Below are 136,928 nucleotides of genomic sequence, written 5' to 3'. Positions count from 1 at the left end.
CTGAGAATCTGTCTTGAGGTAGACATGCTCGGCTTCCAACGATATGCACAGGTCTAAGCCAGCAATGGCTGCTTCATATTCGGCCTCGTTGTTAGAGGCTTTGAATGAAAATTTTAGTGCATACTCGAAGGTTTTTGCCTTCGGGAGAGGTAATGACGACCCCTGCCCCCCGTTCACGGTGGAGGACCCATCCGTGAAGACGGTCCAGATTTTCCTCCTTGCATCCAGAGTTTCCTGATAGGAGCACTCGGCCAAGAAGTCTGCCAAGGCTTGCGCCTTGATGGCTGTTCTCGGCTGATAACCGATACTGAACTCGGTGAGCTCGAAAGCCCACTTTGCTAGTCTACCGGATTTTTCAACCTTGCCGAGGACTTTCTCTAACGGCTGATCAGTTAGAACCGCTATTTGATGAGAATCAAAATAGGGTCGCAACTTCCGAGCAGCCACCACCACTGCATAAGCCACTTTTTCTAACAATGGGTAGCGCGTCTCGGCATCCGTCAGGGTGTGGCTGACGAAATAGATCGGCTGTTGAACTTTTTCTTCTTCCCTTAGCAGCACCGCGCTTACCGTGGCTGGACTGACCGCCACGTATAAGTATAGGATGTCTCCTACGACTGGCCTTGCCAGTGTTGGGAGTTGAGCCAGGTGTTCACGGAGCTGCTGAAAGGCTGACTTTTGGTCGTCTCCCCATTCAATGCCTTTTGAATTTTGGAGCTTCAGCGCCTTGAAGAAAGGGAGCCCTTTGTCTGAGGCTCGTGAGATGAACCTGGACAAGGCAGCCATTCTCCCGGCTAGACGCTGAATATCCCTTTTTGTCTTCGGCTCGGGGAGGTCTAAAGCAGCTTGTACTTTGGCGGGGTTTGCATCAATCCCCCTCTTGCTGACCATGAAGCCGAGGAACTTGCCTGACTTCACGCCGAAGACACATTTCTTCGGATTCAGCTTCATTTTGTATTTTTCTGAGGGTGGCGAAGGTTTCGGCTAGGTCCGTGACATGATCTTTTTCTTTTATGCTTTTGACGATTGAGTCGTCAACATAAACCTCCATGTTTCGGCCTTTTTGCTCGGCGAAAACCTGATCAACCAACCTCTGATATGTTGCCCCCGCATTTTTCAATCCGAAGGGCATCATTCTGTAATTGTACAACCCGGAACTTGTTATGAACGCTGTTTTAGCTCGGTCCTCGGGGTGCATGAAGATCTGATGGTATCCCGAGAATGCGTCCATGAAACTGAGCAGAGCATGCCCGCTTGTCGAGTCGACCAGTTGGTCGATCCTCGGCAGCGGATAGGAGTCCTTGGGACATGCCCTATTCAGGTCCGTGAAGTCAACGCACATCCTCCAGTTACCATTTGCCTTCTGAACCATTACAACATTGGCCAGCCACTCCGGATACTGACAGGGTTCAATGAACCCAGCATCTAGGAGCTTATCGACCTCAGCTGCGATGTTCTGGTTCTTTTCGGCGGAGTAGTTCCGCTTTTTTCTGCTTAATGGGTCGACTGGAGGGGTCGACATTAAGCCTATGGGAGACGAAGTCCGGATCAATCCCGGGCATTTCTGCGGCTGAGAAGGCGAACACGTCTCCACTGGCCCGTAGGAGTTGGACGAGTGCCGCACGGGTGTTTGGCTCCAGTGACGACCCAATGCTAACACATCTGTTCGGATCTCCTACGGTCAGTTCTATTGACTCGGTCAGGTCATCCGTTTCCATGCTCTTAGAGTTGGATTCCTCGAATTCCGGCCTGCTATCAATATTAGCAGACTTTCCTGACCGCGGCTGGCCATCAGAGTCGTTCGGCTCTGAGGCGGAGTCAGCCTCTTGGCCCCCATCAGATTTTCTCGTTGTCTGGGGCTTCATTAGCCGAAACGTCTGAGCCTCTCGGCTTTTTGGCGTTTCGGCCCCGGTGCTTTTCCTCCCCATCGCCACGGTCGCCTCGGCGAGACGTGGATGGCTTGAGGTGATTGCATCGGCGGGCTTCTTTTTGACTGCCCTTTATTTTCTCGGAGCGTCCCTCGTCTGAAACGTATATCATGATTTGATGATACGTGGAGACGACTCCTTGAATGCCGTGAATGAGGGGTCTCCCCATGATCACGTTGTATGCAGATGGAGCATCTACGACCAAAAATTCGGCCATGATATTCCTAGCTGCTCGGCCTTCGCCGATGGTGACAGGAAGTGTAATCTTCCCGTCAGGATACGATGAAGAGCCGTTGAATCCAGACACCGGGTAGGGTGCGGGGTCCAGGTGCTCGGCTCCCATCCTCAGCTGGTCGAACGCTCCTCGGAAGAGGATGTTCGCCCCGCTACCGCCGTCGACGAGGGTCCGCCAGACGTTGCGGTTGGCGATGCCCAGAATGATTACTAGTGGGTCATCGTGGGGGTATACCACCCCCTCACAGTCTTCGGCTGTGAACAGGATGTTCGGCGCCGGTGACTGGGACTGCCGAAGCTCAGCCTGATGAATCTGATGGGTTAGACCCCTCAGTTGGCGTTTGGCTGTGCCTCGCGAGATTCCCCCGGAAATAACTAGGATGTCGAGGGACTCCTTGCCCTGAGGTCCCTTATCCTTCTTCCGAGCGAAGTTGAGGTCCTGCCGAGAATCTTTTTCAGCTTTTTTCTCCTCGCGCCTGTCCGCGAGGTATTGGCTCAGGTACCCCTTGCGGACCAGATCCTCAATCTGGTCCTTCAGCTGGACGCAGTCCTCGGTGCGATGTCCGGGTGAGTCATGGAACTCGCACCACTGGTCCTTTCCCTCGTCTGATGCCAGGGAGGCAACGGACGAGGTTTTTTTGAATCTCCCCTCGTCCTTCGTCGTGCTGAAAATCTTAGCACGGGGAAGGGAGAGTGGAGTGTATGAATCGTACCTTCCCGTGTAGGGAAAGTGTCTTTCCTTCTTCGGCTCGGCAGCAGAGGACGGTTCTGAGGCCTTAGCCTTCCCTTTCCTCTGCGCCGAGACTTCGGGCTGCTGCCCTTTCGGCTTCTCAATTCTCGGACGAGACTGAGACCTGGATCTGTTCCACTCCTCGGCTCGGATGAACCTATCCGATGCTTCCAAGGCTTCCTCCAGGGTCTGCGGGGGATGCATGACCATGAAGTCCAGGAACTTTCCAGCTTGGAGGCCGTTCCGTAGCGCGAACACGGCCAGGCCTTGATCCAGGCTCGTGATTCCGGATGACTCGTTGCTGAAGCGAGTCAGATAGTCGCGGAGGCTCTCGTCCTCCGCCTGCTGCAGACTCATTAGCTCTGCAGTGGTCTTCTCTCGGCGGTTGGCCGTAGAGAATTTGCTCTTGAACTTGTTGGAGAGGTCGTTCCAACCGGTTATGGAGCCTTCCTTGAGCCCTTTGGTGATCCAGGATTGGGCAACACCTTTGAGGGTCGTAGGAAAGTATTTACACCAGGTAGCCTCAGACCTCGGGTTCAGATACATGTGCCCCTCGTAAGAGGCAACGTGATCCTTAGGATCTGAGGTACCATCGTAAGTAATATGTGCCGGGATTTTGACCGTTGGCACATGCTCTTCCAGAATCCACTTCTGGAAGGGCGAGTTCGATGGAACCATGACCGCCTTCCCCTTGTACCCAGCCTCAGGGACCTCGCTCCCTCCTCTCTCAGAGGTGGAAGTGGTTTTCGTCCCCGGCTGAGACAAGGTTGGGTGGGGTCCGGTATCCTCTGGGAAGGTGAGGCGGCTATGCACACTCACCTCCCTCGAACCCAAGCGTTCGTGAATGCTTCGGCGGGCGAATTCCGGGTCCTTGGAGGGCCCCATAGAATTCTGAGCTTCAGAGTGGTCAGAGGGTTGAGGGTTCCTCCTCCTCTCCTTACTGGAGTTTCGGGTGTCCCCTCGCCACCTCTGGCCGAGCTGTCTATGTGGTGGAACTTGTCCACCATCATCCTGACCGATCCTCCTTTTCAGGTTTCTCGGCTGGTGATCATCAGGCATCTGGATTGGAGCCCCTTGAGCTTTAAGGAACTCCATGCAGATGGCCACTGCTCTGGCCACTTCCTCGGTGGAGGGTCCGGAGGGAGGAGTCTCCTGCGGATGTGACCTGGATTGCACGCTATGGCGCGGCGGGGAGTTCCTCGCACCTGAGCCACTCGGTCTCGGGGATGGCCCCGGCTGCCGAGTGTGGTGCGAGGTGTTCTCCTCCTGGAGGCTAGGACCTCTTGAGGCTTCCCTTTCCGGAGAAATGGGGGCCTCCGATTCGGAAGAGGCTTGCTCCGGGGAGGGATAAACCGGCTGGCGTTCCCTCACCGTAATCCGGCCTCCTCCCTTCTTAGCCTTCTTGGAACTCTTTCCACTCTTAGTCATGGCGACTGCCGGAGTGTTTGATGACTGACGCGAAATTTAGTAGCGTTCCCCACAGACGGCGCCAAATTGTTTCGGATGAAAACAATCGAATCTCGGAAGATCCTTTTATCTTGAGGGAACTTGGTCTCGGTCCGAACGACGCAGGTGCCGAGGGTTTCCTGCACGACAAATACACGTAAACTAGCCTCGGGGGGGACGCCGAGGAAGGCCCCTCCGATGCTTAAGTCAGTATATTAGAGAGAGAAAGCTGTGCAAGAGTTTAGTTGCTTGAGGCTTTATTGTCTTTGTCTTTTTTGTCTTACTCTTCTTACCAAGAATTGACCAAATTGTTGGCTTTTATACCTTGGCTAATGAAGGAGGCGGATTGGGCCCGGAAATCAGTTGGGCTGGGCCAAGCTGATTGGGCCGTTGACTGACCTTGACATGGCTTTGAGGATGTTGATTTTTGACTTTAGCATATTTGGAGAGTTGAACCTTTGCCTTGGGCTTTTAATTGGATCATTCAGTGACCAGGCCCAATTGGACTAAATTGGACCCAAACAGGATCTATTCCATGGGGAAAATTCTAATTCCTTGTGGAAGTTGATTTGGAGTGTTGGAGGTCCTCCTAAACTCAACCATTTTTTATGGAGTGCGTGTAAGGGGTTGTTGGCAGTAATGGGAGTGCTTCATAGGCACCACATAAGTGCTTCTTCTCGCTGCTCTATATGTGGATGTGATGATGAGTCCATCATGCATTCACTATTTAGTTGTACTTATGCAGTGGCGATATGGGAGAGGAGTGGCTTTGGTGATTCATTAAATACTGCTCCTACAACCTCTTTTGATGCTAGGCTTCTATGGATGGCTGTGATGGTTAGCAAAGAACGCCTGAGTGTTTTTGCTTCTCTGGCTTGGGCTATATGGCATTGTAGAAATAGCCCATTTTCAAGGGTGGAACTAGTGTTGATGCTGTGCGTATTGGCACTGGGTTTGTGAAGATTTTCTACGACTATTGTGCTTATAATGTTAAAGTTTGCAAGCCAAGTGGGGGGTCTTCTCCTGCTTTGAGAGGATCTTGGTAGCCCCCGTTGAGTGGAAGGGTGAAAATTAATGTAGATGCTCATGTGATGCAGTGCAGGGGATAAAATTTGGAGCAGTGATTAGAGGGTCAAGAGGGCATCTGTTACCAGCTGCTATGAAGCACATTGATGTTCACTAGAGTCCGGTTATATATGGTAGAGGCTGGTGCTGCGCGCTTTGGGGTGGAGCTTGGATATAGGCTTGGCTATGATGAAGTGGTCCTCTGAGTGTGATGCTTTGCAAGTAACTCGTGCTATTCAGTCTAGGCAAAAGGGGCATGCTCCTATTTTTCTTCTTTATGAGGATATCTCTACTGTTAGTAATTTGTTTAATTTTTTCCAATGTAAGCATGTGAAAAGGAGTGGTAATTCATTAGCTCACTTGGTTGCTCGATGGGTTGTGAATGCAAACTCGGAACTTATTTGTACGAACTCTTTTCCCCAAAGCCTTCATACTTTGGCAGAAATTGATTTAATATAATTATGCTTTCTTGGCTTCACAAAAATATATATATATATATATATATATATATATATATATAAGTAATATTTAAATAGAACATGTGAATTAAATTAAAATTCATCATTGATTTCAGAGCAATTAGTTTGATAACAATGAACTTAACCATATTTAAAAAGAACATCGCTCCTCAACCTTTGTCAGATTGATCTCAAATTTAATATACAGATTCATCAAATATCAAAATTGAAAATAAACATTAAATCTCAAATTTAATATATAGATTCATCAAATATCAAAATTGATAATAAACCATGCATTGGATGATTATATAAAAGTATAAGAACATACTATTCAAGTAAAAAGAACATACTTCGTATTGTTAAAATCCAAGGAACATTTTTAATCTACATACATTAATGAACATATTTTGTTATGTAAAAAGAACATATAGTTCAGACTCAATAAACATATATTGATCAGACTAGAAAGTATATATTTCATTCTATTTAATTTTAAAAGAACATTCATCATAATATGAAGAACATCATCCTTCAACCTTAGAAATAACACGAATTCAAGAAAAAAAATGTAGAAACTAAAATTAATTGAAAATTATATACTTTCAATAACGAATTTGTTAACAATAATAATAATAAAAAATATAATAATATAAAAATCATCATTTTCATCAATAACACCAAAATTATGAAATTTAAAATAAAAAATTCTAAAAACTACCTTCTTATTTGGTCATGAACTCCTTAATTCAACCTTCATTTTCAAAAGTATCATTCTAATAAGCATTATTATGAGATCTTCGATCATAATCGTGATGAAATTCACCACGCACCGTCAATTCTCTCTCTAAACGAATTCTCTCTATATTTCACAAATTAAATTATCGAGAATTATGGAGATTAATATTTTGAAAGTTGTAAATATGGATATAATTAACAAATTCCTTCAATTAAGCAAGACATATTTAAAAACTGATTTTTCTTTTTTCTAAAAAAAACAACAAAATTACTATAGTTTTTCATCTAGTGTACCAAGCATGGTACACTTGGGTGTACTATAAAAATTTCACTTTCAAGAGACTTAGCTCAAAAGAGTGTTCTTGTCACTTGAATTTTAATTCTCTTATCTTATTTGTATTAAAACAATCTTAAAATAAGGGGAATATATCCTAATATAAGTGTAACTCCATATCATAATATACATTATACAAGGTTTTTATATTGTTTAATTTGGTGATATGATTTTCCTTAACATCTCTTAACTTGGAATTTAACTCTTTCCCCTGCAAGTTATCTATTGAAAAGTGCAATTTTTTTCATTAAAATAAGCAAAATTATGCTTATCTCAAAACTATTTTTCATACAGTTGTTAATTTAATAAGCTCAGTTTTGCTTTACTTATCTAATTCATACAAAAGTTTTGATACTCATCATTAATAGTAATTAAGTTCTGCCATAAAAAAAAATAATAGTAATTAAGTTATTGCATTAATAATAATTTATGGATACGGTGTAAATAATTTAAGATAATAAGTATAAATAAGATAAGTTTAAACAAAAATGAGCATAGAATAATAAGTTTAAACAAGATAAATAAGCATATTTTTCAACTAGTGAATCGTGCACATGATACATTTAAATGTATAATAATACAAGTAGATGTATTTGCAGCGTAGAGCTTACCCGAAAACATCCCAACTCAATAGTCATCAGCCAACCGAAAACATCCGTAGCACGTGTTAACCTTGCACTAAGACACTAATCAACCATATAATTACAAACGTGGAAGCACCTCACGATATCTATCAAACACGTGTTTACTCTCTTCTCTAAACCATACACAAAGCTCCACTACTCTATTTGTTCCATGCAACGTAATTTGTCTATATCTCTATCACCTCTTTCATCATATTGTTATCCTCTTTCTAAATTAAAATCATATCACTATCCAAAGTTAGAGCAAAGTAAAAATAAAAAAGTTACTTGAAGTAGTGTAAGAAAAATCATATAGGAAAAAAATTTGTGTTTTTGTTAGGAGAAGATGGCATCACAACAACAACATTTAAGGGATGAGCATGGTAATCCGGTTGAGCTGACGGACGAGCATGGTCATCCAGTTAAGCTTACTGATGAACATGGCCATCCCATTCATCTCACCGGCGTCGCTTGTACTGATGAACATGGTAACCCCGTGGACACCCGCGGGTTGCACTCTACTGCGACTCATGGTGACGTAGGACATGACAGTACCATGGGTACCCGCGGGGGTAATCATGGTGGCGTGGGACATGACGATCTCATGGGTAGTCTCATGGGCGCCCGCGGGGCTGCAACTCATGGTGGTGGTGTGGGACATGACAATCTCATGGGTACCCATAGGACGCACTCTACTACGACTACGACTCATGGTGGCGTGGGACATGACAATCCCATGGGTATCCATGGTATGCAGTCTAATAAGACTCATGGTGGTGGCGTGGGACATGACAATCTCATGGGCACCCACGGCGTAGGCACCCATGGGATGCAGTCTACTACGACTCATACTGGCGTGGGACATGACAACCTCTCAGACACCCACGGGTGGACTCATGGTGGCGTGGGACATGACAGTTCTACGGCCACCCATGGGACGCACTCTTCTGCCACTCGTGATGCCGTGTTACCAAAAAATCCCTTGACCACTGGGATGCAATCTTCGACACTTGGTGGCGCAGCTCATGGAACTCATGGAGGTCCCATGACTAGCGGGATGCCGTCCGCGACTCTCGGTGGCGGCATGCATGGTCATGATGAGCCCGGACACCGTGCCCCTGGGACGCTAGGAGATGTTTTGGGAGGCGGGCAGCACCAGCCGAGGAGAGATCAGCCAGGAGGGACTGCTGTTGGTATTGTTACTAAAGAGATTCGACGAAGTGGCACGAGCTCCGGTGAATCGGTTAGTATATATTCTTAGTAACTTCATGCAATATATCGTTTCATTTCATAATATTGCAAGAAAATTTCTCTCCATGACTCCATGTTTGATAAATAGTAATTTGTTAAAATAAAATGTGTAAACTAACTAATTTGTTGTGCTCTCCCTTAAAAAACAAACATTTTGACAATTAATATCCTTTATAATTGCATGCGTGTATAAATATTTGATACATTTAAAATACTCGTGAAGACGAATGTAATAGGATTCATACGATGATTTTTTGATGTATATGTTTATGAGTGAAACTGACAATATATATTTAGTCAAAGAAATTTAAACTTTGACCTAAAAATAAGTAACCATTTTTCTAAGGCAGATATGAGTCCGTGGCGGATTCATGATTTTCGAGATGGTGAGTCACTTTCAAATCACTTGTGAAAATACAAATTTTTTTTCCAGATCTATAACAATAATATTTCACCAAATAAATTTCAATCCAAAATAGGACATAAAAATTCATACTACCACCAAATAATACTTAAAAATTCAATCTTATAGGTCGAAAGTACTAAAAATAACATGTTATAAACAAATGGTACTATAAAACTACGGAGTATTACATTAACTTTATGATTTTTTACTTAATTGATAAGCTTTGAGGGAAAATATTAAAATTGGTTGCACAAATACAAGATATAAATAGAGGCAAAAGTTATTATTTTTTTATGAAAAAAAAAAAAAGCTGAGATAACTTGAGAGATTATTGAATATAATAGGTCTCTTTAATTATAAAAGAAAGCAGGGCAAAAATCATGAAATCAATTTTTTTTCTTTTATTGGTGAGTCATGTATATCACTGTGCACATGAATAGGTCGGCCCCTAATACGAGTAATAGTCCTAGTACATCGTATCAAAATTTTTATGTACTATATTTTTATGTCAATTGTAGTATGAGCTTTTAAAATTTTCCCGGTTATCTAATAAGGCTTTTTTTTTTTTTCCCCCCTTATCTTTTATAAATAAAAAATAAATAGTCATGAGCTCTAAAATTTTATATACATGATTTTTTTTTTTTTTTAAGTGTTATGGAATCTTTGAGCTTCACACACATTATATGATTGTAGTCTAAAAATTGGATATAAAATAAAATACTCAATTGTTGAATTTCATTTAATTAATCTCAATGCAATATATTCTTTGTTGAATTTGCTGTAGTCCGAGGAAGAAGGACATACACCCACGGGTGGGAGAAGGAAGAAGAAAGGATTGGGGGAGAAAATCAAGGATAAGTTAATGCCGGGTGGGAAGCACAAGGATCAGGAGGTAGACCATACCGCGACAACCACCATGGCCACAACCACCACTACCACAATCCAGCACCATGAGGATGAGCCCGCTGAGAAGAAAGGTCTAATGGACAAGATTAAGGACAAGTTGCCTGGCCACCACTAGTTAGTTATGGAGTTCGGTTTTTCAATTTCGTTATAGTTTTTGCCATTTTGTACCTTTGGATGTGACCTCATGTACAGGCCAGAGTTGAAGGCTTTTAATTTTGTTGTATGTTGAATAATCTATGTGCATCTACTAGTATGCGCAGGGTTAGTTTGTGCTTCTAGATGTTGAGATGTAATTTTCTTTTGTTCGTTTTTAGGGTTTTCGAATGTGTGAAACTTTCCATTTAAAGAGTGTTTTGAATTTCAATTGTCTAATGTGATGAATGTACCTTAAATTTCATAAGCAATGTTTTACCTTTTCTTTCTGGTGGTTATTTTCATGAAAGGATGACCTGTGCACAGTACAATGGTTGACGATTTTAGCAACTTTTGGTGGCGAATTACTTTAGTAATGCTGTTTGATATAGATGATCTATGTGTATTTTAGGTCTTTAGCTAATTTAAAGACCGAGTTAATTTACTTTGCAATCACCAAGTTACTTAAAGGTATATATGATCTAATTGTATTATATATATGACAAAATATACAAAGACCAGAAAATCTGAAGAGCACAGTTAACTCCATTGATGAACTTAAATTTAGGGAGAAGAAGGGGAGAAAAAAGGGAAGAAGAAGAGGGAGAGAACTTTTAGAAAAAGAAGTTTCTGTAATTGTTATTATGACAATTAACAACTAGAAAAGCTATTTAAAGCATTCATTACATAGGAAATAACAGAATGAAGAAGTTTGTTATAACAAACTTGCAGACGTGGCACTTGCTGAGCTGGCAGAAGTAGAATCTGTATACCCCCCCCCCCCCCTCAAGCTAGAAGGTGATTGAGAATCAATTTGTCCTAGCTTGGAACTGAGTTCAACATGTTGAGCAGCAGACAATGGCTTAGTGAGCAAATCAGCCAACTCATCAGCACTTGAAACATAAGAAAGTTCAATAAGGCCTTCAAGCACCTTATCCCTGGTGAAATGGCAGTCAATTTTATATGTTTTTTTCCTCTCATGGAAGACAGGGTTCTTCCCAATATGTATAGCAACTTGATTATCACAGTTAAGCTTTACAGGCAACAAATCAGAATTACCAAGCTCCTGCAATAATCTAACCAGCCAAGTGATCTCTGAAGCAGTAGCAGACATTAGGGGTGTTCAAAAACACCCGACCCGGTTGACCCGATCCGATGACCCGCCGACCCGGTAGATTGACAGGATGAGGAGTCTTTGCTGTCTTTGAAACATCCAAAAAACAATCCTGAAGTAACTCCTTAGTGAATTTTCTTTGAGACAAGATAATTCCCTGAGGAGTATGTGTAACTTCAATTCCTAGGAAGAAATTAAGTCTCCCCAAATCCTTGATACTGATGACATGATGTAAGTGTGTCTTAAGATCAAGGACTGTAGCAGTATCACTTCCAGTAAAGATGATATCATCTACATAGATGACAGCAATAGTGATATCAGTATCAGCTTTCTTCAAGAAAAGTGAATAATCATTCTTGGATTGAGTGAACCCTTTACTAAGCAATCCAAAATTCAACCTAGCAAACCATTGTCTAGAAGCTTGCTTAAGTCCATATAGTGATCTTTTCAACTTGCAAACAAGAACATCTGGATTAGGAATGCCATCAGGGACCTTCATGTAAACTTCCTCTGTCAAGTTTGCCATGCAGAAAGGCATTGTTTTTGTCAAGTTGATGTAAATACCAATGCTTGCTGGCAGCCAAAGAGAGTAAGCATCTTACTATAGCCATTTTAACCACAGGTGAGAAGGTTTCCTCAAAGTCAATCCCATATCTTTGAGTGAAACCTTTAGCCACAAGTCTGGCTTTGAACCTTTCAATGGTCCTATCTGCTTTGAGTTTTACTTGTACACCCATTTGCATCCTATTGCCTTATTGCCCTTAGGTAATTGTACCAGATCCCATGTATGTTATCCATAAGTGCCTGAATTTCCTTTTGCATAGCAGATACCTAGTCAGGATTCTATGATGCCTCAAAATAACTAGTTGGCTCTGTAACTTCACCAATTTGAGAAATTAAGGCCTTATGAGGTGAAGGTAGGTCATCAAAGATGAACCGCACCAGTAACATAATCAATCATCCAAGATGGGGGTTTGACAAGTCTGGAAGACTGTCTTATAGGAACTGGATTTGTTTGAGAAGGAACTGGATCAATGACAAGATCTATGTTTACTGCAAAATCAGGAATGTCATGAGTTGTAGGGTTATTGGGTGAAGTATAAGGTGGTGTATTTTGTGGTGTGTTAGGGTTATTGGGTGGAGTATGAGGTAAGTTGTCTGTATGTAGAACAAAAGGTTCAGGGACAGTGAAGTCTGTGTCTAGGGTAAAAGGAGTGATTGTAGGTAAGAAAAAGGGTTTAGGTTTGGTGAAGAGAAATGGTAAGGAAAGTGCTTCTCATGCAAAATTACATATCTAGAGATGAAAATTTTCTTACTCTCAAGATCAAATAGCTTATAGGCCTTTTGGTGGATAGCCAACAAGAATTCAAGGAACAATTCTTGGTTGAAACTTGGTTCTATGTGATTTGAGAGTTGAAGCATAACAAAGGCAGCCAAAGGCTCTCAAGTGATCTATGACAGGTTTTGTGCCAAATAGCCATTCATAAGGACTAGCAAAACCAATTGAGCTTAATAGCATTATGTTAATGAGATGTGTTGCAGCAAGCAAACACTCTCCCAAAAACTGGTCAAGAACCTTTGACTGAAAATATAGAGCCCTAGTAGTCTCTAACAGATGCCTATGCTTTCTTTCTACCACCCCATTTTGCTGAGGTGTGCCAATACAGCTCCTTTGATGCACTATACCATGTTTCTGGTAGAAAACTAACATTTCACCCTCACACAGCTCTTTAGCATTATCGGATCTTATACACTTTATACTTGCATTAAACTGGTTTTGAACAAGTATAGCAAAATTTTCCATGATTTTCACAGCATCAAATTATGTACTTCTTGAGTAATCATCAACAATGGTAAGAAAATAGAGTAAAACCCTCATGTGTGCTTAACTTGTAAGGACCCCAAGTGTCTATATGAAGAAGTTCAAAACTGGCAGAACTCTTAATATGACTCTTAGGGAAGGGAAGCCTAGTCTATCTTGCCTTAAGACATATTTGAAAAATAATGTCATGTTCTATATTACAAGAAAACATATCCTTAACATGATGCAGTTTATTGAAAAGGCATGTGACCTAGCCTTAAATGCCAAAGTTTAGCATCTTCTGAACTCGAGACAGAAATCATACCAGTTTTTCTTGCCTTATTATGTTGTTGAGATTCATCTCCTTCTGCTACAGCATATAAGCCAGATTCTAGCTAACCAGGGAAGAGTTTTGTACAGGATCCTGAATAACACAAGTATCTTGTGTGAACTTTATGTCACAACCAAGATCTTTGCATAATTTTTGTGTGGATATCAAATTGAACTGAAAACCAGGGACATGTAACACATTTTTTCAGCTCTATCCCATTTTGGAACTTAACAATTCCTATGTGTTCAACTACCACTTGTTTTCCATCAGCCACAGTGATAATGTTTGGATACTTTGTATTTATGATAAGTATCAAACAAATCTATAGAAGAATCAGGTCAAAAAACAGGTCCCTGCAACATAAGCTGGCCAGAAGATTGTGACCCATGTTACACACTTGTAGCACTGTTGCCTCTAGAATGTTGATCTTCCTGGTTCGCCAGATTAAGAAACTGATTGTACTGCCCCATAGAAATGTGAGCAGTCTTAAAGCTGTTGTCACCTTCAGCCTCCTCATCTCCATAAACTATTGTAGCAATCTTCTTGCCCTTGTACTTGTTCTAACCAAAGTTTGCCTGATATCCATGTATCTTGATGCACTTGTCTATAGTGTGTCCTGTCATCTTACAATGACCACAAAATAGACCAGAATTTCACCTCATATTAGGCACAAATCCTCCATTTCCTGAAGAAAAATTAGTGGTTGGCCTCATATGTCCTGTGTTCTGGTATCTGACATTTCATGCAGGTCTTGGAGGTATATAGTACTGATTGTACCTCCTTCCATCAGCTGCAAATTCCATGTTATTTCTATCATCTAGCATGCTAGCTTGTCTTAGTTTTTCTTCTTGCATCAATAACCTATAAGCCACTGAGATATTTGGCAGAGGTTGCATCATCAAAATGTTTGTTCTCATACCAGCATATCTACCATCCAGCTTCATCAACATCTGAACTAGTCTCTCTTCCTACTGCTGTTTCACAATCTTCTGAGTCAAATCACATGTACAACCACTACATGTACACACTAGTATAGGATTCACACCATTAATTTCATCCCATATAGCTTTGATATTTGTGAAAAACTAAGCAATAGGAGTTGAACATCGAGATAATTCACTCAAAGATTGCTGTAAGGTATACAATTGAGGACCTGAACTTTGTGAATACCTCTCCTCAAGATCCTTCCAGATTTCCCTTGCAGAAGTGAAATACAAAACACTCCTAGCTATGTTGCTATCAACTGAATGCAGAATATAACTTGTGATCATTGCATTGCAATGATCCCATGCTTGATCCTCAGGTCCAGAAGTTGGCCTTAACAATGTTCCATCAATAAAACTCAACTTATTTTTGGCAAAAAGAGTTGTAATCATGCTTCTCTTCCATTCATTATAGCCTTCTCCAGTAAATTTTTCTGTAACTAGAGGATTGGCAGGGTTTTCTGAGGGATGGATGAAGTAGACACTAGAAGGATCACTTGTGAGAACAAGATTATTTGATTCAGGCATGGTGAGATGATCTAGGTATTCCTTTGGTCGAAAAATTCAATAAAAAAAAAATAGATTCAAATTGAACTAACTCGAATTTACTTCAACAAATCAGTGATTCACCCCAAAAAATAACTCCAATCAATCAATCAACACTTCAACCAAACAATCAACAGAGTTCTAAGTACTCAAAAAATTATATAGCAACCAGAATATCAACCACAAAAATCGATAAATCTGAGCGAAAACTTCAACGCAATCGAAAAACGAACAACTGACCTTGTTAGGCTTTGATACCATAACAAATATTCAAAGACCAGAAAATCTAATGAACACAGTTAACTCCAATGATGAACTTCAGCAATTTACAGAGAATTTTATAGAAGAGGAAAACGAAATTTAGGGAGAAAAGGGAAGAAGAAGAGAGAGAGAACTAACAACCAGAAAAGCTATTTAAAGCATTCATTACATGTGAGGAAATAACATAATGAAGAAGTATGTTATAACAAACTTGCAGGCGTGGCACTTGCTGAGCTGGAAGAAGTAGTATTTGTAATAATATATGTTGAGTAGAGTTGATGGAAAGTGTAAAATAGTGAAGTCATATAATGTGAACGAGAGTAAATTCAATGAAGTATACATATAGGGACGTATTTCACTAATAGACAATAGGGATGAAAAGAGTATATATATTGATAGTGTAATGTGAATCTAAATTGTGATGAGAAACAACAGTTATAAAACCGTATGAAATTTCCTAGAATTGGGAATTTAGGGTCTTTACTAAACATTAATCAAAGCAAAGCCTGTAAAATCATTTCTCAAGTACATTATGATTATATTTTTCCCCGTAATTTATACAATTCGAGGGTCATGTCCAAAGATTTAAATTTCACAATACATGCAATGCTTGATAGGCTGATAACTTGACACAAGGTACCATGACATACTTGCATTAACAATAATTAACATAAATCTAGTCTACTATTTTTCTTTTTCAAGAGGAATTTCATCCGATAATCCAGAACCTATTAGATTCCAACTAATCGAAATTTGAGCTTAATCAGATATCTCAACAAAGTTTGCTTAGTTACCTAATCTCAACCCTGCGCGTCGTGTTAAATAGAGTAAATTACAACAACTCTCTTTTAACAGCCGATCAACATCCATGATCAACGAAGTGCATAGTCTAAACTAGTTCTCAACTTCTCAAGTTCTGGGTACAAAGATGGGGACTATGCTACTTAACAGAACAAACCCCCCTCATTCACCTACTCACCACTTCAGATTCCCGCCCCTTTTCTCTCTCCTCAGCGCAAATGTACTCCCAAACTCATCTCCTCTCTCAATCTCCCCCTTTCCTTTCTCTCTCCTCAAATTCTTCCACAATCATCCCCAATCTTCATCCATTTCAATCGCTCCACTTCTCTTCCAATTCTTCTCTCTTCACCTCAAGCTTTTCTCTCTCTTCTCGAACTCACCTGGCTCCGATTTCAATGGCGGCGTCGAATTCGGACCTCTCGAATCATCCGATTGAAGAAGTACAACTCGGCTTCGACAATGGTGATCCCGATCGATTCGCTGATGTTGCGAATGAGCTCGCTGATGCTTCCGGCGAACTCATCCGCGGCTTCTTCCGGAAGAAATTCGAGATTCTCGATAAAGACGACTCGAGTGAGTTTCATTTTTCACGATTTTTGCTTTGAATTTGAAGTGTTTTACTGTAATTTTTTGTTGATTAGGTCAAATTTTAGCTGTTTAATTGTTTCAGTAAGTTCTGAATCATCTTTGCAAATTCAATTTATTATGATGATTATTTATAACATAAAAAATTAGTTCTGGAAGAATTCAAAATTGATTGAGAAAATGCACTAACTGATTTATTTTCCTACATTTCTACATAATTTCTGGCTCAATTTGCTCAATTTGCAGGTGTGTAGCATTTTCTACAGTTGATTAATTTGTAGCATTTTGCAGAAAACATGCAGATTCAGTATACTTATTTTGATGACTGATAGTTTTGAAATATGCATATTTCTCAATGAATAGTGTAACTACATGATAAATTTCTAATATATACATATTCTATCAATTTTAGTACAGTATTTTGGTTGTTTGGATCATCAGTGTCTCATGTTTGTTTCTGTTTGTCCTGTAATTTTATATAATGATGACATTAGTAAGCTATTCCATGATTCGTTCATTGAAATTCAAGTTGTTTTACTCTTTCTCATGGCTGCATAATTTGCTACTTCTAGTCAAGCTCTCAGTTGTTAGGTTACATGACTGATTTTAACGATTCACAAGTGGAATCTCGATTTCTAATTCTTCTTTTTGTTGCTTATTCATGTGGATTCAAGCACTGCTTGATTACTGTTTCGATTATTATTTAGATTTTCTTGATTTTGTTTTTTAATAAGTAGTTTTATCACTTTTGTTTTACTGATTCTCTCTGTGACTCTGTGTATCGTGGTTGTTAACTGGTTTTAGTAAGTTCTGTTGTTGTGGAAACGAGTTTGAAATTGTAGCTGAGTCATGGAGCCCTAGGGCTGCTGGAAACTGCATTTTCTGAGAATTTTGTTCATTTGTATAATGAATAAGCTGATTGTTGATTTGGGGATTTTTATTATTCTAATGATTTTGGGAATCAGATTAATGAAAAGGAATTCGTTTCGTTTGTTTACCAATCTTGTTTGTTCTGATCAATATTCAATAGTGACTAGTCATCCAAACTTCCAACTTCTATTGGTGTTGACTGTTGAACTCTGAGGCAGATCTATGCTTAGCTGATTCACTAAGCTTAGGTTACATCATACTCCTTTTTGTTCCTTTGTGGTTTTTGTGGCTGCTTTGTCACTTTTTTTTTTTTGTATCTTACCTAATCTAATTGCCAAAATGATGAAAATTACTTGTTTTATCAACAAATCAATCATGTATTTAGTATTTTAGCACTTCATAAAACAATTCTGAAAGAAATTCAATTTTTTTATTGACTAAATATGACCTGAATTTTTTTTGTCTATATTTCTACACAATTTTTAACAAAATGTGCTCAAATTTCAGCTGTTTGGTAACTTCAGCCAGTCTACAGTCGAGGAAGCTTTCTACCATCAATAAATATGTACCATTCTTGCTGAAAACATGCTGATTTAGCTTAACTGTATTGACGACTGATGTAGTTTGAAATTGATTTATGAAATTTGCATGTTTCTCAATGAAATGTTTAGTTTATGATAAAAGTTCTGATATATGCTTATTCTATAAGTTAATGTATTTTTGGTTGATTTTCAGTGTCTCATGCTTGCTGCTTCTGTATGTTCTGCAATTTTGTATAACAATGGCATTAGTAAGCTCTGTGATTCGTGCTTTGACATTCAAGTAATTTTACTCTTTCTTTATGGCTGCAGAATTTGCTACTATTAGTCAAGCTCTCAGTTATTAGGTTAAATGACTGATTTTAACTATAGGCAAGTGGAATTTTGAGTTCTATTCCCCTTTTGTCACATTTTTTTTGAGTATTCAAGCACTGTTCAACTTCTGTTTTTTATTTCTATTTCAAGACTTTATTAATTTGCTTGTAGATAATTTAGTTTTATCATATTTAGTGTATGGATTCTCTCTGTGTCTCATGTTTGTTTTAGTAAGCTCTGTAATTGTGGAAACAAGTTTAAAATTGTTGCTGAGCCATAGATTTCTGGGGCTGCTAGACACTGCAATCTCTGAGACTATGCACATGTATTATGTTTTTGCTGGCTGACTGTTGCATCCATAATGAATAGAAATTATTGCTTACAAATCTTGTTTGTTCTCATAGAGAATGACTAGTCATAACTTCTAACTTCGATTGGTGTTGACTCTTAAACACTGAAGTACATTTATGCTTATTTGATTGACGCTACAAAGCAATTGGCAGCTAGAATCATAGAATTTTGCCATGAATTGATGTTCTCAAATTGACACTTTTTTTTGGTTCTTGAGGCCAAGCTTTTTGTATCTTACTTAGTCTGATTGCCAACATTATGATAATTACTTGTTCTATTAACATGTGTTGAGGATCACCTCTTACGTCAACGTAGTTTATATATTATTTGGCCAAGGTTTACAAATTTGGACTTTTGACTTTTCACTTGAGACAGTTATTCAAGACAGTATGAGTACAAGTCAACTCACATATGTATGACTGTGCTTCACTTAAAAGCTAGAAAATGAAACATCAACTAATTCGATCAATTCATCATTAAAACAGGAACTTCTTCTTTTTTCTTTTTTTTTTTCACTTTGCATGCTGCTGCTACAAAGCAATTGGCAGCTAGAATAATTGTGCCTTAAAATGAATATGTAGTAACTAAAGCAGTGATCACCAAATTTGTCTTAACTGCCTGAGACACTTGATGTTTTGGCAAGATTTCATCTTTCACCGCTTAGAGCATTTTTTATTTTTGAAGAAACACTTGGGAGCATTTAACTACTGTTTATCTGGAACCTTTGTTTAATTTGGCATCTATGTACTGATATACAATAAAAAAAAATGAATGAACCTTGTGTGTGTGTGTGTGTGTGTTGTATACACAACAGTTTCCTTATAAAATCTTTCCTATGGTACTTCCAAGGACTGACTTGGTTTATGCTTATATTATTGGATTGATCTTTTGCTGAAAATTTAATGATCAACAGATATTAATTTCATTTTTTTTTTTTTTCTCTGAATGATACTGAACTGCTCTCAAGTTTTGATGAAACTAGATCATCCCCAGATTTTTGACATTTTATAATATGAACTCTAGGTCCGGTTACTATTGCTGATCGAACTGCAGAGGAATCAATGGTTACAATTATCATGAAACATTTTCCGTCTCATGCAATGTAAGTTGAAGTTGTGAGCTCGTATCATCATACTGTCATTTCATGATCATGAATGTGACTTTCCCTTCAAGACATGGGTTAGCCTTATTGCTAAAAGGAATTAATAGTACAATGATGTTCAATTACTGAATTCTGACACACTTATTTATTTGCAGTTTTGGAGAAGAAAATGGTTGGAGGTGTAAAGAAAAACATTCAGATTACGTATGGGTTATAGATCCTATTGATGGCACAAAGAGCTTTATAACTGGTAATTCCTGTCAATTTTCTTTCATATTTAAATGAAGTTTTGGTAATATGATGTTAAGACTCATTTTCCTTATACATATCTCCAGGAAAACCTGTATTTGGCACTCTTATAGCTCTTCTGTACAAGGGTAAGCCGGTATGACTCAATTGTAATTTGTGTCAATCTATGTAAATGCTGTATAGATGATTTTTTTACTGACATCTTCTCGTGAGAAGAATTTTTAAAGAGAAATTTGCTGTGCTGTTTTTCTTACTACTGCTTAGCGATAATCTATACAGGAGTTTGAACATTGCTATAACATGTCATGATTGGCAGCTATTTAGGTGCTGTAATTTCTATTGCTCCCCCTTTTTCAATGTATTTTTAATAGGTAATGTTGATGCTTGCAGATTCTGGGTGTAATTGATCAACCTATTCTCAGAGAAAGATGGATTGGTATAAGTGGGAAGAGGACTACATTGAATGGGCAAGATGTGTCAACACGAAGTTGTACAGATCTATCACAAGCGTATTTGTAGGTCTTCTTATTCTCTTACAAGCTGTGATTAGAATCGTTGGCTTTCATTTTTGTTGATTTCTTTTAATGACAATAAGTTGGATGAGCATAAATTTCAGCTGTATTTCTGCTTGCCTTCTTAAGGTACACTACAAGTCCCCATCTTTTTGCCGGGGTTGCTGAAGAAGCATTCATTCGCGTTAGGAATAAGGTATCATATCTAGTTCACATTTGCTTCAACTTAGCAACTATCTTTCAATTCTAATATCAAATACATAAAACAGGTTAAAGTGCCACTCTATGGATGTGACTGTTATGCCTATGCTCTTCTAGCTTCCGGGTTTGTAGATCTCGTAGTTGAATCTGGCCTGAAGGTGAACTGACCAATCCTACCAAAGATCTTATGTTCATCGTCTTAAACCTGTAAATGTTTACTCTTTTTCTTTCTGATTGATTTAGTTTCCTGGTTATTTTCAGCCGTATGACTTCCTTGCATTAATACCGGTTATAAAAGGGGCCGGTGGGACTATAACTGATTGGAAAGGCGAAGAATTCCACTGGGAAGCTTCACCGGAATCTAAGGCAACAGGTGCAAAAATGTGACTCTCTTAATCATCTTAGTTGATTAATGATGTTCTTATATGTTTGTGCACATTACTATTGTTCTGACTTTTTGTAATCAATGTGTTAGATTTTAATGTGGTAGCCGCCGGGGATGCTAAGCTTCACCAACAAACCGTCTTATCACTGGGTTGGAAGTGAGACTATGATATGAATTCAATATTAGTCTTCATTTTGCAGCTTAATTTTTTTAAATATAGGCGAATAGTTATCTTAAAAATTGTGATTTAATTAACTCATGTTATTTGTTATTAACGTTTTTGCTGGCCTTGCTGCTACCAGTTCTGGGCTTCTGACCTTCAAGATTTATGCAGATTTTAATGTTCAGCAGCTGGTGACGTCAAGTTTTACCAAAAGGCTAGTAGTTCTTCTGCAAGATTAACTAAACTCCAATTACATCTTAATTAGAACACTTAATAAATGTTAGGGGAGTGCATGAGTTTCAGATTTTAGGCATTATGCGATATAGATTAGTGTTTGTATAACAAAAAAATATTCCAAATTTTGGTTGAATCCTGTAAAATAAAAGGGAAAGAATTTTAAGTGCAAATTGAGAATTTGTTATAAATTAAAACTAGTAATGGTTTACGTTAAATAAAACCATAGTTGCAACTTGAAAAATTCACGACAGAACAAAGAATAATAAAAAAAAAAATGTGAATTTTTAGTACTAATCCTTTCCAAAATCTGCAGAATAGGTGGCACTCGACTCTAGCTTTTTTGCTTCGTTTAGTTTTCTCACAGCCTGCAGAGCAAATAAACAACATAAGTAGTTCGATCACATAAAAAAAAGTACTATGCACCTACATAAAATTAATTTCAATTTAATGATCAAATTGTGACATTGAAGACTTGTTTGCAATTTTGAAAATTCCCTAGCTACTAGTTTGAACTATTGGAGCTAAAAAAAATGAAATTAGACAAGCTAATTAGCCTGAGAAAAAACTTGCCAAAACGAGGGGTTGATATATATTGATAAATCTAAATTTAAAAGGCTAGTTAAGAAGAAATTAAGGCTCATTTAAATCAGAAACAAGTAGCTAATCCATTGGAGAACAAACTAGCTACAAAAGAGATTAGCTTAAAATCTTGTGTGTTAAATTAGCTTTACCCATTGGAGTTGCTCTAAGCACTCACCTTTGTCATATACTAAGCCTACTAGGGAAGGGATTAGAAACAACTCGGCCAAAAAACGAAAACTATGTGTTGCGCGGGGAAAAGTAAATGCACAAGTAAATCTCATGGATCTTTAAAGGTCTAATTACGACAAATATTACCTTCATGAAGTCTTCATGAATCACATAATCTCTCTCAGCACGTATGGCTGACATACCAGCTTCAGTACAAACGTTTCGGAGATCGGCCCCATTAAATCCCTGGAAAAAAAGTAAGGCAACATATTCAACACCAACACCTTGATAAAGATGTGGTAGCAGAAAATAATAGGCAAGTCTACATGAAGTAGAAGATCACCTCTGCTAGCTTGACAACTGCTTCGTAGTCGATCTCACCATGTTTGGCAATGCCAGCAGCATGGATTTTGAGAATTTCCATTCTCGACTGTTCATTTGGCAATGGAATCTCAATTTTCCTATCTAGACGTCCTGGACGAAGAAGTGCCGGGTCCAGCACATCTGGTCTGTTTGTTGCCATGATCATTTTGACCTGCACTTACAAAGTACAATGTGGTCAAAGGGGAACATCAAATTACCAACTGCAGTGCACCAACAAATTATAGCAAGATTACTCTACAGTCTACAATGAGTTTCATAGTCTATACCTTTCCCAGCTGATCAAAACCATCAAGCTGATTTAGCAGTTCCATAAGGGTTCTTTGAATTTCACGGTCAGCACTTGTACCCTCACTGAATCGACGACCTCCAATAGCATCAATCTCATCCATGAAGATGATGCAAGGCTGAGAATAGAAACATAAGTCATAAACCACAAGAAACCATTACACCAGTACCCTCATATTGTGATAACTACGTTAAATGCTGCTATCTCACCTGGTGTTCTCTAGCGTAATTGAACATTTCACGGATCAGTCTCGCACTTTCACCAATGTACTTATCTATGATAGCACTCGATACAACCTATAACAATATAAGAAGTAGCATTTATTTACATGTTTAGTATGTTACCCCCCCTAAAAAAAATATACTTTCTGAGGATGCAACAATTTCCAATTTGCATATGCTTTAATACCTTTAGGAAATTGGCATCTATATTACTGGCTATAGCTCGAGCTAACAATGTCTTGCCAGTCCCTGGAGGCCCATAGAGAAGAACACCCTGTCAAGAAAAACGTAAACACAAATTTTGAGTTAGCCCAACAAATATCTACCCAAGGTACCAAAACATTAAAAAAAAAAAAAAAAAAAAAAACACCTAAAAAGAACAAAAATAAACAAAGAAAACCCACACAAAGTCTATACCTTTGGAGGTTTAATTCCCACACGAATGAAAAGCTCAGGATTCATCAATGGAAGCTCAATGGATTCCCTCAGTTCTCGGATTTGATCAGACAGCCCTCCCACAGCAGAATAGCTTATATTCCCAGGATCTTCATGAAGCATATTGTATACAACTGGATCAACCTGCATATGCAATATATGAGAACATAATGCAATTTCACAAAGTGACACGGCAAACAGAAGTCACAGAACCATAGGCTTCAACCATGAGCTAAAGCTGCAATAATAGTATAATACATTCTCACTTTACAACAAGAACTACACAACTGAATAAGTGCTTCACAAACTTAAGCACCTATATTTTGCATCTTGGGATCACCACATTCAATTTAATGCATAAATGAAACATTTAAATACGGTAGCTGTAGGAAGAGGGCACCAGGAATTCTTATAAAGCTAGCCTGTGTCAAAAAATTTGGGTAAGACTTAGTGTTTTGTGGTGAAATCTTGAGTAAGATTTATTCAACTGAAGTAAGATATAGATTAATTCAATGTAAGATATAGTATGTGCAGAAAAATGCACTACACACGACCCAAATACATTGCAAAGAAGCACCCAACAGAATGAATCTATCTGTCAAGAGCAAAGCTTTGACAAAACATCCTGAGCGAATGAATTCATTAGCCTAATAATTAGTGATGTCAGTTGAAATTATCCGTTCAACTTCTTAATAAACTAGACAAAACCCTTCCTAGGAAACCGTTTACCTTCAAATATGTTAAAAATCTTTCACTACTCTTATCATTTATACTTTGACCAACCATAAGGCATGTAATGAACCGACTCCAATACTGATTGAGGCACGTTCAAACTCCAAAGCACCAATTGATAACAGTAACGATTTTTCTATAAAAATTTTGACATTTAAGTTACAAGAACATTAGCTCACGATAAGACTCAGCCACCCACTGCCTAGCTCAGTTGGCAGTGACAGTATAATAAATTTACAACTAAGAGTCAACTAAGCTTCTGGTCAACCCAATCAACCAAATGGAAATCATGGCAGAAGTAAACACAAAAACTCAGATGCAGGACAAGGTAAAACAGAGAACATAAGAGCAGAAACTTACTTCACGAGGAAGAGCACGCATAATGGTGAGGGTAGTCATGTCAAGTACCACTCGAGTTCCAGAAGTTAGCTTTTCTTTGTCCACTTTGCTACGACAACCAACCACATACCTTGGTCCACTGCTAGCTTTCACAATTACTGGCACACATAAACACATTACTCAGTCAACCAAGGAAAAAGTTGAGGGAAAAAAGGGTTGTTCATGTTATATGTACACGTACAAATACAAATTACAACACTTGGATAAACAGCGTAATATCACTGATATGAAGCAAAGAGGAAATTGAAAAAGATAGAACAAAAGCATTTTGTATTAAAGATCTCATCATAGCTGGATAAAAAAAAAAAAAAGCCTGCAACAAAGACCTGACACACCATAGTGGAAGTCCAAGCAACAAAAGTAACATAACTCTAATCCTGCTACTAATGGAAGAGATTTTCAATTTTCTTTATAAAAAAAAGGGATAGTGGCAGAAGACCAACAAATCCTAGGTACCGTAAGGTAAAAAACCAACAACATGAATTTAGAGGAAAAAAAGACAAGAGATCAAGAAATCATTTACATCTCTCATTGTCAAGAGGCCTTAGGACTTCTCCAATAATCTGCCCAACACTCTGGAGTGACTTTAGATCATCCTCTGTTTTAGCGTAGTCCTTTTTGGCACTTCGCAGCTCTTCCTTCACTGGAAATATAGAAATTTAATACATTAGCAGCAGCCTTTAAAAAAAAAAAAAAAAGGAACACACCACAACAAAAGGACAACACAAATGATCCACTACCATATACAGCAAAATATTAAGTTACATAAATACCAAGCAACCATTCTCAATTCAAAAAAATAAAGTACACACAACTAACCCTCCTCCGACCTCAATGGAATTGTTGGTATTTTATAGTGATAAACCAAAACTCTTTACCACAATTCGGCATCTTCCATTCCTAGAACAACTGCCACAACTGATGAAAATAGTTGTTTTTCCATATACCTTGTTTAGCTATTTAAATACCGCTAGTTTATATTTCAAGGTTTCAACACAAAACCTAGATGACAATTTTGTAGACTGAAACAACCATCACTACTAAAAACTTATGGGTTTTCAATATTGCTTTCACTCTCTTTATTAATCTTTGGTCTGAATTTCTGTTTTCAACGCAAACTTGAAGTGCAATTTTTTAACAGTGTCAAAGGCAAAACAATTTATTGAGAACAAATTCGCACAAAAACAAGAACAAAAAAAAGGTGGAAAGCATTGAGAACGAATTGGCCATTCACTTGAGGCTTACTAAAGCTCCATTAATGAATAAATGTTGATTGACCAAAAAACTAGTTCGGCACAGGTTACAAAGTTGGATTTTGAAATGGCTCTTGTCTTTACCAGGTGCATTCCGAACAAACAACCATGTGTCCAGATTACAAACATCACTCATATGGATGTAGATAAACTACTCACAACACATCCTCCATTTATCCTTTTCTAATGCCTAAATATAAATTCCAAATGAAGCACCTAAATTGATATTTTCTTAAACTTTAGAATTTGAGGTTACTAAAACAGAAGCTAAGAGGAAAAGAAAAGCACGATGCTTCTTCAGCAGCATTAAGATCATTCACTTAAGGTTAATTTAAGTGCTGCTAGTCCATCACTGCCTCATTGCAACTTGACCATAGCTTAGCTCAGAGTTAGCAACAAGTAGCCTTCTGTTAGAAACTTTAGAGAGGTTATAATCACAAATTCGCAACAAGTTCATATTAATCCAACAATTTGAGATACAAACCCTAGCACGAGCTATACTTTATCAATAATTTATCAATAAACTCAAAATTTGGCTTAACATTCTTCGAAATTAACGTTTTTCTCGAGGCTACGATCATTCTATTGAGGCTAAGCGTTGCTTGTGCATCACTGCGTCTATGCATCTTGACCACAGAGTTCACAACAAGCAGCCTTCTTGATAGACATGTTCTAATCGCAAATTCGCAGCACAAACCCTAGCACGAGCAAAAATTTCTCAATAAACTCAAAAAGTTGGCTTAAAATTCTTCGAAAACTAACGTTTCCAGTTACATGCACTAGAATCTTCAGATCAGATACGAAATTACAGCCAGAAATCGCAAAAACGAATAGCGAAACAATTTTCCACAAATTTTCAAACATATAAACGAAAATCGAAAATCAAACTCAAACATATCAAAATCCACTTCGATTACACTGGATGTTGATTTCTTACAACTCAATTAACTAATTCGACTATCTCGGAGCTAAATTAGATATAAATTCATGCAAATTGGATATTCTAAACTTCAAAACAAACTAAAAGCAGATTCAAAACCCTTAAATTCAATAATCTAGAAATTAATGAAGAAAAAAAGGCCGAAATTAGGGATTTAGAATGAAAAACCTTTTCTGCTTCGAGATTCAAACTCGCGATGTTGAAGGAGCTTCTTATTGTATTCGGCAACAGCGGCCTTACGCTTAACCTCTTCTTCGGTCGACATTAGAGAGAGCTCTGCAGAATAGTGCAGATGATCTCCGATGAGAGAGGAGAGAGGAAGAGAGAGAAGTTTTTGAGACTTGTACAGAGAGTAAGGAAGGACTTCCGATGTGTCACATACGTTATTCAACAAGATTATATACTGTACCCCGTAATTCCTCTTAGTAATTTAACAACCCCCTAACCTTATCATATTATTTCTCCGTAAAATTTTAACTACTTAATCCCTCCGTCCGAGTGTCGTAAAATTAGAGGTGATTAAAAATCGGGTCTGATCGGTCCTTAACATAATTCCTCGAGTCTAAACCCGCCAAAAAGTAGCGGAATTGTCGGGCCAAAGCGGGCTTTTGGGGTTTTTTTTCGGGCCGGGTTTGGATTTTTAATTTAAAAGTGTGTTTTTAGGTTTGCCCAAACCCGCCCTAATTTCGTGCTGGGCCAATGTTTATCACCTCTATTTTTTTTTTTAATAAAGTTGATCACCTCTACTTAAAACGTCTATATCTCTTTTTTTATACGCGTAAAAATTAAAAATACTTGATATTAATAAAATATACGGACAAATCCAACTGAATAATTACATTAATTTGATTAAAAATATATATATATATATATATATATATATATATATATATATATTCCATTTAGGGTGGGTTTGATCCACTTGATTTTTAACTTATTGGGATCTATTAGGACTTATTAGAATTTATTAAAATTTATTTAAGTTGTAATTTAAATTTGGACAACACTTAATGAATGAAAATAAGGTGAACTGAACAACCCTTAGTATTTACGAAGGTCATTATTTTAATTTTCAATACAAAAAAGGTAATTTATGTTAAAAAAGAATAGGTTTTATTAGTTTTTATAAGCATAAATATAATTATTAATTATCAAAGTTGTACTCATATATTGTATTTGACAAGAATAAAAGATAAAACTATGATGAAATTCAAAATTCACCACTCAATTTCCTCATCATGCTATTAAAGGTATGTATAATCAAAGATTCAAAGGTGTATTTTAAAAACCTTGTAAAGTGTTTGTGACAATTTATTTGGGACAAAAGCTGTAATAATCCGCAAAAACTCTTATATATAAATAATGAGAAACTTGGTTAAATAATGCTACAGGGAAATTGGATTTAATTTCACATAAAAAGTAAAAATTAATTCTGCCATATTGATGAGTGCAACATGTAGCTTTTTTTACTTTTTATGTTGTACTTCGTACAACGGTACAAGTATTAGTTAGTAGCCTAATTCATCATAATTGAATTCTTAACTTCTTAAGTATACTAAAATGGATATTTTCTCTCACTCTTTAATCTTTATTAATTGCATAATTAGAAATTTTCACATTAATCAATGTATAGTTTTACTTGCGAACTTTATACAGAGAATACACTAATGTTGTTACTTCTACAACAACATACAAAGTATATATATAGTACTACAACTCTAAAAGTATTAAGCAGTGCATGATCATTGCAAAATTATTTCTCTAATTTGAATTCTTACTTCTACAGTTTCATGTATGATTAACTTAATTCCAACAACACCTTGATAATTGTAGTTATATTCTAATAATTCCCCCTCCTTCCATTTGTTAATACATGCAACAAGCTGACACTATTATATACGGATTAAAAGTCTCGTTATCTGTATTGAGAAATGAAGAATTGGATTTCATGTTAAAGTTAGTATGTTTAGGAGTGAATTGAAGTCATGAAACACTTAAACCAATATACAAATAAAAAAGTTGTTTCTTGAACATTTTCATATTCCAAATGTAACATAGAGTAACTAGCCAAACTAGGTTGATACATAATACACAATTACTGAAATTGTTTGCTGAAAAAAAAAAGCTGGCAACAAAACCTAAAACTAATAGGAAAATATTGTGAAGTATTAGTAATATACTACTACTACAAATTATGAAAGAATAGAAATTAATTATTTACAAGGTACAGCTATGAAATTTACATACAATCTTCACTTAGCTCTTGATCAATCCTTTCCAAAGTCAGCACTATAACTAGCTTTTGTCTCTATTTTCTTCGCCTCGTTTACTTTCCTGACAGCCTGCAGAGCAAAGAAGTTAAGAAACATCATAAGAAATTCAAGCACAAGCTGCACAACCAAGTATTCTAACCATTCCACATTAAACTGTGACATTGAACAGAATCAAAATCGCTTATTTCACCATTTTAAGCCTTAACTCTTGCAATGTGCTTGTGAATGGCATAGAACCTACTGAGCCAAAAGGCCGAAATAGTGAATGTTCTGGGGGTTGGAAACTTGGGTGGAACCCAAATACTCAACATACAGGTGCAGATCATGATCTATAATGGTTTAGCTATGACAAATTATACCTTAATGAAATCTTCATGAATCACATAATCTCTCTGTGCACATATAGCTGACATGCCGGCTTCAGTACACACATTTCGTAGATCAGCCCCATTAAATCCCTGAAGAAAAATAAAGGCAACAGGACAGTTAGTATGAGTGCCATGTTAGATGTTGTGTAGAAAATGATATGCAAGTCTTTAAGCAATAGTTGCTCACCTCTGCTAGTTTAACAACAGCTTCATAGTCGATCTCACCGTACTTGGCCATGCCAGCAGCATGAATTTTAAGAATTTCCAATCTTGACTGTTCATTTGGCAATGGAATTTCAATCTTCTTGTCTATACGACCAGGCCGAAGAAGTGCAGGGTCCAACACGTCTGGTCTGTTTGTTGCCATGATAAATTTGACCTGCAGTTACCAAGCACTTAGTGGTCAATATTAGGTCGGTCCAAATTCCAAAACATCACGTTGCTCAACAGCAATGCATACAACATAACTGCCCCGTACTAAATTTCAGTCATAATACCTTGCCTAGTTGATCAAATCCATCAAGCTGATTCAGTAGCTCCAGCAGAGTTATCTGAATTTCACGATCAGAACTCGTACCCTCCTCACCTAGTCTATGACCTCCAATAGCATCAATCTCGTCCATAAAAATGATGCAGGGCTGAAAACAGGAGCAATGACTTTAAGAATCATTTGAAACAAGTACAACTTATATTGAAATAACCCATACATTATTATGCCACTGTCTTACTTGGTGCTCTCTAGCGTAATTAAACAGTTCACGAATCTGTCTTGCACTTTCACCAACGAGCTTTTCTATAATAGAACTCGCAACAGCCTAGAATAGCAAAAGAAAGCATATCATCACAATTATTACAAGCCAGAAAAATAAAAGAAACATCAATAAAAAAAAAATGTTGCAGTAGTTTTAATCTAACTGTATAAACTCTCATATACCTGTAAGAAATTGACTTTTATATTGCTTGCTATGGCTCGAGCTAACAATGTCTTGCCCGTCCCAGGAGGCCCATACAGAAGAACACCCTGAGCAGGATATAATGAAAAATAAAGATTTGATATTTTTAACAGATATCCACAGTAGGAACTAACATTTGAAACCAACCTAAAAAGAGCAAATCCAATTCAACAAAGATAAAAACAAGCCACACGCGTCATTACCTTTGGAGGCTTAACTCCCACCTTAATGAAAATCTCAGGATTCATTAATGGAAGCTCGATGCATTCTTTCAGCACTCGAATCTGATCAGATAGCCCTCCCAGAGCAGAATAGCTAATATCTCCAGAATCTTTGTGAATCATATTGTATACAACTGGACTCACCTGCATATACAATAAGTGAGATTTCCCAAAATAATAAGGGAAACATGATTATAGTCTCACAAGCTATCATAGCCAAATAAATCCTTGTATCATTCATTCATACGGAGTAATATTTATAGACAATTGTCACGTACTAAACTGTTGTACAAGATGTAAACCGATGCTGAGAAAAGGCATACATAACACAAATACTAATTAAGGCACACATTCTGTTCTGAGAAAAGTAGATGCATCTCAAGCATGAATCAAGGAATTGAATCAAATGTAGCCTTCAATATAATGACACTAACATTTGTTCTTTAAAGGAAAAAGATTACATACCCTCCGTAACAACTTAAATATTTCCACATTAATTCACTTCGATCCACAATTACCAACAAATATAAACAACTGAACTGAGGCACAGGTATAGAGCAGAAGAGATTAGAACTTACTTCACGAGGAAGAATGCCTAGAATAGTGAGGGTAGTCCTATCATGAACCACTCGTGTTCCAGAAATAAGTTTCTCCCTGTCCACTTTGTCATTACAACCGACGATTATTTTTACGTCGCTAACTTCCACACATACTGTCACATTCACATATGAAAACACATCAATCAGTGACAAATTTGATTGATTTTTTCCACTGCCAAATCAAACTATGTGATAAAAGAAAAGCATCGAAAAAAATAGTGTCTACGGTACAGTACACTTGGATATCAATATCATATAAGAACATACGAACTAACTAAACCCAAGTGTATAAAGAATTAAGAGACATAATAAGCACAAAAAATGCCAAGCAACCATTACAACAGATTTCATGTAACAGAATATTTCTTCCATTTATAATAATTAAAAATAATCAAATGTTATAAATTCATGTAAAATGTATGTTATTGAATACGAAATATTAGATTTGTATCATACAATATATGTAAACAAGATATTAACATTTAAAGTTGTGCGTGGACAAACACAACGATAAATTCAAGAAAAACAATAGAAAATTAACAAATTAAACAAATCCAGGGTGCAAGAAAACCGAATTAAACAAAGAAAAAGAAGAAGAAGAGATGAATTACTTCGCTCACTGTCAAGAAGCCTAATGACTTTTCCGACATGCTTCGCTTTGCTTTGTAAATATCTAAGATCATTCTTTGTTTTATTGTACTCTTTTTTGGCATTTTCCAGCTCCTCTTTAACTGAATATATTGAGTTCAAACAAATAACATTTAGCTTTTCAAGAATTCAACAAAAGATTATAGGTAATAAATTGACATTTAGAAAATACAAATTGAAAATGAATTAACTAAATCATATATGATTAAAAATTTAATTTAAAATTGAACTTCGACAACATGAATAGTAAGCAGGTTTAGAAAATCGAACGTTTTCTGTTGTATATTTTTTGTAAACGACGCTGACGGCGCCTCAAACGGAATCCTTCAATGACGAGTTCCCGATGTTCACGACGCAAGTCTTCTTCCGTCGACATTAGTTAGAATCTTGTACAATGTGATATTTGCTAATGTATATATTTGAAGAAGAAAATATTGTTAAATTTTGTATGTTTTTGTGAGAATGAAAAGAGATTCTATAACAGTGATGATAGTTAGCAAGAACTCTTAGCGGAGGGCACAAAGAATTCAAACAAAATAAGCGAGCGAACTTTTATTTCTCAAAATTGTAGTATGAGTTAGTTAGTTAGTTATATTTTGCCTTCGATTTCCTACTTGGAGGAAGTCAAAGCTGCTACAAATAGCAGTGTTTGTAGCAGTTTATTGCAGCACAGTACAACAATTACGGAGTATATTTAAGTAACTTACTCTACCTTAAAATTCAAACAATTAATTAATTAATAGGGTAATTATCACTTCTACACTCCAGCTTCTGGCTTTTATCTTTGGTACACCTTATCCATTATTCTTTAGCAGTGGTACACCTAAGGTTTTATACAGTCATCAGCGATGCACCTACCGTTTTCTTTTCGTTAAAAAAACATTAGTTTTGGCTTTTCGATTTTTTAACTTAAAAAAATAAATTAACTATTTCTCAAAAAAAAAAAAAAAAAAAAAAAAAAAAACCTTCTTTCTCCCTCATCTTCCTTTTCATGGACTTCCTTCAACCCCTTCCACCACCTAGGCCAACAACACTGTGGCGCCACCCCCACCACCACCACCACAAACCTCAAAACCTCCACAACTTGACAACCAACATACAACTCGACCCCCCAACCACGACCCTACAATTAGACCGCAAAACAGTCCTGCTTTCAATCGAGCCCCATTGCTTCCATTGCTTTAAAACAATCCTGCTTTCAATCGAGCCCCATTGTGGTGGGAAGGGTGGGGGTTTCGGGGTGTACCGACATTAATGGTGGGGGTTTCAGGGTGTATTGGCTTCAATGGATTGGGTTTCGGGGTGTACCGACATTAATGGTGGGGTTTCAGGGTGTATTGGCTTCAATGGATTGGGTTTCGAGGTGTATCATAGGGTGTAGGGTTCATGGGTAGGTGTTTCAGGGGGTTTCGGGTTCAAGGTTGGGTGTTTCAGGGGGTTTCGGGTTTTAGAGGTTGGGGTTTCAACAGGGTTGCCGGATTTGGTTACTTGTTGCTGGAATTTATGGTGGTGGAAGGGAAGAGGAAAGAGAAAGGAAGGAGGAAAGAGAAGGGGAGGGGTGGTCAGAGGGGGGTGGGATGTCTGGGTGGGCTGCCGGAAGTTATGGAGGAGGAGGAGGAAGGATGGAGGAAAGAGAAAGAAAGGAGGTAGGAAAAAAAAGGAAGAGGTGGTTTTTTTTTTAATTTAAGATTTAAAAATAATTAATTAATTATTTTTTTAAAAAAAAATTATTTTATTATTTGGACCAATCAGGTGCTTTTAGTGTCAGTTTTTAATTTTATTTTATTATTTTTATTTTCGAACCAATCACAAGCCGCCACATTACAGTTTTTAAAGTTAATAAATCGAAAAAAGTAAAACTAACGTTTTTTTAACGGAATGGAAACGGCAGGTGCATCGCTGATAACTGTGTGAAATCTTGGGTGTACCACTGATAAAGAATAATTGATGAGGTGTACCAAAGATAAAAGCCAAAAGCTGGAGTGTAGCAGTGATAATTACCCTAATTAATATATAGCTTATATACTGTACAACGCACGATTTTACCAAATATTATAAAGATTTATAATTATATGTAATTTAAATTGTTTTTACAATTTTTTCTTTTTTTTTTTTTTTTTTTTTTTTTTGACGAAAACCGAACCAAACAATTTTATTACTCAAAAGCAGAAGCTAAATCAGCCATTACAAAGGGTGAGATTTCACTAGGAACCTCTTCCATCCAAACTCTAAGATAAAATATAAAATATAGAATATTCTATACTTTATCTCAAAAGAAATTTTAAGTTGTACCCGTACGTCTTATGTAATATGTATGTATTTTAATTTTAAATTTAATACGAAGTATTATGATCTTCTTTATAATAACAATAATGTATGGTTAATTATCTCTAAGTAATAGCAAAAATAATTTATTGAATTTGGGAGTGAAAGATTGCATTACCATTCAAATTATTTTTTCTTGATATAATATCTTATACCGTAAAAAAATATAGAAAATTTGTGAATATTTATGTAGAAAGTGAATCACAATTATATGATTTAGTGAATATTTTTTGGAAGAAAGTGAATAAAAAATGGAGGGAAATAAACAGCACCAAGAAGTGACACGTGTCATTCCTGGTGTCTGTTTTAATATTGTGTTATTGATTGATACTTCGTACTTACTAAGTATATTGGTAAGAGATTTACATCAATCAAATAATAGGCAGAGTAAGTGAAAATTATAGATGTAATATACACTCGAATGTAGGGTGCATCCAAAGTTATTTTGCTCATTTGATGATTAAATGTACAATAAATATCAAAATGAGCACCAGAAACAATTAAAATTACTCTCTCAATCCATTGAATTTATCCCTTATTTCCTACGGAGTATCATTTTTAAATGTTGCAGTTAAAAAGATTTGAGGATTAAAGCATGTGATGAAAAGTTAAACAATTGACTCGTCCGTACAATCAATTAAGGTTCTTTTTTCAGCCAAAATATGATATCTTAATTGCACCTTCTTACAAGCGTACAACCGATTTACCAGATTGTAAAAGGTGAATATCTACTTCATACAATATACTAGTAATATATCGCAAAGGTAATACTTTGTATTATGATAACAGTTTATTAGCTATAATAAAGCTAATACATCAAATTTAGTAAACAAGCATATGCAAGGTAGTACAAATTTTTATTTTATTTTTTTGTAATTTTTGTCTAATATGGGAATTGAATTGTGATTGAGTCATTGAATATGTCAAAGATGGTAAACTATTGATTTCAAAACCTTTCAAAAAAAAAAAAAAAAAAAAAAAAATTGATTTAAAAAAAACAAAAAAAAATTATGTTAGCCTCTGTATTCATTGACAACCCTTAACCATCATATTTTTGCTAATTAAATCCCAAACATAGTTCAAAAATTTCTATCTAAAAAAAGCCATCATCAACCCAAAAAAATTGGCTAAAATTTTGGACATTTGCCTTAGTTTGCCATTTCCATTCATCAAAAATACACAAAACAACAACCAACATTTCACAAAGCAAAAATCACCTCCGATTTTCAAGAGTGAGAAGAAAAGAAAAAAAAAAAAACAGCAAAAATCTCCTTTTACTTTGATGTTTTTGAACAACTTTCCTTCAATTTCTCTTCCTTTTGTTCTGTTTTTTTTCTCCTAGTCTACCCCTTTACCCCCTCCTGGGTTAGGGGGAATGATGTTGGACAAGAAGAAAAAACCACTTACCCTTCATTCCTCCACCCAAACATTTATATCATCCTTACCAATCTCTTCTATGACAATATTCGCGCTCCTCCCCCTCGTTCTTCTCCTCTCCCTTCCCATCTCCACCCTCGCGACGACCCCTGCAGCTACCTTCAGCCCGAAAGATAACTTCTACATTGCTTGTGGAAGCAACGAAAAGATAAGCACCCCGGATGGAAAGACCTACGAATCTGACCAAGATGCTCATGGGTTCCTTTCCGCGGAGGACAAATACCTTGTTTCTGACCCTAATGCAAATGTACCTTCTAAGATATATTCTTCTGCTAGAGTTTTCTTAAAGGATGCAACCTACACGTTTACATTGCAGGACTCGGGTTGGCATTGGGTTCGCCTTCATTTCCTCCCCATTAAGACCGATGTTTTCAAGCTTGAGTCGGCTAGTTTCAATGTTTATACCAATGAAGTCACCCTACTTCATAGTTTTAGTGCCACCAACCTCACGATGAAGGAGTACCTCATCCATGTTAAGTCCCAAAGGTTTTCTATTAGGTTTGAGCCTCAGAAAAACTCGGCTGCTTTTATCAATGCCATTGAGGTGTCTACCGCGCCAGATAAGTTGATTGGTGATTCAGGCCAATCTTTATCTCCGGTGGGTCAGTTTCATGGCCTGAGTCATAGCTCACTCGAAACCATGTATCGAGTCAATGTGGGTGGAAGCCTAATCACAGCTGATAATGACACCCTTGGTAGAACATGGGTCAAAGATGATGGGTATATCAAGAACAAAAATATGGCCAAAGATGTCAATGTTCAAACCAATATCATCAAGTACCCTAACGGAGTCACCCCTTACATAGCCCCGCAAACGGTGTATGCCTCTGCAGCTGAAATGGCTGATGCTAACACCATGGAGCAGAGCTTCAACGTTTCGTGGGAGTTCCCGGTTGAAAAGTCTTACGATTACTTAGTAAGGCTACATTTTTGTGACATTGTTAGTACAGCCCTTAATGATTTGTATTTCAATGTCTACATTAATGGTAAAACTGCTATTTCTGCGTTAGATTTATCATCAATAACGGGTAAATTAGCCACCCCAAACTTCCAAGACATTGTTGTTGATTCTTCTTTGGTAGATCAAGATAAAGTCTCGGTTCAAATTGGACCGTCCACTCTTGATTCCGGTGCTAAAAACGCTATCCTCAACGGGGTCGAGGTGTTCAAGATGAACAACACGGTAAGTAGTTTGGATGGGGAGTTTGGTCCGGATGGAAAAGCTGCTTTTGCAGGCAAACATAAGAAAACAGTCGCTGCAGTCGGGTTTGCTATGATGTTTGGAGCCTTTGTCGGGTTGGGAGCGATGGTGATCAAGTGGCATAAGAGGCCTCAGGATTGGCAAAGGAGAAACAGCTTCTCCTCCTGGTTACTTCCTCTTCATGCAGGGGACTCAACTGTCTTTGGTAAGAGTAATTATGGGTCTAATAAAAGTAGTATCTTCACCACTGGTGGCCTTGGCCGTAGGTTCACTTTCGACGAGATTAAGGAATCCACCAAAAACTTTGCAGCCAGTGGTGTCATTGGTGTTGGAGGATTTGGTAATGTCTACATTGGAACGTTGGATGGCACCCAGGTTAATCGCCTTAAACTGCTAGCACCAGTATTAAGTTTTTGGTTACAATGTTGTTTAAAGTAAACTTTGAATGAACTTTTCAATACTGCACTGATTTAATTGATACAAACAAAACAGATCTTTACTAATCAAAAACTTAACAAGTCAAACTAACATTTATAAGGAAAATAAGAACATGCCTTTATAACGGTGTGTGGACATTGACATTGATCTCTCAATCATGAACAGGTAGCAGTCAAGCGAGGCAACCCTCATTCAGAGCAAGGTATCAACGAATTCATGACCGAAATACAGATGTTGTCCAAGCTTCGCCACAAGCACTTGGTGTCTTTGATAGGGTATTGTGACGAGAATAGTGAGATGATCCTGGTGTACGAGTACATGTCCAATGGACCTTTACGCGACCACCTCTATGGAAAGAACATGCCTCCATTATCTTGGAAGCAAAGACTCGAGATCAGCATTGGAGCAGCTCGTGGACTTCACTACCTCCACACAGGGTCAGCCCAAGGGATCATCCACCGAGATGTCAAGACAACAAACATTCTCCTTGACGAAAACTTTGTCGCAAAGATGGCAGACTTTGGACTATCCAAGGATGGTCCAGGCCAACAAGCAGATCATGTCAGCACTGCAGTAAAGGGTAGTTTCGGGTATCTTGATCCAGAGTATTTCAGGAAACAACAGCTTACTGACAAATCAGATGTGTACTCATTCGGAGTAGTCTTGCTCGAGGTTTTATGTGCTCGTCCTGCCATCAACCCAGCCCTATCTAGAGAACAAGTGAACCTTGCAGAATGGGCAATGAATTGCAAGAGGAAGGGAATGCTGGAAAAAATCCTTGATCCTGTCTTAGTTGGATCGATAAACCCAGAATCGATGAAGAAATTTGCTGAGGCAGCTGAGAAATGTTTGGCTGAGTATGGGTGTGACAGGCCTACAATGGGTGATGTGCTATGGAACCTGGAGTACGCCTTGCAAATTCAAGAGGCATCGGCGCAAGGAAAGACTGAAGATGCTTCTACAAACCTGAATTCTACTGCAGCTTCTGCACCTGTGGCAGTGGAACCAAGCGCTATCATTCCTGAGCAGACACAAGCCATCGATGAACAATCTGGAACTGCTCTACTTGCCCAATTTAGCAACCTCAGTGGAAGATGAAAAAAAAAATCTATTAATTTTTGGAAAATTGCAAATCAATGCTCATGTACAGATGCTTTCGATGGTGATGATGGAGGTGGCTTTGTTTTTAACCGCTGTGTTTTCTCGTATGTCAAAACAAGTCAATGGTGTTATTTAGTGATGTTATTAGCTTGTTTTTGCCTAAAATGATTATTTCTCTCAAGCTCTGGCGCGCAGTGTAAACTTACTTGCAGATAATAACTTATTAATGTTTGTGTTTTCTTCATGGATTCATGTATATATGTCAGAGATGAGAGGCAATAGAAAATTTTTTTGCTTAGAAGGTTTCCATGTAAACTAGTAGTAACATTTTTTCAGCTGAATTAACTTTTTAGTTTCTATTCACTTCTTAGCTAATCACTTCAAATAGATTAAATCAGTACTGCAACTCTAAAAATTGGGCGTGCCCCAGTTCCTCTTCTTGAGAAACAGGGAGCGTTTCTCTAATGTCATTTATGAAATTATAAAGCATTGGGAATTGTAAAGTAATAATACTATAATGAAAGGAAGTGCTAACTGTAACATTCACTCAAGATGTGGACCGGTTTAGACAGTGTGAAATGGTGAATTTACTGTTGTTAACGTTGTTCTTCAACATCCATCCAATTTATGGTTACAACCAAAGTTACTCCATCAAACAAGTGCGAATTGCCATTTTTTCCGTCATCATTTTGCTCGCAAACCACCATCACCTTCGTTGCCCCTATCTTCTTCACTCTCCTTCGCCTTTTCGACGGCTTCGCCACCGAATCAAAACGAAAAACCCTAAAAAAATTGGAGAAATTGTGGCATGGTTAACCCTTAAGGGCAAGGTTTGTCTTCCTCTTCCATTGAGGTTGTTCATGCATTCCAATTTCTGTATTGAAGGTTTTGGTTTCCTTTAAGGGAGGTGAGAGAATGGAGGAAGAAGAACCCATGGACGTTGGTGGCGCAAACGACTTTGTCTTGCATTGATGGTGAGGTGGATAGAGAAAAGAGCGGAGAATCAAGGAAGGAGAGAGAATTTGGTGATGGTGGTATTTCCATGGAGGAAAGGGGTGCTGGGTTAGGATGAGGAGAGAGGAGATTTGAGGAGAGAGAAAGTGAGGATGTTTGGAGTAATTCCGTGAAGTGAATACCTTACGTCCTTACCCCAATTCACCGCCTGTTAACCCCGTTACCCAACTTGACCATGTGATAATTGACAGATATACAAAATGACCAAAGTACCCCCAATTTCCAACGTAAAATACAAATTTAGCCCCTTGAGATACATTCCACGTTCATCAAGAAGAGAAACTTGGAATTACCCTAAAAAAATTATCCATATTACAAAAATTCAATCAATTAAAATTCAAAAATCACTTGCTATACTTTGAAAAGATACTCAATAATAGATATCAAGTACAAAGTAAACACTTATAGCTTATCAGATTTTAGTGACTTACGATTGCTGTGAGCTTCTGTGAAAGATTATCACCATTTTACGACTTCCATATCTTTAGACCTCATTTCAGACAGCATACATCATAATTATCCTTATTTTCTTTTATGAAAATACACTTAAAAAAAATTGTAAGATTACAACTTCAATGCCGTATACCACACCGCCGTTTGATCTATTGGTCCAATATCAGTTATATAGTCATACTTCAAGAACAAAATCTAAAACCTTGAGGCATTTTGATAAATTGATCTATTGGTCCAATATCAGTTTAAAGTCACACTAGCTAATTAAATTAATAAATTACATGTATATACTCGCATACATACTAACCGATGATGATTTCTTACTTACCAGCCATTAGAGTTATTGGGTATGGATGTGTGTGTATTGCTCTAAGACATTAACTAAAGAACAAGCGACTATGTACCTAGTGCAAGGAGCTGTACGGCTGAGGATCAAGAGATTGAATTTCCACCACAACGGAGTAAAGAAGGCTTTGGATGCCAAGGCTAATGACATTATGGCACCTTAGCTTGGTACTCCATGTCTATCTAAGCTAATTTAATAAGGAAGATGAGTTACTAGAAGTCCTTTCCACATCTTTTTTTTTGCAGGAAAAATTAGGTAGGTATTTTATTATAAATCTTACCACGTCCTTTTAATCAACATGGCTTGTAGTTGTCTTTATTTTACTTTCGTTGTGTCGAAAATCTCAATCATTTAGGGGGTGTTTGGTATGTGGGAATCGGGGCTTGGGAATGGGAATGGGGATTGAGGAGGTGGGAGTATATATTGTCTTGTTTGTTTTGTGAGAAGGGGAATTGTAGATGGGATTGGAAATGGGAATAAAAATGTCCTATTCTTATGAATTTATTACCTAGGGCAAGTAATGAAATCATATGAATATAACTATAGTAAGGGTGTTATTGTAAATTTGATATTTATTTCCAAACAAGGGATTATCAACATTTTATTGAATTCTCAACCGTAAATACCCAATCCCATTCCCGACGCTCTAATTCTCAAACTCTCATTCCCACTTACCAAACGCCTCGTAAGGACATTTATCCATCGAGGGAGGCCGAAGGGATAGGAATTAAGGGTACATGCATACATCAAATACCAGGGGCGGAGCTAGAAGGGGACGAGTGGGGACACTTGTCCCCCCATTTTCAAAAAAAAAATTAAAAAAAAAAATTTAAAAAAAAAAAACAAAAAAACGCAATTACAGAGTGCTCTGTGCGACATTTGCAGCCAAACCCTAAGTCTTTCAATTTTTAATTTCTCTCTCTTCGATTCACCCTCACCTCGCCAGAGTCGCCTGACGCTGTCCACCGTTCTCCGGCAGTTCGCAGCAGTGAGGCCAATGACGAGGTTCGACAGACGACAGCGCACAGCGGACAGCCTTCAATTCCGTTCGACAGTCACCAAAATTAAAAAACCAAAGTCCTGTCTGTCGCTCGGTCGCTGCCTGCCAAACCCCTCATCGTCGTCGGTCGTCCGTCAGTCGTCAGTCGCCGCCTCGGTCATCTTCTGGTCTTCGCTGCATCTAAAGGTATGTCTTAACTCTTAAATATATTAATTTGTTCTTCTAATTGAAAATTTGAAATCCCCAATTTGCAATTTTAATTGTTAACCCAATAACCCTTTCTTTCTCCCCATACTTTACTTATTTTCTGAGACTATATATTCTGAAAAGGGTATCGGAATTTGTGTCAAATATTGAAGGGGATTTGTTTTGGTCTTTAAATGGGGTTGGTGCTCCTGATTTGATCTTTATTTATGTGCCTGAAGGGTGCCGAGTTGATGCCCCTTTAAATTTGAGGTCTTTCTCACTGAAAGGGAGTGATGCCGAGTCGAATATGTTGCCGGTTTCGAACCCGAGAGTATTGGTGTTGATAGAAGGGAGGAGAGGTGGGTATAGTTGAGGTGTTTTTAGGTGGAGATGGTAACAAGTGTTATTGGACTAATTATGTTCTTGAGGTGATCATCGGTGAAGGAGTAACATTTAGCCATTTTTATGTACAAACACAATCTTTGGGAGCTGCCCATATTAAATGGACTTCCATTAGGCAAGTATATTTGGTTCTGCTTTTATTATGTTTTTGTTGATTAAGTGTCATTATGTGCAACACTTTAGATTTTGTGATATCCTTTGCTTATAATCCTGTTAGTGCATTATCATGTGATTGCTTATACTTCTATTCTTGTTGGTGCTTTGGTATATCAGGATTAAATACATTATAATGCAACTGTCTTCGCTTTTATATTATATCCATAATTTGTCCCCCCAATTTGAAAATCCTGGCTCCGCCAGTGTCAAATACATGGTGCCTCTAAAAAAGAGGTCGGCTTAAAAATAGCTAAAGATAGAGCAAAGAGCCATATACGTCTTAAGATATATCAATAGTTAAGCCATACACAGCCTCCGCCATCTGAAAATAAGGTGAATGCACATGCACAGGATTCAGAGGCTTAGAAACCCAATCCACTAAATTTATATTCTTTTATATTACCAATCTGACTATCCACTAATTTTTTTTTCTTTTATTTTTTCCAATCTAATTATTGAGCAACTTCAATTTATGACGTCTAAAATAAAAATATTCTTCTAAGTTCCAAACTCTTTTTCTCATCCACCAGCTTATATAGTATATTCATGCATCTCATCCACACATATAAATAGGTAGCAGAACTAGAGAAGGCTTTCCCCATCACCCCAACCCCAAAATCGATCCTTCTCTTGCAAAAAAATGGAGAATAAAACAACAAATGAAGATGTGTTTGACATGGATGCTCTGGAGATGAATCTTCCACAAAAGTAAGTAAAATCAAATATGGGCAGAGGTGATACAGGGATAGGTTAGGTTCAGAATGATTGGGGACGGGTAATATTTTATCATCGAGATGATTATGTTTAATTTAATCGATTATAATCGTATGAATTTTCGAGTTGGGTTCATGAAAAAGATAGGTCGTTTAAATCCATGTATTGTTTTGTCGGACATATTCATGTCTTTAATTAATGTATAGCTTCCTTTGTTTCAAAATAAATTTAATATTCAATTTTTGTTAAATTATTTAGTTATATCTAAATTTAGTTATATGTAAATAAATTATGAAACGCTAATACTTTGAAATTTACGAAGACTAACCTTAGAAGTTAAAATAATAAATAAATAAATAAATAAAAAATGTTGCTTTTATACTTAAAATAGAAGTATACAACTGAAGGATTCAAGCTCTTAATCTTAGAATTGTTTCTTGATTTGGTTAATAGGAGAGGGTTATCCCGATACTACTCGGAAAAATCAAGATCATTTGCATGTTTGGCGGATGTCCATACATTGGACGATTTGAAGAAACAAGATCATAGGAAGCCAAAGAAGCAGAAGAAGTACAAATATCAAGCAACACACAGCCTCCTATGCCTTGCATAGGCGTTTAAAAGCCCCTCCAAATGAAAATACGGCTTAGAATGTCACAAAAGATGTGACATTCTTTTCCTTCTTTTTTTGGTTAGATAATCAATATATGTTGGTCTTTGGTCAAAAACTTTTGTAAATACTAAAATAGGGATTAGAAAAATCAAAAAAGGCAGTTTTTCCATTTATAATAAATAATGAGATAAGCTAAGCAATGAATTTGAGATATTCTACTCTTGATTATGAAACACCCCTGAATGGCTGTACCCCCTCACTCTAATCTATCTCCGCAACTTCAAATTAACTGGCATTACGATAGTCACATACCTCCACACAATAGCATCCACCACAGAGGCACGATATAAGACCGGGGGCAAAAGAGGAAGAAATAAAAGCAAATCCAAGCATTGCAACAAGAATTAACCTGACTCCATGGACAGGTCTGATCTTGGAAGTGATGATATCTGATTCCGTGCACTAGAGATTGACGCAGCAACCGGTAGCTGAACTCCTACAAATGCACGGCGTCTAAGTTCCAGAAGGAAAGCAAAGAAAGCCATTTCATAAGCCATTCTTAGAAGCAAAGTGCAGAACGCTATCTGTATAGAACCTGAGTTTCTTGCATCACGTTTAAAACAAAAAAAAATGTAATTGCATAAACAGGTCAGTCTATACATCAACCATGTTGAATGAGGTTAGGAGACAGCCAACAAGAAACAGGAAATCCTGAGAAGAGTATATTGATATCCAAAATAGCTTGATAATCAACATAATAGCAAAAATTCAAGCGTCAGCTCATACAAGATTCCAATAGGTTCAGACAGTAGCAATGTGCATCAGTCAATAATTTACATAGAGACAAACCGCTAAATCCATTCTACACTACTAACCTTCAAAGACAATGACACAAAAGTAGACGGTTAAGAGTCAAAAGCTTGCAAGGCTAGACCTAACTCATGGTCAAATGCTAGGCGAATCTAATAGATCTCTAATGCAGTAAATTAGGATAAAATAGTTTTGGACAAAATGTCCAAAGCAATTTATACGAGTCTTTTCTTCTTGGCCATTTCAGAATTCAAATGGTCAAGTATGATAAGATCATCACCATCATCTTCCAAAATTACCTCTTTATTTTTGCACTTTGTATCATTTCCACATGAAGGATGAGAAACAGAGGAATTTGAAAGCTCAGAAAAGTTTCTTTTCTTGGATACTGCATTGACTTCAGTTTCCCCAATTTCTGCAATCTCTAAAGGCGCCGCTTGATCAGTACCTGTACCTGATGTGCTCTCACCATTCTGAGCAGAAGTTTTATTTTCTGTATCAGTTGGGACTTGCAACCAGCCAATGAGAACCATACCATCAGGCTCTTTTTCCTCATCAAAATCCTCCCTGCACAAAATGTAAAAAAAATGAATGGCATTACAGGCAATTTAGGAATACTTGGCTCCAGAAATATCACGCGGAAATATCCATCTTATTTCTTATTTTTATACAGTGAGACAATTCTAATGAAAATAGCTCAATTCAAAATGACATTTAAAACCGGAAAGGAACTCCGAGAAATCAAACATGATCCTCAGTTAACAACGAGAAATAGATGTATCAGTGACATAATAAGGAAACCAGCTAGCTGAGGAGAAAGTAAGCATGATAATTGGTTTACTACAGCAGGAAACAGGGGAGGTGGAGGAAAAGACGTCATCCCAAACCCCACATTCACAAGTTCCAATTGTCTCTTTTCCATCACAAACATAAGTATCAGAATTTTAGCTAAGCACCATTATAAACATTACCGCCATACATATCAAGCCCTCAGGCCCCATACTCTCACCTAACAGAGCCATACTCCCACAGTCCCACTGGCCCTGAATACTGATAACATTAGGATAAGTCATATAGAAGTATGCAATTTATTAACACGTGTTTCATCACAAGGCTAGTACTTATCACTAACACAAACATCGTCTATACATATTATATAGCACACTTATCTAGGAACATAAATTATTTATAGCTATTATGTCACTGAGATATATATAAAACAATAGAATCGCAAGTTCAGATGTCACCAATACATGAGGAGAAAAGGCAAATTTTATAAGAATTCAGCAGCTCTATTTGGTAGACCAACAAACATTGAATTCATACGGCAAACCTGTGACTTAAAGCAGTACACCTGATTGAATTATTTTCAGGCATTGACAGGTATACCCTTTTTTAAATCATAACCTATTGCAAATACCCCGCCCACTCTATCCCTCCCATATGGTTGTTATCTGTAAAGGACTTGAACCAAAAGTGCACCAGAACAACCATCTTTAACCCCCCCCCCCCAAAAAAAAAAAAAAAAGAAAAAAAACACACACACACACACACACACATATCCCCCATGTTTCCAGAAATTGAGTTGTTTTCTCGGTTTGGGTTAGCCTTTAAGAGTAAAACAAGCCAATCAAAAGCCCGTGCATATCCTTCATTTCAATTCATCAATCTTTCATTGCCATATTTCTGTTCTTAATCATCATCATTAAATTTGTCCACACTATCTCAACCATAAAAGCTTTCCAAGTGCAATTACATATAATTGTAAATGTTGGACATAATAAATATAACCAAATGAAAACCTTTGCTTTATGTTGATTTCACAGGACAATTGCTGGTGAAAATCCTCAACTGTGACGAGTGTACCACCAATGACTGGAGATGGTAGCTTGCAAAGCACCTGGAGGCAGCAAAAGTATGAGAGTCTCAAACAACACAATATACATGTTGATAAAGCTCAAACAAATAAGAGGAGCAACCACCTTCTCAAGATTTGCTTCATAATTCCGTATCTCGTCTTCATCAAGATCGTCACCAACTTCATATAACAAGGAAGTACCTTGCATTACTATAGGCAGGTTCATGCCCAACTTTGCTCGGACAATTTTCTCAATAAAATCCCGAAACTTTGTGCGTGAAGCATTAACCTCAAGTGTCAATGGGGTCTACAGAATAGCAATATGACAAAGAGGGAAAAGTCATTAAAGGAACTCCAACAGCAGATCAAGTGAAGTAGACAAAGACCAAAACCATTACCGTAGAACAGACAAAGCATGATTTGTTAGGCTCAAATGGCTCGACAGGCATAAGAAGCATCTTTCTTTTTGGATGCTCATTACAGAAAGTCATCCTGGGTTTAAATTTCAGGAAAACAAATAAATAAATAATAAAAACCAAGATCACAACTAGATACAGAGTCCATCACTTATGTAAGCTATATGCAATTTAAATAAATCACGGCAAATTAAACAAAATTAAACTAAATGTGGCAACTACAATTAAGAGGCATCCAGCTCAAAGCTCAAGCACTTCATAGATCTTCAGTTTAAAAAGATAAAAAAAAATTGAGGGATTTTGTTTAAAAACCACAATAATCTAATAAATTATAGCAGAGATAGGCACACAATGAAAGTGAAGATAAAAGCAATGAAAGTGAAGAGGGGATGGAGAGAGACAAGGAGAAATTAATAAAGCTTAACTGAAATAAAACATGAAATTTGTTGTGGAATTTCACATATCACATAATAGAAAAGTGTTATCCAAATTCTGATTTTCAACCTTCTAATATGAAATTAAAAGACAATAGATACCAAAGGATTCAGGACCGACCTCACATTTTCCAAGTCCTTGTTAAGCAGCTTAATGGCCTCAATAACAATCAACCCAGCAACTACAGCATTTGTTGTAGCCACTGCATGTACAATATTGCCAGCAATGCCTTTTGCTTCAAAGAGGCTATGCATAGGAATACCAAAAGAGGCAGCCCGTATATTTGCAGCAGCAGTGACAAACTCAACAGCTAACTGATCATCTTTATCAAAAGCCAAGCTCCCAATTTCCTGTTTAGAGCAATATCAGTAAATTAATACCCCAAAGCCAATCAGAATCATAGGCTGATCAAAATGACAGCTAGGGAGGGAGCAAAACCTTCTCTCTTTTCGAGAAAAATAGCTTTAAAGCTTCCAAAAAAACATTAGAGTTCTCTGCCAGGTTCCACACGTCTTGCGGATTCTTCAGCCCAAGTGTTGCCATTGCTGAGACTGAAGCTAGATCACCACTGGAACAACTTTGATCCAAGTTTCCATTTTGCTGGTTATCAGATAGAACATCTCTAGAATATATTGGCTTAGGCCTGGTGCGATTTTTCCAAGTCTCATCATTAGACAAAGCTAATTCAATGTTGTAGCCAAAAACATGATCATATATTCTCCTTCCATAGCAATCAGTATCTTCATCATTTTTGCGCTCAAATATGTCATCGACATGTTCTGAGGAGCTTGCACCATCACTTGAACGTACATTGAGATCATTATCCTGATTCTTATCACCAAACAACTTGGCGAAGAGCAAATCCTTGGCCCAAACAATACAGTGAACAAACTGCAAGCCAAAGTACAGAATGATATCACCAATACAAAGTCGAATGAGGTGAAGGCAATACAAAAGCACCAAATGGTTGTTAAGAAGCATATAACTACCTTTGATGGTGTATTAGTAATAGTACAAACAGGATATGATTTCGGAGCGGGCTTAGGATAGCATTCATAGCATTCAGTTATGTCCTTCACATGCACAGCTACCTGATTTTCCGGCCACAAAAAAAACAAAAAAAAAATTAAAGAAACTATTCAAATAATGCATTTACATAAGCTGTTGCACTGACATAAAATTATATTTACAGAGGATAAGAGTAGAAGAAAATTGTAGTTTTGTGGAAAGGAATCAAGAATTCAAGATAACCAATCTAGCTCTAGGACATACTTCTTTGCATTAAGGGTAGCTCCTGTCTGCAGTCTAATTTAAAAACTATCATCATTATTCAAAACCTCAACCAGGCAGTGAGGGAAGCTACTATGCAGTACAAAATTCTGACGAAGGTCACGCTTTCCCTTTCCAAAACTTAAAAACTCAAAAACCAAACTCAAGGGGAAACTTCATTTTCTACAACCACCTTTTTTCCCCCATAAGAATATTATATGTCAAACATGATCTCTCCTTTCTAAAATCTCTTTAACTAAATCTAACCATCTTTCATACCCTTTTTTAGTTGATAATGACAAAACAGTCTTAGATTTCTAAGTATATTAAGTGACCTATTGTATAAGATTTATAGTTTCCATATTGTAATTTGTTAAAAGTTTCCAACTCTCTGCATGTCTTTGTTTAAATTGTTTCTACAATTCCTATTTCCATGCCAATAAGCTACTCATTTACCAAGGCAAGGCTGTTAGCGGTCAAGTCTCATGCCAAGTTAAGCCTGATTACCAAGATTGAGGTCAGTGATGTAGCCATTCTACAAAAGCAGGCTGTAAGCAACGTTAGAGAGGGAGGGGGGTAATAACAACAATAATTTATTAAAAAAAAAAAAAAAAACCCGTTAAAAGGGATGCCAACCTTATTTTCATGTTCTTATTACAATTTTATTAAGCAGAGAAAAAATTACCTGTCCCAGGAACCCAGTAGTCCCACTCTCTACCAGTGGGACACCAGCTGCCAAGCGGATGCGGTTTACATGTCGCCTAGCACCCAGATTATCAAGACCATTCAAAATGACATCAAACTGCTTAAAAAAGTCCACATTAAATTCAGAGCTCTTAATATTAGCATGGTGGGCAGTAATACTTATATGAGGCCTGAACTTCAATACAGCATCTCGAGCAACCTGGCAGAGTTTTAGTAAGATAGATTAATTACCCAGCCAGTCATCCATAAACCACTATGCTAAGCGGATACATACCTTTGCCTTTGATTGTCCCACATGCGACTGTCGAAACAAAAACTGCCTGTTCAAATTGCTAACTTCTATTGTGTCCATGTCAATCTGCAAATGGAAATGAGCATATAATGAAATCTCTAGCCACTGAATAAGTTTTAACATTAAAAGAACACAGATAAATAATATTTTTAGCTTACTTCCACCCTTGTTCTCCAACGGGGAATGGGGACAGAGATAACAAAACACAGCAGCAAAAAGAACATAAATTATAAGATATACAGCTATATATATATATATATAAAAAATAAAATAAATATAAATGTAAATAAAATAAAATAAAAAGAGGGAGTTGTAGCCAAAAACAAGCATAGTAAAAGCAGTTCATATCTCTATGATGAGTTATACCGTCACAAAACGCGGTTCAAGTTCAAGATGTGTTGCCTATACTAAGTTTAAAAATAGTAAATGCAAACCAAAGACAGGTACAACCATACAAGATAGATATAAACTAGAAATCTAGCAGATTCAATCGGCTGCTACACATGGTATAACAACACTGTAATTTACTGAAATAAACCTCAAACAATGTGCTGTTATGCCCATGACCCCTCACGTATGTCATATAGGAAACCATCACCAAAGTACTATCTTCAGTCCTATAACTCTCAAGTACACATGAAATTTGGGAGCTCCAAATTAGATGAAACCACGAATGTATTCTTAGAAATGACCTAATCTTAACATCAGAACACTTGGGTGCACATTCAAGCAACAACACAGCCAGCCAAGTAAATTTACAGCAAAGCACCTCATGATACTAAGCATCACGGTTGAAAATCAAGATTGACTTGAATTACTCTAATAGTCTAATGTCACAGGATTGACACTATTGTCTATGTTACTTCAGAAAGCAATACAGAAGCAAGTCTCCATCCCGAAAAGACGAAAAGGTCTCAAATTCAACTTACCTACTGAAAACTCAAACTTTAACAGCCAATTAGAAAGAAAATCACTTAAATAATACTTTGTTCGCCTATATTTATGACATGCAAATCAGAGAAACAGCATAATATGGCATTGTTACTCTCTCAACTATCACTTAATACGGTTGTTAAGCCTTAGAAGGCTTAGATTGGTTATTTTTTCCCCCCAAATTTGACCAATTAGCCAAGCAAAATGCGCCCATCCGAAAAGAAACAATTATATACCATTTTTGGCGCATAATTAACTTAATTTACCTACTACAACAATTGAAGTATTGAACTTCACACAGCCTAAAACCCTTAAAACTTCAACACTAAATTAAACCCTAGGTACCAGAAAATAACGATAATTTTAAAAAATTAAAAAATTGAAGAGAATGGTAAAGAAATCTCACAATATGTATGTCTTGGAAGCCAGAAAGAGCAAGGGTTTTGAGCAGTTCACAGCCAATACCACCAGCACCGACCATAAGAACTTTCGCACCCTAATTTTCCACCAAAAAATAAAAAATAATGATAATCAAATTCAATGATGTACTTCACAGCAAAATCAATCGAAACGGTAAACCCTTAAATTCCAGAAAAAGCAAAAAAATTAGGGCATGCCATGCAAAAAATGCAGAGAGAATTACCTTAATGGCGTCCAACTGTTGCTCAGATGCCATTGAAAGAGACAGAAAGATGAGAAATTGAAGTGAAAATGAAGAGAAATTAGGGATTTCAGAATTTCTGGGGATTTAGATTGAAAACGAAGATTGAGGGTTTAGTGAAAAATTTTGGGGGGAATCTAAAGAGGTTGATTCTGCGAGATTTTGCCCCAAAAAACACACTAAAGTTCTCTCTCTCTAAAGTTTTCTCTCTCTTGAGTAAACGAGGGAGTGGCGGGCGCCAAGAAGGCCAGAATTAAGAGTGTATTTTTTTCACCAAGTGAGTAGAGAAGTCAAAGCGACATAAAAAGGCTATTTATTGATCTAGATCTCGCAACTATTCATAGCAAAAAAAATTATGATTCGTTGATGGGATGGTTTGAAAATAAAATTAGGTTACCACGAATCTTTGATGATTGTATGAAAAAACATAAACATATTGATGTGTGATCTTGTTGAATACGGATCGGTATGTAATGTCAAAATATCAATATATATAGGAAAAATTATTAAGAACTACTCGCTTAACAGGTCAAATTGTGAACAACTACTCGCTAAATAATTTTATCAAAAACTACCAAATTTAAAAAGTTTGGGTAACACTATTTTTTTTCATTTTCCTACGAATGGAGCTCAATTGTTATTTTTCCTCTATAGAAACATCATTATAACCCGCCTATTCTTTGCAAATTAAAACTCAATCCAAAAAACCAAATCGTTTTTCCTTCTTTAACAATGCATAGTTGAAGGAACTAAAGGTGGTTTTTCAACGTTTGTAATGCTCATGCTTGCTTCATCTATCTCATTATATCCGTCACTCAAAGTTTGTCATCCTTGTCTCTGGTTTGTTGGTGTCACTCTTGTGGATTTGTTGATCTTGATATTAGTGTTGAAGTATTAGTGTTGAAATATCAAAATTTTAAATGAGTACATATATAAGTAAGAACATGTTGAATACGGAGTATATATAGGCAAGCACCTCAACGATATAATACAAATTCTCCTATGTGACGTGGCCACTTTATCTATTAGGTAATTAATTTAATAATAGGGATTACGATTATGAGCACATAGAATTACTTTCACTTATGTGAGGTTACATCAATAAGAAAATGGGATTACTTTTTAAAATAATTGGAATTATTCTTTCATTAGTTGAAACAAAAGAATAGGCAGTACTCGAATGAACACATGGGGTTACTTATTTCTTTTAATTACTTGATATTACTCATTTATTTGTATAATGAAGTTGGGTTACGTGTATGGACAAAATGGGTTACTCTTATATATAAGGTAACTTGTAGAAATAATTAAAAAAATTACTCTTATAAACCAATGTGGCCAAATTGTGTGGCTAGCCATACCGAATGTACCGGTCATTCTAAAATCTAAAAAAGTTGTCAAGAATAGCACGACCTTTGATCGGTAATCTAAAAACAGAAGATCTTTCGTTTATTCCAAAATAAAATGACCTTTGACAAGCATTTGTTCAACATAAAATCAAAATCGTTAACTTGCTTGTCAATCAATTAAACTGGACTCGTGTCACATTGTGATTGGTTAGAAATATTTTAAGGTGAAAAAACACTCCCATCATACCAACCCCTTTCCCCACGAACCATCGATCATCACCATACCCATTTCCACCCAAGCTTACTCTCCTATATCCCCATCCCGACCTAATCCCCAACTCCTTTCTCTGTCTCTTTGCCTCGTCGGTTGATGCGGGAGTTTTTTGATGATAGGAATACGAGGGGTTTTCGGGGGGATTAGGGTAGGGTTTCGAGGGGGATACGATAGAGGTTTCAGGTGTGGTGGAGCGTGGGGTGAGTTTTTGGGCTAATTGGGGGTTGTGTGTGAGAGAGGGGGGATGTGTATGTGAGAGGGGGGGTTTCAGGTTGATGATAACTGGAAGTGGGAGTCTGTGAAAGGGTGAGGCTGATGAGAGGGTGTTTTATTTTCTATATTCACTAGATTAGTGCTCGTGCGATGTACGGTAGTAATGATCTTTTTTTCCATAAATGATTTGTGATATAATATAAAAATGAGACAACTCATGTAGAATTAACAAAAATGTAATGCATATCAAAATGAAAAATGATAAGGTAAAAATTAATTAAACTACAATTGAGAAAAAACAAATTATATTATTGTTGATTAGTTGTGTTGAAAATACTTTAAAATACTATACATAATATTATATTAATGATGCATGTTACTCCCAATGAAACTATACAGTATAGATGCCATATGGATTTTTATTAATGAATTAATTTAGTTAAAAAAAAAAAATTATACAATATACTTCCAAAAAATAAGCTAAGTAGAATAATTTTCTTAAAAAAAATTTAAAGCTGACATCATATAGAGTATTGGCGGGAATTTTTTAATGATAGCTTGACATATGTCCAAGATAATTGATGTAAGCATGACCTATTTTAGTAATATTTAATAGATTTTTTGAAGGAAAAAAAAGTTACAAGTTGGTAAATTATTACAGAAATATTTAACTGAAAACTAATTCAACTATTATTAGTTCATAAGATTTTAAATCAACGCCACGAGTAGAATTATTATTATTTTTCCATTGAACCCCACTATTGTACAACTATATATATATAATGATAATTTAAATGTTAATATTGTATCTTTTAGCTCCGTTATTTTATACTCTCCACCATATTTCAACCTTTTAAATTATAGCTTATTCTCCCTTGATTAAAAGGTCTCAAAATATTGTGTAACTATTTTAAGTAAATAAAACTCAAAATAAAAAGGAATACAATAATTATAAAAATCTATAAGATTAGGAATAATATTATTATAGTTTTAGTATACAAAAATATTCCAAAAATATAAGATTTTTGCTTAAAAAAAAGGGGGGAGATTTGGAGGGAAAAAACAGCACAAGAAAGTGACATGTATATTTTCTGGTGTATGTTTTAGTATTATGTTATTATTATTATTATTGATGATTGATTTTTTAAAGCGAAAAAAAACTAACGATCACATTGCACATGTGTAACACCTAATAAACAAAATATGAACCAGCGGTCACATTTTATTTTGAGAAGATGTATGTAAAGGTCATTTTTATTTTTGAAAGATCGGCCAAAAGTCGTATACTCTTGATGAATTTTTCAAAAAGTTATTCTTCTAACTATTTTATGTCAAAAAAATTAATAACCTCTTTTTCCCCGTAAAAAAGAGTAAGCATCCAACAAATTCTTATATGCCATGACCCCACCCAAAAATTCGTGAGTTGTCATTATTTTTATTTTTTTTGCTAGCATTTTATGACGTGATAATCTAACCAGAATCACATGTTTAAATGAATTCATTTCGTAAAAAATAACAAAGTAACCACAAAATAAGGCATGTTAACTATTATAATAAAATATATTTTTTTTCTTGGGTCTATCATAATCTAACATTCAAAGTATTTATTTAATGTTATAATACATGCTTTATAAATTTTTATTTTTCCATACTCAACCGAGTCATTTATAATTCCCACAAACCTAACGTACATTATCTTCACTTGAACTTAATGAACTTGATTGTTGCTGACCAACCCTATATTGAGTAATTTCACTATATTTTCATTGATTGAACTTGATCAATCATAAATATACCATAAACTTGTATATTTTTGTAAGGTGAAGAGATCACACTCTACAATTCCTGCTCCTTCTTTTACCATTTTTTTTTTTTTTGTTTTTATGATTACATTTGGTTTATTACGCAGGTTTGATGAAAAAAACCTTGGAAGTATGTAAAATGAGAATATTTATTTTGGGAATAGCTAAATATTTGGCAAATGCAAATAGTTGCTTTGAGAATATATAAATATTTTGATAAATGAAAATAGTTGCATTGAAAGTTGGTAATATATAAGATTGAGTTAGACCCTGTTTAGTTCACCTTATTTTTGCTTATCTGAACTTATCTGATCTGATCTGATCTGATCTTATCTAATCTGGTCTGATTTGATCCGATCTTATTGTCTGATCTGGTCTGATCTTGTTTGATCTTATTTGATCTGATACTATCTGGTCTGATTTGATCTGATCTTATTGTCTGATTTGACCAAACTTCGATCTTAAGTGTACGATAACTTGTAAGGAAAAAATATATCAGTGGGATTTTGTTAGATTCGTAATAATGTGTATTTTATTAATATGTAATTTTCATATTTTTTTTTCATTCATTACAAACTTAAAGATATTTAGCGATAAAAAATTGCACATTAAACGATGATCTAATCTGAACTTATTTTTTCTGATCTTATCTTATCTGAACTTATTCTTTCTAATCTTATCTGAACTTATTTTTTCTAAAATAAGTAAAAATAAGTTGAACTTAACAAAGCCTAAGTGTGAAAAGTAGGCGTAAATGTGTAAAATTAGTATTCTTTTTAAAAGAAGTTGAAAAATGTTACAATAGAAAGAATACGCTCAAAATAGAATATGTAACTTTAGAAAAGTGATGGAGAGAGTAACGATAACAAAAATGGTAAACCAATGTCCAAGGAATATATATCCAATAGAATGGTAGATATTACCTCCGTTTTTTATATACTTCCTCTGTTTTTTTTACTTGACCCGTTTTCCTTATCACGTTTGCCAATGTAAAAGTTTAACGATTAATAAATTTAATTCTCCATAAGTAAAAATTATATATTATGATAATATTTATTGATACGAATTCAAAAAGATCCCACATGAATATGATTTTTCTTATATATTATTCACAATAGACGGTCAAAAGAGGGGTGATGAGTAGTGTAAAAGTCAAAGCGGGTTAAGTAAAAAAGAATGGAAGAAGTAATATTTAAAGAGTATTATTTGTGAGATGTAAGATATTCTTTTGTTGCAAATACGGAGTACTCCGAAATGAGGTAGTAAAACAACTAATTGACCAATGGGATTCAACCACGTGTCAAGCACCCACGTCAGCATTCGCCTTAACAACATTTTCCACTATCCCTAGTCCCTATTTATCTCTCTCACTACCCTCGTTTTTTACTTCTTTTTGTTTTTTTTTTCTCTCCTCACTGCACACAACGCAGAGTCCCAAAGTCACCCCTCCAGCTCTTCACCTTCCACCACCCCTTCAAACCACCGCGTTTCGATCACCAAACACCACCCTACGACGTCGTTTCTACAATGTGAGTCGTCTATTCTCTCTTCTCCTCTTCTATGGCTTCTGATTTCCGATTCTAGGGTTTTCAATTTCTCAAAATTTCCCCTCTTTTAAGTGATCATCTGTAAAATCAACTAATTTTGCTAATGCTGTCATTTTTTTTGGCAATGTTTTTTTATTTTACATCATTAATTTGTGTATTGTTTCCCTAATTTTTTTTAGAGGATTAAAACATGAAGCGTGGAGCTGCTGAAGTCTGTACAGGTTATTTCATTCCCATTTTTCGCATTTTTTTTTCTTTTGTTAAATTTATAGTCCTCAATTTGTGTTGATTGTCCCATTTTTTATTGGTTTTATATTTTGTCTGGGTTTTCATGAAATAAATATCTGTTAACTTTATCTGGGTTTTCATGAAATATTTATCTGTTAAATTTATCTGGGTTTTCATGAAATATTTATAACGGAGGAAGTGGCCAAGTGGGTAATTCCTGAAAAATTGAAAATTCTTTTATTTTTTATGTTTTATTTTTAACATAACATTTTTCGGGGTTTTAGGGATTGACAAGGTTCCATAGATCACCAGTCAAAGCATTATAAATAGTTATTTTGTTGAAATTTCATGAGTGTGTTTCATGTTTTTGTGTTGTTTTATAGAAATAGAATATATACCAATATACATGAGTTTGATGAATATTAAGGCTATATACATAGGTTATTGTGCATACAATTTTCTCAAATGATTTTGCGGACGAAAAGAGGTTTTAGCACATAGTATAAGTTCTTGTATTGATACAGATTTATTAACTAAGGACATTTTTTGGAAGATTTGGTTGATTTATTGTGATGAATGTAAATACATATTTTCTCAAAAAGGTATAAATCTCCATTCTAATTAGACTCAAAAGGTGTTATTTATTCATAGAACCCCATATTATTATTTTTTAAACGTATAGTCGATTCGATGTAATGGATCATTTGAGCGTTTTTGAGATTTGTATGTGTATTTTCTAGTTCTGTGATTGATATGTTTATGTTTGTCTTTCATAATTTTCCAAACTTCCAGCTTGTATTGTTAGTGCTTCTATAAGTTCATGGATATTCCTTGGATGAAACAGATAACTATGCTGCAAGTAGTAAGAAACTGAAGTTTTCTCATGGAGGAGAAAAGCCCACACTCTTTGATTATTCTGATCCATTCACAATTCCAGAACTATTAGATAGCATCAGCTGGGGTAAATATGGAAGTGTTACGAAAGATGTTGAAGCATTGGTTGCGCGAAAGGATCAGATTTTTAATACTCTGTTTACAACAAATCCCGAACTCGAATTTTCATCACCGTATGCAAAATATGATGTAAATGGAGAAGTGGTTAAGGATATTGTTGATTTGGATAGTCTTGAGACAAAATGCATCACTCCAAGATCTGAACCCGTGTTGATAATTGAGTCAGATGATGAGGAAGATGTTGACCGAAAAAACTTCCTTCACTTTCAAGAGATTGCCTTACCCAGGCCTCCACCTACTAACATTGAACTCCATGCAGAGACCTTGCGGGTTAGATTTTTTATATCTCTCTTTGTCCAAGGCTCATATTAAATCAATATAATGTCTTCTCTTTATAATTTGCAATATATTTATTGTATTACCCTTTGTATCACTTATTGCTGATTGTTTGTTCTGCCAGGTCTTTTTTTTGGGATTTCTTCAGTTCTTCCCATGTCAAACCAACTTTTTCTTTCAACTCAAGTTTGCCATATTGTTTTATCACTTGTGTGCTGTTTTGTAAAATGCTCTTAAATTGTTCTCAGTCCTTCATATTGTCAATAGAGATTGTCTTGTCAAATGTTATAGTAACAGTCTTTTGAATTGCAACTGTGACTTTGGTGAAAAAAAATGTGTCATTAAACTGATAAGATTGCATTTTGTTTGCTGTGTGATTAATGAGGCTGTGTTTTGTGTGAATCAAACTGATAAAAGTAAAATGTAATGGAACAGACTGTTGTTCAATCTATTTATGTTCTGCACTGTCAAAGGAAACTCAGGAATCTAAGCTTTGGTGAAAGTTCTTAGCTGAGAATTAACCACTTATTATTGTCATTACATATCCTTGTCTGGCATGCTGAGTATCAATCCGCAGCAAAACAATCAAGACCCTAATTGTACTTTCTCAATATTGGCACGCTGAATGACTTGTGTCAAGACTCAAGAGGCTCAAGAGTTTTTCTAAGTCAATCAGGTTAATATTTTTGCCTGGCTGTGCTGCTGTACCTTTCTTCTAAATCAACCACCATTATTCAATGTTGTATTTTAATGGTTTAAATTTAAGAATAATATAAGCTTCTATAGACTTTTGATGTCAAAACCTGTCCTCCCCATTCTTAATGTGTCTTAAGTTTTTATTTTTTATTTTTTAGTTCTTACTTGTGACGGCTTAGTTTTGTTCACTGCTGGCTGATGCTGCTTGTTATGATTCAATCCTAGCCATTGTGTTTCCTGGTTATTGTTAAATTATCAAATCTGCTTCCCTTGTTTTGATGGGAACTATTGTTATAGCAGGTTGACAATTATGTGGATGTCAAACCTGTCAAAACAACTAAAGTAGAAGAGAAAAAAATCGACAAGGTAAAAGACAAAGGTGTATATGTGGGTATTGAAGACGAGTTAAATGACGATTTAAATGAAGCCGAAGATGAAGAGTTGTCAGACATGTGGAAGGAGATGAATTTTGCGTTAGAGTCTTCCAAGGTATACTGCTGGTTGTATATTGTGATTTTTTCTCGTTGCTCTAACAGATCTACTGCTTGCAATTTTCTGTGATTTTCTTTCCTTATCTTTTCTTTCTATTATCTGTGTTTCTTTACTTCTTATTTTTACTTTTTATTTTTTTGTAAAAATATTTTATGTTATGTTATTTCGTTTAGTTGTTGTTGAGGCATGCTGGGTAGTAATAGACTTTCTTCTTATTTGTATGTTAGTTGTTGTAGCTTAGGCATTGCGGTGATTTAAATTTGAGTCTGTCATTTTTGGATTACTGTGCGTCAGATGTTTGGAATCTGCTTTGATAGCATTAGTTTTTTATTTTTTTTTATCAATTCTTTAAAGAAGCAATGCTCAAATCCCATAAACTTTTAAAGTGTGAACTTTGCATAAGATGGGAACGGAAAATGTTTGGATGATATAAAGTATCTGTTGTATATACTTAATATTCTAAACTACTGTAGGAAAAGGTTGCAAACTTGTGTGAGATGCATTTGCTAGTATCTTGTGAATATGCAAATGGGTGTATGTATATATTTCTTTTTTTTATCTGTTAAATCTCATATTTTTTAACTTCTTGTGCTCTTACCATCTTGTGCCACCCTGATCAGATCCGTTGACTTGTAACTGTATGCTGTAAGCTTTTCACAAGTTAAAGAATATGGATGTTTAATTGTTATTAGAGAACTGATGCTCACTTTTCCTTTTCTTTATTGAAGATGATTGTACACATAAGTAAATATCTCTCTATGGAGAAATCTGGAATATACTGTTCGGAGCAGGCTGAATTAGAAAACAACACTGTTAATTACTTTGATTTATGCAATCCATGTTAAGCTTTTGCCTTAGTTTGCAAATAAAACTGTTTTTGATATTTCTGGTTTGTGTGAGTGGCTGGCTGATCTTTTGTCTTGTTTCAGCATGTTAGTATGCTCCTCGTTGCACTCATCATCATTTAGACCTTTCCTTCTGTTTGTGCTTTTTATTTACTTTTGTACAGCATATTGACTATTGCTGTTTAGTATATCAAACCTTTAGTTGTAATCCACTTTAATGAATTTCTGATCCCTATTTAGTCTTATCATCATGGAATATGGTGAAACTTTCTTTTCCTTATAAAGAACTATTTGATTTGTTATTTATGTCACTTTGTAGGATGTTCCAGCTGATCAATCAGGTGATGAGCAATCGGTGGAAGAAGATGAGGGCTGTGATCATTCATATGTCCTCAAAGATGATATTGGCTATGTGTGCCGAGTATGCGGAGTCATTCAGAGGGCTATCGAGACTATATTTGATTTCCAGTACATAAAGGTTTCAAATAGTTCTTTAATGTTTTTTTCATTTCTAATCACTTATATATCTATATGAAGCTAGATCTTTATTGTTTGATGTATGGATATGACTATGAGTCTGATTTTGTCCTTGATTTACTCAAGCTGTTACTTCACTGGACACTTTTGTGGTTATTTGATCAGATTTAGTTTGTTGGGCACTCAACAAGAACTTTGATTTTGATGATCTAGTCCATTAAACGTGTGTCTATAATTCAAATATTGCCTGCTTCTAGTTAAAACGAAAATTGAGTTAAAGGAAGAGTATTCTATCTGTAATTTGTTTATCTATAGTTTTTGGGATGTAGAGATTTAGTTATAGTAACATTAGTAAGCCAAAAATTCTTTTGGAGTTTCTCATTAGTCCCTTGGGGAAATATCTGAGAGATAATTTTGTAATTCCTTGGTCAGATAGGTTGGTGATTATGTATTGACTAGAAACACTTTCAATTCTTAAGTTTAAGTGTATTTAGCAGTATTCAATTGCATTTTATAATTGGTTAAATTGTAGAACAGAACATTATGTCATCCTACAGTTCTACAAATTCTTGTTTTGGCTGAAGATATGTGATTGTTAGAATCCTACACTCAGATCGTGACACATATAGTAATAATCATGGTATCTATCTTGACTATCTACACCTCTACAGTCTTAAAGTTTACTTGATCAATTTGCAGTCTACTTGAATTTTTCTGTGCGGATGTTACTTGGATGGATTAAGTATCTGTGGTTGTTAACTGTATATGACATTTTGACATAGGCATGGAGGCACTTATTTTGAAACTTTCAGTTTATGCTAATGCAAAGCCTGACACCTGGCTGGACACATACCTGTGTCAGACGAAATATATCTATGATAACTGATCAATTCCTTTTTTGATTTTATATTAAAACATTTTACAGCTCTGTGGTGTCTGTCAGTATCAATATAATCATATTGGCTTCTGTTGTCTGGATTGGTGTTCTGCTAAAAGTTCTTATGCCTTGTACTTATGAATTGATGCCATTTGCTTTTCATGACACTCATCTAAACTTTTCTTTACATCAGGCTGCTCGGGTGAGAAGTTACAGGTCTGATTCTCGTTCTAACAGAGAGAATGATGACACCGACTTCCATCTGGATGGGATTAAGCTGCCTGGACATGATTTGGCCGTGACTGAAATCTCTGCTCATCCTAGGCATAAAAAGCAAATGAAGCCTCACCAGTCAGAGGGATTTAACTTCTTATTGAGCAACTTAATGACTGAAAATCCTGGTGGTTGCATCTTGGCTCACGCTCCTGGCTCTGGAAAGACTTTTATGATCATCAGTTTCATGCAAAGTTTTCTAGCCCAATATCCAGATGCTAGGCCATTGGTGGTGCTTCCCAAGGGAATTCTCCCTACTTGGAAAAAGGAGTTTCAAAGATGGCAAGTGGAGGACATTCCTCTACTTGATTTCTACTCCATGAAAGCTGAAAATAGGTTTCAACAGAAGGAAGTTCTTAGACAGTGGGTAGAGCAGAGGAGCATACTTTTTCTGGGTTATAAGCAGTTCTCGACTATTGTTACTGGTGACAGCTCATGCAAGGCAACTGCTTATTGCCAAGAGGTACTGCTGAAGCGCCCTAGCATCCTTATCTTGGATGAAGGTCATACTCCTAGGAATGAGAACACTGACGTGCTGCATTCACTTGCTAAAGTTCAAACTCCTAGGAAGGTAGTGCTATCTGGCACACTCTATCAAAATCATGTCAAAGAGGTTTTCACCATCTTAAACCTTGTCCGTCCAAAATTTTTGAAGCTTGACGATTCCAGGAGCATAAAGAAACGTATCATGAGTAGAGTGCAATTTCATGGGTTTAAGAAGCAGTTGAAAGGAGGGAATGTTGAGAGCAATTTTTTTGATCTTGTTGAATACACCCTTCAGCAGGATGAAGACTGGAAAAGAAAGGAGGCTGTCATCAAAGATCTGAGGGAGATGACAAGCAAGGTATTGCACTACTACAGGGGTGACTTCTTGGATGATCTTCCTGGACTTGTAGACTTCACTGTTCTTCTCAGTCTGAGCCCTCAACAGAAAATTGAAGTTGATAAGCTGAATAAGAGGGAAAAAACAAAATTCAGGAAAACCTCATTGGGCTGTGCAGTCTACACTCACCCAAAGCTCAAACTTTTTTCAGACAATAATCCTGGTTCTGAAAAACGTTCATTGCAATATGATGCCAAGATTGACGAGCTGGTCGAAAGGATAGACATTAGAGAAGGAGTCAAGGCTAAATTTTTTTTGAATATGCTGGGTTTGTGTGAAAGTAATGGAGAAAAGCTACTGGTGTTTAGCCAGTATTTGCTGCCTTTAAATTTTCTGGAACGGTTAGCTGTCCATAGGAAGGGGTGGTCTGTTGGTAAAGAGATATTCATGATTTGTGGCGATACATCTACTGAGCTGCGAGAATCACATATGGAACAGTTCAATAACTCCCCTGATGCACGGGTCTTCTTCGGATCAATCAAAGCTTGTGGAGAAGGAATATCTCTTGTGGGTGCCTCCCGGATTATAGTCCTGGATGTCCATCTGAATCCGTCTGTGTCGCGCCAAGCAATAGGGCGTGCATTTCGCCCTGGTCAGGAGAAAAAAGTTTATGTTTACCGACTGATTGCTGCTGACTCCCCTGAAGAGGAAGACCATCTTACGTGTTTCAAGAAGGAACAAATTGCAAAAAGGTGGTTTGAGTGGAATGAATACCGTGGAACGCAAGATTTTAATATAGAGCCAGTTGATCTAAAGGACTGTGGTGATTTATTCTTGGAGAGTCGGTCGCTAGCTGAGGATGTTAAGGCTTTGCACCGAAGGTAAGTTCAACTTTCTGTTCTTGTATCTACTTTATTTACTACTATGTCACTTATGATTTACACGGTTACGCCATTTGTCCCTTTATATTTTAGGTATTCATAATATGAATGCCCTAAACTGTTTCTCACACTCCTTTTTTTGTAGTATAATAAAACATCTATTTCTAATGCAACATAAATTATGGGCACAAATATCATCTAGTGCTGTTATTTATTTATTTATTTGTTTAATTATTTATTTAATATCTTCCTTTAAATGCCACTTGTTTCTATATCAATCTTTTACATTTTAACCATTGCATTCTAGAGTGTGCCCCATTTATATGATAGATTTATAGCTTTAATATTTGTGCCACACCAAAAAAATTTAGGGGCGAAAGGAAGAACTTATGCAAATTTTACTTGTGTGTTGTAGGTAAATTATCAGTGGTTGTAGAAGGAGATGCCTGATGATGCTTAACCTTTGCTAAATGCACAGTTTTAGTTTTTAAGCAAAACAAGTCTGTACACAGGGAGAATGAGCTTTTGAAGTTGGAACTATGATTTTGGTGACAGTTGTATATATTAATGACCGTTGCTGCAAAGTTGGAACTATGATTAGGTGTTATAGTTACTGCAGTGCTGAAGTTTGTTGTAATGCAATCCAGCATTTTGGTGTATGCACTTTCTGAATGTTGATCTGTATATTTTTAGATGAACCTGTTTCTAAGCTTCACTTTGCAGCATTGATTTTCTTTCGAATTGCCATCCGTCATTTGCAGAGTCAAATTCAAGCATACACTAATGGATAATCAAGCTATAAACTACAAGAATCATACAATGATTACACTCTTGAATAATATTTTGAAGCATACAACATAACTGGTTTTTTTTTTTTTTTTTCTCTTTACGGTAAGGAGGACCTGACCGAACCTCAATCCTCACGGTTTTTTTTGGCCCGGTATTCGCAGGTCAGACACTTTGAGAGTGAGGGGGGAAGGGTAAGGGATTCCCACCCTCAAAGTGCCTCTAGTGGGGTTTGAGCCTCCAACCTCAAGGTTGGAAGGTACAATCTTTCCCACTAGACCAAACTTAACTTGGTGTACAACATAACTGTGTTTGGTTGGGATGAAAATAATTTCCAAAGATTCATTTATCTGTATTTAGTTTATTCAGTGTAAGGGTACTTTCTTTTGTTCAATGTGTTATATTACTTGTTTTTGGATTATACACACATAAATAGTTAATTTAGGCTAGGTATGTATATATATATATATATATATATATATATATATATATATATATATATATATATATATATATAGTTAGAAGTTTCTTAAAGTGAGAAGGGTTAAATGTGCATATATTTTTAACTAAAATATGTATAAATTTTATCCTAAATGTGCATAATTTATTTTTGACATGCTACTTTTTTTCAAGTTTCGGGGGGAAAACTAAAATTTATGCATCATGCACAAAAAATTTGCACATTGAATTTTGGTCATTTTTTTTTCTCATTTTATTCAAAAAATATGCATGTTTAGTGGAAAAATTATGCACATTAAATCCTTCCTATCCTTCTCATTTTAAGAAACTTCCCATTTGACCCTTAAGTGAGAATCCAAACTTATGTGAGAATAATTCTAGACCTTTGAATTTTTTAAATCTAAAGGTTGTGATTATTCCCAAAAAAATCAAAACCAAAAGAGTATTTTAAACCAACTCCCTTATTTCTCTCTCCTCACCTTCTCTTTCTCTCTCATCTCACCTATTGTTCAGTATACATCATCAACTTCACGCCATTAATTTCAAAGAAATTAAGCTCAAATTCTAATCAACCACGACGTCTTTGTACTGTGCTCAAATCACCATCGTCTTTGCGCCATAAAAAACAAGGAAATTAAGCTCGAATTCAGGTCAATAATTACGTCTTTGAGCTCCAATCGGCGACGATTATATTCGCCATCAACATCATTGTTATTAATTTTGCAACATCAATAACAAAGAAATCAAGCTCAAAATTCGGACCAATTATGTCATTTTCAAGCTCCATTCAACAACGGTTATGGTCGCGCGTTTCGGTGAAATTGAAAGATTTTGGCGATCGAAAATGAGTTTAATGAGTTTGTGTTATGTGATGATAGTATGGAGCAATTTCTGAGATTCTAATACAAGTTTGTTCATTTTCATTTATGCATTTTTATTGTATGTGTTTTTGCTCATTTTAATTTAGTTTGTTCATTTTATTTCACTTTGCTCATTTGTGAAGGATATGAGCAGAACAACATGTATTAAATTAACTTTGTGAACTATGTACTTCAAAAATAGGCAGAAAATGAAGTGCATAATATAAACTAGTATACGGTTGGTCTCTTATGGTCCAACAATTGTTTATATTTTCAGATATAGTAAGTAAGTTCAAGGTTTCATATTAGTTTGAATGTTTTAGAATTGTTGCTCATTTGATAAATGAACAAAGAATAGTACCTCATTTGATAAATGAGCAAACAAAACAAAGAAATATTGTTTGCTCGTTTATTAAATGAACAAAGAATTATTGCTCATTTATCAAATGAGCACATATTATTTGCTCATTTATCAAATGAACAAATAAATGTTGCTCATTTGATAAATGAGAAAATAACAAAAACAAAAAAACAAAAAAAAAAAAATAAAAAAATTCTCATTTGATAAATGAACAAAGAACTGTTGCTCATTTGATAAATGAGTAAAAATTTATTGCTCAAAATGAGTCAAAAAAAAATGTAAATTACGTTTTTGCCATTACTATGTGAACAATCTTAACAGTTGGATCATAAGGTATCCAACAGTTGGTATTGATGTGAATAAAATTAATTAGTGAGATTGTTTGGTTCAATTTTATCCTATGCATGCAATTTATTTGTTCCTCTATGTTTTCCATAAGAAAATATATAAATAATAATGAGTATATATTAGCACAATACCAAAATGTAATTAAAAACTAATCAACTTTCAAATTGTTTATCAGAATTATTCAAACCAATGTATCATCTGTTCATTGGTACATTACTTTCATTTCAAGTTCATCATCTTCACAAACATAAATTCCTTCCATAATTCATTACTCGATTTTTGGCCTAATCTCAATTCCTTCAACAACTAAACTGCCTTTAGTAATCCCAGCCTTAATCTCATTAGCGAGAACTTCACTTCTTCATCTTCTTCCCTAGTATAAAACTCCCCAATTTCGACCTCAACCCACCCATCTATCCTCTTCTTCGGAAATTTAACATTCTCTCCTGGCCCCTTACCACCTCCACAACGTGGGTCTAAATAGGCCATCACGGTCACCACTTCGCCTCCTGAAGTTCGACAGTAACCTCTATGGGAAAATCATAGAAATTCCATATACTACTACTTGCAACATCAAACACAAGGTATGCAACATACTTGGTGTTTGGAGATAGCATCGACGTTGTGATTCCACCTTTTATTTCAAACCTTTTGATATAACATAAATAAGGCAACATGATCAACTAGTAGTAGTGAAAGATAACAAGTCGGAATGTAACATTAACAATTAAAGAGATCGAATACAAGTGAAACGAACCTCGATCTAGGCACGAAATCCTGCACAAGCAAATGCCAGTAACTTGGTCTGTCACCCCATGTTATGTCTAGCTTCCTTGCCAAAAGTGTGTAACACTTTTTGCTAGTTGATTTTTCCAGCGAAAATTTCTGATGAAGAGTTTAGATTTTTGGTTGTTACATAGTCACAACAAAAACGCATCAAACAATCAAATTTAACAAGCAACGATGAACTGTATAGCTACTATTAGTGTGATATCAGTGCAAAAGAATGCGTCATATAAAACTCTTAAGTCTTATACTTCCTTTGTTTCTTAATACATGCAACATGTACTAAAAAAACATTAGGAATCTCAAAAATGATTCTTAGTTATTAGGAATTTCTTATAGACAATAGGCTGGAAATCTAAACCCTTTCACAATTATTAAGGAAATGCAATGGGGATTCTAAAATTAATATTTTGCTAATGTAGAAGCCATGCATAGATCGAGTGCATGTATATATAACTATATAAGTAATATAACTAGATGCAGAGTTAAGATTATTAAATTGGTAAAGGACTAATTAATTGACAACACAATCTTATATTTTTTTGTTTTAGAAATAATGGTGGAACATGTGACACATAAGCCCTTTACTAGATCTACGTACATAAATGTGAATTTTATTTTTTTCGAAAAGAACATATATACGGTATAATAAAGTGTAATATACATAGTATTTTGTACAATCCTAGGGTACCATGCTTTGAATTACGTAAGCTACCAACATTACCATACTTGTCAATGCATAAAAATATGGTATTATTAAACTTCAATTCACATTAATATCTAGTATTTAATAACATATTGCACATGATACAAAATTTTTTTCATACAAAACTCGAAAATTATAATCAAATTTAGTATATGAAATTGAAAAAAAAATCCAAATTATAGAACGGTGGGAGTATATGTACACACTTACTTTACTTTGAACATACGATTGTGATTAAAATTCTTACAAATTATCTATTCTAGTTAGTTATAGAGTATCTAGGTACGGATAGTTAGTACGCCGCCTATGCCCCTGGACGACTGGTTGTCTGTTTCCAGGATAGACGATCAGTCGGCCATTTATCCAATCAGTATTCAAACTATTTTGTCTGGATCCTTTTTAGGCAGGCGGTCCTGTCATTTGTAAATTTAACCAAGTAGGAAAGTGGTCTGACCAAGTAAATAGAGTATTACCTAGTCGCCAAGGAACTGAGTAGTAGAGATAACAAGCGGCGGGTACCGGTTGTTTCCCTTTATTGCCAATGTTTGTTGGCTTTTAACTCATAATTTGTTAACCTAGCAAGAGTAGTGGTTGAGAGCCCCTGTTTGTTAAAAACAGGCGGACGACTCATACCTTTTAGGCTCCATACTAAGTTTGAGTGACTATTAAGTTAACATAGGAGTTACTTAGTCTTCGTCACAATCTAGATTGAGTAGTAGAGGTACCAGGCGGCGGAGGCCGGCTGATCCCCTTGATTTGCCAATGTTTGTTGGCTATTAACTCAATAGGTACCCCCTGCATTTATCCCAAGTAATACAGGCGGTCATCTGACTCAGATGTCAACTGCTACCACTGGTTTGGTTAGTGATAGAGTTATCCTTGTCTCAAAAACGGCTACGTGGTTGCCCTTGGGGACAGTCGTATAGGTGCCGTGTAATTAGTTTATAAAACAATGTTCCACCCAAAAGGGAGCTGCTCTCTGCGACGAATTTCATCCGGAGGGATGCCGTCGGACGCCTGCTATGATGTTGGGACAGGTCGTATTAGTTTTGTAGATTTGATCAGTTGGCTTGGCGCCTGGTCTGATCATTCGGCCTGTGGCCTTGGTAAGTTCTTGGTGAATGTAGGTGCTAAGTAAAAGGAGGGTAGCCGCCTGTTTGGCACAGGGTCGGCCAGGCCCTAATCTTTTTAGCTAAGTATTAGGGGGGTGGCTATGTGTTTGGAACCAGTCGGCCATCTTCTTATGGAGAGTAGCCGACTATATGCCCAGACGACATGCCCCTATTGTGAGTAGAATACTCAATGGAGAGTAGCCGACTGTAAAGGTACAGACGGCATGCCCCTCGTAAGTAAACTTAAACATGGAGAGTAGCCGACTATTTGTTAGTAGGCGTGCCCCTCTTAGTACAAATTTGAATAGTAAGTGCACTTTTATTAAGTAGCTCTTGACTATTTACATCATTCAAAAGAAATATTTCTTAAGATTATCTACATTCCAAGTTCGAGACAACGGTTGTCCGTCTGGTGTTTCCAGACGGTAGGTACCGTCCCTGACTTCCTCATAGATTCGGTAGGGTCCTTCCCAGTTGGGAGTTAGTTTGCCAGACTCATTAGCCCTACAAACTGCTTCCATTTTTCTAAGTACAAAGTTCCCTACTTTGAGTGGACGCCTGTGTACTTTTTTGTTGTATGATCTAGTCATTCACAGGCGATAGATCTCATGGCGCAAGACAGCATTGCCCCTATTTTCAGGAAGTGAGTCTAATGCCAGGCGCATGGCTTCCCAGTTTGCCTCTTCGTCATATAACATTACTCGAAGAGTCGGCTCGTAGTGTTCTATTGGAAGAACAGCTTCCGCACCGTAAGTTAGGAGGAATGGAGTTTCTCCAGTCGCCCCTTTTTCAGTCGTCCTAATGGCCCAGAGAACATGTGGTAGTTCATCCGCCCATAGGCCGCCTGCTCGTTCAATCTTTTTCTTGAGACCGTCTGAGATGATTTTATTAAAGGCTTCTACCTGGCCGTTTGCTTGTGGACGACCGACAGATGCAAAGTAGTTTGCAATTCCTTGGTCACCCAACCAGCTTTTGAGAACATGCGTCTCAAATTGGGGACCATTATAAAAAACCATAGACATGAGTGATGACATTTTTCCAAATGAATGAAATTACATCTTTCGTCTTGATTCCCTTTACAGCCTCCGCCTCTACCCATTTAGTGAAGTAGTCGACGGCAACAAGTATGTACCTCCTTCCGCCTGTAGCAGGCGTATATGGACCCAAAATGTCCATGCCCCACTTAGCAAACGGTAGTGGGCTGTGAATGGTAGTGAGGTCAGTAGCCGGACGGTGAATTAATTTGCCAAACCTTTGGCACTTGTCACATTTTTTCACCATCTCCATTGCATCTGCTTCCAAAGTAGGCCAAAAGTAGCCCTGCCGCCTTGCCCTTTGAGCAAGCGTCCTACCGCCTATATGAGAAGCACAGTAACCAGAGTGAAGATCGTCTAGTATCTCTCGTCCCTTTTCTGGAGTAACACACTTTAAGAAGGGTTGAAGGTACCCCTTTTTGTGAAGTTCTCCCTTTATCATTTCAAAACAGGTGGCCCGTTTTTTCAGTGCTGCCGCCTGTTGAGTATCATCCGGCAGTGTACCGTTTGTCAGATATGCCCTGATTGAATCCATCCAGGTTGAGCTTCTGTCTAGGATTCCAATAGGGTTTTCCTCGATGCTTCTCTTCTCCATTACTTCCCAAAAAACAGTTCGAGGAGTATCAGAGGAGGCGGATGATGCTAATTTTGACAGTGCATCCGCCTGGTTGTTTTCTGATCTCGGCACTTGGATTAGATGGAAATCCTCAAGGGAGCCGACTGCTTGTCGGACCGCCTGTAAATACTTGATCATGGCCGGATGGGTTGCTTCGTATTCGCCATTGTACTCACTCACTATCAATTGTGAATCGGAACATGCGTCTATTTTTCTTGCCCCTGCCGCCTTGCACATGCGGATCCCGGCTAGTAAAGCTTCATATTCTGCCTCATTGTTTGAAGCCTGAAAACTGAAGCGTGGAGCATACTCGAACCTGTCGCCCTCTGGCGACTGACATATGACGCCTGCTCCACAACCATTTGAAGTAGAGCTTCCGTCCACATATACCTTCCATACTTGGTCTGGAACTTGAGAGTCAGGAGGACGAGTCATCTCTACAATAAAATCAGCAAAGGCTTGCCCCTTCACTGCTTTTCTAGGCTCGAATGTAACTTCGAGGCTCTGTATTTCTATGGCCCATTTGATCATTCGGCCTGACGACTCCATGATGGTAAGTGGCCGCTTGATAGGTTGGTCTGTATACACGACGACTGCATGTGCCAAAAAGTAGGGCTTCAATTTTTTAACAGCCATGAAGAGTGCAAGACCAAATTTCTCCACTAGGGGATACCTCAACTCGGCATTTTTCAGTACGTGACTGACAAAGTAGACCGGGAGCTGACAGCCGTCCCTTTCAGCAAGGAGAGCAACGCTTAACGCATGATCAGAGACGGCCAGGTACATGTAGAGAACCTCCTTGGGCAAAGGGCTGACCAGCCTCGGCAAGGAATGCAAGTGAACTTTTAATTTCTGGAAGGCGGCCTCAGCATCCGGCCCCCATTCAAACCTTGCCTTTTTCTTAATTGCCTGGAAAAAGTATAGGCATTTGTCGCCTGATCGGCTTAGAAATCTTCCCAAGGCCGCCAGACAACCTGTTAACTTCTGAACCTCTCGGATGGTACGAGGCGACTGCATGTCAATGACCGCCTGCACCTTCTCAGGGTTCGCCTCTATTCCTCTCTGATTGATAAGGAATCCGAGAAATTTTCCAGACTCAACTCCAAATACACATTTCTTGGGATTGAGCATGACATGGTGCCGCCTGAGTGTGGCGAAAGTTTCTCGGAGGTCCGACAGATGATCTTTCTGAAGTTTAGTCTTGACAATCATATCATCAATGTATGCCTCGACGTTTCTCCCAATCTGATCAAAGAACACAGTGTTTATCATTCGTTGGAAGGTAGCCGGGGCATTCTTAAGACCAAACGGCATGACAGTGTAACAGTATAACCCCTGATCAGTGACGAAGGCCGTCTTCTCCTGATCTTTCTTCCATAAAGGAATTTGATGGAAACCAGAATAGGCGTCCATAAAACTCATCAAGGCATGGCCGGCTGTTGAGTCGACCAGGTTATCAATTTTAGGCAGAGGGTAACTGTCTTTGGGGCACGCCTTGTTTAAGTCTGTGTAGTCTACACACATTTGCCAAGTGCCATTCGTCTTTTTAACAAGCACCACATTTGCAACCCAGTCTGGGAAGTAACATTGCCGAATGAACCCTGCATCAAGTAATTTTTTAACTTCAAAGGCTGTCGCCTGACTTCTTTCTTCGCCATGGTTCCGCTTCTTTTGCCGTACCGGCTTCTTTTTCGGATCCACGGCCAGTTTATGTACCGCCAGATCAGGACTAATGCCTGGAATTTCACGGACTTCGAATGCAAAGATGTCCTTGTATTCTTTCAATAGTTTGTGAAAGTTGTCACCAAGGTTTCTCAGAGCAGTCGTCCCAACTTTGACTGTTCGGTCAGGACGTGAGTCGTCTAAGATCAGGTCCGCATGTTCACCAGCCGGCTGAGGGCGGAACTCATCCGGCCGCTCCTCTGCCAATGATTGCTATTTTCTTTCTTTTCTTGCGGCCCCTGTCTGGGATGCCTTTCTCTTTTTGCCGCCTGCTTCTTGAACAGGCGCACTCTCCTTGTCAAGGTCTGTTTTTTCACCGCTTGACCCAGTAGCCATAACAGTGGGCTTGACATCCGAGAGATAGCACTCTCGGGCCATCCTCTGATCTCCCCTTAGGGAGCCGACTGTTCCATTATCCCTCTCAAACTTGAGCAACATAAGAGATGGGATTATAACAGCCTTGGAATTATTCAGGGTAGGTCGACCCAGAATCATGTTGTAGGCCAAGAGTTCCTCTACTACCAGGAACCGGACTACCATGTGTCGTCCTTCCCCTTTTTCGCCCAGTCGGATGGGTAAATCTACTCGTCCCAGTGGGTGGACTCCTCCTCCTCCAAACCCTACTAAAGGGTGGGAGGCCGGATGTATGCAATCAGTCTGATATTTTAGTTTCGACAGACATTTGCTACTGATGAGATCTGAGGAGCTTCCGGTATCTATGAGGATTCGGCCAACTCTCTGGTTGGCCACTTTACATTCAATAACGAGAGGGTCGTCATGCGGCCCCTTACCCCTCCTAGATCTTCTTCAGTGATGACAATCTCAGGAAATGAATATTTGGACGGCCGTTCTTGGTGAACGGAATTTACATCTAACCGCCTGATATTGTCTTTGTTGCCCCTAATAGTGGGGCCGCCTCCTGAGAAGCCGCCTGCAATGGTGTAGACGACTGCATCATCTGTATCGGAGCTGTCGGCCTGTTGATTCTTTTTGGCCGACTGCTTTTTTGAGGAAGTGTTCCCCGCGGATTTCTTGACATAAGTGTCAAGATCACCTTGCTCAGCCAGGCGGTCCATGTACCGCATGAGACTGATGCAGTCATTGGTGTGATGACCAACATCATCATGATAAGCACAGAATTTATATTGGTTCCGGTTGTTTGCAGAACCCTTCATGGGGACCGGCTTCTCAATTGAGATCCGTCCCTTGATTTCTTTTAGGATAAAATGGTTATCCTTGTTAAACGCATACTTTGGGGAGTATGGTTTGAATTCTTTTTTCTTTTTCTGGGCCGGCTGTTTAGAGGAATCAGCCGCCCAGACCTCTTTTCTTTTCTCATCTTTGTTTGACGACTGTTTCTGTCGTCCTTCTCTTTTGTCGAACCTTTTCCCGTCCGACTGTTTTATCGTACAAAGATCAGTCGCCTGTATATAGGCTTCTGCTTCAATCAAGGCCTCTTGAAGAGTCGCCACCCTTTTTCGAACCAAATCAAATTTGAAGGTAGATCCGTCTTTGAGACCTCTAAAAAAGTCAGTATAAGCTACCTCATCCGGTAACCGTTGAATCTGTATTCTCATCAGGTTAAACCGCCTGATGTAAGAACGAAGCCCCTCCTTCTCGCCCTGCTGAATTGTTCCCAAATCAAGGGTCCTTTTCTTCGCAGGGATGTTCATGGCGAAGTTGGAGGCAAATAAGTAAGCAAGCGTCCTGAAGCTATTTACACAACCAGTCGGCAGGTTGCCGAACCATTGCTGTGCGATTCCTTTGAGAGTCGCTGGGAAACACTTGCACCAAGTGAGATCATCCAACCCTTGAAGGAACATCAGGTTGGTGAATGCCATCAGATGGTCTTCTGGGTTAGTAGTGCCGTCATAGGCGCCTACTAGTACATTTTTCACTTTGGCCGGCTGAGCGGCTTCAGTAATTTCCTTGGAGAAGGCCGACGGCTGTTCACCAAGTCTAAGCAACCGTAGCTGCCAGTCCATAGGTTGGACGTTTTTTGCTGCAGGTCCACCAAACGGAGGTGGCTGCAAAAAATACTGTTGTTGCGGCACAAATGGTAAGTTTGGTACCGCCTGGTCACTATGAAAGCCGGACTGACGGGAGGTGCCGCCTGACTGACTCTCATGGTACGACTAAGTATGCCTCATCGAGGCATTTCACAAACTGTCTTGAAAGTTTGAAGTAGAGGCCGACTCTGACAATCGGTCACTCTTCTTCTGCTCTAGCAGTAGCCGAGCATCTGTGAATGTTTGCTTCGACCCGTCCGCCTGAATATGACGAACAGGTTTCCTATTTCCTGTAGGATAACGGAATTTTGTGAAATCAAGGGCAGGTGGCTCCCGCTTCCTAGATTTAGGATGAGGAGTCACCTCTCGCCCTTGAACTGGCTTCCTCTTCAGTGAAGTGGAGGGTTTCTTGGCCGACTGCTCCTTGACTGGAGCAGGCGGATTCTTGTTGATCAACTCTTGAATCTCTCCCTTGAAGTCCCTCATGAAGGTCATGAGTTCGTTCCTTGTGATGGGAGCAGACCCATCAGTCGGCTGTTGCCGAACAGGCGGTGCGCCTGCTGGCTCGCTTCCTGTTTGAAGATGCTCCCGTTCCCTCCTATCGGTATGACGGGTACGTCGGGCCCTTAGGGTCCCGTCTGAAGCTTTTTGAGCTTCAACTTCAAATTCACTTTCGGTATCATGGTCCGACTGAACTTGAGGGTCGTCTAGGGGACGCCTCTCTTCAGGAGTCGGTACAGACTTGGATGCCATCTCAGAAGTACTCTCCCCACAGACGGCGCCAAATGTTTCGGGGTTTTCTGATGTCCTTCGGGAGAGTTACAATTCTGAGACTGGAACTGGACGCCTGTACCTGCAAAATAACGGAGACTCCTGTGAGCTCCGCCTCCAACGGTCAAGTTAGTACCTGATTAAGGAGTAATTAATGCGGAAATTAAAGTGATTTGGTCTCTCTAGATGAGAGTGTTTAATGTAGGTAATCTGCTTTGTTAGCGAGATCAGCCGGTTATTACTGTGTGTAATAAATGTGTTTTTTCCGTAATGTTTCTGTTCTCCCCCTTAATGAGGATTAAGGGAGGTATTTATAACCTTGGAAAACGTGCCCATCCTAGGTTTAGGTAAACCTAGGGCCGATTGGGCTTCCCTCGGAAGTTGGGCCTGGGTGGCCGGTTTCTCCATTAGGCATGGAGTATGCCACATGTCTTGACATAACAGGTCCAAGGTGGACGAATAAGCGCGTGCCACGTGGGAAGCCCTGACTGTTCCAACTGGGGGACACTTGGCAGGACCTGATTGGTCCACGTGGCGCATTCCGATTGGTGGGAGCAAAATCCCCTAATCAATAGTAATACCTATTTATCGCCTACGTGGCTTGACACTTGGCAAAAAATTGAAATGCTAAGTGTCGATATCTCGTGGCCTGGCTGCGAGACCGACTTTATATATTAGCGACTAGTTTTGTGCTCGAGCGATGCCCGGGTGGTTGATAAAATTTTAAGATGCCATTTTTACTTTAATGTTAAATACGGACAAATAATTCGTTCTGATAATGTAGACTATTTAGACATATGATATCATATGTCATATATTTATATAATAATACTTTTGTAGTTTTGTTTGTGAATGACTTGAAATTATTTTTAATGAACTTAAATTATTTTTGTTGAACTGAAAGTATTTTTATTACCAAACTAAAATTAATTTTACTGTTTAAAAATTATTTTTACTGATTCTCTAATATATTTTTTAAATAAATTAAATAACAATGCATTATGTATGCGACTAACCACACCATCTAGTCGGACAAAGTAACCCTTATAAAATTGACCGAGTAACCCCTGTAATACTAACTGAGGTCCCTTTAACACTGACTAAATAACCCTTATCTATAACACTGATTGAGTAACCACCATAACATTGACCAAGTAACCCCTTAGCACTAAAGAAGTAACTCTTGTAATAGTTGGTGACACGGTTTGGCCTCTACGTATAAAAGTTTGTGATTAAATATATTATAAATGGATCTTATTTTAAAGAACTTTTTAAAACGAATTTAATGATGGAAATAGAATTGAATTATAGGATATTTATTAAAAGTTATGATTAATTTTATATTTATGAAATATTAGAAATCTATCGATAATAAAACACTATACAACAATTTTATCTTAAGAAATCTATCCAAAAATCGCTTACTTAGCTTCATATGTGTCACAATAATACCTATTTATCTTCTACGTGGCGTGACACTTGGCGAAAAAAACTGGAATGCCAAGTGTTGCGGTCTCGTGGCTTGCTGCGAGATCGGCTTTATATATTAGTGAGATATGATATGATATGATATGATATGATATAATATAAGTTATGTAACAGATAAACTATTAAATCCACTTATTTACATCTGAATTAAATTGATATCATATAATCTAACCCATATTAAACTGGCGTGGCCCAAAACAACTTTTCAGCATGTAATAACTGGACTTGGATTTGGTGAGAAGGGTCAACCACTGGACCATTTTGACTCCAAAAACGAAATACAAATTACTTTGGTTGGGCGGTTGGGCCTCTATAATGGAGGTTCCGATCAAAGTTCAAACCATTATCTCAGTTATCATTTTATTATCAATTAGATTAACTCCCGTGCGATGCACAGATATAATAAAAAGAATTTATATTTGTGTATATTTTCAAGTCATATTATCACTCAAAATATGTAAAATCTTTGTATTAACGTAAACAAAACTACAAAAATTAAAATAATATAATCAAAAGAAAATTCATGTCTACAATAAAATTTAGTGTACTTTGTAATTAGACGGAATAATCACATATAGATATTTGATTTCCTTAAGATTAGCTGTATATATGTAACTTAAGATAATGTACTGTAAAAAGTACTTTATAGTCAATATTTAGCTTTTCCAAAATAAAAAAAATTAAATAAAAATAAAAAAATAAAGAAAATTGGAAGAGAAAAAAAATGTTTAGGCGGGAAATAATTGAAGGAGAAGCTGACACATGTACAATTTGAAAAAAGGATGATGTCAGCGGTTGTTACCTTAGTATTATTTATAGATTACTCTACAAAAATAATAATTCACCAATTAAAGGTCAAATCAGCTATAAAATCAGTTATTTTCCCCTTTACTTGAACCCTAAATTTCCCTACAAAGTTCAAACCCCATCCAAGAAACAGTTACAAATTTTAGTCTAAAATCCTCGTCAGAATTCAGATGACGCCAACCCAGAAGAAGACGAAATTATCTACATTGAACGAAGACCTCGATAACATCAATAATGGCGGTGGCAGCAGCAGCAGTAAATATGGTGAAGTTGAAGAGCATAACATCAACAATGGCGGTGACAGCAGCAGTAGTGAATATTACAGCGATGACGAGGAAGAGGATAGATTATGCACTCTCCCAGATAATCTCGTTATCACCATACTCAATTTCCTCCCCATCAATTCTGCTGCCGATACCTCCGTCTTATCCCACCGTTGGCTGGACTCACATCACCCACTTCTATTTATCATCTTTTGAATCACCCAAAATTGAAAATTTCCAGGAACTTGTCACCATTGTTGGTCACATTTTGTCCCAGCTCAACTCCCCCGTCATTCACATTTTGTCATCAAACTGCTTGATTAACTTCTCCGGTAGTGTAATCACTGCATCAAGTGATGATTTCAAAGATGATAGACTTGCTTGCGAAATTACAAATCTCATTGGAGTTGAATGACAAGGCTAAAGGTTCGGAAATGCAGGTCAGCTACACATATGCTCATCAGTCATCATTGTGGTATCATGTGCTTTTCATTTTGCATTTACTAATTTTTATATTGCCTAACATTAATCACATATGCATTCGCCTGGATTTGAGCCATGTGATAAATATTTGTATTTATCTGCATATTTCTGCGGTGCTGTAAATCCTTGTATCATGGCTTCCCATGCTTATATTTGTTTCGTTTAGAAAACAATGGACTTTCAGCAGGTCCTTCGGATGAGTGGAGATAAAGCCCAATTCGAGTGATGACCGAATTGAGGATTTCTTGCACAGCTAAACACACGTAAACTGGCCTCGGGGGTTGTGCCGAGGAAGGCCCCTCTGATGCCGAAGTCAGTACGGACGTAAGATAATGAGAAAAAGCTATACAAGAGAGTTTGTTGCTTGAGGCATTTAATGTGAATGAATGTAATTGTACCAAAATGTAAGCTTTTATACCTTTCTTCAATTGAATGGATTGGGCTTGACCAATCAAATGGGCTGCCATTTGATTGAGCCTCGCTTTACCTGACTTGGCTTATTTGGATTGAGGGTTGAACCTTGCCTTTTGGGTTTTAATTATTTTCATTGTGGACTGGGCCTAAATACAAGTCTTTTGGACCCCAAACAATAACTATCCTGACCGTAAATGAAAAGAAGCTTGAGTTAGTATATCAGTTTTGGTATTTACATAGAATCATAAAGAAGGTATATCAGTATTGCACCCCCTACATATCTTGAATATTGTGTCATGATTATCCATTGTAACTAGACTGAAAAGATGTATTTTGTATGTAACTCTTACTTGGAGAAATTAATCCTTTAGCTAGAGTCTTTACTTTTTGCTCACTTGCACTCACTAGGCGAAAAATGTAAATGAGCACCGGTTCAAAACCCCCTTTAGCACCGGTTCAAAACCCCCTTTAGCACCGGTTTTGAACCAGTCCAGATTTGAGGGATGCTAAAAAAAAAAAAATTAGTAACGGTTCAAAACCGGTGGGAAAACTAAGAATTAGCACCGGTTAGTAAGTGTCGCGCTTTTTATTTTTTGGTTTATAATTGGCACCGGTTAACCGGTGCCCATTATGCCTTCAAAAAATAAAAAAAAAAATTTGCAATTTTTTCACTTAAAAATCAGCAGGCAATGAAACAAAACACCAAAATTGTTTCCCTCAAAAAAAAAAAAACACCAAAATCGTAATATACATTAATCACACACACATATATATATTCATCAAATAGATTGTTATTTTACAATTTATAAAAAAAAAAAAAAAAAACCGCAACAATGAACAACAAAACACCAAAATCCTTAAATCTTGAATCCTTCTTCTATGTGGAGTCGCTGCAGTTGTAATTTTTTTTTTTTTTTGAAGGAATACTACCTGCATCAATTAAAACGCCAAAACTAATAAAACCCACAATAAACTAATATTCCAAAACCAAAAAATTGTAACGAGAGATTAGAGAAGAGATGAGAGAGATTAGAGAAGAGATGAGAGAGAAAAACGAGAGATCCCAGAAAAAACCACCAGAAACCCAAAGAACCCAGAAAACCCAGAACCCAGAAAAACCCGAGAAAAAACCTAGAAAAACCCAGAACCCATAAACCCAGAACCCAAAAACCGAAACGCAAAGCTAAAGAACCCAGAAATCCTAACCTCAAATTTTTGATTTTCTAATCGAAAATTCAATCAAGTTTAATTTGTTGTGGTTGACGGTGGCTGCGATGATTGCTGTGCTTGGTTTCGAAACTTCGACTAAGGCCGGTGGTTGTTGAGAAGAGGAAGAAGAACGAGAGATTAGAGATGAACGAGAGATCAGAAGGAAGAGAAGAACGAGAGATTAGAGAAGAGATGAGAGAGATCAGAGAAGAGATGAGAGAGAAAAGAAGAACATAGATGAGAGAGAAGGAGAGAGAGAAGGAGAGCATGAAATAGATCAGAGAGGCGCATGAGAAAGAGAGGGGGTTAAGGGTTTATAAGATTAAAGGGGCACCGGTTATTTTTTTTTTTTGGGGTTTTCATTTTCTAAAACAAAAGGCACCGGTTAACCGGTGCCATTGTATTTTTGCCCACCGGTTTTCAAAAATCGGTGCTATTTTGTCGGTATTAATTTGTGTTTTTCTACTAGTGACTCTGCTCTACGGCGAGGGCAAGTTTTAGCTTTGCATTTACATTCTGTTTGCTTTAGCTCTGTGTGATTGTGTGTATTGCTTGTAATGTGTGTTGACACTAAACTTATATCTTTGCTTTACTCATTTGTGTTTGAGTATTGTTTTTTGAGAATTTTGTTGCCTTCTTTCATTATCCTGGGATCACACTTTGTATTTCTATATTTTGGCTTCTTAAGTTCTTTTGCCTTCCATTCCCCTCCTCTCCTTTTTCTGGTGCGATTGTGTGTGTCTTTATCGTCCATTTTATGTTCCATAAGACCATGACCCCCAATAATGGTAATGTAGTGGAATATCATGATCCTATGCATTCATATTTTGTTAGTAGTATTTGTATAGAAAATGATAATTTCATGTTATTCTAAAATTTCCAAATTTGCAGTCTGTGTTTGAAGTGTTTCGTAACATATTATATTCTCTCTTTGGCTAATACAGATAAGGTACTTTGGTTAGTCAAATGACAAAATTTACTGATGTAGGAAAAGGTCGAAGAGATCAACTGAAGTAATAACTCTAATAAGGAATCGTGACGAAGGGAGGGCAGAGGTACAGATGTTTAATTCATCATTCACTAGGTATCTTAATCTTGAATGTTTAACCCTTTGATAACTGTACAATTTTAGTTTCTAGCAACAACTGAACAGGGGAAACGGGCTTTGGAAGTCAGACCTATGATTTAAGTGAAGCTGTATGTATATATATTTTGATTACTGAATTTTGAGGAAGATTAGGTGTTATTGTTGACTGCAGTGTTGGATGTTGTTGTAATGCAATCCTGCATTTTGGTTTATATACTTTCTGAAAGTTAAATTTGTATAATTTTAGATGAACCTGTTTCTGGAGTGGCACTTTGAAGCATATAATCTTCTTAGAAATACCGTTCGTCAATTGCAGAATCAAAATCAAGCAAATGCTAAATATATAGCTAAGCTAGTACAGTAAACTACACGACGATTATCCTCTTGAATGATGGTAATTTATTTTACCCATATTTACACATTCAAAAGTTGGTTAGTTTAGGTTCTGCTCTCCCCATCTAAGCAAAAATAAGGCTAGTTTTAATAAAAAATTGTGAAGTTGAGCAAAACTCAAACTAATAGGGAAAATAAGACTTGGTAAAGTAGGTTTTGATTATGTGAAGTGATCTCTATTATATAAGACAAGGGAGGAGACTGTGGTGTCTCCCTGAAAAGACTTAACTATCCTTACTTATTTTCCTAAATAATTTAAATAATTTTACAACTCAACAAATACACTTTAGAATCTCGCTATACGAAGTATTATATTTACTCCTACTGTATTTTATTTGATATTTTTAAATATATGGATGAAGGTATGAGGCGAGTATAAAGTGGGGTGGGTATAACCTAAAATCTACCCTCACCTCACCCTATCACCCATAGTGGGTATGATTTTATACCCAATCCTCGCTCCACCACTTGTCAAATCGGGACCCATATTGCTCTAGTGAGGTGGGGAAGTCTCAGTCTCAGTCTCCTACTTCCGCTGCACTAGTATATCTAAATGAGTTGATAATTTATGTTAATTTAAGGATTTGAGATAAGAGAAATAATAATTATAATACTCCATAGTGACAAGACTATGAGTGGAGTGGAAGACTGGGAGTGGAGATGATGAGAGGAGAGAGATAGTGAAATATTGCTATGTATTTCATTTTAGATAGTGTTACAATCGGATGTTTTTAAATTGCTGCATTGTAAAAAAAACACTTTTAAGCCAATTTTCCACAAAGAGTGGACTCCATTATTTTTCACCAAAATTTTCCAGAATTAAAGTTACATGTCTTAGAATTAAAATAGTTTTTACTAAATAAAGGATAGGGCCTTGCAAATCTGGTTAATCAATCAATATGAGAAACATGAAAATGCCCCCTTGCAATATTTCTCATGCGCTCTCTCCTACCCAGTCCCCTGTAACAAACACAGTTACTTACTTTCTCCTTTACTAAACCCAAATTTCCCTTTCAAAGTTCAAACCCTATCCAAGATATACAAATTTGTAGCTCATTTATTCAAGAATCATCTTCAGAATTCAGATGACTCCAACCCAGAAGAAGACGAAATTATCGTCAATGAAGGTGGAGCACCACAACATCAACAATGGCGGCAACAGCAACAGCCGTGAATATGGCGATGTTGAGGAAGAAATGGAAGAGCACAACAACATCAACAATGGCGAAGTTGATAGATTAAGCTCTCTCCCAGATAACCTCCTCATGACTATACTCAATCTCCTCCCCATCAGTTCCGCCGCCGGTACCTCCGTCTTATCTCACCGTTGGCGCTACCTCTGGACTCACATTTGCTCCTTATTTCACAAATACTTGGCATTCTATTGCCTCACATATGCATTTCCCCGGGTTTGGGCCCTTGTGATAAATATTCATATTTCATTTTTATGGAAATAATCTGCATATTTTCTCCATAGTACTGTGTTGTGCTTGTATCTTGGTTTCCCATGCTTATATATACGTAACCCTAACCGTGAATGAAGAGATGCTTGAGCAGGTATATCAGTTTTAGAGTTTTAACGGATTAATAAAGAAGGGGTATACCAGTATTGCACATTTGCACCCACTTAGCTTGAATATCGTATCATAAATTTCCATTGTAACTAGACTGAAAGATGTATTTACAAGTCCTACTTTGAGATCTCAATCCTTTTTGCTTATCCCTGCACCTTCTGCACTCTTGCACTCGGCTCTGTAGTGAGGACATGATTCAGTTGTGCATTTACATTCTGTTCGCTTGCTAGAGCTCGAACTTTGTGTGGCTGTGTATATTGCTTGTAATGTGTTTTAACACAAAGCTTATGAGCTATTTCTTTGCTTTACTTGTGGTCTTATTTATTTTCCTATGTCTTTTGCGCTTTTGCTTTTCTTTCCCCTCTCCTTTTTTGGGGTGTGTGTAGTGTGTTCATTGTCCTTTCATGTTCTATGACCCTCCAATTATGGTAATGTAGTGAATATCATGATCCTGTGCATTCATAATTTGTTAGTAATTGTGTTTCATGTTATTCTTGCATTATTTCCAATATGCAGACTGTGTTTTAAGTTTTTTTGTAACATATTAAATGCTTTCTTTCGCTAATAAAGATAAGTATACTTTGATTAGTCATTGGCAAAGTTCAATGGAGGAAAAGGTAGAAGAGATCAGCTGAAGTAATAACTCTAAAGGAATCGTGACAGCGAGAGGGCAGAGGTACAAATGTTTAATTCATCATTCACTAGGTATCTTAATCTTGGGTGTTTAACCCTTTGATAACTACACAATTTTAGTTTCTAGCAATACAACTGAACAGGGGAAATGGACTTTGGAAGTCAGATTGAATTCGGAGAAAGATTAGGTGTTACTGTTGACTGCAGCGTTGGATGTTCTTGTAATGCAATCCTGTAGTTTGGTATATACACTTTCTGAATGTTACATCTGTAAAATTTTAGATGAAACTGTTTCTGGGGTTGCACTTTGAAGCATATAATCTTCTTAGAAATACCGTTTGTCTATTGCGGTATCAAATTCAAGCATATGCTAAATATGTATTGCTAAGCTTGAATGATCGTCATTTATTTTGCCCACATTTACACATTCAAAAATTTGTTAGTTTATGCTCTGCTCTCCCCACATTTTAGCAAATATAAGGCTAGTTTAATAAATTGCGTTGAGTAAAAATCAAGCTTATAGGGAGAATAAGCCATTATGTAAAGTGATGTTTAATATTGTAATTGAATATTGATACGGAGTATTATACAAATTAGTTGGTGTAGACGTCTAGTGTAAATCCACTTTGTGTGGACATGGTGGGAAAAGGGAAAATACTGTTTCTTATGTCAACAATTGTGAAGTTTTTTTTTTTTTTTTTTTTTTTTTTTTTTTTTTTTTTTTTTTTTAAAAAAAAAATTTGGGTGTAAAAGGGCTCAAATGAGCCGGAATCCTCATCGGTCAACCTGGATCAGACTATTGGGCTAGACAATTTGGGAAGGTAAGGTAATTCCCTTCCCCAAATTGTCTATAGTCTCGAAAGTGATTTCCTTTCTATTAAGCCAAATTTAGGTTTGGTACAAGGTTCTAGTTGCCTAAATAATTTATCTTACTACTACACTTTAACGCAAAATCCAACGATAAAAATGTCGGAAAAATATAATCTCATTGTTTAAGATATATTTTGTAAAATATTATCTTAACTTATATCTTGTTGTGTCAGGTCTCCTAATACAATTACAATACTTCCTCTTAAATCTATACAATTATATATGCTACTCCGCATGTTCACCAAAACAAAAATATACGCTATTATATCTTCAATAATACCAAGATAATATACCTGTCTCTCTTACCATGGATTTATTCTTGAAGAGGCTAACCAAGCAACAATTCAAACGCAACTTACGCAAGGCTAAACCTAAGCAAAAGAATCGGCCTCTATATTTGTTACCCTCTCATATATTAGCTATAATTCTTAGAAATCTTGACTATGCAACACTTAGTTCTAACCAACATGAATTTGCTGCTGCTCTCCTGGAAGTTTCTTCTCTTTCGACATCGTTACCACCCTCACTGTCCCTCCCGGAAAGGAGTAGATTATGGTATGGTAAAATCCTTAATTTTGTACTTAAACATGTAACAATCTTCGTCGATGCCAGAGAGGACTTTCCCTACAGCAGTAAATTGTTTGATTTTGGATATAAAACCCTCCAATGGTTGCATATGCCGCGAATCATTGGAGGTCGAACATACCGCATTCTCCGCAAATGATCCCTTCACGCTGATTTCTAATCCTGGTACATGGCTCCGTTGGGATGCTAAGTTGGGGACGAGCAAGCCTCATTGTGACTACGTGTTGTACGTTTTAGGTGATATTGTTAGTCGACAAGGTATCGAGGTGGTTCAGGAGGATGAAAGTCCCGAACTCAAGTCTCTTCGTCGACGTTGGACAATACTATCATGGAACGTACCAACCGTATATATTACTCTCACTTATACACGAGGGAGTTAAAGCGGTAGTGATCAAGGACCCTGAGAAGAGGGGAAAGATGATACTTGGTTCCGAGTTTATGGACTGGTACACGCTCTTACTTAGAGGATACCGGATGATAATATACAAGTTGCCTAGTGTTTTAAATTTTGAAAGCAGCAATTCGTCGGTTCTAATTAAAGATACCTGGCTTTGTTTCGCGGTTGATGATTGTAATAAAGGACTATAAGAGGATGAAGACGATAGTACCAGTGGAGGATCCAGGATTTCCGAGATAGTGTGTCACCATCAATTATTGATCATTTGTGAAAGTACAATTTTTTTTTCCATGTCTCGTTCATAATTAATTTCAATCCAAAACTTATATATATAAAATATATATATATGTATATATACATACATATATATATGTATATATACATATACCAAATTGATTTCAATCCAAAAATAGGACACAAAAATTCATATCACAACCAAATACAGTACTTAAGAATTCAATTTTACAAGTCGAAAATACTACAAATAACATGTTATAATGGTACAATAAAATTATTATATTGAATTAACTTTATAATTTTTTAGTTAATTGATAAGCTATATGGGGAAATATTAAAATTGGTTGTACAAATATAAGATATAAAAAGGGGGAAAAAATTATTAAAAAATTATACAAAAAAAAGTGAGATAACTTAAAAGACCAGTTATTAAATATAACTGGTCTCTTTAATGAAAAAGAAAGTAACGCAAAAAAATTGTGAAATGCAATAGCAGCATCAAAGAGACCTCTTATATAAATAACAGGTCTCTTTAATTTAAAAAAAAACACACAGTCTTTTGTAGCAATAGCAGCATCAAAGAGATCTTCTATCTTAATAAGGGGTCTCTTTGACATTGTTTGTTGTTACCACTAGCAGCATCAAAGAGACCCCCTATCTATAATAAGTGGTCTCTTTGATATTGTTTGTTGTTACCACTAGCAGCATCAACGAGACCACCTATCTATAATAAGGGGTCTCTTTGATATTTAATTTTTTAAAAAAATACTGTGTCACCGGACCCACTATGACTAAAGGTGGGTCCGCCCCTGGATAGTACTAGTATCGATGATTGTATAAGGGCTTGTTTAGGTAATGCTGATGTAGTGGGAGGAAAAGAAGAAGATGAAGCAAACAAAGAGCTCAGGGAAGTTGTGACGAAAATACTTGCTGATGACAATCGCGAAATTGTGTTTGAGGCTAATTCGTAAGATGGAATGCATGAGATGTTGTTAAGTAGTTTCAAGAGCTGAAGTGGGATAACTTTGGATTTGATCAAATTGTGCAAGACAATCTAAATAATGCAGCTGTTTTAATTTGGAGAATTGAAATTTTGCGTTTCTATATATGTCTGATGAAACCTTGAAGATTTGTTGCTAAAAAAAAAAATGCATAATTGAGATGCATGAAATTATACTAAGTATTTTTTTGTACTATAAATGGATTTGTAATCTAATTGTGTTTGAAATTTTTTAATTTATGATGACTTTAATAAGTAAATTCAGGACTCATTATTAGTAAGTTGTTGTTGACTTGTTGGAGATAAATGATGTTAAAGGTAGGTGGCAAGTTCGTAAGACAAGCTTTTGTTAAAATGTTAACTGTAATTTTTTTGGCAAAGAAATCTCGGTAAATTCTGTTGACGAAATTTAATCTTAGTTGTTTTGAAAATTTTAAAAAAGAGGTGAAGTTTATTTCACTCTCGTAAACAAAATACTCCCTTCGTTTCATAATGTTAGTCTCATACACTATTTTGGGCGTTTTGAAAAGATATACCCATATTGAATATGTTCTATTTTAAACTTAAATTTTTTGGAATTAATTGGTTGTGGATTGATGACATGACTCTAAATAAGGAAATCTCTACCTTGAATTATGCAATTATGACTTATGTTTTCCCAAAAAAAAAAAACTTAAATAAGGTAAACTAATTATGAATTATTTTATACTTTAATGTTAGATTCCAAATATTCTTCCTTTTTTATTTTATGTGATTGATTCCATATGGAACTAACATTATAAAACGGAGGGAGTATAAAGAATATGTAATTGATATTTGGACATCAAATTTATTATGGGTGTGTATGAGTATGAATTTATTCATCAGAACTTATTTGAAATTATGCTGTATAATGGACTTGATTGGGCATATAAAGCGAGTAACCCTTTCAAGTCAAACTTGGTTTAGCGGGCAAGTTTGTATCCCACAGGTAAGCGAGTAACCTTTTAAGTCAAATCCCACTAGAGACACTTTTGGGGTAGAATTCCCTTACCTTTGAGAGGTTCTAGTTCGGTAGGGCTCTTCTCCTTACCACTGGCGGAGCAAAAGTGGGACAGCTGTTCCCCCACTTAAAAAAAAAATAGTCAGATCAAATACATATTTTGTTGCAATATTTTGGTATATGATGTTGGAATTTATTATTAAGTACTCCGTATTTTGAAATTTTGAGTTGTAAAACTTTAACTATCAAATTAATTGTGTGTTAAGTATTAGTTTTTTTTTTTTTTTTTTTTTTTTTTTCCAACATTTTTGTCAAACTATATGATGTCTATTTGTCCTCCGGTTCAAAATTTCTGACTCCGCCATTACTCCTTACCAACCCCCCGCCCCCCAAAAAAAAAAGCGAGTAACCCATACTAAAGAAACCTAAGATTAGTTTTGGCTTCAAGTATATGGGTGGATATAACAATCTCCCTATGACATGGCATATACGCATACTCCGTATTAGAGAAAGAAACACAAGTTTAACACAAGTCATAACCGACAACTATCTTTACTCGTAGTAAACTACGTCAACAACCAAAGGTAAATTTCAATTCGCCCAATCCCCCACTCTTTTAACAGTACCGTCGGTCGCTTGTTCACCGGCAGATTTCTCCCTCACCGCCAAAACACAAAATCCACATCCACCCAAAATCAAAACAAAACTTTTTTTTTTTCTTTCATTCATTAAACCCCCCCCCCCCCAAAAAAAAAAAAAAAAAAAAAACCTTTTCCTCATCATTCTCTAACATTTCTGCTCTTTTCTGCAACACATGACCTGAGTAAACTCTCTCTCTCTTTCTACCTGAAAAATTCACACTTTCTTTCTCCTCCAATCTCCATGGGAAGACCTCGAGGTTCCAAACGCACCCTTGACTCTTTTACCCTTAAACCCCTCAACAAACCCATAAAACGTAAGTCTCTTTCTCTCTCTAAAACCAAGGTCAATTTCGTAATTTAACATTCATCTTTCTCTCTCATGTGCAGCCGGAGACTGCGTGCTGATGAGGCCGGCAGAACCTTCCAGCCCGTCCTACGTGGCGCGCGTTGAGAGGATTGAGTCCGACACTCGGGGGACAAACGCACGTGTTCACGTGCGCTGGTATTACCGGCCGGAAGAATCGATCGGTGGTCGTAGACAGTTTCATGGGTCAAAGGAGTTGTTCTTGTCGGATCATTTTGATGTTCAAAGCGCTGATACTATTGAGGGGAAATGTATGGTTCATAGTTTTAAGAATTATACTAAGCTTGATGCTGTTGGAAACGACGATTACTTCTGTCGTTTTGAGTATAACTCTGCTACTGGCGCTTTCACCCCTGATCGTGTTGCCGTGTATGTGCTCTCTCTTTCTTTTATCTTTTCTTTGATTTCTTGAATTTTTTTGGGAATTAGGGATTTTTGGGGGTTTTGATTTGATTGTCAATTGGGAAATGAAATAGTGTGAATTTGGGTTAATTAGCTGATTTGGGGTGTGTATTTATCTGCGATTTCGTTAATACTATGTTTTAGATTGTGTAATTTGGTGAATTGGGAATGTATTTTTGTTGTCATTTTGATCTTTTTGTGAAATGTTTTTGATTGCAAATGTGATGAATTTTTGTATTGCTGCTGTGCTCTTATGGGGTGGTTGAATTATGCTGAAATGTGGGATTTTGTTTGATTTGATTTGGCGAATTGAGGAGAATTGAAGGGGAGAGAATAGTGGGTGATTACAGAATGGAGTGGGACTTTTTAGTTTATTAATTGATTCTGTTATGGAAATTTCGGATTATATTTACAACTTACCACCGTCGGTTTACACTGTTTAGTCTGCTGATATGGCGAAAATGTGTTTTCTTCCCTCTTTTGGGTGGGATTTTTTGGATGCTATTGTGAAATTTTGCAATTTGTTGTTATCTACTGTGGTTGACCTGCGCTGGAGTGGTTTAGTATGTCAGTCGAAATGGATGGATAAATTGTCTTTAATTTTGGGATTAGGATGGGTTAATAGGTTACTTTTCTGCTTATCGTGTTTTATTTATTGTTGAAATATGGAAATGTTTTGTTTTTGTTTGGGATTTATAGATTCTGTCTAACTGAATTCTTAACGGTTTGGGATAATCTTTGCAGGTACTGCAAGTGTGAGATGCCATACAATCCGGATGATTTGATGGTCCAGTGTGAGGCATGCAGTGATTGGTGAGTCCTAATTTTGAAATTTACATTTACCTCTCTAAGTTTTAATTTCTGCGTGCATGCATTATATTGGATATTACAACATCGGTTCTGTCATGTGATCAAGTTAGTACTGTGATGGTAAATAATACTGATGACAAGTGAGAGACTTCACCAGGTGAGGCGGAGATGACAGGTGAAATGTGTTGGGTTACACCAAGAGATGAAGGGCGCTGATATATCTGTAGGCTTACTTCTGAAATGCAGCACAGAGTTTTGTGCTCGATAAGCTTTACTTGCTAAATTCGGTATTTCTAAAATCATTACCAAAAAAGCCTTATATGCTTATTGAATTTATGCAGAATTTCTTTTTCTGCTGAGAGCCAGAAGTGATTCTTTCTTGGTTTGTTTGATAAATCACCTTACAATAGTTATTTAAATTCCTATGGAGGTTTTTTGAGGACTCGAGGAGTTACGATTTTCCTCCTTTCCCTAGATCTCATGATCATATAATCTTGCTAGTGGTGTTGTTATCTCTGGTTGGATTTACATGCTGTTTTACTGAAACTGATGTGATAATAAGTTCATAATCTGTATAAACCAAACAACTAATCCTTTTAAAGACTTTTCTGGCAAATTTTGTTGGAGAAATGCAGTAATTTTGCTAGTCATGATGGTGGTATTTCTTTGCACTTGCTGTTGGTTTATCTGTTGTATAGGTTTTTAGAACCCTTTTTTTGTTGATTAAAAGTAAGTGTCCTGCCTTTTTCACCTTCTATTCCATAAACTAAAAAGCTGTCGTCAGAGACTAAACAGGAAATAAGCTTGGAAAGATCTCATCCCAGAATTATTATTCCGTATTTATTGCGTATGAATATTAAGTCTTGGTGATGCATAAATAATGTTTTTGTAAGATTTGAATCTTACAATGCACTTTTTCCACAGGATGAATTTAATACTGACATGTCTTGATTTAGCATGAACAGGCAAAATCGTTGTAATTCGTAGTAAACAGTAAATGCTCTTTTTTGGCCTAATTTGCCTCCTTTTCTCATTAACCGTTGGAGCTTTGCCTTGTTTAATAGGTTTCACCCTGCTTGTATAGAAATGACGGCAGAAGAAGCTAAAAGACTTGATAATTTCTATTGCCAAAATTGTTCCTCTGATGACCCAAAGAAGTTGCAGAATTCACATGCTGCTTCTAGACATTCTGATACAAAGGTACATGAAATAGCATTTTATCAATTTACATTAGGTGTGGTTAATGATGGATTGATGGGAAATTCTGTTTTGTTGTTTTTTGTTTTACTTATAAAATTAGATATCCCAATCTGAAGTAATTACAAATAGAATTAATCACTAAGGTCAAGCTTGGCTGAACCAGAGCTTGACACTGCACTTTTGTAGTAAGGAGTAAACTGGTTTGCTGTAAAAAGTTGAGATGTTTTGGTTTGGACATGTAAGCACCTCTTTACATGTAAACTAATTAATTTACTGGCCTCTAGATTTTTACATGTAAACTAAAGACAACCTTTACTGGAACAGTGGCACTAGCTATATGATGTGGTAGACCTAGCATCAAGTTGAAAGTGTAAACGATTGTAAGATATGAGTAATTTGAGAGGAAGTACAAGGAAGACAGCTTAAAATGATAATTTTGCTATTGAAAACTGGATATGTTGTGACTGTCGATAGCAAGTCTTTAGTTGCACGAATAAGAATTTGTTTTTGGATAAAGGAAATCAGAGCAAGAGTATAATATACTCTATGCAAAAAGAGTGATTAATGATTATGAATTTATCTTACTGGGCAGAAAATCTTGATGCTCTTAGAAATCAAGCCAACGAGTATTTTGATCCATAGATATTTCTTACACATTTACTCCCTCTAGTTGGAAGGACATGTGATGAGTCATGCACATTCAATTTCTTTCCCTTTAAAGATGTAGGGGGCTGCATGAAATTGACGTATCATGAGTCATGGGCATTCAATATCTTTGCTGCTAAAAGATAGATCTGCATGATTGCTTTTTTTTTTTTTTTTTTTTTTTTCCCCCCTAATCTAGTGGCTTTTGTGAAAGCCTTAATGAATCCAATCCTTAACCTAATTCGTCTATTTACTTTCAAATCTAGCCTAAAGAAATAGGCGAGAACTCAAATAACTTGAAAATAATGATGTGAATTTGAGCCCTTTGGATTGTGTTTTAGTAATGACCACGGAAAGGAAGCTGAGTATATTTTCTGAAAATTAATTAAAGAGTGAGTTTGTAGTCCCTAGTCTCTTATCTCCTTATCACTGATTCTCATAACACACATTGATGTGCTTTCTTTCTTTCTTTTTTTTTTTTTTAAAATGTTTGTATTCTATTTTAACACCTGTTTTGTTATTTAATTCCTAGTCTTCTGGATTTTGCAACGTGTAAGCATGCATTGTCTGCTATCCTGAAGTTGATTAGTTGAGTATAGGTCACTAGGAATGGGTAGCCAGGATGGAACCCTGGAGTTCCAGAAGTGGTATTTTGGACATTTACAGTCAGTATTCACCATAAGAAGAATAGAAAAATCATTGAAAAATTGTCTTGTCTCTGCATGCTATCTGGGACTAATGCTGGCATGTGGGTGATAGTGAAATGAGTACACACAAATGCTTCGTATTGATAATGGTGGGAGGGAGGTGGAGGCCTGGCTTTTACAGCCTAAATCCAGTGCTCCCTCGTTTTTTAGATGGCTCCATATTTTATAAAATTAATAAAACTGAACACTATAACATCATCCAGCCTGTCATAGTGGTTAGGGGGAGAGAAATGTAAAAACCTCGCGCATGTGAGAGGTGCTGGTTCAAATCGTGTAGCTGGCTTTTTGCTATTTTTATTTTCCCTCACTCCATTTATGTCTGCCTCTTATTATCTTTGAATATCTTAATTCAATTACATTGCTTTAAATAAAGAGGATTCAATTACATAGCTGCATAACCTACCATCACTATTTATGTATCTTCTATTTAGAGTTAATTTATTGATAATGTTTAACTTTGAGGGGTAACTAATTTCATAAAAGAGTATACTTATTATTTGATTATTAATATAGTAATACGAGTACTTTTTTTGTGTGTGCCTAAATGGTAGGTAATACCATAAAATTAAATAGTATTTGTTTGATTTTATATTATTAAGAAGTGAATATATAACTATTACTTTACACTTAGTTTCCTAAAAAACTTATTACCTTATAGAGTTTATACATCATATTCTTAAATACGGATTATAAGTATCAGTCCTGAATTTAGAAATCTGGCTTCACCTCTTGATAAGGGTATAGGATTTAGAGGATATTGAGCTGTTGTTTTAATTTTGATATGCATGTATCAAGAAAAGTTTTCTTTAATTAAGTTGGTTTTATCATTTCATTCTTCAGCTTCTGCAGTCTTATTTGTATATTTGCCTTTCTTAACAACCAGATCACTTGTCTTTCGGATCTGGATATTTTAATATTTATTCCCTTTAAATGTTGAATATTCAAACTATCTCTTTTCTTGATTGCTTTGGGAGTGTAGGGTGTCAATGATTCAGCCATCTCTTTTTTGGCTGTCAAAACTTAATGCCCAAAAGATCACTGTGTGTATGTTCATTTGGGTGGGTATTTGGGGTAGAGGGTCAGTACTCGTTTAGGATTTTCAATGGATGGCTCAAATCGCCTAATCAATTAACATTCTGATCTCTTTTTTTATGGAATCTTACTATGTATCTTTGTTTCAATGTGCAATCTAATAAAATTAAGCTTGCTAATTGGCTTCTACTGTTCTTGCATGCATTCATTGAGCTATTTGTTTAATAAGAGCTACTATGCCACACACTCAGTAAGCCTTGAATTGTTGTGATTGGCAATGCATTTACTTCTTGTGCTTAGAAATGATGGCGGTAGATTTTTCAATTTTTGTAGACCTGAAGAAATGGTGGGAAATATGGATTTTTATTGCTGACCAAATTCTCTATGTTAAACTCTCAGTCTTTGGTTGTCTTAAAGAAGATGATAGTGTTTACATGATCTCAAGAATGATGTTTTGGCCTGCCTTATGTTAATTGTGTTTGATGTCAAAATTCTGTACTACTTTTTTGATGTCACTTTATTGCTTGTCTCATACTAATGCGGCTGTTTCAGGTGGACACTAAACGCCGTAGAAGGTGATGTATATTGGTGGGACTGGAGAGTAATACCATGAAGTAGGTGTATATTGAGAGACTTGGTTGTTTTCTTCTGATGGACGTTTGGTAGCCTTCAAGCAAATAGAGGATTGCAGCTTCAAAGTAAAAACCAGTGTTATTACGACTTTAATGAGTAGTTTCTCATGTTTTTCTTGAAGGTCAAGGATGTCAACCCTGTAACACCAGAAGTTACTTAGTATGGTTATCGTGTTTAGAAGTCTTGTTTTAGGTTGCCCTATGTTATATAAAGAGGATTGTGTAGGAAGGGGATTTGATGTAGTATTTAGAGCTGATAGAATGCACATATATATATATATATATATATGTATGTTGGTTGTTGCTATTTGTTTGAACTTCGACGCAACAAAGAGGAGGATTCCCTATCAATAATGAAATGAGGTGATACAATGAACTTGTCCGTAGAAAGATACTGCCATGTATTACAGATAAATGTTTCTAGCAAAAATTCGAGAGAGATCAACGAGAACATTGCCAGGTATAATTAACACAAATATGTGTATTCTCAACCTTGTAAAGACCTCGCGCAAGTTAATTTTGACACTCTGTTTGCCTTCAGGTGTAAACTTGTAGTGTAAAAGAGTCTGGAATCTGCCATATTCAAGAAAAATTGTATCGGCCTGTAACCATGATTCCCTGCGACACTGAGTTTGGTTATTGAATCATGTTATTGTAAGCGTAATAAACACAGTAAATAATCTATTTCATTGAAGCTTAGAGTACTCACAAAATGTTTGGAAAAAAAAAAAAAAAACTCATAAATAAGCTGGAATGTTTCTATTTCCTAACATTGAATTGGTGCATATACAATGTGCAAAAAAAACACTACACATTTTTGCAGAGTTGTGTTGCTTAATAACATCAACAATCTTGAGAGTTAACTACATTCTTTCTCGGATTTTTGGACCGTAAACTTGATTTTTAACAATTTCTTTTCTCTAAACGTTATCATAAATTATAAAATTTCCTCAATTTTTGTAAAATTTTGTAAATCATTATTAATACAAAATTAAAGATCATGAGACTATGATAAAATAAAGAACATTCATATATTCATAATCTAATAATTGCACTAATTTTCATTTCTTACATGATGCAATAAGTGCGACAACAAGAGTAAATTTTTTTGTCTCATTAAATCCCTAGATATTTGGATTTATAACGAACGAAATCAATGGAACTTCCAAGCCTAAAAAAGATACAACTCAAATCTAACAATTGACTTAGTTTAACTTCATACATCTTCTCAGAGCTAGACCTTATTACTTATAACATAGTTTAACGACCTTCGCATTATCCAAAGCCTTCTTCTTTGCAAGATCCCAATTAAATTGACATCTTGATGATTTCGGCAACAGAAACCGGCAAAGAGGACAAGTATCATGACCACAGTCCTTTAGCCATCGATCAATACAAGTCTTGTGGAACATATGTTGACATGACAATAACCTTACAACTCGATTTTCACCATTAGACTCCGGTTCTTTAACATCATCTTGAATCGACGTCGTTCTCTTCCTCTTCTTGCCCTTAACCCCTTCGAGACAGATAGCACAACTAAAACCCTCACCCTCCTCCATAGACAGACCGTCCACCTTAACCGGCTCCATTGCGCGTAGTGGCAAAGGGTGCGGTTCTGGTTGTTGCTTCCGGTAGTCAACCCAAGAGATCACCCACTCATTGTTGTGTGACAAACTGTGTCGCTCAACGTGGTTGACGATTTCATACACCTTAGCAAACCGGAACTTTTTTTTCTCCGCAACAACCATACGTCGAACACTCGAAACATTCTCGTACAAGTCTTGTAGCACTTCATCAGGGTTAGGGTGTAAGACGGATTTAAGAAACTCCGATAACTTACTCTTGCACGCTTCACAATCTACTGGATTAAAACACCCTAATACTTGTAAAGCTTTCTCGTTTTTAGTATACGGAGTTGTTTCATCATCTTTTTCGCCGCATTTAATCCTCCGCTCCCACTCTTCGTATCGCACGATGATCTTCATGTCTCGTTGTGTTGCTGCTTGACGATGCTCGCAAGTAATCATGACGTTATTTTCTTGTGACTTTGCCATTGTTGATTCACAAAACAAGGTTCTTTATTTTTTACTCTAGAGAAATTATATTAACCTTGCCTTTAATTTTGTTAACAACAAATCAGAAATAATCTTGACTACATTATATAGAAACGAATTCGTAATTGCTTGAAGCACACGCCTATACCTTAAGTCGGTAATTTGCAGGGTGTCATTTTATTTTTAATTTAGGAAAACTTTCCTTAACACGGTATATATATATATATATATATATATATATATATATATATATATATATATATATATATAGTTAGAGAGAAAGAAAGTTACTATTTAAGTGAGAAAACTGTAAGTGAGTTTTCAACAATTAATTGTAAGAGTTTTCATCTATTTTTCAGTGAATTTTTCTCATCATCCTAAATTCGAAAACAGAGTTCCCGAAAAAAAAAAAAACTTATTGAATTGGAAAAAAAAAAAATTTAGCAATTTGAATGAAATTTTGAGAAATTAATATTTAAAACTTTTGAGAAAAAAAGCCTTTTATGGTCCTGTTCTCTACCCTTATCTATGCTGAATTAAATTATTTTACTCAAAATTATTTTATTTAAATTGAATTGAAATTATTTTTACAAAATATAATTTGAATATGATGAAAAAGTTAGTGTTACAGAGATTGAACAAAGATGCCCAGGGCTCCGCTGCTATCTTTGATGACGACTTCTAGTAATACAAATGTATTGTTGCTAACTGATACCGTCGAAACTGAGTTTAAAAAAGTTGTTTAGAAGCGAGTAGAATGCTTGTGGATGGAGATTTCGTAAAATAAAAGAAATCGATTAGACTTTTTTTGTGTCACTGCTCATATTTAAGGCATTGCATTCGATGGTAAATCATACTCCCTCCGTGTTTTAATAAATGTTACAATTTGACCGTCACATAGTTTTTGACTTAAATAAAATAAGAGGTAAGTGGGATAATTGGAGTATTAAAAAATTATAAAAGAAAGATAGTGGGGTTAATAGTTTATTGAAAAGTAATAGATGTGAAAGGAGAGAAATAATAAAAAGAAAAGTAATAGTTTGTTTAGGTGAGGACCATGAGAGGAGATAGATATAATGTTAAAATGTAGCTTTTTGCCAAAAAAAAAAAGTGTAACACTTATTTAAACATGAACGCATTTGGTAAGTGTAACGCTTATATATTAAAACATGGAGGGAGTAAAAATTTAAAATGTCTCATTGCGAAAGATAATAGCAATTTAATTTTGAGGGTAGAATCAATCAGTATCTATAAACTTATAAACCGCGAGTTTATAATCCGTTACGTAGTTGCTTCAGCTTTTATTATCCGTTACGTAGTTGCTTCAGCTTTTATTAATTATTTGGAAATTTTGAAAATAACCACCCAAAAAAGATTCACTTTTAAATTTAACCACCCAAAGAAAAAAAAATTTAAAATAACCACCCACTAAATTAAATTTTCACACAGATGACCACCCATTTTGAAAATCCGTTGGAAATTTAAGACATTGGTCCCACCCAACGGCTAATAACGGCTACTTTTCCCTCTGTAATTGAAATTGGCCACGATTTTTGTAGAGTAAACATTTCCCCAAAATTAAACCCACAAATCTCCTTCAATTTCTTCAAAATTTGCAGCGAAATCAAATCCCCTAGTTGCAGACGAATCCCCCATACATACATCAGTTGTAATCGCAGCAGGTATGGTTTCTGAATTTTTAAAATTAGGATTCTTATTGCAATTAATTTGGGGAAAAATGGCGGAATTGTTAGTTAGGGTTTGTTTTTTAGCATGAATTACTTGGTTTCAACTGTAGAATTAACCTTGCTTGTACAATTGGGGGAAATTAGGGTGATTAGGTAATTGGGGTTTTGTTGAATGCATGATTGTCATTGATTAGTTGTTGTTGGAAATCTTGATGCAGTAATGGAGGAGAATAAGGTGTTATTCAGGTTTAAGTACTTGAGTGTTGCTATAGACATTGAATATGAAGTAGGCAAACATAATTTGTTGGACACAACAATAGCAATTGAGGATCAAATTCGTGAAATGGAAGATCCAGTAGAAGGATCAATTGACCTTCTGCATCCCACATTTCAATATATATATAAAGGGAAGTATTGGACTTTAGAAGATGATGGTGATGTATTCAAGATGATTAGGAGGTTACCTAATAAGGACATGTACACCATACATGTTGGGAGCACAGATGACCCTGGTTTCTTGGCTGACTGTATATTAGAGCACAGGATGAAGCAAAATGGGACCTGGCCACCCCCACAATGAGTATGTGTGGTTTTGTAGAAAACTCTAAAACACATTGTGTAATGAAAGTGTTTGGTAAATGACACTTATTTTGGTATTTGCAGGTTGTAAAATGTCTTGGAATAGCTCATCTCCCCCAAACCAGAAGAAATGCAATTGTGGACTGCCTTTTGGAAAGCTGACATCTTGGACTAGGGAGAACCCAGGGAGGAAATTCAGGGCATGAAAATTCTATGACCCTGTTACTGAGACAAGGGGGTGCAAGTGTTTTGAATGGGTTGACACTGAAGATGGAACAGATTGGCAGAAAGAGGTGATTAACCAACTTCTTCTTGACAAAAGGCTGATCAAAGCTGAAGTGAACTCACTAAAGAGAGAGGTTGATGACTTGACTGGGCAGAGAAGATGTTTGTTGAATGAGGTGGACACTTTGAAACTGAAATGCAAGGCCCTAAGTGGTGACAGGAAGAATATGATCAGCAACAATGCCAATCCTGACAGAAACCTCAAACTTGTTGTAGTTGTTATGTTTTCTGTTCTTTTAGTTTTAGGATATGTTGTATTGAATAAACTGGTTTAATGGGGAGGTGCAAGCTGGGATGATTGTAATGCTATTCATATGTTATATTATGGAATGTAATGAACAAGCTATGAATGAAATGAAGAAGTTATTACTGTCATGTGCAAAGTGATTATTGTCAATGACCATGTTATTACTGTCAATGAATATGTTTGACCAAAAAAATTGTGTTCAACCCAACACATTACATCCATAAGCATTGTAGCATCTAAAAGCATATTAGATATTCATTAACAAGTTAAAAAACATCCAACTAACTATCTCCCCCTTCTAACATACAAAATGGGAGGTGATTCATGTACTTCCTAAGTCTAAGTACAGTATACTAGTTCTTAGGTCTAATGACTTGTAGCCTGCTTCTTGGTGGCATTTGACTTGGGAGGGTGGCTGCAGCTGATGTGGATGATGTTGGAGGAGGTGCATAGCTTGTGGCACCTGTTGTGGATGCAGTTTGGCTCTGCTGACTGTCATGTTGCTGTTGCTGCATCCTCTGCTGCTCTTCTTGAGGGAACTTCTTGCTCCCTATGCTGTTAGGACCAGGTGTACCACCAACTGCAGTCTATAAACCACATTACAGAGTTAGCAATTAAAGCTAGACTTTCATTCACTTTCAAAAAAACACAAAAACCACATTTCCTACTTATTACCTTTTTCAAAGCTATTTCTACTCTCCTTCTTCTCCGATCTTTGACCCAGTCAGTGTCCAAATGGGGTCTGCCACCTTCTTTTTTTGGGGAGGACACTGCAACAGGTGTCACATGAGGGTTTTTGCAGGTTTTAGCATAGTGGCCTAGCTGGCCACAATTCTTACAAGTGGCCTTTTGAGTGGCTGCTGCCCCTCTTGCTTCTGCCCTCCAATTTCTCCCTTCTCCAACTTCCTCTTCTTTGATTTAGGCCTACCAGGCTGTATTTTTATGGGTGGTGGTAGAGGTTGCCTAAGCTGCACCTTTTGCCAATGGCGTGGACCAGGCATTGTTGCAATCTCCAACCTATATGCCAACATATATGTTGACACAAGATAAGCACTATCAACATAATCTTCTGGATCAACACTTTTGTCCATGATGCAAGCATATGCATGGACACAAGGGATACCAGTTAGATCCCAATGAAAGCAGGTGCATGTTGCCTGACTCAAGTCCACTGTGACTAGATCAGAATTGAGTTCTACCTCATAACTGTCACCCCTAGACAGTTGCACAATGCAATGCCTTGCAACTGGTTCTATCTTCTGAAAAAGCTTCTTCACATAAGGAACAACCTTCCCTTCCATTTTCTGATAAGCATCCCATTTCTCATTGTTTCTTTTCATGGCATACCTCCTAAGCCACTCCATTTGAGTCAAAATAGGCTTGTCCCTAGCTTCTCTAATTACAGCATTGAAAGTTTCACAAATGTTGTTGAGCAACATGTTTGACTTAGGATGTGTGCTAAAGGCATGTCTAGACCAATGTTTGGCTGGAATGTCAGAAAGGTATTCAAATGCTTCTTCAGACAAGAACCTAATTGACTCCATTGCAACCTCAAAGGCAAACTACAAATGCAATGCAAACCATACACACATTTACACACAAAAATCAGAATGTCATCCAGTCACAAACAAATATGAAATACAAATACATCTTGGTATTTATGCATACCAGTGTTGTAGCCCTTGCTGCAGACCAGAAGAGTTCCTTGAAAGTTGAGCCACTAAATTGCAACTTGAAGTTTGCCCAAATATGTCTGACACAAAACCTAGTGTCTGCATAAGGAACCACTTGGTGCAAAGCTTCTACCAGTCCCTGTTTCACACAGCATACATCAAATAAGGCAATTTCCATGAAAAATAAACAAAGCATTCACATTATATTTGAATTCAAATGTTTACCTTTTGCCTATCAGATATAAAGGTATAGCCCAGGCCTCGATCTTCATCTCTCAGAGCTTTCATCAAGCTCTCAAGAAACCACACCCAAGTTTCCGTATTTTCAATTTCAGCTGTTGCCCAAGCAATGGGGTAAATATTGTTATTGCCATCCTTACCAATTGCAACCAAAATCTGACCAGGATAGGGACCTTTCAGATGGCAGCCATCAACCCAATAAGTGGTCTGCAACCAGACATGAATCCTTTCCTAAGTGGTGCAAGACATATGAACATTCTCAAGAACAGAGGTGGTTCAATCTGCTCCAATCCATCAACTACCACATTGCACTCAGTACCGGGGCTGTACTGCATGAGAGCCTTCCCATAGTCCCACACTCTTGCATACTGTTCTGCTGCAGAACCATATATCATAAGCTTAGCTCTTGCTCTTGCCATCCAAGCTTTACAATATTTAATTTCAATACCTAAATCACCTAACACTCTCCTCCTGAAACTTTTAAGCTTCCACCCAGGGTCACTTCTCCACTCCTCAATGTACCTCTTAGCTAAAAATTCAGCAGGCAAATTCAGATTGCTCCTAACCCTTACACACTTGTGCTTCAAATGCAGACTCTTAATCTGCCAAAAATCCTGATTCACAGACCTCCTAGACACAACCTTAAAATGGCACTTAGCCCCCCCAACACATGTGCAACTAGGCAGCCTAGTTCTTTTTTTATCCCATTTGCATTTACATCTTCTTCTACAATGTGTTGTTATCTTGCTGCTGTCATTGTGCAAATACCAGTATTCATACCTGTTCTCAATGGCATGCTGCTTCAAAGCTTTCCTGAGCACTTTGTTATTAAGAAACTTATGTCCTTTCACAAATTGAATGGCCTTCTTGAAGTCTGTTGATGCATGAAACCATTTACAATCATCCTCCTCATCATCAGACCCTTTAAGGCTATCCAACTCCTCATTGTCAGAAGTAAACTCTCCCTGCACAGCAACTTCTTTGCTCAACAGTTCACTTTCAAGCAAATCATCATTGTTCAGCACTTCATATTCAACCCTTTGTTTCTCAGTTTGGAGACTTTCATTCACAACATCAATGATGTTGTTAATTGTGCTGTTAAGACCATCTCCAATATCAGTCTCCTCATCTTCCCCCTCTTCTTCCCCTGTTTCCCACTCTATGTCAGTATCAGGGCAGTCAGAGCTTGAAGAACCAGATCCAGTTTCTGAATCAAACAACTCACTGTCAACCTCTCTCTTTTTTTTCCCTTCGCTTCCCCCCTGTGTTTTACCCTTTCCCAGTACCTTTCCCTTTCCCTTCACCCTACTTCCCCCAGATGTGCCTTCTTCTTCACCTTGCTTCTTCTTCCCTTTCACACTCTCTGAAAACAATTGCTTTCTTGTTGTTTTTTCACTTTGCTTTCCAACCCTAGCCCCTTTTTTTTTTGTTTTGTTTCCCATCCTTCTCTTTATTTCCCAATTGCTGCTTAAACCTTGGGCTTCTCCTAAGTTCACTGGGCTTCACTGCTTTGCTTTGACTGTCTTGGGTAGTACAGTATACTACAACAAACCCATCTTGGGTCTTTGTCTCTAAAAACCCCCTAACATCATCATCAGTAACTATTTCTTGTTTACCAGTTGACCAACTCTTCCCCTTTTTTGTATACCAAATGCTCCACATTCTAGGCACATGCATATCTAACTTCACAAAGGCCCAAATGCAAGATTCCCTTAACAAGTGGACTGACATCTCTCTCAGCCTGCACTTGTACCTCCAATATTCACTGCCACCATCATACCCACACAAAGTCTTTCCCTTTTTTTTTATTCACAAACCCACCCCCTAATCTAACCTTAAGATCCACAAATTCATTTTCAACAGCAATCTGTACATATCATAAGCCACTATCAATACAAGTACACAACACCAAATGCCTCCTTAATCCCCATATCAGAAGTAAACATACATAATGCAATGTGTTCAAGATGGCAGCAATAAACTAATCCCACAACTAGTTGTCCTCAAAACATCATTAAACAATTCAACTACCACTAAACAAACCAACATTAAAAAAATCAATGTATTGGGCATACTGTAAAAAAACATATCCCTGTATCACTGTCCTACCAACATACATAAAGTATTCAACAATAATCGACCTGCTTTAATTAATTCAATGAACTACATAAAGAACCCTAACTTTGCACATATTTGCAATTATACCATAAACAACCAACAACTTTCACAATTAAAGACAAGGAACAGAATACATTACCTCTGACGTCGCCATTGTACACTGCAATTGTCAAGTTCCTGCCCCACGCTACTGGTCTCCAGCAAACACCCAAACAGATGGCGCGCAATCACCTACGAGCAAGTCCTTTGTTTCAGAGAGAAATTTAGGGTTTCCACCACTAATTAGGGTTTTAAATTCCCCAATTTTTGATAAATTATGAACACACAGAGAGCGCAAAATAGATTAACCAAATTTTTTTCAGATTTTTCTGAGATTTATCTGAGAAATTCCACCAAGAAGCAACTAACAATAACTTATGGAACTTCAACTGTGAGGGAAGTCGAAATAGAACGAAAAAATAGGAGGGAAATAAGTTATGGTGGGCCCAATGTCTTAAATTTCCACCGGATTTTCAAAATGGGTGGTCATCTGTGTGAAAATTTAATTTAGTGGGTGGTTATTTTAAATTTTTTTTTCTTTGGATGGTTAAATTTAAAAGTGAATCTTTTTTGGGTGGTTATTGTTTCGGGGTTTTCTGATGTCCTGCGGGAGAGTTACAATTCCGAGACTGAAACCGGACGCTTGTACCTGCAAAATAACGAAGACTCCTGTGAGCTCCGCCTCCAACGGTCAAGTTAGTACCTGATTAAGGAGTAATTAATGCGGAAATTAAAGTGATTTGGTCTCTCTAGGTGAGAGTGTTTAATGTAGGTAATCTGCTTTGTTAGCGAGATCAGCCGGTTATTACTGTGTGTAATTAATGTGTTTTTTTCCGTAATGTTTCTGTTCTCTTTTTGTAATTCCCCTTAATGAGGATTAAGGGAGGTATTTATAACCTTGGGAAACGTGCCCATCCTAGGTTTAGGTAAACCTAGGGCCGATTGGGCTTCCCTCGGAAGTTGGGCCTGGGTGGCCGGTTTCTCCATTAGGCATGGAGTATGCCACATGTCTTGACATAACAGGTCCAAGGTGGACGAATAAGCGCGTGCCACGTGGGAAGCCCTGACTGTTCCAACTGGGGGACACTTGGCAGGACCTGATTGGTCCACATGGCGCATTCCGATTGGTGGGAGCAAAATCCCCTAATCATTTGCCCCTCACAGGTGGCACGTGATTGGTCACGTGTTACCTGTGACAGGTGTCGCACTGTAACAGGCGACGACCTGCTACAGGTGTCAGTCGGCGAAAGGACGAGAGATTTTCCCGCCCAAATTTTGAATTCTGAAAGTGACCCTTCGCCTTCTCACTTCGCCTATATAAGGGAGAGTTGTCTTGAGTCATTTTCACACTTTGAGAACTTTTTGAGAACATTCGGACCCCTGAACTTGCTCTGACATTTTGGACCTTTTCTGCTTACCGCCTGTTCTGACAAGCCGACTGCACCGGATTTCCAGAACTTCATCAACTGTCACTCGTTCAGGTAACTCAGTTCTCTTACTCTTAATTTTCTTTTTATTTTCTGAAATGGCACCACGGAAGCACACGACACGACCTAGGTTAGTGATCAGCCGGTCACCGGGGACGGCTGAATCTAGGACTAGGAGTGCCGCCTGCCCTTTTCCGGACCCATCTTTGCCCTTTATACAAAGTCCGACTGTATCTGTGTCTATGCAGAGCAGGATGGCCAAAACGAAAAAGACAGCTAGGATCTCAAATTCAGACGGCTCCTCCCACAGGGTGCCGCTTAGTGAAACATCTGACCAGGCGCCAGATGTGGAAGTGAAACAAGGCGGCCTGGATGCCGGCAATTCTGTGGGGGGAGTCATAGTGACCCCTTCCCATTTAACAGTTAACAAATCTGCTCCTTTTCAAAGAGAGGAGGCGGGCCCCTCCGGGAGAGGGGAGGAGTCGTCCTCTTCAGACTCGTCGGAGGACGATTCCGAGTCAAGCTCTTCTGGCCATGCTTCTTTGGGTACAGAAGAGAAAAACAGCCGCCTGCAAGAGGCGAGACTTTCTCACGCAGTTGAGAAGGGGGACAATTGGGCGGAACCATCCGCCTCTTACCGAGAGCTAAATACCCCTACTACTGCACGGTACCTCGGGGCCGAATCACAGCCATGCAAGAGAAAGTGGAGAGCTTTATTGCAAACCACACCATGGGCCCCGACTTTCTAGTGTTTGTGCCGGATCCAGAAGACACAGTCGTCTGGCCGGCTGGTTCCAGTTATGAAAGCGCCTGCTTTGGCTGCTACGAGGCGGCCATCAAGGCAGGGCTTCGCTTCCCATTACATCCGGCTGTTCAGCGGATTTTGGATGGGTATGAGTTGGGGTTATGGCAGTTAGCCCCAAACTCCTGGGTCAACGTACTCGGCTATGTGGCCGGGTGCGAACTGCACGGGGTGGAGCCGAGCTTCGAGGCTTTCGCCCATATGAACTATCTCAGCCGGACCCCTAAGACAGGCGGTACCGGCTGGTATCAATTGACAAGCCACAGGGGCTACCTCATGACAAGAGGTAAAGCAAACAAGTGGAAGGACTGGCGGAGCACCTTCCTCATCATTGAGAGTTCAGACATTGAGCAGAACAAGCGCTTCAATAGGTGGAACAGGAATCTGCCCCTTCTTGCAGGCGGCCGTAGCATGCCGCCTGTTCCCCCCAAGGCTAAGAAAGAGATCCTTGATAAAGGACTCTTTAAAGTAGAGTCGAGGGTCGACTCTACTTCAGGGGTACGAGAGCAAGTACCCCTGCACTGCGTCCCGAGCTTCAAGTGGCTCTATGACGAGTACTTTTTGGCCGCCTGCGGCCTCAGCAGTCGGTGCTCAAGAGGTAGTCGGCCTGTCGAATACTCTGTTGTTCCATACATTTGTTGTTTATCTTTTATTAACTTTGCTGTTTGTTTTTGCAGCTGACGCCATGAGCAAAATCACCGCCTCCAAGACTGCGGCGGCCATGTTGCGGGCCTCTATTATGCAACAAGCTTCAACCGACTCCCCCAAGAAGGGGGCACCCTTGGTGAGCTCCGAACCTTTCACCCTCTTTTTGGAGTGTTTATGCATATACTGACTTTTTTCTTCTTTTTTAGACGGGTGCTCCAAGAGCTTCATCTTCCCAACAGCCGGACCCCAAGGCCCGGAAGACGACTGTTGGGAGCTCTCCTGGTTCTGCCAGGAAACAGGTGGCGGCTGAGAAACAGCCGGCCACTTCTTCTAAAACTCCAACTGGGCCGCCTAGAGGTATGAAGTTGTCCTTGTAAATTTTAGACTTGCTCCCTTTGTTACTAAGTCTAATCCGTTTGTTTATGCTTGATGCAGTCGGCCCCCAGGAGCCTGACTTGGTAGAGATGGCCAAGTCTATGATCAAGGCAGTTCCTCCAGCTGAAAGGGAGGCGGTCAGGGGTGTCGGCACCCTTGACCTTGACGGGATTGCAGGGGTCCTTGCTGAGGTATACTTAGCATATTTTTGAGTATTTGAATTTCTGGACGCCTGTTTTCTTTTTTGTTTGGAAACTGACGCCTGTTTTTTTTTGTACTTAGGCCATGCTCCGAGTTAACGGCCTTCGCAAGCCGCTTGATCAGAAGAACAAAGAGGTAAAGGCTGCAAAAGCTATGGCCGCCTCTGACTGTGATAAGGCAATGTTTCAAATTGCCCAAAATGAAGTACTGACCATTGATATTCTTTATTATCAGGCGCAGGCTACCGCCGCTGTTCGGGCTCAGTTAGAGGCGGCCCAGAAGAAGAATGACGAGCTGGAGGCGACCATCACAAATCTCAAGGTCGAGCTGAAACCTCTTCGCCTGAAAATGTACTCTTACGAAGCCATGGAGAAATCCCTGGCCAGCGTAAAGGAACGCCTGGTGACCCAGGAGAAGAGTCTTACCCAAGAGCTCTCGGAAAAGGCCGAGCAAGAGAAGAAAGAGCTGGTCCGGGAGATGATGGAAGACTCCGCTCAAATCCAGCGCATGACCTGGGGCCGCCTCTTCCCAGTGCCGACTTTGCCTCTTGGGAAAGAACGTACCGCCAGTGTTCGGATACATATAATCAAGAGATCCTGGCGGCTGCTGAAGAAGAGGCGTTGGGGGAAGCGTTGGAGGAGGAGGAGCCGGTAGTGGCGCTTGTGCCGCTTGGGGGTAAGGCATCAAAAAAGGATGCAGCTGAAGCCGAGTCCAGCAAGAAGAGTGCTGACCAGGCGGCAGCTGCTAATACTGAACTGCCCCCTTCTTAAGCTTTATGTATTCTTTCCACGGCCTGCGTGCCGTTTGCTTTGTATTTACCCGGCCAGGGGGCTGGGGCTTTGAATATTTTGCTGGTCTTTAATGACTAGCTTATTTTTAATGAATTTTTGTTTTGCTTCAAATTTGTCTAAGTATTCCATATCTAATATCCAATTGTTCACTAGACCGACTGTTTTACATGGCCGAACGTTGCAAACAGGTACGGATAGTTAGTACGCCGCCTATGCCCCTGGACGACTGGTTGTCTGTTTCCAGGATAGACGATCAGTCGGCCATTTATCCAATCAGTATTCGAACTATTTTGTCTGGATACTTTTTAGGCAGGCGGTCCTGTCATTTGTAAATTTAACCAAGTAGGAAAGTGGTCTGACCAAGTAAATAGAGTATTACCTAGTCGCCAAGGAACTGAGCAGTAGAGATAACAAGCGGCGGGTACCGGTTGTTTCCCTTTAATGCCAATGTTTGTTGGCTTTTAACTCATAATTTGTTAACCTAGAAAGAGTAGTGGTTGAGAGCCCCTGTTTGTTAAAAACAGGCGGACGACTCATACCTTTTAGGCTCCATACTAAGTTGAGGGAATATTAAGTTAACATAGGAGTTACTTAGTCTTCGTCACAATCTAGATTGAGTAGTAGAGGTACCAGGCGGCGGATGCCGGCTGATCCCCTTGATTTGCCAATGTTTGTGGGCTATTAACTCAATAGGTTACCTAGTAGGAATAGGGGTTTGAGTGCCCCTGTTAGCCAAAAAACAGGTGGTCTACTCAAACCTTTTAGGTTCCATACCAAATTTGAGGGAGTGACTATGAGTTAACGTTGGAGTTACTCAGTCGCCGTCACTTTTGCTTGAGAAGTAGAGGTACCAGGCGGCGTAGGCCGGCTAGACCCCTTGATTCGCCAATGTTTGTTGGCTATTAACTCAATAGGTACCCCCTGCATTTATCCCAAGTAATACAGGCGGTCATCTGACTCAGATGTCAACTGCTACCACTGGTTTGGTTAGTGATAGAGTTATCCTTGTCTCAAAAATGGCTACGTGGTTGCCCTTGGGGACAGTCGTATAGGTGCCGTGTAATTAGTTTATAGAACAATGTTCCACCCAAAAGGGAGCTGCTCTCTGCGACGAATTTCATCCGGAGGGATGCCGTCGGACGCCTGCTATGATGTTGGGACAGGTCGTATTAGTTTTGTAGATTTGATCAATTGGCTTGGCGCCTGGTCTGATCATTCGTCCTGTGGCCTTGGTAAGTTCTTGGTGAACGTAGGTGCTAAGTAAAAGGAGGGTAGCCGCCTGTTAGGCACAGGGTCGGCCAGGCCCTAATCTTTTTAGCTAAGTATTAGGGGGGTGACTATGTGTTTGGAACCAGTCGGCCATCTTCTTATGGAGAGTAGCCGACTATATGCCCAGACGACATGCCCCTATTGTGAGTGAAATACTCAATGGAGAGTAGCCGACTGTAAAGGTACAGACGGCATGCCCCTCTGAAGATAGAGTGAAAAACTCAATGGAGAGTAGCCGACTGTAAAGGTACAGACGACATGCCCCTCTGAAGATAGAGTGAAAAACTCAATGGAGAGTAGCCGACTGTAAAGGTACAGACGGCATGCCCCTCGTAGTACAAAATTGAATAGTAAGTGCAAACTTTTATTAAGTAGCTCTTTACTTTACATCATTCAAAAGAAATATTTCTTAAGATTATCTACATTCCAAGTTCGAGGCAACGGTTGTCCGTCTGGTGTTTCCAGACGGTAGGTACCGTCCCTGACTTCCTCATAGATTCGGTAGGGTCCTTCCTCATAGTTTGCCAGACTCATTAGCCCTACCAACTGCTTCCATTTTTCTAAGTACAAAGTCCCCTACTTTGAGTGGACGTCTGTGCACTTTTTTGTTGTATGATCTAGTCATTCTCAGGCGATAGATCTCATGGCGCAAGACAGCATTGCCCCTCTTTTCAGGAAGTGAGTCTAATGCCAGGCGCATGGCTTCCCAGTTTGCCTCTTTGTCATATAGCATTACTCGAAGAGTCGGCTCGTAGTGTTCTATTGGAAGAACAGCTTCCGCACCGTAAGTTAGGAGGAATGGAGTTTCTCCAGTTTCCCCTTTTTCAGTCGTCCTAATGGCCCAGAGAACATGTGGTAGTTCATCCGCCCATAGGCCGCCTGCTCGTTCAATCTTTTTCTTGAGACCGTCTGAGATGATTTTATTAAAGGCTTCTACCTGGCCGTTTGCTTGTGGACGGCCGACAGATGCAAAGTAGTTTGCAATTCCTTGATCACCCAACCAGCTTTTGAGAAAAGGCGTCTCAAATTGGGGACCATTATCAAAAACCATAGACATGGGAACCCCGAACCGAGTGATGACATTTTTCCAAATGAATGAAATTACATCTTTCGTCTTGATTCCCTTTACAGCCTCCGCCTCTACCCATTTAATGAAGTAGTCGACGGCAACAAGTATGTACCTCCTTCCACCTGTAGCAGGCGTATATGGACCCAGAATGTCCATGCCCCACTTAGCAAACGGTAGTGGGCTGTGAATGGTAGTGAGGTCAGTAGCCGGACGGTGAATTAGTTTGCCAAACCTTTGGCACTTGTCACATTTTTTCACCATCTCCATTGCATCTGCTTCCAAAGTAGGCCAAAAGTAGCCCTGCCGCCTTTCCCTTTGAGCAAGCATCCTACCACCTATATGAGAAGCACAGTAACCATAGTGAAGATCGTCTAGTATCTCTTGTCCCTTTTCTGGAGTAACACACTTTAAGAAGGGTTGAAGGTACCCCTTTTTGTGAAGTTCTCCCTTTATCATTTCAAAACAGGTGGCTCGTTTTTTCAGTGCTGCCGCCTGTTGAGTATCATCCGGCAGTGTACTGTTTGTCAGATATGCCCTGATTGAATCCATCCAGGTTGAGCTTCTGTCTAGGATTCCAATAGGGTTTTCCTCGATGCTTCTCTTCTCCATTACTTCCCAAAAAACAGTTCGAGGAGTATCAGAGGAGGCGGATGATGCTAATTTTGACAGTGCATCCGCCTGGTTGTTTTCTGATCTCGGCACTTGGATCAGATGGAAATCCTCAAGGGAGCCGACTGCTTGTCGGACCGCCTGTAAATACTTGATCATGGCCGGATGGGTTGCTTCGTATCCGCCATTGTACTGACTCACTATCAATTGTGAATCGGAACAGGCGTCTATTTTTCTTGCCCCTGCCGCCTTACACATGCGGATCCCGGCTAGTAAAGCTTCATATTCTGCCTCATTGTTTGAAGCCTGAAAACTGAAGCGTAGAGCATACTCGTACCTGTCGCCCTCTGGCGACTGACTTATGACGCATGCTCCACAACCATTTGAAGTAGAGCTTCCGTCCACATATACCTTCCATACTTGGTCTGGAACTTGAGAGTCAGGAGGACGAGTCATCTCTACAATAAAATCAGCAAAGGCTTGCCCCTTCACTGCTTTTCTAGGCTCGAATGTAACTTCGAGGCTCTGTATTTCTATGGCCCATTTGATCATTCGGCCTGACGACTCCATGATGGTCAGTGGCCACTTGATAGGTTGGTCTGTATACACGACGACTGCATGTGCCAAAAAGTAGGGCTTCAATTTTTTAACAGCCATGAAGAGTGCAAGACCAAATTTCTCCACTAGGGGATACCTCAACTCGGCATTTTTCAGTACGTGACTGACAAAGTAGACCGGGAGCTGACAGCCGTCCCTTTCAGCAAGGAGAACAGCGCTTATCGCATGATCAGAGACGGCCAGGTACATGTAGAGAACCTCTTTGGGCAAAGGGCTGACCAGCCTCGGCAAGGAATGCAAGTGAACTTTTAATTTCTGGAAGGCGGCCTCAGCATCCGGCCCCCATTCAAACCTTGCCTTTTTCTTAATTGCCTGGAAAAAGTATAGGCATTTGTCGCCTGATCGGCTTAGAAATCTTCCCAAGGCCGCCAGACAACCTGTTAACTTCTGAACCTCTCGGATGGTACGAGGCGACTGCATGTCAATGACCGCCTGCACCTTCTCAGGGTTCGCCTCTATTCCTCTCTGATTGATAAGGAATCCGAGAAATTTCCCAGACTCAACTCCAAATACACATTTCTTGGGATTGAGCATGACATGGTGCCGCCTGAGTGTGGCGAAAGTTTCTCGGAGGTCCGACAGATGATCTTTCTGAAGTTTAGTCTTGACAATCATATCATCAATGTATGCCTCGACGTTTCTCCCAATCTGATCAAAGAACACAGTGTTTATCATTCGTTGGAAGGTAGCCGGGGCATTCTTAAGACCAAACGGCATGACCGTGTAACAGTATAACCCCTGATCAGTGACGAAGGCCGTCTTCTCCTGATCTTTCTTCCATAAAGGAATTTGATGGAAACCAGAATAGACGTCCATAAAACTCATCAAGGCATGGCCGGCTGTTGAGTCGACCAGGTTATCAATTTTAGGCAGAGGGTAACTGTCTTTGGGGCACGCCTAGTTTAAGTCTGTGTAGTCTACACACATTCGCCAGGTGCCATTCGGCTTTTTAACAAGCACCACATTTGCAACCCAGTCTGGGAAGTAACATTGCCGAATGAACCCTGCATCAAGTAATTTTTTAACTTCGGCGGCTGCCGCCTGACTTCTTTCTTTGCCATGGTTTCGCTTCTTTTGCCGTACCGGCTTCTTTTTCGGATCCACGGCGAGTTTATGTACCGCCAGATCAGGACTAATGCCTGGCATTTCATGGACTTCGAATGCAAAGATGTCCTTGTATTCTTTCAATAGGTTGTGAAAGTTGTCACCAAGGTTTCTCAGAGCAGTCGTCCCAACTTTGACTGTTCGGTCAGGACGTGAGTCGTCTAAGATCAGGTCCGCATGCTCACCAGCCGGCTGAGGGCGGAACTCATCCGGCCGCTCCTCTGCCAATGATTTCTATTTTCTTGCTTTTCTTGCGGCCCCTGTTTGGGATGCCTTTCTCTTTTTGCCGCCTGCTTCTTGAACAGGCGCACTCTCCTTGTCAAGGTCTGTTTTTTCACCGCTTGACCCAGTAGCCATAACAATGGGCTTGACATCCGAGAGATAGCATTCTCGGCCATCCTCTGATCTCCCCTTAGGGAGCCGAATGTTCCATTATCCCTCTCAAACTTGAGCAACATAAGAGACGGGATTATAACAGCCTTGGAATTATTCAGGGTAGGTCGACCCAGAATCATATTGTAGGCCGAGAGTTCCTCTACTACCAGGAACCGGACTACCATGTGTCGTCCTTCCCCTTTTTCGCCCAGGCGGATGGGTAAATCTACTCGTCCCAGTGGGTGGACGACTCCTCCTCCAAACCCTACTAAAGGGTGGGAGGCCGGATGTATGCAATCAGTCTGATATTTTAGTTTCGACAGACATTTGCTACTGATGAGATCTGAGGAGCTTCCGGTATGTATGAGGATTCGGCCAACTCTCTGGTTGGCCACTTTACATTCAATAACGAGAGGGTCGTCATGCGGCCCCCTTACCCCTCCTAGATCTTCTTCAGTGATGACAATCTCAGGAAATGAATATTTGGACGACCGTTCTTGGTGAACGGAATTTACATCTAACCGCCTGATATTGTCTTTGTTGCCCCTAATAGTGGGGCCGCCTCCTGAGAAGCCTCCTGCAATGGTGTAGACGACTGCATCATTTGTATCAGAGCTGTCGGCCTGCTAATTCTTTTTGGCCGTCTGCTTTTTTGAGGAAGTGTTCCCCGTAGATTTCTTGACATAAGTGTCAAGATCACCTTGCTCAGCCAGGCGGTCTAGGTACCGCATGAGACTGATGCAGTCATTGGTGTGATGACCAACATCATCATGATAAGCACAAAATTTATCTTGGTTCCGGTTGTTTGCAGAACCCTTCATGGGGACCGGCTTCTCAATTGAGATCCGTCCCTTGATTTCTTTTAGGATAAACTGGTTATCCTTGTTAAACGCATACTTTGGGGAGTATGGTTTGAACTCTTTTTTCTTTTTCTGGGCCGGCTGTTTAGAGGAATCAGCCGCCCAGACCTCTTTTCTTTTCTCATCTTTGTTAGACGACTGTTTCTGTCGTCCTTCTCTTTTGTCGAACCTTTTCCCGTCCGACTGTTTTATCGTACAAAGATCAGTTGCCTGTATATAGGCTTCTGCTTCAATCAAGGCCTCTTGAAGAGTCGCCACCCTTTTTCGAACCAAATCAAATTTGAAGGTAGACCCGACTTTGAGACCTCTGAAAAAGTCAGTATAAGCTACCTCATCCGGTAACCCTTGAATCTGTATTCTCATCAGGTTAAACCGCCTGATGTAAGAACGAAGCCCCTCCTTCTCGCCCTGCTGAATTGTTCCCAAATCAAGGGTCGTTTTCTTCGCAGGGATGTTCATGGCGAAGTTGGAGGCAAATAAGTAAGCAAGCGTCCTGAAGCTATTTACACAACCAGTCGGCAGGTTGCCGAACCATTGCTGTGCGATTCCTTTGAGAGTCGCTGGGAAACACTTGCACCAAGTGGGATCATCCAACCCTTGAAGGTACATCAGGTTGGTGAATGCCATCAGATGGTCTTCTGGGTTAGTAGTGCCGTCATAGGCGCCTACTAGTACATTTTTCACTTTGGCCGGCTGAGCGGCTTCAGTAATTTCCTTGGAGAAGGCCGACGGCTGTTCACCAAGTCTAAGCAACCGTAGCTGCCAGTCCATAGGTTGGACGTTTTTTGCTGCAGGTCCACCAAACGGAGGTGGCTGCAAAAAATACTGTTGTTGCGGCACAAATGGTAAGTTTGGTACCGCCTGGTCGCTATGAAAGCCGGACTGACGGGAGGTGCCGCCTGACTGACTCTCATGATACGACTGAGTATGCCTCATCGAGGCATTTCGCAAACTGTCTTGAAAGTTTGAAGTAGAGGCCGACTCTGACAATCGGTCACTCTTCTTCTTCTCTAGCAGTAGCCGAGCATCTGTGAATGTTTGCTTCGACCCGTCCGCCTGAATATGACGAACAGGTTTCCTATTTCCTGTAGGATAACGGAATTTTGTGAAATCAAGGGCAGGTGGCTCCCGCTTCCTAGATTTAGGATGAGGAGTCGCCTCTCGCCCTTGAACTGGCTTCCTCTTCATTGAAGTGGAGGGTTTCTTGGCCGACTGCTCCTTGACTGGAGCAGGCGGCTTCTTGTTGATCAACTCTTGAATCTCTCCCTTGAAGTCCCTCATGAAGGTCATGAGTTCATTCCTTGTGATGGGAGCAGACCCATCAGTCGGCTGTTGCCGAACAGGCGGTGCGCCTGCTGGCTCGCTTCCTGTTTGAAGATGCTCCCGTTCCCTCCTTTCGGTATGACGGGTACGTCGGGCCCTTAGGGTCCCGTCTGAAGCTGTATGAGCTTCAACTTCAAATTCACTTTCGGTATCATGGTCCGACTGAACTTGAGGGTTGTCTAGAGGACGCCTCTCTTCAGGAGTCGGTACAGACTTGGATGCCATCTCAGAAGTACTCTCCCCACAGACGGCGCCAAATGTTTCGGGGTTTTCTGATGTCCTGCGGGAGAGTTACAATTCCGAGACTGGAACCGGACGCCTGTACCTGCAAAATAACGAAGACTCCTGTGAGCTCCGCCTCCAACGGTCAAGTTAGTACCTGATTAAGGAGTAATTAATGCGGAAATTAAAGTGATTTGGTCTCTCTAGGTGAGAGTGTTTAATGTAGGTAATCTGCTTTGTTAGCGAGATCAGCCGGTTATTACTGTGTGTAATTAATGTGTTTTTTCCGTAATGTTTCTGTTCTCTTTTTGTAATTCCCCTTAATGAGGATTAAGGGAGGTATTTATAACCTTGGGAAACGTGCCCATCCTAGGTTTAGGTAAACCTAGGGCCGATTGGGCTTCCCTCGGAAGTTGGGCCTGGGTGGCCGGTTTCTCCATTAGGCATGGAGTATGCCACATGTCTTGACATAACAGGTCCAAGGTGGACGAATAAGCGCGTGCCACGTGGGAAGCCCTGACTTTTCCAACTAGGGGACACTTGGCAGGACCTGATTGGTCCACGTGGCGCATTCCGATTGGTGGGAGCAAAATCCCCTAATCAGTTATTTTCAAAATTTCCTAATTATTTTGAAAAGAAATAAATTGAGGATAGTATCTGAGAAAAAAAGAGATAGATTGGCGTATTTCACCCGATAAAGAAAATCAATATATTATTTATAAATGCTAATATATGGTATGAAATTTGCTTCCTTTATTAGCCTCACAAAAATAATACTCCATCCGTTTTTTTTATAAGCTAGAGTTACTATTTTCGTCCGTTTTTTTTATAAGTTAGAGTTCTATTTTTGGAAATATCTTACAATTTAATAATATATCTTTAATGGTCTCCACTCCTTCTCACACCACTTTATTTTTCAATAAAATAATAATCTTATCTATTTTACTAACATCTTATTTTATTAAATTACCTTAAACTCCACGTAATCTTATCTCTAGCCTATAAAAAAAACGGAGGGAGTATGTAAATTATACGAAGTACATGATTTCTATTCTTTGCCATCGACGTGAAATCCATATCATATTCATCACTTACCATCGACGTAAAAAAACCATACATTTGCTACTCCTATGCTATTGTACCGTGTAAACCAGGATTATGTCACTATTCCTCCATTGTGATCATACTTGTTTGTCGTTACGTTCACCTTTAAAGAAAAGCAATACTATATTGACGCAATACATTATTAGGAGGATGCCCCACTTTCTCACAGTGAGATGACACTTTTGTAAATAAACCAACAACTTTATTTAATTGTAAAGCCCACAATAATGAAAAAATTGTTGATTTATTCACGAAAATATCCTTATGAGAAACAAATTTCGTTTCTCATTATGAGAAATAGGGAATTTCCCCATTATTAGTCAATATTAGTATAAGCTATGATATTTACTACCTAAAAACCATACTCTCCACCATCGACGTAAATAAACATAAACCTCCTACTCCTTCGCCGTTGTTAGAACCAGGATTACGCCATTACCAGTACCGTGTTCCTATACTTCCAAAAAAAAAAAAAAAAAAAGTACAACCTAACGTACACATGTACCTCATGAAACTCATGACATCTCAGGCTTAGAAGTTTCAACTGCTATCCTTCCCTCCCAAACTTGTTCCTATCCTATCCAATCCTATCCAACACGTTTTAAGTCCAATAATCTCAGCTATTTAATCCCACTGTTATAACCCTAAATCGTAGGGTTTGCTGTCTTTAATCTCTCTATCTGATGGAGCCTTCACGGAAGAGAATTAGTGATGGCGGCCGCAACCCCAAAAAGCAGCAACAACCACCACCACCACCACTAGATAGACTCAGTGACCTCCCTGATTGTCTTCTAGTACTCATCCTCAATAAACTCCCCATCGAGGACGCCGTCGCCACCTCGCTCTTTTCCAGTCGTTGGCTCAACCTCTGGACTCACATCACCCAAATCTCTCTTCCACCTCGTAATCCCAACTTCCGCCAATTTCATTACTTCTACATGACCCTTGATCACGTCCTCTCCCAACTCATTTCCCCGAAAGTCGATACATTTCACCTGGAATTCAGTTTCCACCCGTATAACAACCAGGAAGAAGACGACATAGCAGCTGGCGAGGAGTACCACAGTTTCCTGCTCCCTTGGCTCGAACATGTCTGTCTCCGAAACCCGGAGATGATTAAGGTAGACTTCCGTACTGAACCTTGGAAATCCACCAATTTATTTAATGTGGCTACTTGTGTTTTTAACTGTGAATCGCTGGTATGCCTGAAATTATATCTTGATTTTGAGTTTGATGACTTACTGTTATAAACGGAACTGCGGGAACAAAAACAGTAAGAACAAAGTTACCGAAAATTAGACTGAGTCGCGGACTATGTCGCTTTCTTTAGAACATTGACGGCACTGCCCTGAAAATGTGCAAGCAGTTCGTACTAAACCGGATGTTCCCCAGGATAAAACAGCCTTTCTCTATTGTAATTATACCGGTGGAACTGCACAAAACCACCGGGCAACTAAACACCAAAAAGAAAAGAAACTGCTCGAGGGTTTTTGTTTTTGTGAGGAAAAATAGAGAGGAGAAGAAGATTGCTTTCTGTATTTTTTGTGTATCAAAAACAGGAAATCAACACGCCTTTTATAGGCAAAATTGCAACGTAACTGCTGCTGTTTAATTAGGCACTAATCACGCAATTAAAACGGTCATAAGTTGAACGTTCAAAACGGTTACAGAAGATTAATGCGTGGCAAAACGTTTAGCAAAAAATCAGTGAAAACGTTTGCATGATTAACGCTCCATTAATCAGTTTTGAAAAAACGGTCAAATGTAATCAGTCAAAAACGTTTAGCAAAAATCAAGGAACTAATCACGCAATTAGCCTTGTCCAAAAAATAAGTTTATTTAATAAACCCGACCCGACCCAAACCAACCCAACCCGGCCCGGCTCGGTTCGGTTCGGTGCGCGTGTGTGTGATAGATGGTTTACCATATAGGTCCTCCCTCTCCACAAAATGTGGGTAGCCCAAGGGCCACACCCCTTTAGCCCACTCTCTATATTATAAAGAGAGTAAAACTCTCATTTCCCACCAATGTGGGACTTTGAGTTTTTTCACAAAATTCACACACTACACACTTGTTGTTCCAACACTTACCTGCTGATATGTCATTGCTCATTAATCTGCCTAATTTGAAGAAGCTATGTATGAGGCTGCGCGATCAAAACCGTGTTTTGATGGGTGTGTTGTTTAAGTGTTGTCCCCTATTGGAAGAGTTAAAGTTGATTCTGGAGTTGATTGAGCCTGATCATTTAATTAATATATCCGCCCCTAATTTGAGGCGGTTATCTATAAAGTTAGATAAAAATGAAGAGGATGTTCTTACAAAGAATTGCAAGTTTGTAATTGATGCCCCTAATTTGCAAACCTTTACAATAGAAGGTTTTTTGGCATTTTATGAATTTGTTAGTATTCCATCTAGATTAAGACAGGCGAGGATTTCGATCGAAGAGATTTGTTTTCATGATAGCCAATTCCATACTTTTACTAGACAAGTAATGGGGTTGGTTCGAGGGATTTCTTGTGCTAGGACCATTGTCTTGGACGAATGTGGTTGTCATCTTCTGTATTGCGTTCATATGTTAGAAGAAATTACTCTGGATGGAATTCGCCCACCAATCTTCCATAGGTTGCGCGATCTTAGGTTTGCGGTCAAATTCGAGGGGGAAAGATTTCCGAGCTGCTTCTTAGCCAACCTGAGGAAGCTAGAGATACAGGGTCTCGAGTGCTACGACCTTGAGATCAAGTTGGTCGAGTACATCTTAAGTAATGCTCCGGTGATGGAGCAGGTACATTTATGGGTTTATCCAGATCACAGTGCTAAGATACTTGCGGTAGAGTATGAATACTGTAAGAAAATGTTCAAGCTTCCAAGGATTTCACCAGTTTGTCTGATGGAATTCTACGGTCAGGTTATCGATGCTTCAAGTGGAGGCTTAAAAGAGGATGGTGAACTTTCCTATAGGTTGGTGGATTGAATGGTCGACCCATTTGTTGTATGATTGTATGACTGATGAATTAAAGTACACATTTTGTTTACTGTTATAGGCTGAAAGAACAGAAAAATTCTATAAAGTATATGTAGGTCTAATATTATGTTATGCTGTTGTTGGCTTTTTAGCCCTTTAATAAAATTTGTATGATTTATGTTGTTGCAAATTGAATGAGTTATATTCTTCAAAAAAAAAAAATAAAAAAAAAATAAATAAAATTGAATGAGTTATAATATTGGGAGATTTGTTGAATTATGCAGTGGAATATTTTACAAAATTGCAATTTTGATAGGTATTTACACAGTTTTATATATACAGCTATGCTATATATGCTGGTTACTGATCATGTTAGAGGCCTAATTCAAGTGTCACTTTTGATAGATCTATATGGTATAAAACTTTTACATTTTGGTTAATTGATGACTGGTATAATACTATATTGTCGCGAATTCCTCATAATTAATATTGGGAGATTTGGTGAATTGTACGGTTGTTAAATGTCACATTGCATGTTTTGATATGTATATTTTTACATGATTTTATAGAATTTATGTCGTATCCTGGTTATCTATCATGTTAAAGGTTTGAGTCAAGTTTGTCACTTTTATCTAAACAAATGTAGATGTTTACGTTGTACTATATAACTTTTACTCTTTGGTTGATCCAACATAGGTGTAGTTTGGGTAATTGTATATAATTGTTAATTTATTGGGTTATAGATCAATCTTCCTCAATTCCGACTGAACAAAAAAAAAAAACATATAATCCCGACATTAATAGTTAATTTAAGAGAAAAACTTGCGTGAAATTAACCATATTTCCTATCAATAAAACGATCATAATGTCGATAGGGACTACACACAAAATATCTGTTTTTTGCTTATTATTTTATCATTTTCTTTTTTTTTTATTGGAATTAAGATTCGTTGACTATGATTGCTCGTGAATTATCGTTGACATATAAGAAAAGACAATTGCCAATTTGCCATGTACTAGGTTGATTTGAACATATTTTTGATTTAAAAAAATATCAATATATTATAATTTTTGCAAATTATTTGTATTTGTTTTAATTCTTTTGCGCGCACAAAAGCAATGTGAAACTTCTGTGACTACCCTTGCATTAACCAAGGCCATTAAAAAAAAAAAATTAGAAAAACTGCAGTACCTAATAATATCAAAGGCTGACCTTACCGTGTAAAAAAAAAAAAAAAAAAAAATTAATATCAAAGGTTGGGGCAAACCACATCAGCTTAGGTTCAATTTACAGATATACTATTCGAGTATTTGACATGGTAGCACACCATGACTGTAATCATCACTTTTTTTTTTTTTTTTTTTTGAGGAGCTGTATTAATCATCACTTGAAGCAGTAATCATATTACCAAAACACTCAATCTGGCAACTTGGTGAAATCTTTGGAGACTGAAATAGCTCTCTACAAAAGATGTATTCATTCCATAGTTGATTTGGGCCATTGCCAAGTTTACTTCTGTAAAAAGGAAAAACACGAAGCTGCTCTAAAGCTGTTGCGTATCGTAATATGTCAACAAGCAAGTTCATGTAGAACACATTCTTTACTGAGACCTCTATTTCTTTGAGCTTAGCCAACCAACTAGAAGGTAATTGAGGTCTCCCAATATGAACTAAATTCATGCGAGATTCGTCGAAACGTAGATTAACCAGATTAAGATAGATTGGCAGATCAATCTTATTAAGAAAATTTAAGAGAGTAATACCACTACAGTCACCTAATAATATAAGGGTCCGAACACAAGAAATCCCTCGAAAAAGCACTAGTCTCTCATTCAGAAAAGCTTCATTATCAATCAAAATACCATCCATTTTCTGCAACGCAATCGTGACTTGATGTAAATTACTTGGAATTGTAACAAAGTCATAAATCGCTAGAACTCCTACAACCGTGAATCGTTCCAGTTTAGGGGCATCAATCACAAACTTGCTGTTAAAAATCAAACACGAGGATTTATCCATATCTACTACCTCCGTTCACTACTACATTTTTAATCTAATACAACGGTTCAAAATTAGCTAACATAACGGCTAATTTCATATTGTTGCATTAGACTAGGCTAATACATCGATTTATACTAAAACAGGTCTAATACAACAGTTTATACTAACCGTTGTATTAGTTATAAGAATCTGTTGTATTAGACTAGGTCTAATACAACGGATCAGTAAAAAAAAAAAAAAAAAGTCATATAAATAGGTCTAATACAACGGTTTATAGTAACCGTTGTATTAGATATAAGAATCCGTTGTATTAGACTAGTCTAATACAACGGATCAAAAAAAAAAAAAAAAAGTAAGTCTAATAAAACGGATCAAAAAAAAAAAAAAATAAATAAAAGAAAGTCGGAGGGCCTTATATATAAATTGGGCCTAATACCTTAATCCCCAACTCTCATTCTCCTCATGCACCGTCTCTCTGCTCTCTATCTCACTCTCTGCCTCTCTTCTCACTCCCTCTCTCGATCTCCTCACTCTCATTCTCTACCTCTCTTCTCACTCCCTCTCTCTCCTCACTCTCATTTTCTGCTTCTCTTCAAGCCTCAAAGCCAACTGATTCTCTCACCATCGTCGCCGTTCATTTAGGTATTTTAATTTTTCAGATCTTGGTTTTTTTTTGGTTTTTCAGATCTTGTTTTTCGTTTTCTGGGTTTTTTTTTTCGTTTTTGGATTTTTTTGTTGTTTTTTTCGAATTCTTGATTTTTTTGGGTTTTTTTCGTATTTTTGGGTTTATTTTTTTTCATTTTTCTGGGTTTTTTTTAATTTGGGTTTCACTCGTTTTCTTGTTTTCGTTTTGACTGTTTTCGTTTTAATCTGGTATTTTCGTTTTCGTTTTTTGATTTCCAGATCTGCGTTTTTCGTTTTCGTTTTTTGTTTCGTTTTTAGATCTTCGTTGCTCAGATCTAATTTTCTTTTCAAATTTTCAGATCTTTTTTCATTTTTCGTTCGTTTTTCGTTTTTCAATTTTTCGTTTTATGGGTTTTTTTTTTCGTTTTTGGGTTTTTTTTTTTTCGTTTCTGGATTTTTTTTTTTATTTTTATGGGTTTTTTTTTTCGTTTTTCTGGGTTTTTTTTTTCGTTTTTATGCATTTTTCGTTTTTAGATCTTCATTTTTCAGATTTACTTTTTTGTCAAATTTTCAAATATTTTTTCAATTTTCGTTCGTTTTTCGTTTTTCAATTTTTTGTTTCTCGGTTTCAATTTTTCAGATTCTGGACTGAGCTTGGACAATCTGGAAACTTCTGGACAATCTTTTGGACTTGGACAATCTGGTCACTTATGGACAATATAATAATAATAATAATAATAATAATAAAAAGAAAAAAAAGACCTAATACAACGGATTGGGGAGGAATCCATTGTATTAGGTTCAGTTATTCCAAAAAAAAAAACAAGAAAGGGACCTAATCCAACGGATTGAGTAATCCGTTGGATTAGGTCCATTTTACCATTGTATTAGACCTAATCCAATCCTAGAAAATGTGACGGTTGCTAGCCGTTGTATTAGGTCTAATACAACGGTTTTGAACACCTAATACAACGGAAAAATCCGTTGTATTAGGTCTAAATTGTAGTAGTGGTTAAATGTTATGTGCAACTTTTGCCAAAAACGGATGTTCAAGATTATGTGCAACTTTCTGTTTTCTTTCTATTTTTAGTAAACAAAAAAACTGAAAATTACATATTTACCCTTACTTAAAAAATCTGATTTTCTTAATTTTACCCTTATCTTTTTTTAATCCCATTAACCTAAACCTAATCTGATTATACTAATCTAATGACTCCCTCCATATATCATCCCATATCCCCCCAACAACTCTCATTTACTCATCTTCCCAACCACCCAAAATTAATTGCGATGGTTGGGTTTCCTTATTTCTTAAGGAGAATTCTCCAAATGAACCTAGTTCTTGTTCTTCGTCTTTCTCTCTCCTCTTCATCCTTCATTTTCTCCAATCTCTCTCTCTAGTTCTGTCCTTGATTAATCAGATCTTTGACAAATCGAGTCCCACAACAAAATGGTTAACCTAGATCCCCTCCACGAAGCTTACATGGCCACTAATGACGAAGGTGAGGGTAATTTGATTCTCTCCCTCATTCAATCCATTGAGACTAACTCTCCTTTTCCTCGCCAATTCTATGAGTCTAGTGAGTATGGCCCCAACTGTACTTCGACCACTTACAAGGCGTTGGGTAAGGTGCTTGAAAGCGTTGACGAGGAGGAGCGTTTGAGGAGGGCTGAGGGTCAGGGTGAGTCCCGGGGCAAGAAATCGCTTGATTTCACTGATGTAGCTGTAGATCCGGTGGTAGAAAGTGGTGAGGGGAGTTCTGTGCCCACCAAAAAGCCCAGATCTAAGAGGGCTAGGCCTCCCACGAATATCTGGGCTAATAGAAGGCAGCGCTGGTGGCTCTAAGGCGGATGTATGAGCTGCCTGATTAGGAGGTTATTGAGCTTTCCTCTGATGATGAGGCTGAGAAAGAGGAGGACTCATCTCCTCCTTCGAAGAAGGCTACCAGCAGTGTCCCTCCCCTTGAAATTGGTGACATTTCGGGCCCTGTTTACAAGCACTATGTGAGGACAATGAACCGTAAGGTTCAACCCTCTTAGTGACTGCTTGCGTAACGGTCCCTAACCCTAACTTCTTTCGTTTCTAATTTTAGTCCCTTTCCTTTGATTTTTTATCATGTTTGTTGGTTATTTTCTTTGATTCACTCACTACAAGAAAACAGTCGAATTCCGACAGAAACGTTTCGACGGACACAAAAATCCGTCGGAAAAGTCGAAATTTCCGACGAAATTTAGACATCCGAAAGTTCCGTCGGAAATTTCCGACGGAAATAAATTCCGTTTTTGAATATATGTGCTTTCCGACGGATTTATCCGTCGGAATTTACAATTTCCGAGGGAATTAAAGTCCATCGGAAATTTCCGACGGAATTAAAGTCTGTCGGAAATTTCCGACGGAATTTTCCGTCGGAAATTAATTAAAAAATATTAATTTTTTTTACCAAACCCTAGCCCATAAAACGGATACCCCCTAACCTTTTCCTCCTCTTTCTTTTTCTTATTCTCCTTCTCCTTCTCTTTCTCTCTCCTCTTCTCCTTCTCTTTCTCTCTCCTGTTCCTCTTTTCTCCTTCTCTTTCCTGTTCTTTCTCCTTCGTTTTCATTCTCTAACCTGTTCCTCTTACTCCTTCGATCTCCTTCTTTCTTCTGGTTTCTCCTTCGTTCTTTTTTCTCTTTTCCTTCCCTTTTTCTCTTCATCTCTTTTCTTTCTCTGTTTCCGGTTTCTTCTTTGTTCTCCTTTTCTTTTTCATTTTTTTTCGATGAATTTTCGACAAGAATGGATTATGTGTGGGCTGGTGGTCATCAACAAACAAATAATTATGGTGTTTATGGTTAAATTCGACCATAAAAATTCCTAATCTGGAGTTTTTATGTCCGAATTTAACCATATAATCCCAATTTGAGGTTTTGGAGGTGGAATTGAAGGTGTTTTTTTTTGTTTTCTTTCTATTAATTTGGTTTTTTTTTTTGGTGGTTTTTGAATTGTGGTCATGGTGGTGGTTGCATTGGAGGTGGAATTGAAGGTATGGTGATTTTGGCAGGTTTCGGTGGTGGTTGGTTGGGGAGGGTGGGGGAATGGCGAGGTTTCGGTGGTGGTTGGGGAGGGTGGGGAATGGTGGTTTCGAAGGTGGTTTGTAGATTTGGCGGCTAAGGTGGTGGGTCTAGTGGGTGGGGTCGGGTTAGGAGAGTATTTCAGGTTAGGTGGGTCCGGTGGGTGGGTTCAGGTTAGGGTGGTGGGAGGCGTGGGTGGGTTCAGTGGTAGCTGGTGGTGTGGGGAGGCGTGGGTGGGTCTGGGTTAGGAGGATCTGGGCTAAGTGATACGTGGGTCTGGGTTCAGTGGTGGTGGGTAGCGTTGGGTGGTCTAGGCTTAGGGTTAGAATTAGAGGGTGGTGGAGTGGTGGTGAGCAGGGCTTTTTTTTTATTATTTTTTTATTGACTTTTCCGACGGAAAATTCCGTCGGAATATACCTCTTCCGACGGAAAATTCCGTCGGAATATAACTCATACTAACAGAAAATGTTCTGTCGGAACATTGCGACGGGCTTCCCAATTAAGTCAAACTTGACTCCGACTGAACAAAATCCGTTGGAAATTCCGTCGGAATGGACTTTTCCAACGAAATTTCCCTCGGAATATCGCAAAATTCCTACAAAATGTAATGCGACGGTGCCTTCCGACGGAATTCCGTCGGAAATGGGCATTTCCGACTGAATTTCTAGGTTTCCCGACGGATTTTTTCCGTCGTTGATTGGCTGTTTATTTTCTAGTAGTGACTACTGGGGATTATGAGTCCCTCTCCTTTGATTATTTTTCATGATTGTTGTTGGCTTGTTGGATCTATCTTCTTGATTCTGTTGGTTTGTTGGATCTGTCTTTCTGATTCTGGCTGCTTTTTGGATTTGTCTTCCTGTTTCTGCTTTTATTGGAATTTGTTGGTTATTGTTGGTTGTTGGTTGGTTGATTGATGGACATCATTGTTGGGTATTCTTGGAATTTATTGTTGGTGGTTGTTGGATTATAGTGTTGGTTATTGTTGGAATTTCTTGATGGCTATTGTTGGACATTATTGTTGCTTCATGCTGCATGTTTTGGATACATTGGCTTGTATTTTTGGTGTGGTGTTGGATTAATGACTTTTGATACCTAAGGGAGTTTGATTGATGAATGATGAGGCTATTGTGTGCTTTGTTTTGTAAGGTTGAGCTGTTTTTACCTTAGAATGTTCTTAATGATCATTGGTGTAGAGAACACTATCAATCCCTAGGTGTTGTTAAAAATGTTCATAAAGGAGTCCCAATTGCTCCTGTTTTGATACACTCAAGTAGTGAGTCCCCCATTTCATTTTCTTGAGTGTTGTTTTCTAATCCAAATGATGAAGGGACTCCATTGAATTACACTTTACACATGAGTTTTGCTCCAACAATTTCTTGTTTGAGATTGTTGTTGAGGTAACCTTGTGATGAAGTGTTGTATTCAACCATACGCACTCTTCTGATGGATATATTGCCCACACATCAAAAAAACATTTTCATTTTCATTTCAATCAAAATGTGGGTACAAGTGGACCAGAACTTGATCAAAAGAAGTTACATATGATTGCCTTACATGTTTGCATAAACCTAATCAACAAAGTACACCTAACCACCTATTCATTCACAGAAAATTAAAAAAAAAAAGAGAGAAACAGAGCAAAGTGGTTATGTGTGGCAGTCCATGTTGTTCTTATCCTCTGGTCTGGTTTGATGAGTCCCCTGGTCTGCATCTACCTTCATATCTTCTGCTGCATCTTGATTGCCTTGATTAGCTGGCCTAAACATAGTATTTAGGTACTCCACAACCTCCATCACTACTTCCTTCTTCACCTCAACTTGATCTGGAAGAATGCCAAGATTTTCGAGTTTCTTTTTGTTCATGTGGGGTATTTTGTACTTGTTCTCACCTTGTGCCTTGAGAATTTTTATCATACATCTTTGCAAAGTCACCCATATGTACTTGTTGACTTGAGGTTTGAATGTGTCATAAGACTCAATGACTTTCTCAACTAGCTCATCTAGATTGCTAGGAAAAGATTGATATTGCAAAGACTGAATTGACCTAAATAAGCCTAAATCCAACACATTCAAATCAGGTGACTGTGCTGGTTGGAATACAAGTTGGATGTTAAACCCATTTTCTGTTTTTGCTACAATAAACTCTTAATCCTTAGGAACTTGGTGAGGCCTTGCATTGTCCCATTAAATGAAAACATTTTTGGGCTGACTTTCTGGCCATTTAAACATAATTACTGGTATGACCTTTGTGAGCAACATTTCCCTAATCACTTGGCCTCTTTATTGACATTCTGGAGTGCCTTGGTTTCCAATGTGTCTGCTGCTATGTTTTTGCTTGATTTCTTTGCTCTCTCTTTGACAGTGAATGGGAATATGCCATACTTCCCATCATGGATTAGTTCCCCATTTGTGTCATACAATGGCTTCCCAATGATTGCCATAAACATTGCCTTTAGCTTGAATCTTCTTGACTGTTGTGCCTTGTATTGATCTTCTTCACTAGGAAGGAGATAAAACCTCCTCTTATCAGGATTGAGATAGAACCATTTCTCATCTATGTGTATAACATGGTTCATGTCAACAAAAGTGGGGTCCTCATTTGCTGTGATTGGATTTATATGTGACAGAACCCATTTCAATCTAGCAACCTTGTGGTCTGATGTCAGTGCTGGCTTGTTACTGCTTGTGTGTGTCCTAAGCCTTCCCTTTTCTTCAAATTGTGAAGAGTGACATGAGAAATCTTCAGGACAGCTGCATAACTTCTTTCTATCTGCCTAAGATGCAGAGGGACTGACTGTAGGAATTCATCTGGAAATTTTCTTGGCTTTGGACCTGTTCTACCATACTTCTTAGTCCTAACATCAATAAAATTCCCTTTTGCCATCTGTTTTTTTAATGTTAGTGAATATTCTAGTGATTGTTGATTTGTGAACATTGAATTGAAGGGATATTTGGATCTTGTGACCCCTTGGTAAGTTCCCATCTTGCATTTTAACCAACATTGCATCAACAATTTCCCTTTTCTTTTGCAAAGTGAGCTGCTTTCTTTGTGTAATTTGAGTCCCAACTTTAGTTGATGCTTGCATGTCATGGTATTCATCATCTTCTTGTGTGCCTTACTGCCCATTTTCTTCTTCTTCCTCTTCTTGCATGTTCTCATTTTCTGATTCATATTGCTCGAAGTCTTCATCTTGCATTTCTTCTTGTTGATCATAGTACATTTCTGCCATTGTTTTCTCTGTTAAAATTTGATCAACATAAAAACACAGAACTTCATCAAATTCTGCCATGTCTTGTGTCTGATTTGTTTTTCTTTAGATTGAGGTTGATGAAATAAGGCTGGCTGTTGATTTTTTTGGGGGGAGATGAAGCTTCCCTATGTGAATGTGTAGATAATGAAGGTTGATAGCCACTGCCGATTATGAAGATTGAAGATGTGCAACACTAATTTTAGTTTAGAGAAAGTTTTTGGGTAAATATGGGCTAATCATGATGTAGTTAGTGCTAACTTTTGGCTAAACAATTTCATCTTTTGAAAAACTTATGGTTTGTAATTATTGGTGATACATTGAATGCTTGTGGATTTTGGAGGCTGGTATTTATAAGCCTCATAAATGGTGAATGTTTGCTTAAAATGCAGGTTACAAATTTGAATGCTAGTTGGGTTTTTTTTTTTTTTTTTTTTTTTTTTTTTTTTTTTTTTTTTTTTTTTTTTGTAAAGTAGGAGGGAAATGAAAACCCACCCAAGAATTCAAGACATTCGAATTTTGGTGAAAATTTGGGAGGGAAAACAAATCCCTCCTGAAAGGACCAGATCAGATTTCCCCTCAAATTTGCAAGTGGGCAGGTCCTACTTTCTCTCTCCTATCCCTTTAATTACTTTACAACACTTTCTCTAATCTTTACCCCTTAAGTTTTGCATTGGTAACCGCAAACCCTCTCAAAGTTGCACATAACATTTAACAGAGGTAGTATATACAAGTCCTTCAAATTCGATGCTAATATATCAACAAAGTGTTTATATTCATCTAAATGAAGACCCAAGTATAAATCCTCCAGTAGTGGGCAAGACCTAAAAAGCGTAGCCATAACACGACGTTGTGAGTCATACAAATTCATGTGAAGCCTCTTTAAATTAATTAGGAAGATTAATAGCCATATTATCAGAATACTTAAGCTTAATATTGTTAGGTTTACAGTGAAGTTCTAACAAGTAGTCACTAATAATATCAAGAAATACTTAATAAAATGTGTGGGAAACAAAACCTAATTGATATTATTACAATACAAAGTAATGTAATTAAACAAACACAACAATGGTGTTCCAATCAAGTATTATAATCTATGAAATTACAGAAATTTCAAAGGAAACACTAGTATGAAGACTTAAACACTTGCCTAAACTCCAAGCCGATTAACGAACACATGAACATGAGAATCGCAATGTCCCTTGAGACTATGATCTTGATACACTGTCAAAGGCGTATGAATACTTTCCTAAAGGGATTAATTTCCCCCACACGGTGCTTGGGTTGATCCGGAAATTCCCTTTGAGATACAATTGACAGCACTTTCCGTTCTTAGCACAAAGAATCGAAAACCGATGGATGATTCACAACGAAGGCTAAAATCAAGAGGTTTTTTCTCAAAATAGTTTGCAAGAAAATTATGAGAGAAAATGGAGAATTCTTGGGGAGAAGATGAAGATAATAATGTTCTGTGTATCTGTTTCGAAAGAAACTCCTCTATATAAAATAGAATCAACCGTCGTATAAAACCGCAAAACGGCAAGAAGCGCGGGCGCGAGCGAAGAGGCGCGGGCGCGCCACACAGAAGCGCGGGCGCTCCTCTTCTAGAATCTCAACTTTCTGATTTTCCAGAAATTTGAAGCGATTTTAGCGCGGTTTAGGCGCGGGTCGCGCCGTGCCATGACGCGGGCGCGCCAACCAGAGGCGCGGGCGCGCCTCTAAACTTTTCCAGAATTTCCAGAAACTCATCGCGGTTTATGCGCGGTTTTGTCGCGGGTCGCGCCTAGCTGGCGCGAGCGCGATTCTGAAGAGCGAGCGCTCCTCCGACATTCTAAATTATCAACAATCCTCCCCCATTTAGAGTGTCTTCTTTATACATTCTCCAAATCTATCATTTAGCCACATCTTATGCATCAATGTTAATGTCCCTATGGACTGAATTAACACCCAGTACAACACACTTAACGATGATCATATCCCATGATTTCCATATGGATTGAATCACACGGATATATCCAACCATTCGAAGGTGAAGCACACATAAGATAAATCGAATCATTCATCACTTAACACTTTTAAACAGCCATGTATCCGTATCTTTCATAAGTTCATCAAAGTCTATATGTCCTTTTAGACTTCTTGAAGCGGCTAAACTTCGAACTTATATAGGTAGGTTCTCATATACGTAATTGTGCCCTTGTGACAAGACACTTACATTTAGAGCTTCTCAACTCTAAACCTTTGAGAACTTTTAATTGACGCTACCTCATACATCACAAGTACCATAGCAATATGGGTCATTATACATTGCTAACAAACATCAAAAATGCGATTCAATTACATTGAATCTAAGACTTGATGTTTCTTCAAGCGTTAGATTGGGTTTCACAAGTTTGTGTTTTTGGACATAAACCCATTCCATTCATAGCAAATATGATGGAATGTCTTGGCATTTCCTTGGTAAAGCAATCCGCCAAATTCATCTTTGTTGGAACATAGTCAAGACTTATAACCCCATCATTGATAAGCTCTTTCACTAGGCTATGCCTTAGTGAAATATGCCGAGACTTACCATTGTACACTTGACTATAAGCCTTTATCAACGCCGAATTGGAACACAATGGATTGCCACCGGTGGCATTGTCTTTGACAATAAAGGCAACTCTATCATGAGATTCCTCAACCACTCAGCTTCTTTGCTAGCTGATGCAAGAGCTATAAACTCTGCTGCCATAGTGGAATCAGCGATGCAAGTTTGTTTCTTGGAAGACCATGAAATGGCACCTCCTCCAAACATGAATACCCAACCACTTACAGAAGAGTCATCCTCTTTGTAAGTGATCCAACTAGCATCCGAAAATCCTTCTAAAATTGAAGGAAATCCACTATAAGATAGACCATAGTCTAACGTACCCTTAAGGTACCTCAAAACCCTTCGAATTGCAAACCAATGTTGTGCACCCGGGTTACTAGTAAATCTACTTAGTTTTCCCACAGCCAATGCAATATCCGGTCTTGTACTAGTCATGGCATACATCAAGGATCCAATTATCCTAGAATATTCCAATTGGGAAATTGTTTTCCCCGAATTCTTAACCAATTTGACATTTGGTTCCATGGGGGTGTTAACAGGACACTTATCAAACATATTGAACCGTTTGATCATTTTCTCAACATAGTGAGATTGACTTAGAATAAGTCTTCCATTGTCCCGAATTATCTTGATGCCTAAAATGACATCCGCCTCCCCCAAATCCTTCATCTGAAAAGATGAGGATAAGAATTCCTTGGTCAATTCTCTTTGTTGTAGACTTGTACCTAAGATAAGCATATCATCAACATATAGACAAATGATGACACCATGACCTTTGTCATCAAATTTTCTATATATACACTTATCATCTTGATTCACCTTGAATCCAAAAGACAAAATTGTGTCATCAAATTTTCGATGCCACTGTTTTGGTGCTTGTTTAAGTCCATACAAGGACTTAACCAATTTACACACCTTATCTTCTTGTCCTTCCAAAACAAACCCTTCGGGTTGTTTCATGTACACTTCTTCCTCTAGATCTCCATAAAGGAATGCCGTTTTCACATCCATTTGATGGATTACTAGATTGTATACCGAAGCCATTGCAATTAATAACCTTATTGAGGTGATTCTTGCAACCGGTGCATAGGTGTCAAAATAATCAACACCATGCTTTTGCCTAAAGCCTTGGATAACCACTGTGGCTTTAAATTTCACTATGGAGCCATCTGGTCTCCTTTTCCTAGTGAAAATCCATTTGCAACCAAGAGGTTTGCAACCGGAAGGTAAATCCTCTAAGACCCAAGTGTTATTTCCCATGATGGAATCCATCTCATCATTTATAGCCTCTTTCCAAAATGCACTATCTTGGGAAGATATTGCTTCACTATAAGTCTTTGGGTCACTATCCACATTGAAACAATATGGAGTAGTAGAACTTAGGGTATCTCTAGATCCTTCAACCAAATAAATTATGAAGTCATCTAAAGGATTCCTAATTTTCCTTTCTCTAGTACTTCTCCTCAATTGAGGAGTTTCAACATTCTCATTATCGAATGCACTTTCATGAGTTTCAAGTTGATCATTCAACTCTACTATCTCCCTATCATTGGCACTAATTTGTAGATCTTTCGGTCTACTCATTGATGAAAATCGATTTTCATCAAAAATTGCATCTCTTGACTCTATAACTGAATGAACAGATATATAGTCATTTTGTTCTATTACATAGAACCTATAGGTTTTGCTATGCTAAGCATACCCTATAAATATGCAATCCAAGCCTCTTTCACCGAGCTTTCTTTTCTTGTTGTCGGGCACTCTTACGATTGCCCTACAACCCCAAACTTTGAGATACTTCAAGTTTGGCTTTCTTTTGTACCAAAGTTTATAAGGAGTAGATTCTTTTCCCTTTGTGGGAACCCGGTTAAGAATGTGACATGATTTCAACATAGCTTCACCCCAGAATCCTTCACTCAAACCTAAGTAAGATAACATGGAATTAACCATTTCTTCTAGGGTTCTGTTTTTCCTTTCAGCTACACCATTTGATTACGGTGCATAACCAGCTGTAGTCTCATGAATTATACCCAAAGATTGGAAATAATTTGGATCATAGTATTCCTCTCCCTTATCAGTTCTAATTCTCTTAATAAATGAATCTACTTGCAATTCTACTTCCCTTTTTTAAATATCAAACTTGGTTAAAGCTTCATCTTTGGAATGCAAAAGATACACGTAACAAAATCTAGAATAATCATCTATAAAAGTGACCATGTATCTTTTGTTCCCCAAAGAAGGCGTACTATGAAAATCACACAAGTCACTATGGATTAGTTCTAAAATGTTAGAACTTCTCTCAACTCTCTTAAATGGAGTTCTAGTGATCTTGTTCAACATGCAAGTAGAACACTTATTAGGAGAAATATCACAACATGGAATCAATTCTTGTTTGGACATAAACAACATTTTATTATAATTCACATGTCCTAATCTCGAATGCCATAAATCAAACAAACTTAAATCAACTTGATTAACATTGTCAACAACATTCAAACATAAATCATCATTACAAACATGCTTGTCTTTTAAAGAAAGCTTAAATAAACCATTATCCAAGTAGCAATGACCTATAAACATTACACCCCTAGTAATTATGCATCTATTAGCTTCAAATACTAACTTATAGCCAAGACTATTCAGGGAAGGTCCGGATACAAGATTTCTACTAATTTCCGGAGCATACAAAACATTCCTAAGAACAATTGCAGTCCCCGAACTAAACATAAGCTCAACTTGCCCTCTTCCAAGGACCTTGATGGTAGAGTTGTTCCCCATGTAGAGGTCTTCTCCATCAACAACCTTTTGAAAGGTTTTGAACCAATGCTTACTCTTGCACACGTGCCTTGACGCCCCCGAATCAATCCACCATGAGTCATCATCCTGCACAACAAAAATGTTAGGATCCGTTGCATTTAAATCCAAACCGGAATTAAATTCAACCTCATGAATTGGATTACCTTTGGTGGGTTGGTCCTTGCTAGTGCTAGCATGACCCTCCTTGGCCTTTTCCATCCTTTTCTTAAAGGAAAAACAGTCCTTCTTGCGGTGTCCAACTTTACCACATTCCCAACAAGCAAACTTTTTATTGTTTGCTTGCCTTTTGGACTTCCCTTTGGAAGAATTATCATTCTTCCTCTTGAAGCTAGTAGAGGCTTTAGCCCTTCCTTCATCTACCATATTCACGGTAGATGAGCTAGGATTTCCATCCTTAGCTCCCTCCATGGCACGAATCCCCTCTTCAATTTGAAGGTGGGTGGCCAAACCGGACAATGTCATGTCCTCTTTCTTGTGTTTCAAATCATGTTTCACATTTTTCCAACTACGGGGCAATTTATCAATTATGCTAGAAACAACAAACAACTCATTCATAGCAATACCATGTTGTTCTAAGCTACCATAGATGCGTTGCAACTCATGAAATTGATCCATTATGGATCGACCATCAACAAATTTATAATTATTAAAATTACTAACCAAGAATTTCTTGCTTGAAGCGTCTTCCATCATGTATTTGCTCTCTAAGGACTCCCAAAGCTCCTTAGCCGACTCCACATTTTGGTAGACATCAAACAAGTCATCCTCCATCCCTTTCAAGATGTGACCACGACAAATGAAATCATCGTTGTCCCATTTCGATCTTTCCCGAACGGATTCCAAGGTCTCATTCTCATGTTCATTTGGCCTTGGAGTACTTATAACATAGGCAACATTAAGAGATGTAAGAAGAAAATACATCTTCTTCTTCCATCTCCTAAATTCAACACCATCAAACTTCTTGAGTTTGACGAAGTTAGTAGTAAGTTCCTTCACACTAGACATACTTGACAATTCTAAAAGTTAATCCCTTTAGATTGTTAGGTTTACAGTGAAGTTCTAACAAGTAGTCACTAATAATATCAAGAAATACTTAATAAAATGTGTGGGAAACAAAACCTAATTGATATTATTACAATACAAAGTAATGTAATTAAACAAACACAACAATGGTGTTCCAATCAAGTATTATAATCTATGAAATTACAGAAATTTCAAAGGAAACACTAGTATGAAGACTTAAACACTTGCCTAAACTCCAAGCCGATTAACGAACACATGAACATGAGAATCGCAATGTCCCTTGAGACTATGATCTTGATACACTGTCAAAGACGTATGAATACTTTCCTAAATGGATTAATTTCCCCCACACGGTGCTTGGGTTGATCCGGAAATTCCCTTTGAGATACAATTGACAGCACTTTCTGTTCTTAGCACAAAGAATCGAAAACCGATGGATGATTCACAACGAAGGCTAAAATCAAGAGGTTTTTTCTCAAAATAGTTTGCAAGAAAATTATGAGAGAAAATGGAGAATTCTTGGGGAGAAGATGAAGATAATAATGTTCTGTGTATCTGTTTCGAAAGAAACTCCTCTATATAAAATAGAATCAACCGTCGTATAAAACCGCAAAACGGCAAGAAGCGCGGGCGCGCCACACAGAAGCGCGGGCGCTCCTATAGTAGGAGCGGGCGCTCCTCTTCTGGAATCTCAACTTTCTGATTTTCCAGAAAGTTGACGCGATTTTAGCACGGTTTAGGCGCGGGTCGCGCCGTGCCATGACGCAGGCGCGCCAACCAGAGGCGCGGGCGCGCCTCTAAACTTTTCCAGAATTTCCAGAAACTCATCGCGGTTTATGCGCGGTTTTGTCGCGGGTCGCGCCTAGCTGGCGAGAGCGCGATTCTGAAGAGCGAGCGCTCCTCCGACACTCTAAATTATCAACAAATATTTGCATATAATTCCAGGTTTACAAGTGATTTAGTTTGAAGAAAATGAACAGGTGGCAGATAATGTAATTGAATTGGACTCGAGCTAGGAAAAATCAGCTTGATTACCTCTGGGTTACATTGGCAGGCTAGACAAATCAAGGGAACAAAGCAGGCAAGGCCGTCCCTTAATTCCTTATAGACCGTGTCAATTTCTTGATCAGGGAAAAAGGTGTAAGTGTAAGGGTTAGGAGTATAGAGGTGAAAAGTGTGGAGTTTGGAGTGTTTGGTTAATCTCCCCAAATCCCAATTAATTAAGTAGTTTTATTATTATTGTTAGTAATAATAATTATGTAGTAAAAGAAAAGAAAATAACAAAAATTGAAAGATGATGTCATAAGTAGTAGTGAAATGATTATGATAGTGTCATGATATGCCTAGTGTACTAGTGCTAGACTATAGGTATTGACTTTAAGGTAAATGTAATGATGCATGTAGCTAGGTGGCAAGCTTGATGAAGAAGCTAGCTTTGTTTGTGGGCATATATATAATATATGTCGTGAGTATTGAGAGTGAGAGGTAGAAGAAGCTACTAGCAACAGAAGTAGAGCAGCAATAATCTCAAAGAGAAGGAGATATATAGCTGTAGTTGTGAGGGAGGAAGTGACGGAGAGACAAACACAATGTTAGTGTGAGGGTTATTTTAGGATTAGTGTAAGTACCATGTTGATGGTACTAGTGTAGATTATCCTAAGAATACATTGTATCTAATATTGTAATTGTAGTCGTGGTCATTGTACTCCCAAAATCATTGCTAGTAAAGTTGTTTTCGTCCGTGGAGATCCGGACCGTGGTTTTTCCCCTTATTGTTGAGGAGGGGTTTTTCACGTAAAAATCTTGCGTGTTGTTTTTGTTGTTCCGTGTTTTATTATTCTTCCCGATATTGTGTTTATCGATTGCTCTATCCCCAACAACTGGTATCAGAGCCGAGGTTAGAAGATCCGTCGTAGGGGGAAGAGCAACGCGTAGGGGAAGAACTGATAAAGTAAGACGGCCACGAGTGCACCAAAATTTGAAATACCCTTGTTTTGACGGGAAAATCAATTTTATGGTATGGAAGAGAACCATTGAAGACATGTTGGTGCAACAGAATTTGGATGAAGCTTTGGAGACGGAGAAGCACGCAAACTTGAATGATGCTGCGTGGGCATCCAAGAAGAAGAAGGTGATGAGTACGATCCAGTTAGTGATTGCTTCAGAGATTAAGTAGTATAATTTTCTAAGTGAGATAGATCCAAAGGTCTTGTTAGAAAAGTTGCACAGCATTTATGCTTCAAAGTCATTAACCAACCGATTGTGTTTACGGTGGGAGTTGTACCAATTGAAGATGGAGAATGGTACAAATTTGCAAAACCACATCAACAGTTTTACTCAGCTAGTGTGCCAATTGCAGAATGCCGATGAGAAAATTCCAGATCAAGAGCAAGCCTTCTTGTTATTGGCTTCACTACCGAAGTCCTATAGGCCAATTGTGCAAACATTGCTTGTGGGAAGGGAGAAGATTACTCTAGATGAAGCAATAACAATTGTGAGGGAGAATGAGCGTATGATGATACAAATTGATGGAGGTGTCTCATACAACCATGATCAAGCACTAGCAGTGGAGGGTTCCGAGAGAATGAGGAATAAGTCAAGGAAAGATGACCAACGAAGTAGATCGAAATCTCGGCCGAGAGATTATAGCAATGTTGAGTGCTATTATTGTCATGAGAAAGGTCATCTACAATTTAATTGTTCAAAGGTGAAGGAAGATTTGAAGACCTTAAGGCAGTTGCAAGGGAAGATGGGCAAAATGAAGGTGGATGATGAAGGTGGTTCCTCTAATGTTGTATGTGGTGATTATGAGGAGTTGTTGTTGACTCACGGTGATAAGGAGAGTGTGAGTCAAGATAAGTGGGTGCTAGATTCGGCCGCTTCGATACATGTGTGTCGAGACAAGGCGATGTTTGACACCTTACAACAAGACGGTGAGTTTGGGAACATCAACATGGGACATAACCTCAAAGTTGAAGGCATGAGTAGTGTGCGGTTGAGGTTCAATGTTGGTGTAGTTCGTAATATTCAAAATGTGAGGTTTGTACCTAGTGCACGTGCCAACTTGATATCGTTGGGAGAGTTGACAAAGCACAGACATAGTTACGTTGGTAGTGGAAGGTGGTGTAAGGTGTACCGAGGAAACCACTTGGTGTTACAAGGCAAGAAGGCCAATAACAATATTTGTTATTTGGAGGGCCGAGTAGTTCAAGACCACAAAATCAAGACCGTGAAAAATCTTGAGAAGAGGGTCCGTTTTTGTGATGAAGTAGAAGTATTTGGTGATTTGGGTTGAGGGAGGAATTTGTTGGGTTAATCTCCCCAAATCCCAATTAATTAAGTAGTTTTATTATTATAGTTAGTAATAATAATTATGTAGTAAAAGAAAAGAAAGTAACAAAAATTGAAAGATGATGTCATAAGTAGTAGTGAAATGATTATGATAGTGTCATGATATGCCTAGTGTACTAGTGCTAGACTATAGGTATTGACTTTGGGGTAAATGTAATGATGCATGTAGCTAGGTGGCAAGCTTGATGAAGAAGCTAGCTTTGTTTGTGGGCATATGTATAA

General features: G+C 37.9%; 8 protein-coding genes and 1 long non-coding RNA gene across 11 annotated transcripts; 6 read left to right on the top strand and 3 right to left on the bottom strand.

The window, feature by feature from the left end:
* Positions 1-7,732: 7,732 nt before the first annotated feature.
* Positions 7,733-10,535, top strand: LOC110698431 (embryogenic cell protein 40-like). The gene is made up of 2 exons (XM_021875852.1): positions 7,733-8,799; positions 9,998-10,535. Exons 1-2 carry the CDS (start codon positions 7,903-7,905, stop codon positions 10,232-10,234), a joined length of 1,134 nt encoding a protein of 377 aa, XP_021731544.1. The 5' UTR covers positions 7,733-7,902; the 3' UTR covers positions 10,235-10,535.
* Positions 10,536-16,159: 5,624 nt separating this feature from the next.
* Positions 16,160-21,697, top strand: LOC110698430 (bifunctional phosphatase IMPL2, chloroplastic-like). 2 transcript variants are annotated; one of them, XM_021875850.1, is made up of 10 exons: positions 16,161-16,661; positions 19,772-19,850; positions 20,006-20,100; positions 20,186-20,235; positions 20,490-20,614; positions 20,741-20,807; positions 20,881-20,970; positions 21,074-21,185; positions 21,288-21,354; positions 21,532-21,697. In XM_021875850.1, exons 1-10 carry the CDS (start codon positions 16,307-16,309, stop codon positions 21,536-21,538), a joined length of 1,047 nt encoding a protein of 348 aa, XP_021731542.1. In that variant the 5' UTR covers positions 16,161-16,306; the 3' UTR covers positions 21,539-21,697. The 2 variants fall into 2 exon arrangements, with proteins under 2 accessions (XP_021731543.1, XP_021731542.1); XM_021875851.1 differs by having other exon boundaries at positions 16,160-16,661; positions 21,074-21,195; positions 21,288-21,547.
* A 57-nt stretch (positions 21,698-21,754) lies between these two features.
* Positions 21,755-27,383, bottom strand: LOC110698429 (26S proteasome regulatory subunit 10B homolog A-like). Its single transcript, XM_021875849.1, has 10 exons — positions 27,166-27,383; positions 25,328-25,447; positions 24,766-24,902; positions 23,656-23,817; positions 23,426-23,512; positions 23,227-23,313; positions 22,998-23,135; positions 22,691-22,882; positions 22,495-22,593; positions 21,755-21,962 (listed from the first exon to the last, which is right to left on the bottom strand). Exons 1-10 carry the CDS (start codon positions 27,260-27,262, stop codon positions 21,888-21,890), a joined length of 1,194 nt encoding a protein of 397 aa, XP_021731541.1. The 5' UTR covers positions 27,263-27,383; the 3' UTR covers positions 21,755-21,887.
* Positions 27,384-29,087: 1,704 nt separating this feature from the next.
* Positions 29,088-30,732, bottom strand: LOC110698427 (26S proteasome regulatory subunit S10B homolog B-like). The gene is made up of 4 exons (XM_021875848.1): positions 30,136-30,732; positions 29,826-30,017; positions 29,630-29,728; positions 29,088-29,339 (listed from the first exon to the last, which is right to left on the bottom strand). Exons 1-4 carry the CDS (start codon positions 30,259-30,261, stop codon positions 29,265-29,267), a joined length of 492 nt encoding a protein of 163 aa, XP_021731540.1. The 5' UTR covers positions 30,262-30,732; the 3' UTR covers positions 29,088-29,264.
* Positions 30,733-35,111: 4,379 nt separating this feature from the next.
* LOC110698425 (probable receptor-like protein kinase At4g39110) lies at positions 35,112-39,131 on the top strand. The gene is made up of 2 exons (XM_021875846.1): positions 35,112-37,397; positions 37,626-39,131. The coding sequence occupies exons 1-2, from the start codon at positions 35,760-35,762 to the stop codon at positions 38,556-38,558; spliced, it is 2,571 nt and encodes an 856-aa protein (XP_021731538.1). The 5' UTR covers positions 35,112-35,759; the 3' UTR covers positions 38,559-39,131.
* A 2,556-nt stretch (positions 39,132-41,687) lies between these two features.
* On the top strand, positions 41,688-43,665 carry LOC110698428. The gene is made up of 2 exons (XR_002506746.1): positions 41,688-42,826; positions 43,286-43,665. It is a non-coding gene; the product is annotated as an uncharacterized LOC110698428 (long non-coding RNA).
* A 479-nt stretch (positions 43,666-44,144) lies between these two features.
* Positions 44,145-51,115, bottom strand: LOC110698426 (SUMO-activating enzyme subunit 2-like). The gene is made up of 11 exons (XM_021875847.1): positions 50,807-51,115; positions 50,570-50,659; positions 49,213-49,296; positions 48,919-49,137; positions 47,954-48,055; positions 47,403-47,855; positions 47,085-47,314; positions 46,512-46,605; positions 46,238-46,420; positions 46,058-46,155; positions 44,145-44,822 (listed from the first exon to the last, which is right to left on the bottom strand). Exons 1-11 carry the CDS (start codon positions 50,837-50,839, stop codon positions 44,471-44,473), a joined length of 1,938 nt encoding a protein of 645 aa, XP_021731539.1. The 5' UTR covers positions 50,840-51,115; the 3' UTR covers positions 44,145-44,470.
* Positions 51,116-55,654: 4,539 nt separating this feature from the next.
* LOC110698424 (protein CHROMATIN REMODELING 35-like) lies at positions 55,655-63,613 on the top strand. 2 transcript variants are annotated; one of them, XM_021875844.1, is made up of 7 exons: positions 55,655-55,991; positions 56,189-56,230; positions 57,082-57,521; positions 58,524-58,712; positions 59,880-60,038; positions 61,108-62,891; positions 63,307-63,613. In XM_021875844.1, exons 2-7 carry the CDS (start codon positions 56,200-56,202, stop codon positions 63,308-63,310), a joined length of 2,607 nt encoding a protein of 868 aa, XP_021731536.1. In that variant the 5' UTR covers positions 55,655-55,991; positions 56,189-56,199; the 3' UTR covers positions 63,311-63,613. The 2 variants fall into 2 exon arrangements, with proteins under 2 accessions (XP_021731536.1, XP_021731535.1); XM_021875843.1 differs by having other exon boundaries at positions 58,521-58,712.
* Positions 63,614-87,321: 23,708 nt separating this feature from the next.
* On the top strand, positions 87,322-93,706 carry LOC110698423 (chromatin remodeling protein SHL-like). The gene is made up of 5 exons (XM_021875842.1): positions 87,322-87,838; positions 87,912-88,257; positions 89,035-89,103; positions 90,165-90,300; positions 93,237-93,706. Exons 1-5 carry the CDS (start codon positions 87,766-87,768, stop codon positions 93,261-93,263), a joined length of 651 nt encoding a protein of 216 aa, XP_021731534.1. The 5' UTR covers positions 87,322-87,765; the 3' UTR covers positions 93,264-93,706.
* The last annotated feature ends 43,222 nt before the right edge of the window (positions 93,707-136,928 follow it).

The sequence above is a fragment of the Chenopodium quinoa genome, unplaced genomic scaffold, assembly GCF_001683475.1.
Source record: "Chenopodium quinoa cultivar QQ74 unplaced genomic scaffold, ASM168347v1, whole genome shotgun sequence".
In the NCBI taxonomy this organism is placed as follows: Eukaryota; Viridiplantae; Streptophyta; class Magnoliopsida; order Caryophyllales; family Amaranthaceae; genus Chenopodium; species Chenopodium quinoa.
The sequence above is the reverse complement of the archived record's forward strand: the minus strand, read 5'-3'. Positions and strand labels throughout refer to the sequence as shown.

Bases quoted from the DNA above. Each gene is read 5' to 3' on its own strand.
- LOC110698431 (XM_021875852.1), top strand. From the start codon at position 7,903: ATGGCATCACAACAACAACATTTAAGGGATGAGCATGGTAATCCGGTT. The intron at 8,800-9,997 runs GTTAGTATATAT...AATTTGCTGTAG, and splicing joins GCACGAGCTCCGGTGAATCG to TCCGAGGAAGAAGGACATAC.
- LOC110698430 (XM_021875850.1), top strand. From the start codon at position 16,307: ATGTACTCCCAAACTCATCTCCTCTCTCAATCTCCCCCTTTCCTTTCT. The intron at 19,851-20,005 runs GTAAGTTGAAGT...ATTTATTTGCAG, and splicing joins CATTTTCCGTCTCATGCAAT to TTTTGGAGAAGAAAATGGTT. The intron at 20,101-20,185 runs GTAATTCCTGTC...ACATATCTCCAG, and splicing joins CACAAAGAGCTTTATAACTG to GAAAACCTGTATTTGGCACT.
- LOC110698429 (XM_021875849.1), bottom strand. From the start codon at position 27,262: ATGTCGACCGAAGAAGAGGTTAAGCGTAAGGCCGCTGTTGCCGAATAC. The intron at 25,448-27,165 runs GTTTTTCATTCT...CTATATTTCCAG, and splicing joins TGAATCTCGAAGCAGAAAAG to TGAAGGAAGAGCTGCGAAGT. The intron at 23,513-23,655 runs GTATAGACTTTG...TTTTCTTGACAG, and splicing joins TGGGAATTAAACCTCCAAAG to GGTGTTCTTCTCTATGGGCC.
- LOC110698427 (XM_021875848.1), bottom strand. From the start codon at position 30,261: ATGGACGAGATTGATGCTATTGGAGGTCATAGACTAGGTGAGGAGGGT. The intron at 30,018-30,135 runs GTATTATGACTG...TGGTAACTGCAG, and splicing joins GATTTGATCAACTAGGCAAG to GTCAAATTTATCATGGCAAC. The intron at 29,729-29,825 runs GTGAGCAACTAT...ATTTTTCTTCAG, and splicing joins CTGTTGTTAAACTAGCAGAG to GGATTTAATGGGGCTGATCT.
- LOC110698425 (XM_021875846.1), top strand. From the start codon at position 35,760: ATGATGTTGGACAAGAAGAAAAAACCACTTACCCTTCATTCCTCCACC. The intron at 37,398-37,625 runs GTTAATCGCCTT...AATCATGAACAG, and splicing joins GAACGTTGGATGGCACCCAG to GTAGCAGTCAAGCGAGGCAA.
- LOC110698426 (XM_021875847.1), bottom strand. From the start codon at position 50,839: ATGGCATCTGAGCAACAGTTGGACGCCATTAAG. The intron at 47,856-47,953 runs GTAGTTATATGC...TTTGGCTTGCAG, and splicing joins TTACTAATACACCATCAAAG to TTTGTTCACTGTATTGTTTG. The intron at 46,606-47,084 runs GTCGGTCCTGAA...ATTTAAACCCAG, and splicing joins AAGGACTTGGAAAATGTGAG to GATGACTTTCTGTAATGAGC.
- LOC110698424 (XM_021875843.1), top strand. From the start codon at position 56,200: ATGAAGCGTGGAGCTGCTGAAGTCTGTACAG. The intron at 56,231-57,081 runs GTTATTTCATTC...TGGATGAAACAG, and splicing joins AGCTGCTGAAGTCTGTACAG to ATAACTATGCTGCAAGTAGT. The intron at 60,039-61,107 runs GTTTCAAATAGT...TCTTTACATCAG, and splicing joins TTGATTTCCAGTACATAAAG to GCTGCTCGGGTGAGAAGTTA.
- LOC110698423 (XM_021875842.1), top strand. From the start codon at position 87,766: ATGGGAAGACCTCGAGGTTCCAAACGCACCCTTGACTCTTTTACCCTT. The intron at 87,839-87,911 runs GTAAGTCTCTTT...TCTCATGTGCAG, and splicing joins CCTCAACAAACCCATAAAAC to CCGGAGACTGCGTGCTGATG. The intron at 90,301-93,236 runs GTACATGAAATA...CGGCTGTTTCAG, and splicing joins CTAGACATTCTGATACAAAG to GTGGACACTAAACGCCGTAG.